A 144179-nucleotide genomic window follows, 5' to 3' on the forward strand; every position below is an offset into this window, starting at 1 on the left:
GCTTTGAGATTTAGCTATTGTATTTATCTTGCCCTAAGAATTACTATCATAAAAACAACCGCAAAATCACCTTTTCACCTAAGCCTATCATAATAACTGCTGTCTCACTGTGTGCCCGGTACTGTGAGCTGTACTGTGAGCATGGCTGAAACCTTTATGGGTCAATCCACCTAATCACTTCACATGAATGTTTTATTTTTGCTTGTGAGCCTAGTCTTTAAAGGCTGAACCATCTCACCAGCTCAGTGTTTATTCATTTAGCTGACCCTGGTGGTGAGCATCTTTAATCCCAGCACTTGGGGGGGCAGAGGCAGGTGGCCTTTTATTTGCTTGTTTGGTTGTTTTGTTTTTTGTCTTTTGTTTTTGTTTTTGAGACAGGGAGTCTCTATGCATCTCAAGCTGTCTCAGAACTCTCTTCGTAGAACAGGCTGGCCTCCAATTCGGAGATCCATCTACCTCTGCCTCCCCAGCTCTGGGATTAAAGGCCTGCAATATCACACCCAGCTCTCTCTTATTATTGCTGCTGTTGTTGTCGTTGTTGCTATATCAAACTAAGGAGGCTGAAAACACCTACTAAATTGTGGGAGGGACATCTCTTCAGTGCACTAGAGTTAAAATGCAGACAGTCCTGCGCTCAATCCTCAGAAACAGCCCACCACCCCCCCACCCCCGGAAAAAAAAAAGAAGGGAAGAAGAAATGGAAAGGAAAAATGATCATCCTTCTTCTCTAAAACATTTAAAACATTTAAATGAATTTTGCATTGTATTTCATATAACTTGCTAATATAGCCAAGAATGACCTTGAACTCCTAATCCTTCTGCCAGTATTTTCCCAAGTGCTGGGACTACTGGCCACAGTGCTTGGCTTACTTATTTATTTATTTATTTATTTATTTATTTATTTATACATGAATATTTTGCATACATCTATGTATGTGCACCACTTATGTGTCTGATGCCTGAGGAAGCCAGAAGAAGGTGGCAGATATCCTAGGACTAGAGTTACATACAGATAGTTGTGAGTTGCCATGTGGGAAGTCCTCTGCAAGAGCTGCAAGTGCTCTTAACCATACCAAGCCATCTCTCCAGCTCCCGTGTGCTTGGCTTTTTAAGTAGTTGTTTACTTTAATCTTTTGTGTATATAATGTGCACACGATGTGTGTATGATGTATGTATGATATGTGTTGGTATGTATGATGTATATTTGTTTATGATGTATGTGTGTTTGTGTATATGACGTACGTTTGTGTGAATGATGTGTGTTTGTCTGTATGAGTATGTGGAGCCATCTATGTATGACAGATAACTTCAGGTGTTGGGCCCTGCCTTCCACTTTCTTTCAGTTGAGGCCTGAAACAAACTACCTGGCCCTTGAGTTTCCAGGGATTCTCCTGTCTCCACTCCTGTAGAACCTGGGTGACAGGTGGGTACTTTACATGAATTCTAGGGATTCCAGTTTCTGGGGATTCAAACTCAGATGCTCATCCTTGTATAGTAAGCATTTTACCCACAGAACCAGCTCCCAAGTCAAGTGGTTATTTTAATATAGATTTTCATGATCCCTGTCCCAATCACCAAGAGAAAGAGATGCCAGAAAGATGGATTCTGACCACCCATGGCCTTCAAGGGGCAGTACCCGTTTTGGTGTTGATGAGCCAGTGTGGAAAACAGCCTTCTGCTAAGGTCCTGATACAATCTCACAAGGAACCCACCATCATCGGGATACTAACCAGAAGCTAAAACAGCTATTCCTGCCTTTAACGAACTTGAATGAAAACTTGGAAATAAACTTGAGCTTTTCTTTGGGATGGTCACATTGTACATCTGAAGATAAAGTTCATAGAGGGGCTCAGTGACTTGAAATAGCAAAGAAAGAAATGCCAGTCGCCCCCCCGCGCCCCCCCTGTCATTATTTGAAAAAGAAAAATACCTAATTTCAGACACAATAAGAGGCAAACCACCTGGAATCCCATCCCCCCACATTGTTCAAAGTCCCCCTGCCTGCTTCTCCCACACAGAGAACCTCGAAGGACTTCAAAGTCTGGCATAAGGGACAGACACAGACACGGGGCTTTGATGGCTAAGAACTTCAGAGACCTCGGGTTGATTCCACAGTGGAACATCTGCCCCTTTCAATGTTATCTAACACCGTGGAAAACGAAAGCGTCCAAGTTTTGGGCGACATCCGTTACCCAAATTAAAATATTTGGAGCCAGTAAGTTTTCATTTCTTTTTCTCTTATTTACACCCCCTTTTGCTCCACAAACTGCAGTGGATAGTAAATTACTTCTGGCACTCAGCCTTGTCAGGTTGCCAAACTTCGACTGGAGCAAGTTTTTACAACCAGCTAATAAGCCCTGGAAATTAGGCGGTAAGCATATGGAAATAATGACGCAGTCTTTAACTGCAGGAGCGGAGACAACGTGAGATCCTAATGGATTCTATCTATCTACTTCTTAAAGTTTTTTTCCCCTCCTAATTAAATCCTCACATTTTTAAGTTATTGTAGTTCAGCACATATAAATGCAAAGGTTTTCTTTTCGTTGGAAAAAATAGTTTTGTGTCATTTTCCTGTAGTTTTTACATTATTCTTTTGTAAACAAAAATAATAAATAGATAAAAAATAAATAAATAAGAGAAGGAGGAACAGGTGAGAAAAGAAGAACAAGAATAGAGCAGTTTAGGTAAACAACTGAACTATTAAAGCTAAATGACATCTTTTAAATCCATATTCCAAAACTACTGACTTCTAAACCTAGCAATTGTCGGTGTGTGGATGTGTTCTCCCAAAAACGACACCTGATTCACTTCAAGTATTATTTTTTTCCAGCTTACTCAGTTACAATCAAAACTATGTGCTATGCTTTTAAATCTTTCCTGGACAAAACTTCCAAAGACCTGAAAGTGAATACCAGATTTGATTTTTATCATCCAAAGAAACTAGAGGTGGGAGACATAGTATCCATTTCTCTAAACCTAAATTGTTACCTCTGCTCCCATTCACAATGTACAAGAAAAGAACAAGGGGAATTCTTTTGCCTCCATCCCACTCTGCTTCCCATTAGACCTAGTCTTGGTAGCCTCAATACCACAAGTTCAGTCCAAAAAACATTGATACGAAGTAGGTTACAGTCTGTGGTGCATAAGCCTGTGTGTGTGCTTGTATGTAAGCCAAGGTTAACATTGAAACCTTCCTCCATCACTCTTCAACTTATACACTGAGGCAGGGTCTCCTGTTAAACCTGGAGCTTGCTTTGAAGATTTCTAAGGATGGGATGACAGCTGGGCTGGGGCCACCAGATCTACCAAGCTTTTCTGAGCATCCAAACACTGCTCCTAAGGCTTATGTGCTCATGCTTTCAAGACTTTTACCTACTGAGCCATCTCCATAGTCCCCAACTAAGGTTTATTTTATGTTGTCTTGAGACAGAGTCTGACAGTATAGCCCAGGCTGTCCTCAAACTGGCCATCTTCCCACCTTCACGTCCCAAGTGCTAGCATGCCTGATCTTCCATGTGTAAAAATGGAAATATTCTCTGGCTACATTACCAATATAGAAGCCACTAGCCACATGTGTCTTTTGAGTATGTGAAATTGACTAGAACAGCTGAGAAACTGAATTTTTTTTTTTTTTGGTTCTTTTTTTCCGGAGCTGGGGACCGAACCCAGGGCCTTGCGCTTCCTAGGTAAGCGCTCTACCACTGAGCTAAATCCCCAGCCCCGAAACTGAATTTTTTAAAAGTATCAATTTAAAAGGGGTGGGGGCTGGAGAGATGGCTCAGTGGTTAAGAGCATTGACTGCTCTTCCAGAGGTCCTGAGTTCAATTCCCAGCAACCACATGGTGGCCCACAGCCATCTGTAATGAGATCTGATAACCTCTTCTGGTGTGTCGGAAGATAGCTAAGTGTACTTATATAGAATAAATAAATAAATCTTTTTTTTAAGTATCAGTTAATGCTGGGTACAGTGGTGTGCACCTTTAATCCCAGCACTCAGGAGGCAGAGGCAGGCAGATATCTGTGAGTTCGAGGTCAGCCTGGTCTATATAGTAAGTTCCAGACCAGTGAGGGCTACATAGTGAGATCCTATCTCAAAACATTTTTTTTCTAAAGTTAAAGGAATGGTTAATATTTTTTTAATTTGTTTTTTGTTTTCGAGACACTGGTTTCTCTGTATAGCCCTGGTCCTCCTGGAACTCCCTCTGTAGACCAGGCTGGCCTCAAACTCAGAGATCTGACTGCCTATACTTTCCAAAGATTGGGGTTAAACGAGAGTACCACCAATCTCAACCCCAGTTTGTAAATTTGTATGTTTGCACACACCACCATCCTGCTCTCATCCCACGGCACATGGAGGAGGTCAGTGAGACTATACAGGTGTGGGTTCTCTTCTTCCACTGTGTGGATCTCCAGGACCAAACTCAGTCTGTGAGGCTCGATGGCTAGTGCCTTTACCCACCTCACCAGGTGCACGAGAAGCTGCATTTTAGATCTCACTTGATTTGTTCTATTTTTTTTTTTCTTTTTTTCAGAGCTGGGGACCGAACCCAGGGCCTTGCGCTCGCTAGGCAAGCGCTCTACCGCTGAGCTAAATCCCCAACCCCGATTTGTTCTATTTTTATTGCCACATGTAGTTGGTAATTCCCAGGTTGGACAATATGGATCTAACTTTCAAACATGGAACACCAATTCTAAGTTCCAGACTTACACTAGTATACTCAACTGTATATTCAACATCTCCACTTGGAAATCTTAGCAGCATTCCAAATTTAATATGTGTGTAGAGTTGTGACTATAATTCGGTGACAGAGCACGTTGTCTAACACTGCCATATACAATATGATTTAACATATATCTATGCACACAGACACACAGACTCAAGCTCCTGATGTGCTCATTCCAAACTGTGTTGTGGTGCCATGGTGGCAGCCCGCACCTGAGATGCCAGCACTTTGGAGACTGAGGTAAGAGCATCACTTGGGCACGTTCATTCAAGACCAGTTGGGGGAAGTCTTCAAGATGGCTCAACAGTTGCCAAGCCTGACAACTTGAGTTCTATCCTTAAATCCCATTCTTATGCTCTGAATATGTCCTTCCCCTCTGTGCACATGGAGCCTTAGCATGTATGCCTCCCCCCCCCACACACACACACAAATAAATGTAAACTTCTTTTAGGAAGAATAAATAGGCCAGGTGGTAGCGCTGCACACCTTTAATCCCTGCACTTGGAAGGCAGAGGCAGGCAGATCTTGGGGCTACACAAGAAATGTTGTCTCAGAAAAACAAAACGAAACAGAACAGAAAATAAAAGCTAGAAGAAAAAGATAAAGGCAGGTGTACAACTCTGGTGGGTCTAGTCTCTCAAGTCTAGAAGAAGAAAAAAATGTAAAAAGAAAATTATTTGATAGAGATGTATTATTTACAGTAAAAAAAAAAATCCTAAGAGAGACAGGGTCTTAGAGAGGAAAGTTGGTTATTCTTAGTTTTGGAGACAGCTGTGGTTTTGATTTCAGCCATGATCTCCTTCCCCCAGCATCTCAAGTGCTAGGATTACACCATGAGCCACCATGCCTGCCCAGCTGACAAGAGAACATTCTGAGGAAGCAAAACACACAGTAGGAACTATGCAGTTTAGGATAGACGTAGACCATGGAGGAAGGGAAGAACACAGAAACTGAAAGAAGGCTTAAGATTCAGTGAGCCTGGGGCTGGGGATTTAGCTCAGTGGTAGAGCACTTACCTATGAAGCGCAAGGCCCTGGGTTCGGTCCCCAGCTCCGAAAAAATGAACCAAAAAAAAAAAAAAAAAAAAAGATTCAGTGAGCCCTATTAGTAAGCGGACCCTGGACTGAGGTCCACAAAACGCCTACAGGTTGAGGTCCTATTTTGACCTCTTTGGAATCCAAGTCTCTTGAAGCTCTGTGCCTTTGACATTCTCTGTATTAATTTACAATCATGCCAGACTGCCAAACAAGGCAACACCCATGTTCTCTGCAACTCTCAAGCCTCTCCCACAAACACTGGGGTGCATACACATACAAAGAGCAAGGGCATTTGTTTTCATACTTTCTGCCAAATGACACATCCGAGATGATCTTCAAAGCCCAAGACAAGTGGAGCCCATGAAGCTTTGAACATTTATTACAAAGCACAGGATAAAATGCTCTTTCGAACCCTTAGGTTTGTCAAGAGAAAGTACAAGGGGTGGGGTGGTCACAAGCAAAAGTACAGTTATATTTATGTCTGAAAATGTCATAGTGAAACCTACTCTTTTTTTAAAAATAAAATCACTTTATTCTAATTAGCTAATACATCTAATTAACATTAGCACCACACAGCTGGTTTAAGTAAACCGCACAAACACATGCCCAGTCCCAAACTCCACATCACAGTGCGCTTCCAAACGGTCCCAATTCCCTTTGGAGGCAATGGAACCTTGTTGGGCTTGTACACTTTACTGTCAACTGCAGTTTTTAAAAAATCAATGAATGTATTTTTATTTTTTTAAATATTTATTCACTTATTATATATAAGTACACTGTACTTATATATAGATACACCAGATACACCAGAAGAGGGCATCGGATCTCTTTACAGATGGTTGTGAGCCACCATGTGGTTGCTGGAAATTGAACTCAGGACCTCTGGAAGAGCAGTCGGTGCTCTTAACCACCGAGCCATCTCTCCAGCCCTATTTTTATTTTTTTTAATTATTTTTGTTTACATTTCCTTTCTTTTTTTTCTTTTCTTTTTTTTTTTTTTTCAGAGCTGAGGACCGAACCCACGGCCTTGTGCTTGCTAGGCAAGCGCTCTACCACTGAGCTAAATGTATTTTTATGATTCCTGATACTTTAATACCCAGGAAATTGAATTTACTTATCCATCCTGCAAAAAGAAAAAGTATCACAGAGCTGAAACTGGAAAAACAAACCAGCTTTCCAACTCCAGGGTCTTTATGTCACTTTGTACTATATTACATAGTCGTGTATAATGATAAAATATCATTTTCTCAATTTTTGTTTTTTTCATTATTTATATATAATTTATATATGTAAATATATATATAATTTTTTTGCAACAGGGTTTCTCTGTGTAGCTCTAGAACTACTAGAACTCACTATGTAGTCCTAGAACTCACTCTGTAGACCAGGCTGGCCCCAAACTCAGAAATCCAACTGCCTCTGCCTCCAGAATGTTGGGATTAAAGGCATAAACCACTGCCACCAGCTAAACATTTAATTTTTATTAGTATTACGTTGACCATTTACTTTCTAAAAAAAGAGAAAGGGGAAATAGCAAGGTATATGGCAAGTCAGGCCACTTTCAACGTGAATACACTTTGCTTTAGACAAATTTGAAGCTGAGATTTACAGAAACAGATTGCTATGCAGTCACTTTGAACAATAGCCTGTATTTTTTGTGGGAATGGTGTCTGTTTGTTTTTATTTTTAGAACAAAAAAATACATAGACCAAGTTGGCCTTAAATGAATAGAGGTCCGTCTGCCTTTGAATCTCACGTGTTAACATCAAAGCATGTGCTGCCATATGCATCTGACATTTTGACAAAAGCAAGAGACTGTTAGAAACTTAAAAAGTGTATCTTGGGGGTTGGGGATTTAGCTCAGTGGTAGAGCGCTTGCCTAGGAAGCGCAAGGTCCTGGGTTCGGTCCCCAGCTCCGGAAAAAAAAAAAAAAAAAAGAATCTTTAAAAAAAAAAAAAAAGTGTATCTTGGGCTGGAGAGATAGCTCAGTGGTTAAGAGCACTGACTGCACTTCCCGAGGTCCTGAGTTCAAATCCCAGCAACCACATGGTGGCTCACAACCATCTGCAACACAATCTGATTCCCTCTCCTGGTGTGTCCGAGGAGAGTGACAGGATACTCACTTATAAAATCTTAAAAAAAAAAAAAGATACACAGTTCGCAAAAAGTGTATCTTAAGCATAGTTGAAATTCATTAAAGATATTTTTAAAATTTTATGCCTATGGGTGTTTTGCCTGCATATATGTATGGGCACCATGAGTGTGCAGTTCCCTTGGAGACCAGAAGAGAACAGATCCCTTGTAACCAGAATTCTCTGTAAATTGCAAGTCTTTGTAAATAGGTATGTGGATTTCAAACTCTAGGAGCAAGAAATGCTCTTAATCAGTGAGCCATCTCTCCAGCCCTTAAAGATATTTTTATTAATTATAGATCTTAAAGGTATAACTAAGCACTAGGGTTACCTTTTAACTGTCCTCATATGTGTGGGGCATGGTAGTATTAATTGCATTCCTTTAATCCCAGCACTCGGGAGGCAGTTTGAGGCCAACCTCACCCCACAAATTCAGCACAGCCAGGGCTACCCAGAGAAGCCCTGTCTCAAAAAAAAAAAAAAAAATTCCCATAACTTTTAGTGATTATAATTGATACGTTAAGATCATTGTGATTGGGATTGGGGATTTAGCTCAGTGGTAGAGCGCTTGCCTAGCAAGCACAGGGCCCTGGGTTCGGTCCCCAGCTCTGAAAAAAATAAAAAGATCACTGTGATTTATTCTGAGTACAGTTTGGCAATACATAGCCACACTTTAAAATGCACATGGTTTAAGCCCAGCTATGCCAACATTGCCAAACCTGTTCTGTACAAGAAGGGTCAGTGAAGCACTATTTATTTGTAATGGTTTAAACAAAAAAAAAAAAAAAAAAAAAAAAAAGAGGGGTTGGAGAGACGGCTCAGTAGTTGAGAGCACTAACTGCTCTTCCAGGGGTCCTGAGTTCAAATCCCAGCAACCACATGGTGGTGGCTTACAACCATTTGGAATAGGATCTGATGCCCTCTTCTGGTGTGTCTGAAAACAGCTACTGTGTACTCATATATAATAAATAAAATGTCCTTTAAAAAATAAAATAAAATAAAAAAGAGGAAAATTATCTAGCACGATAGTAACTGCATAGTACAAGTATACGATGGTGTATGTACTGTGGAACTAGTTGGAACTAGTTGTGTGAGTGAGTGTATTGTGTGTGGCACTTGTACAGTATAGGTGCACACGACCTACCTTTTTTTTTTTTTAAAGGTTTATTTATTATATATAAGTACAATGTAGCTGTCTTCAGACACACCAGAAGAGGGCACTGAATCCCATTACTGATGGTTGTGAGCCACCATGTGGGTGCTGGGAATTGAACTCAGGACCTCTGGAAGAGCAGTCGGTGCTCTTAACTGCTGAGCCATCTCTCCAGCCATCCCCCCCCCCTTTTTTTAACATGAAGATTTATTTATTTTATGTATATGAGTACACTGTAGCTGTCTTCAGACACACCAGAAGAGGGCATCAGATTCCACTACAGATGGTGTGAGCCACCATGTGGTTGCTGGGCATTGAACTCAAGACCTCTGGAAGGGCAGTCTGTGCTCTTAACCTCTGAGCCATCTCTCCAGCCTAACTCCTTGCTTTTTATGTGAGTGCTGAGATTAAAACTCAGATCCTTATGCTTGTGTAATAAGCACTTGATCCACAAAGCCCACCCCCCACCGTCCCTACTGTAGAACTGTTAAGAGAATGAGGTTCAATACAGTGGTACACATCTATAATCCCAGCATTTAGGAGACTGGAGCAGCAGCAGCATGACTTTAAGGCCAGCCTGGACTACATAGAAAGACTCGCTATCAAAAACCAAAACTACAGGGAAGAAGGACAGCAATGAAGAGAACAGTGTGTAGATGCATACACACACAATGAAGTGGGTACATTCACAATGAAATGGAAACACTAACGCACACTGTTAAAATTTTAAAAAGCAAATTAAAGCAGATACTATGTATCTGCTTTAGGAGCTTGTGGGGGTATTTAAACAAGATAAATAAACAAGATAAAGGCACAGGCTGCTCTGCTGGCCTCCTGAATGTGATCCCTGAAACCTGTGTAAAAGTGGAAGAAAAGGGTTGGGGATTTAGCTCAGTGGTAGAGCGCTTGCCTAGCAAGCGCAAGGCCCTGGGTTCGGTCCCCAGCTCCGAAAAAGTAAAGTGGAAGAAAAGAACCAGCCCCACAGAGTTGTTCTCTAACCTCCACAGAAGGACAGAAGGGCCACATATCATACACACACACACACACACACACACACACACACTATGCACCCACACATTCAATAATAAATAAAGTTTAATTGATAAATAAATCTTGGAGGATTGCTCCCCAGACTATTCCTTCATATTCCTTATCAGGGGAACAATGTTGCTGATATAAATAATATAATGAAGACATTGGGGTTTGTTTGTTTTTTTTTGTAATTTCTATTCAAAGAAAACATTTAATAGTCTAAAGAAAGAAAAGCTTAGAAATTAAGCTGTGGTTCAAATCACATGTTCTGTATCATTTTATGTTCAGCTAGGACATCAAGGTGAAATTATACTTTACCTGAGTTTCTCACCAATAACTCACAGCAAATACTTCTGTTTTTCTTCTAGATATTGTTAGTTTTAATTGTCAGAATTGTTTTCTGCCTAAAGAAACTTGAGATTCATTTTTGGTAGGAAAACCACGTTTTATAAGATGAAATGAGATTCTCATAATGAGGAGATTTGTTCCTCTGGAAGATTCTGTGCCTTTTTGTCCCCCATTTCACCCTAAGCCTCTACAACCTGGGAACTGTCCAGGTACAAATTAACATTTTAAAAGACCTCAAATTGTTCACCCAAGCAGCTCAATTATTGGTCGCTCTTTTACAACTTGGTTTGCTCAAAAAACCCACATTCAAATTGGATGGCCTCCACCCCAGCTCTTCAACACACAGGTATTGTGGACAAGAGGCCGCTTTTTGACTACAAACTGCCTTATTCATTTAGAATAACTTCATTCACAAGGTTCATTGGACAGCCAGTTTGTGCCCATCACAGGCATCACAAAGCACTTTGCCTACCTTGTCATTAATTCTTAAGCAGCTGAGCGTTACTGCCCTCATTTAACAGATAAGCAAACCAGGCTCTAAATGAAGTTACTTGGCCAGATCACACAGCTCGTAAGTGGGGGGCTTGCTGGGAAACCTAGGACTTGGAGTAAACAAAGGTGACTGACGGTTCTTTTAAACAGTTTTTGGTTACATTCGTTTTCGTTTTAAAAGCCAATGAATGTTCTGAGGTTGTAAAAAATAATAGCATTCCCTGCCGGCTTACATTCCCTCTCTCATCTTTTAACTTCTCTGTGCCATTATAGGAAACATCTCTAGGTATTTCTAGTGATTCGCCACCAAATTTCTAGATGTTCCTTAGAACAACGTGTAGCATCTTGGTGTTACCCAGATACTACCCTCCCTCCTATTAGTTCCCTGGGTTCTTTTCCACCCCCATCAGGAGCCTTCTCCTTTCCACAGGTTGACAGCTCTTGCTCTCCCTCCCGCTTTTAGGCATAGAACCAACCGGGTGTGTGTGGCTGGCTCACTTTGATCTGAACACACCCTGCTAGTCTGCCAGGGCTGAGAGACACAGTACAGGAGAGTTGAGGGGGTGGGGGAACGTGCGTGCGGCAGAGCCCTCCTGCCTGTGCATTTCCTTTGAGCAGACCCTTTGCGGGCTATGAGGCCAGCGGAGTTAGTTAGGGTAAGTCAGTGAGGGCCACGCTTTGGGCTGAGGGCTGATCTAGCGCTGAGGAGAGAATCAGGCCAGGGTGGGAAGAAAGGGTCAAAGGTGAGGATGGAGGTAGCTCCTAGGTATGGAAGAGGGTTTCAGGTCTGGAATGAGGGTGGAAGAAGCCCATGATGGGGGACAGAGATCAAGATCTGAGGTGAAGAGGATTCATGCCTGAAGAGAGGTTGAGGGGAGGTACTGGGAGGATATGTGGGTCTTAAGTGATAATTTAGATAAGCTTAGAATTGGGAAGGGGATCCAAGTCTGAGGTGGGGTGGAGCTAAGGCTGGGGCGGAAGAGGGATATAGGTCTAAGGTGGAGTGTGGATGAAATTGGGGTGGGAGAAAGATACAGGTCCGGTCTGAAGTGGGCTGGGGATGAGGCTGAGATGGGAGAGGAGTCCAGGCCTGAGGTGTGCTGGGGAGAGAGGCTGGGATGAGAGAGGGATCTAGGTCAAGGTGTGGTAGGAATGGGAGCAGAGGACCCGTGGAGTCCGCACTGGCGAACAGCAGATGGGTCTTGGTTTAGCTGGGTGTCGCGGCTCGGGGTGCAGGGGTGGAACTGATGCTTTCCTCCTGGGGCAGGCGCTGCCCTACGGAAGTCTCCCGCCGGCCTGGGTCCCGCGAATGCGCTCGCGACAACAGGGTCAATTCACGGTCCAGGCGCCCGGGCCCAGCCCTGCTCCTTCTCCGAGCGAGCGAGCGGCGGATCGGCCTCTCCGGGCCACACCGCCACAAGATCCTTGTGAAAGCAGGCTCAGGTCGGGGCCCTGGGCGGTGCCCGGGCTTCAGCCTTTCCAGAAGCGGCCCTTCCTGGAACTCCCAGTTGAGGAAAGCACTCTCTGCCGCTTCCCCCAAAGCAGGTGATTATGAAGTCTTCATCAATCCGAAGGGGGCTCAAGATTGCAGGAAAACTTTGTTTTTAGAGAGACCAGCGGGAGTCTGGTTTCCACTAACTGTGGTATTGTCATTGGTCCCTCGCCAATTCTGCCCTTCATTCATCTTCCCCAATCCACTCCAAACGGCAACTCAATGGTGGGCTAAATAAAACTTTAATTTACATTATTGCGGAATCAAAACTACTATTCACGGAGTCCTGTGTAGTATAATGCAGCTGTATTTCCTCTACCAGCCTTTTGTTTTCCCCGGGATCAGTCACTGCAAAATGTGGTTTATTAAGCTTTCTATGTACCCATGATGCATTAATGTCTCTAATGCTCTGTCCGAATTGCAAATATTCACAATGTCTTCCTAATAAGATCGTAACTGTTGAATAGGAAGCCAATTGCACAACTGTTATTCTGGGATTTCTCTTTACTGTCATCCTGGGATTTCAGCTCTTGTGTGAGTCCCTTGTGTTCTGAATTCTGTATTTATTTTTCTTTTAGTTTAGTAGAGCACATTCTCCAGTAACTTTCTGAAAAAGGGTAAGATGATAAAAAAAAAATTAAAGATCTTAATTGTTTCAAAATATCTTTGGTTGCTCACCTCACTTGATTAATGTGGTAATCTGTCTGAGTCTATAATTCTTTTTGTTTGTTAGGTTTTGGTTTTTTCTGGACAGGGTTTCTCTATCTTTGGTGTTCTGAAAAGGCAGCAAGACATGCCTTGACCTGCAGTTTTTCATTCATTGAGCTGGATTATCAGGCTCGGTTTAAGAACCTTCAAGTTTAGTTCTAGAAACTTTTTTGTGTTACTTTGTCACCTTTAAGTTGTTTATTATGTTTCTGTTCTAGCTTCATTTCTCCTGCTGTGATAAAAACACTCTGACAAAAGCAACTTAGTGAAGACAGGATCTGCTTTAGATAACAATTCCAGGTTGCATACAGTCCATTATTGTGGGGAAGTCAAGGCGGTGGCAACTTGAAAACGGCTAGTCCCACAGATTACATCCATAGTCAGAAGTCAGGGTGGGGGTTGGGGATTTGGCTCAGTGGTAGAGCACTTGCCTAGCAAGCGCAAGGCCCTGGGTTCGGTGCCCCAGCTCCGAGAAAAAAAAAAAAAAAAAGAAGTCAGGGTGGTGGGACAGAGAGGGAGAGGGAGAGGAATGTATGTAAGCTAACTTGCATTCCATGCCCTCTCTAAACTTACACAGTCCTCAAACCCCCTGCCTAAGGAATGGTACTGCCCCGGGGTGACCTGGATCTTCACATACAATCAATATAATCTCCCTCAGGCCAACCTGATCTAACAGACCCTTACTGCAACTCTCTTCCCACGTGATTCTAGACTGAGTCAAAATGACAATTAAAAGTAATCACCACAGGGGTTGGGGATTTAGCTCAGTGGGGCCCTGGGTTTGGTCCCCAGCTTGGGGTGGGGGGAGTAATCACCACAGTCTCTCTCTTTTTTTTTTTTTTTGTTCTTTTTTTCGGAGCTGGGGACCGAAACCAGGGCCTTGCGCGCTTCCTAGGTAAGCGCTCTACCACTGAGCTAAATCCCCAGCCCCTCACCACAGTCTCTTTATACACACACACACACACACACACACACACACACACACACACACCTAACCACCTCAGCAGCTCTGCCCTTTCCTTTTAAATTCCTATTATTGGTATCCAGGAATGTCCATATCATTCTATTCCTTTACTCTTTCCGCTCACGCCATCAGTCTTTTTCTACTGTCTGCAAGTGTCCTCCACCCCACATCCCTCCCTTGCCTCCTCCTCAGTTTTGACTTTCAGCAATGGTATGCATGCTTGTCAATGCTCAGCCACCACCTCTTATGGAGTAGGATGAAGGAAAGAAAGGCCTTGATTTGTAGCACTTGCTCACTGGCATAGTGTAAATCTGTCCCTTGTGGCTTTTTTAAAATCAGATAATCTTTTATTTAAATATTTTCTTGTTGCTTCTTAATTAGCTGTGCACTCCACTGCACCACTGTTGATGTCATCTATGATGTCATGAGGGTGGTGGCCATCCACATTGCAGCCCACAGACTGCGCGGTACCCAGGATCTCCTTGATAGTTCCAGAAAGTTCTCTGGCCAAAGACCGGTGTCTCATCTGCCGGGCAATGTTGACGATCTCGTCAAAAATGCTATTTCCACTGTGTTTAATGTTTTTCTGCTTCTTCCTGTCTCTTGGTGGCTCCTTGAGGGCTTTGATGATCAGGGCAGACGCAGAGGACACCACCTCAATCTGAGCCTGTCTATTCTGGATTGTCAGTTTCACTGTAATCCTGAGGCCCTTCCAGTCACTGGTAGCCTTGGCGATGTCATCACCAACTTTTTTGGGAGACAGACCCAGAGGACCGATCTTAGGGGCCAAGGCAGATGTGGTGCGGACCTCGCCTCTGGTGCACCTCAAGTACACGACTTTGATCTTGTTGGGGTCGAACTCGGGCGGCATGGTGGAGGTGGCTGGTGTTGGATGAACCCGGATTCGGGACGACGGAAGAAAGTTGCACCGTTGCCTCCTCCGAGCTGAAAGCCAAAAAGCCCTCGTGTTGGTTTTAAACTTCTAAGATTATATCACAGAACATGAATTGGGAAGAGGTACAAAATGGTAAATCATATCAATGCATGGCTGTAGCTGTCAGGCCTGACAACCTGAGTTCCATCTTCAGGACCCACAGAGTAGAGGGAGAGAACTGATTCCTAAAAATTTTCCTCTAACCTCCGTATATGAAAAATGTGTATGCACACCTATCCCTACCCCCATGCTAAACAAATGTACAGCAACAAAAAAGTATGGCCTAGTGAAACAGCTCAGTGGGTAAGGACACTTGGTGTCAGGCCTGATGATCCAAGTTCCCTGGGACCCACATGGCAGGAAAAACAACTTCTGAACATTAGCCTTTGTTCTCCACATGAACGCAGTGTTAGGTACACAGACACACACAGACACACACAGACACACACACAGACACACACACAGACACACAGACACAGACACAGACACAGACACACACACACACACACACACACACACACACACACACACACACATGGATAAGGAGCTGGAGAGACAGCTCAGCAGTTTGGAGCTCCAGTTGCTCTTTCAAAGGACCTAGGTTTGCTTTCTAGCACCCATACAGCAGCTCGCAACTGTCTGTAACTCCAGTTTCAGGTGCACCAATCCCCATTTCTGGACTGCGTGGGTACTAGGCATGCATGAAGTACACAGATATATATATATAGGCAAAATATCTTTATACATAAATTATTAAATTAAAAATTTTTTTTTGGTTCTTTTTTTCGGAGCTGGGGACCGAACCCAGGGCCTTGCGCTTCCTAAGTAAGCGCTCTACCACTGAGCTAAATCCCCAGCCCCGTAAATTAAAATTTTTTAAGGCAATGCAATTTTGAGATTAAAACAACAACAAAAACAGATGCCTGAAGTGGAAACTTCAAGGGTTCTTTGGAAAGTTGTGGTGGACGGTGTTTTGTTGGGGCAAACGTGTGGAGGAACATTTAACTTAAGTGGACACAGGTGAAAGACTAAGGCAGACTCCTGAAGGACCATTTAGGTGAAACAGACATAAGAGAAAAGATATCCTGCTAAAGCAAGTTCGCGAAAGGACACACGATGAAAGATTCTTTGTTAACAGCACACATGTATTGGTCTGCCTTACATCGTGCAGCCGAGCTGCCTTTGCTGGGACTCTGCAGACCCCGGCTGATTGGACGCACGTGCTGAGGCAAGACACGCGGCTGGCACGTGATGCTTGGAGGGTATAGGTAGGACTCCACGGAATTGCAGAAACAGAGCTTGGCTTGCTTATAGAGCTACCTGTGCACTGACCTCAGCTTCCCTGAGAAAAGCACAGCCAAGAACTTGTGGTATTCCTGCTGGTTCCTCCTGCTGACTCATGCCTAGGGTGAAGCCTGGCTGTCTCTGCTAGGCAGTGCCACCACCGCTGATGTGTTTGCTATCCCAACTCTACCAAACTGGATTGCTGGTCTATTTGTGAGGCGTTTGTGAGCATATCGAGCTGCTGCTGCTAACCTGTGAGCTGAACTGCTGGTTTCCAGACAAGAGTTGCTCCAAAGACATTTCTTTTTTTTTTTTTTTTTCCTCCGGAGCTGGGGACCGAACCCAGAGCCTTGAGCTTCCTAGGTAAGCGCTCTACCACTGAGCTAAATCCCCAGCCCCAAGACATTTCTAAACAGGTCCACTTCCCCCCTGTATTCTTTCTTTTCCACTACCTCTGGTGGGTGGGTGGGTGATAGGCTAAAACAGAGGTTAAAGCATTTAAAAACCATCATTAAAAATAGGTTTTAGGGGGTTGGGGATTTAGCTCAGTGGTAGAGCGCTTAGAGCGCTTGTTTAGCATGGGGGTAGGGATAGGTGTGCATACACATTTTTCATATACGGAGGTTAGAGGAAAATTTTTAGGAATCAGTTCTCTCCCTCTACTCTGTGGGTCCTGAAGATGGAACTCAGGTTGTCAGGCCTGACAGCTACAGCCATCTTGCTGGCCCTTTGCAATTGGTAAAAGGTCTTCTAACTCCTTGAAAAAACAAAAGAAAACGAAACAAAACACAGAGTTCCCAGAGGATTCGGCTAGACTGATTGGCTAACAAGTCCCAAGTATCCTCCTGTCTGTGGAGCTGGCACATATGTGTGTCGCTGTGTTTGCTTTTTTTCTGGGAGGGGGAGAAGGGGGGCTTAGTGATGCAGTTCAAGACAGGATTTCTCTGTGTAGCCCAGGATGTCCTGAAATTAGCTCTGTAGACCAGAATGGCCTCAAACTCACAGCGATCTGCCTGCCTCTGCCTCCCTAGCTGGGATTAAAGGCAGTGCAGCCGCCTGGCTCTGTGCCTGGGTTTTAAGTGAATGCTGAGGACCACACTCAGGTTCCCTGCTCGTACAGGGGCTTAAGAAACATATTGATTACTTTAGAAACCATCAAAGCAGATTCTAGAAATATTATCTATTACACTACCTTTTTGCCAAATCCAGCAACTAGAACATTGCTTTCCTCAATGACTTTCGAGCAGCCAGCACTGGGCACAAAAGTTGTCATTTTCAAGGCTGGAGAGATGGCTCAGAAGGTAAAAATGGCTTATTTTAATATAAATATAAATATATTAATCCAGTGACTTTATTTCTTTACCCTTGCTAGTCCCTGATAACCACACAAAGAAAACAAGATTTATTTCAAGCCACACCTCAATACTGGGTACATAAGTGATTTGTAATAACTCCCTGAAATATTCTGGCTACCTCCCTTCATCCCAAACACTTGCATATTATTGATCTGACTCTTTGGGCTTCAGATGTTTTTTTCTCAAAGTATCTTAGATCCTCTCCTCCTCCTCCAATCTCGCAAACTCTGTCTCTCTGCCGCTATCTCTGTCTCTCTCTTTCTCTCTCTAACTCTGATGCCCACCCTACTTTCTCTTCCGCCCAGCCATTGGGTGATCAGCATTTATTGACAAGGCAGAGAATAAATGGTAAGAACTGTTTACACAAGCTTGAGGAACTTCTTGGTATAAGCATTACAATGCTGCGCCTGCATTGAAACTAGTGGTGAGGGCAGAGAAATCAGCATTTGAATCACCCAAGGGTAAACTTTACTTAGTGCACAAAAAGGTCGAAAACAGTGTGCCTACAAAGCCCTTTCCACAGGACTAGGTTTTGGTTCCTAGAACTCAGATAGAGGTTCAAAAACATTTTTATCTTCAGTTCCACCGGATCCAATGCCTTTTTCTGGCCTCTGACAGCACTGCACACATACATTCCATAGGCAAACACACACACACACACACACACACACACACACACACACACACACACACACTTAACATAAAAATAAGTAAATCTAAAAATCAAAAACTACCCTGAAGTTTGTTCTTTTTTTCTTTTTCTTTTTTGTTTGTTTGTTTTGTTTTGTCTTGTTTTTTGAGACAGGGTTTCTCTGTGTAGCCCTGGCTATCCTGGAACTCACTCTGTGGACAGAGTCTGTTGAGGCTGGCCTCAAACTCATAGTCCTGAGTGCCTCTGCCTCCTGAGTGCTGGGGTTAAAGGTGCCAACACTACCTGACTTTTTTTTTTTTTTTTTTTTCTTTTTTCTTTTTTTCGGAGCTGGGGACCGAACCCAGGGCCTTGTGCTTTCGAGGCAAGCGCTCTACCACTGAGCTAAATCCCCAACCCCACTGCCTGGCTTTTTGTTTTGTTTGTTTGTTTGTTTGTTTGTTTAAATCAGCCAGATTCTGGCATGCTTCCTGATAACAGAGTTTTAGCTGTTTGGCTTCAATCCCTACTCTTTCTAGCTAGTTCCCTCTGTGTGAGGAGCCAATTCACCTTAAGGACTGTGCCCTCATTAGCTTTCTTGTATTTTTGTTTATACACTGCTTCTCATCCCGTTGTTGAGTTCAGAGATTTTTGGAAGTTTGAAGGCCATGCATGATACTGGCTCATCCTGCTGCTGCTCTGGGCTTCCAGTGGCTTGATTTAGACAGGATCTCTGTGTGCTGGCCTGAAACTAGCTGCGTAGAGCATTCTGACTTTGAATTTACAGAGATCTGCTTGCCTCTTGCCTCCGAGTGCTGGGATTAAAGGTATATACCAGCACGCACTTTTGGATTTTTATTTTATTATTGCTGTGTGTGTATGTGTGCTTGTGATGGAGGCAGGGACATCCACAAGCTGGGACACGCATGTGGAGGTCAGAGGACAACTTTGTGGAGTCAGTACTTTCTTTTTACCTTACATGGACTCCAGGGATCAAGATGAGGTCATTAGGAATGTGTGTCAAGCACCTTTACCTGCTGAACCTGTTTTTTAAGGAATTACTTTCCTCTTCAATCTCTCTCTCCTCAGTACTTACCTTAATGGGCCCCGGGCCCCGGCGCTATCAACATAGTTACTCATGTACTTACCAAACGCCATCATATTTTAGTGAAGAAGACTTTCTTTTCTTTAGGACCTTTAAGTGTTAGAGTGGAGAGAAATGACCACCGAATCCTGGAGAATTTTTCACAGCGCCCTTTGTTGCGAGTGCTGGTGAGAGAGACTAAGGGACTGACTAGCTAGCAAATGGCTTGAAGGCCAATTAGTTGTGCCTCAGGTTTAATGGGCGTCACTCTAAGCAGGAGATTTCCTCCCTATAGATATGTCCACATGCTAAAAGACATGTTTGGTTCACTGTGAGTGCTGTAAATTGTAACATGAAAATTCTACTTTTAGGATTCTTTTTGTTTGTTGTTTTTCAACACAGGGTTTCTCTGTATAGATAGTCCTGGATGTCCTGGAACTCACTCTGTAGACCAGGCTAGCTTTGAACTCACAAAGATACACTTGCCTCTGACTCCAGAGTGCTGGGACTAAAGGCATGTTCCACTATGCCCAGCTAGTTTCAGGATTTTAATTGTATTGGTCATGCCATTAAGTAAAGCCGAGTTCCTTTTCTCCTCCTTAACTGGTAAGGAGAATATCTTAAAAAGTCTTTTCTTTTTGGTTAAATATTTGAAAAGTAGAAGAAAGGACAGAGTCAGGGGCTGGAGAGATGGCTCAGTGGTTAAGAGCACTGACTGCTCTTCCAGAGGTCCTGAGTTCAATTCCCAGCAACCACATGGTGGCTCACAACCATCACTAATAGGTCTGATGCCCTCTTCTGGTGTGTCTGAAGACAACGACAGTGTACTCATATAAATAAAGTAAATAAATAATTTAAAAAAACCCAAAAAACAGAACAGAGTCACAAACCAAGAGAATGAGTTCACTATAAAACTCCCAAATGGAATTGGAGAATTTGTTATATCATGAGCTCAGTGTTTCCTGATGCTTGAAGAAGCATTTTCTAGAGGGAGAGTATGGTATGTAACCAATAGCTGGGAAGGCTCTGGGTCGTGAAGACTTTCTAAGAGCCCAGCTCCTGACTCCTGCATCAAGAAATATTTAGAGAGCTGGGGGCCATGTTGCTTGCCTGTCATTCGTAGGGTCTTGGCTTCATTTCGCAGCAGTGCATAAACAGCTGTGGTGACGTGCTGAGTAATCCCAGTACTTGAGAAGTGAGCACAGCACCAGTTCAAGACCATCCTCAACTCTACGGGGCGTTGGAGACCGTATGGGGTCCATAAGACCCCATTTCCAAAGGAAAGAAAAGTTAAGATGGAGACAGATACGATGCAAGCCAAGCACTCGGGAGGCGGAGGCAGAACCGACCCAAGTCTGACATTAGCCTGGCTACTCGGGCAAGCTCCAGGCCAGCCAGGGTTCCATTGTGAGACCTCGCTGTAAAGGAATTGCCCTAATTTTTCAGACAAAGGCCTTGAAAACTCAGAGTGCATATTAACCTTTCTCTTATCTATTTTTGGCCACATCCCATTCTCCATACTCCTTTCAGCATTATTCCATAAACATTTTCTATACTTCCCCCCATGTACTTGAAGTCTTTTATGCCCCCAAATTTAAAGTCCTATGACTCGATCACTGTAATCTGAATCTACGAAGTGAAAAATCTCTCTCAATTTTCCCGGATTGAATGAATTTCCCATAATGCTTGTATTTGTCTCTCTGTTAGCTGAGGGAACTTGGGAACGTGTCCGGTTGTCATCTGTGTGTTTTTAAAGCCAATTGTAGGACAGCTATTCGATAATTGTCTATTGAACTTGCTGGTGAAAGGAAAGAATGGAGCAGCATAACATTGCTTCCAGTGCTGCTCAGTGAATTCTGGCCTCGCCTCCAGGTAAACATGGGTAGTGTTCAGAAGGCATTGATGTGTGAGCTAAACATCTACGTATCTAATCTTTGCTATAAGATATTATAGCTGTGTATAGATATTAGAGAACTGACTTCGACGTTCTGGACCCATTGTTTCTATATACATTTAGAGAGTTATACAGTATCTATTGAGTTCAGTCTGTAATGGAGTCATAACCTTAAGTAGTTTAGGTCAGAAGAAACTTTGTATGACTTTGATAAAATGTATACTAAATCCGTGGGGAAAATATATATTAGCAACAGACACAAACATGTTTTACATGGTATATTTATGTCTCAGTTATAAATGTTAAGCATATATTTTGTTTACTGATACAGTTTTAATTTTAGAGAAGATTTCACTGTAGAACAGATGAGATATCTTGGCAGATATGGGCACTTGCTGCTAAGCCTCATGACCTGAGTTCAATCCCTGGACCTCTTTGCAGGATATTTGATCACACCATGAATCCCAAGATTGTGCTATTTTCTGGAAAAAAACTATTTTTAGTTGTGGTGTGGCTCAGCCTTAGCACGCACCTTTAATCCAAGAGCTTTCTGCTTAAATATGGTAAATAGGATTACATAAAGTCAACTGTAGGTCAAGAGGCAGAGCAAGCAAGCCCTTGACAGGAAGTGAATATAGGATTATTAAGAAGACAACATAGGGGGCTGGGGATTTAGCTCAGTGGTAGAGCGCTTACCTAGGAAGCGCAAGGCCCTGGGTTCGGTCCCCAGCTCCGAAAAAAAGAACCAAAAAAAAAAAAAAAAAAAAAAAAGAAGAAGACAACATAGAGAGTAAGAGGAAGTCAGGAGGATGAATAGAGAGATGCACAGGAAGTAGAGCAAAGGGACATTGAGTTGGAAGGAGGTTTATTGATAGGGCATGAGTGAGGGCCATTCCTGGTGGGACGTCAGCTGAGGAGGAAGGTCAACTGGGTGCTTTCAGCCTCCCTGAGCTAGCATCAGAATCGTCATTGGTAAAAATCAAATGCTTGAGATTTTGTTATTAAAAAAAAAAAAATCACCCTAGCAAGCGCAAGGCCCTGGGTTCGGTCCCCAGCTCCGAAAAAAAGAAAAAAAAAATCACAGTTGTACCTTGTGTCACACACACACACACACACATGCACGCACACACACACACACACACACACACACACAGAGCCAGTACATTGTGTAGGTAAGAGGGCAACATTGTGGAATTGGTTCTCCCCTTCCACCTTAATGTGGGTTCAAGAGATTGAGCATAGGTTATCAGGCCTATAAACTAAACATTTTCACCAATTCTACTCAACATTCTTGTCAACCCCCTCAGCCCCTCTCATGAAGATTTTGTTTTTTAAGTTGACTGGGTAAGAGGTGTGTCTCAGTGATAGAGTAGTTGCCTGTTTTCTTTAAGTCTCTGGGTTCAATTCTCAGTACCAGAAAGAAAAACAGAAGTTACCAGGTGCATTCATTCATGGCAGAATCCCAGCATACGGGAGCCTAAAACAAGAGGCTGGGAAAAGGACTAAGTAGGTAAAAGCACTTGCTGCTCTTTCAGAGGCCCAGGTTAGATTCCAAAGTCCCACAAGATGGCTCACAGCCACCTGTAACTCCAGTTCCAGAGCCTCCAATGCTCTCTTCTGACCAGAAATGCACACAGCACACATGTGTGTGCTTGAGGGCAAATCAGTCAAACAGAGAAAACAATTTCTTAACTTAACAAATAGAGACTAAAGCAGGATGATGAGCATTGGTTTGAGACAAGCCTGGTCTACATGATGAGGTCTAGCCTGGTCTACATGAGGAGATCACGGAGGCCAGAGTGAGGTCCTGCTCAATCTACACTTTCCAGCCCCCCCAGACAAAATAAGTCAGCTGGCCAATAGTTCCTTTGTGATCTCTAAGGACAATAATGCAGCCAGAATTAGGCCTGAAGGACCAGGACTGGGAGATTGGGGGCGTTCACCCTTAGTCTGACCTCCTAGGGTGGCTGCCTAACAGGATGGTTTGAGCCCAGGAGTTAGAGGTCAATCTGGGTAACAAAGAGAGCTAACTGTTTCTACTGACAAGAAGATTTGGTATGGTGGTACACATCTATAACCCCAGGAAGCTCACTGCTATGTCAAAGCCAGCCTGGGCTATATAGTGAGAACCTGCCTTTAAAAATAACAGCCTGGGCAGTGGTGGCGCATGCCTTTGATCTGAGCACTCGGGAAGCAGAGGCAGGCAGGTCTCTGTGAGTTCAAGGCCAGCCTGGTGTGTGTGTGTGTGTGTGTGTGTGTGTGTGTGTGTGTGTGTATGTGTAATAAAAACAAAAACAGGGGTTGGGGATTTAGCTCAGTGGTAGAGTGCTTGCCTAGCAAGCGCAAGGCCCTGGGTTCGGTCCCCAACTCCAGGAAAAAAAAAAAAGAAAGAAAACAAAAACAAAAACAAACCAACAATATATGTAAAATACATGCTAAATCTTTCCTTGGCAGAGTCCTCCAGACTAAATGAGTTGCTTGTGCAGTGTTTCTATGTAGACTTTTGTGTATCCTTTCTACTCACTTATCATATTTAATTGTGTTATTTGTTCTTATCTTTTATTTCTTCCACTACACTAGGGAGGCAGAGGCAGATGGAGCTCTGTGAGTTCAAAGCTAACCTAGTCTACACAGTGAGTTCTGGGATAGCCAGAATGACATAGTGAAACCTGTCTTGGGGGGGAAAAAGCAATAAATAAATATATGGAAAGAAAGAAAGAAAAAATGTCAGTTATGTTTATATTGTGAGCATTTTATTTTTTAAAAAGTTTTTTTGAGACATGGTTTTACTCTATAGCCCTGGCTGTCTTGAAACTTGCTCTATAGACCAGGCTGACCTTGAACTCAGAGATCTGCTTACATCTGTCCCCTTAAAGTGTTGGGATGAAAGGAAGGAAGGAAGTACCAGCAAGCTGTATGCTTTGCCCATAGCAGGTACCTAAACGACCTTTGTTTGATGAACTAACAAGAAAGATGGATTGTGAATTAAACCTTAACTGTTAGTGGTTTCTATAGGTAGATCAGTAATTTTAAAAAGTTCACTCAAATAATGTATGAGACATAATCAGAATAGTTTTTGAAAGATTACCCTGGCTTACATTTATTATACAAGGGACCACAATTATTTTGAAGCAATAATTGCAGGAGCTGGCTCACACCAGATTGCAAGAGGCAGTTGTTGAATTTTCAGGAATTTTGCAAGTTAGTTGTTAAAGAATTCATGATTAAAAAATCAAGTTTTTTTTTTTAAAAAAAAAAGGTTTACTTATTTATTTATTTTATGTATATGAGTACACTGTAGCTGTCTTCAGACACCAGAAGAGGTCATGGGATCCCGTTACAGATGGTTGTGAGCCACCATGTGGTTGCTGGGAATTGAACTCAGGACCTCTGGAAGAGCAGTCAGTGCTCTTAACTGCTGAGCCATCTCTCCAACCCAAGAAATCAGGTTTTATAATATTCTGATTAAATAAATTATATTTGAGGCCATCAAGATGGCTCATTAGGTAAAGCACGTGTCATACAAGCCTGCTGATCTGAGTTTGATCCCCCAAACCTGTGTAGGTAGAAAGAGAAACAACGGGGTTGGGGATTTAGCTGAGCGGTAGAGCGCTTGCCTAGCAAGCACAAGGCCCTGGGTTCAGTCCCCAGCTCCGAAAAAAAGGAAAAAAAAAAAAAAAAAAAAAAGAAAGAAAGAAAGAGAAGCAACTCCACAAAGTTGTCTTCTGACTCCACAGGTGTGCCTTGGCATACACAAATCCCCACACACATCACTTCAAATTATTTTATTATTTTATATGCTCTTGAGATTATGTCCATCAACCTGTATGTCAGATGCATTGATATGATTTACCATTTTGTACCTCTTCCCAATTCATGTTCTGTGATATAATCTTAGAAGTTTAAAACCAACACGAGGGCTTTTTGGCTTTCAGCTCGGAGGAGGCAACGGTGCAACTTTCTTCCGTCGTCCCGAATCCGGGTTCATCCAACACCAGCCACCTCCACCATGCCGCCCGAGTTCGACCCCAACAAGATCAAAGTCGTGTACTTGAGGTGCACCGGAGGCGAGGTCCGCACCACATCTGCCTTGGCCCCTAAGATCGGTCCTCTGGGTCTGTCTCCCAAAAAAGTTGGTGATGACATCGCCAAGGCTACCAGTGACTGGAAGGGCCTCAGGATTACAGTGAAACTGACAATCCAGAACAGACAGGCTCAGATTGAGGTGGTGTCCTCTGCGTCTGCCCTGATCATTAAAGCCCTCAAGGAGCCACCAAGAGACAGGAAGAAGCAGAAAAACATTAAACACAGTGGAAATAGCATTTTTGACGAGATCGTCAACATTGCCCGGCAGTGAGACACCGGTCTTTGGCCAGAGAACTTTCTGGAACTATCAAGGAGATCCTGGGTACCGCGCAGTCTGTGGGCTGCAATGTGGATGGCCACCACCCTCATGACATCATAGATGACATCAACAGTGGTGCAGTGGAGTGCACAGCTAATTAAGAAGCAACAAGAAAATATTTAAATAAAAGATTATCTGATTTAAAAAAAGCCACAAGGGACAGATTTACACTATGCCAGTGGGCAAGTGCTACAAATCAAGGCCTTTCTTTCCTTCATCCTACTCCATAAGAGGTGGTGGCTGAGCATTGACAAGCATGCATACCATTGCTGAAAGTCAAAACTGAGGAGGAGGCAAGGGAGGGATGTGGGGTGGAGGACACTTGCAGACAGTAGAAAAAGACTGATGGCGTGAGCGGAAAGAGTAAAGGAATAGAATGATATGGACATTCCTGGATACCAATAATAGGAATTTAAAAGGAAAGGGCAGAGCTGCTGAGGTGGTGAGGTGTGTGTGTGTGTGTGTGTGTGTGTGTGTGTGTGTGTGTAAAGAGACTGTGGTGATTACTTTTTTTTTTCCCCCGGAGCTGGGGACCGAACCCAGGGCCTTGCGCTTGCTAGGCAAGCGCTCTTCCACTGGGCTAAATCCCCAACCCCTGTGGTGATTACTTTTAATTGTCATTTTGACTCAATCTAGAATCACGTGGGAAGAGAGTTGCAGTAAGGGACTGTTAGATCAGGTTGGCCTGAGGGAGATTATATTGATTGTATGTGAAGATCCAGGTCAAAAAAAAAAAAAAAATGTCCCACTGTGATTTTTGTTGGGGATTTAGCTCAGTGGTAGAGCGCTTGCCTAGCAAGCGCAAGGCCCTGGGTTTGGTCCCCAGCTCCGGGGGGGGGGGGGGGGGGGGGGGGGGGGGGGAGTCCAGGTCACCCTGGGGCAGTACCATTCCTGAGGCAGGGGGTTTAGAGAGGGCATGGAATGCAAGTTAGCTTACATACATTCCTCTCCCTCTCCCTCTCTGTCCCAGAACCCTGACTTCTGACTATGTATGTAATCTGTGGGTCTAGCCCTTTTCAAGTTGCCAGCGCCTTGACTTCCCCACAATAATGGACTGTAGGCAACCTGGAATTGTTATCTAAAGCAGATCCTGTCTTCACTAAGTTGCTTTTGTCAGAGTGTTTTTATCACAGCAGGAGAAATGAAGCTAGAACAGAAACATAATAAACAACTTAAAGGAGACAAAGTAACACAAAAAAGTTTCTAGAACTAAACTTGAAGGTTCTTAAACCGAGCCTGACTATCTAGCTCAATGAATGAAAAAAAAAAAAAAAAGGTTTTAGGGCAGGAGAGATAGCTCAGCAGTTAAGAGCACTGACTGCTCTTCCAGAGGTCCAGAGTTCAATTCCCAGCAACCACATGGTGGCTCACAGCCATCTGTAATGGGATCCGATGCCCTCATCTGGTATGTCTAAAAACAGCTACAGTGTTATTATGTAAATAAAATAATAAATCTTTAAAAAAGTTTTTTAAAAAATTAAAGTTACAGATGCCCATAAATAGTAATAATATACTACACAGTGCACACAAATACAGAAATATGTAATATCTCAGAACACTCAGGTGTGTTGGTGCATGCCCTCGGGAGGTGGAGGCAGGAAGATCAGAAGTATCTGGTCGTCTTTAGCTACACAGCAAGTTCAAGACCAGTCTAGCTATGTGAGAACCTGCATCAAAAACAAACAACCGGGGTTGGGGATTTAGCTCAGTGGTAGAGCGCTTGCCTAGCAAGCGCAAGGCCCTGGGTTCTGTCCCCAGATCCGAAAAAAAAAAGAAAAGAAAAACAACAACAACAACAACAACAACAAAAAACCAACCAAACAACCTTGGGGTTTCAAAAATGCTTCAGTGGCTAAAAGTGCACATTGCTCTTCCAGAGAACCCGAGTTTCATTCCCAGGAGCCATATCAGGCAGCTCACAACACCTGCAAGTCCAGCTGCAGGGGATGTAGCACATCTGGTCTCTGCAGGCACCTGGACTAATGTGCACATAACTCCCTAACACACATACACGTGCATGCGTGCTTTAAACAAATATGACTCTGAGACATACAGAAGTTAAATCCCTTAAAACCACATTGAGGGGCTGGGGATTTAGCTCAGTGGTAGAGCGCTTACCTAGGAAGCGCAAGGCCCTGGGTTCGGTCCCCAGCTCCGGAAAAAAAAAAAAAAACCACATTGAATTGAGAACAACGTCAAGTGCATAGAATAATTGATTCTCAGGTTTTTGTTTTTGTTTTTGTAGAGTTTGAGAAAAATATCTTTTTAAAGTAGAAATAGAAAGTTTGTGATAGTCTGTGCCTACATCCCAGCACTCAGGAGACTAATGGGGATTGCTAATTTAGGTTTGAGGACAGCTTGTGTGCTGGAATTATATTTCTTTTTCTTTTTTTACTTTTTTTTTTTTTAAAGATTTATTCATTTATTATATATAAGTACACTGTAGCTGTCTTCAGATACACCAGAAGAGGGCATCAGATCTCTTTACAGATGGTTGTGAGCCACCATGTGGTTGCTGGGAATTGAACTCATAACCTCTGGAAGAGCAGTCGGGTGCTCTTAACCACTGAGCCATCTCTCCAGCCCCCTTCTTTTTTTACTTTTAAGAGTTATTTATTTATTTTACTTATGAGTACACTGTAGCTGTCTCCAGACACCCCAGAAGAGGGCATCAGATCCCATTACAGATGGTTGTGAGCCACCATGTGGTTGCTGGGAACTGAACTCAGGACCTCTGGAAGAGCAGTCAGTGCTCTTAACCTCTGAGCCATCTCTCTAGCTCTTATATTTCTCTTCTATGAAAAAAAAAACCTCTTTTCAATCAAATTAATTTTTTGTGTATCTTTTGTTACTTTGATCCTGAACTTCCAGAAGTACAGAAAGTTATCTTGACATCAAAATACTACCCTGCTGGGGCTGGAGAGATGGCTCAGCAGGTGTGTCGGGAGAGAGTGACAGTGCACTCACATAAATAAATAATAAATATTAAAAAAAATACTACCCTGCCAATCATTCACTGTATTAGATTCCTCTCTGAAAGAAAATGTTACAGAATTCTTAATTCTATTGTGAAACACTTTTATCATCCCAAGAAATCTTTTTCTGGGCACACAGCAGCAACATATATTGTTCTTGAAAAAGCAGATAATAAATCATTGAATTCTTTCTTCAGGATACCTAATTCAGTTCAAACATGAGGGTAGCAGTTCGATTGCTGCTTTTATCACCACCACCACCACCATCATCATCATCACTATTATTATTCTTTATTATTTTTTCAAGACAGGGTTTCTCTGTGTAGTCCTGGCCTTCCTGGAACTTGCTTTGTAGACCAGGCTGGTCTCAAACTCAGAGATCTTCCTGCCTCTGCCTCTGGAGTGCTGGAATTAAAGGCATTTGCCACCATTGGGCCTTTCCCTCCTCTTCCTTCTCATTCTTCTTTCTCTGACAGTCTCTTTCTTCATAGTGCTGGCTGTCCTGTGTGTAGATTAGGCTGGCCTCCAACTCAAAGAGACTCATCTGCCTCTGCCTTCAGAGTGTTGGAATTAAAGGTATGTGGCACCAAGCCCAGCCTGGGAGGTGGAAGTTTTCTTAAGCTGGCTCTGTTAACTTGGACTGCAGGGAACAAGGAGGGGCAATGCTTTTAAAAGGATTCCAGACAAGTTTCCAGTTGATATAGGGTCGGGGGACCTCTTTCTACAGTTTAAAAAAGGCAAGTCATGAGCATGAATTTATTCTCTGTCTCTCTGTCTTTCTCTGTCTCTCTGTCTCTCTCTCTGTGTTTGTATGTGTGGGTGAGCGTGCACGCGCACCTGCATGCATGCTTGTATGACTATGTTCCCCAGGTTGGCCTCAAATTCCAAGTTCAAATGATCCTTCTGCCTCAGTGTTCCAAGTAGCTAAGACTACAAGCCTGTGACACCAAGCCGAACAAAAGAAAAAAAGAAAAAGAAAAATCAACTATAAATGATCGCAGTGTTCTCCCAAGAAGCCATGTTACTGAAGAGTGTGCAAACATAAATAAAATCCCAAGTAGAATAAGGTAGATGAAGATGTCTCATTTTTTTTTATGTGTATAGGTGTTTAGCCTACATATATGTCTGTGTACCATGTGTATGTCTAGTGCCCTAGGAGGCCAGAAGAGGGTGTCAGATCCTGTGGAACTGGAGTTGCAGATGCCAGTGGTGGGTGCTGGGAATTGAACCCAGGCTCTCTAGAAGAGCAGCCTATGATCATATGTCAAATCACCCCTTAGGCCATGAAGGAGGAGTTTTGATTGTTTGAAGCACATGGTACATTTCAAGAGCACTGAAACCAGGTATTGTGGCACACACCTTAAAAGCCAGCATTTGGGGTGCAGAGGCCAGTGGATCTTTGTGGGTCCTAGAGCAGCCTGCTATACCTAGTGAGTTCTAGGATAGCCCATGCTACATAGAAAGACCCTGTTTCAGAAGACAATAAGAAACAAAAACTTGGTTGGGGACTTAGCTCAGTGGTAGAGCGCTTGCCTAGGAAGCGCAAGGCCCTGGGTTCGGTCCCCAGCTCTGAAAAAAAGAACCAAAAAAAAAAAAAAAAAAAAGAAACAAAAACTAGCATCTATATTTCAAATTAAATTTTTTTTTTGAGCTGAGGACTGAACCCAGGGCCTTGAGCTTGCTAGGCAAGCGCTCTACCACTGAGCTAAATCCCCAGCCCCTCAAATTAATTTTGGAATACTAGTTGCTAAATGTAGTAATGAGTAACTGGAAATAGAGGTGGGCCTCTTACTCATTCTGCTCCAACCCCGAACCCCATTGAGGTCTCACTGTATAGCTCAGGCTGACCTCAAACTCACACAGTAACCCAGACTATACATGCTATCCCAAGGCACTCATGTATCTCTGTTGTTTTTTGGTTTGTTTTTTCTGAGACGGTTTCTCTGTGTAGCACTGGCTGTCCTGGAACTAGTACTATAGACCGCATTGCCTTTTCGTACTCTGCTGCCTCTCTCCTGAGCACTGGGATTAAAGTCGTACACCATCTCCCTCAGTCTCATTTGTTTTTATTAACCATAATAAATTAGCACTTGTAAAATGGCATGCATTTATAAAACTTAAGTAGAAATCTAGCATCACAGTAATAGAGAAGCAATTATATTCTTGGTTCTATAGACATGATTAATGAGGGACAATGATTTAGGGTTTCGGCTTTAATATATTCCCCAGTGTTCATGGACAGGTAGTACTCGGAGCCCCAGTGTGGATCTGATTCTGTCTTGAGTGTAGAAGGAAGGCACAAAGGTCTTTTTAATCACAGTTAAGCAGGACAACCTGGAATGTTAAGCGCACAGAGTTGTTCTTCCAGGGGAGGATGGTGACATCTGTTATCTGCCCAGAAGGCAGGAGTGGATGTGCTTCCTAGCCTGTTAACCTTTGCTCTATTTGTGTGGTCAGAGACTTGCAGCACACAACTCTCCCCAGACCTTTACTTCATTCATCAAGGAGAGTTCTGATGTGTTTTTGCTCACGGGATTGAGTTAATTCTCACTAGAATAGTTTTCGCAAAATTGTGCTGTGCCTAAAGTAACCGGCTTGGAGTCAGACTCTGGAAGTTGGAACAAATGTGGGGCACTGAGTTGCGTTGAGCTTTCTTGCCTTTGCTTCCCGGGGCTTGTCACTCTGCTGGCCATGAAGGTCTCAAAGACCCCAAACATAAAGGTGTCCTTATGAGTGGATGGATGACGTTGTTGTGGGAGTAGGTTTGTGACAATGGGTTTACTAGAAAACCGAGTTTAATACTTTCTTGTCCTAAGAGCTTTTTAAATTTGGGTTTAGTTCTGGCGAGGTTTTTATTTTAACCATGTGATGCCTTCTGCCAAGGGATGAAGCAGTTATTGTATATAATAGTTTTCTCCAAGATTAAAATATTCCATCTGGGGGTTGGGGATTTAGCTCAGTGGTAGAGCGCTTGCCTAGCAAACGCAAGGCCCTAGGTTCGGTCCCCAGCTCCGAAAAAAAAAAAATTCCATCTGACCAGGAAGCTTCTTTTTTTTTTTTTTTTTTTTTTTTTTTTTTTTTTTGGAGCTGGGGACCAAACCCAGAGCCTTGCAAGCGCTCTACCACTGAGCTAAATCCCCAACCCCGACCAGGAAGCTTCTTAAGCAGGACAGTAAGGAACTCATGTAGCTTCAGGAAGTCCCTTAAGCTGACCAGATTCACAAGGCCCCTCCTTGCCAGAGTAAGCAGTAAGAGCTGAACTGAGACCCTCTCAAAGGAGAAGCTGCCATGGCAACTTAGACCAACTGGGGCACTGGGAAGGGACACCTCCCCATACTGCTGAGCTTCCAGCGGGCTACGCAGTGAGCTCCAGGTTTGTAGGTCAGTGGGCCCATCCCATGCTGGGGTGGGCTTCGGTGATGGACCGTCTTTCAGTTATCCTGTAAGTAACCCCATATCCTTGTAAGTTACCCCAATAAAACTCATTGGTTCACCAAGTTGGACTTTGGTAGCAACAGTACTTTAGTCTGTCATGGGATCCCTGTCTGCAGTGAATAGGCTTGGGTTACACCTCCCCAGGAAAGATTTTGTGACACAACAGCAGTGTAGCATGGAGACCCTCACCAGGACTATCCTGGATCTTGAGATTCTCTATCAACTTCATGAATCATCAGCCAAATAAATTATAAACTGCTCAATATGCAGCACACTCAGGTATAGCAGTCAAAATGGATGAATGGACATACAGCACTCCCTCCCCCCTCCATGAAAATGGAAACAAACATTTATTTTAGAAACAATAAAAGCAGGGCAGGGGAGCTCAGTCCTTTAGCCTCAGACTGAGGAGGCAGAGGCAGGCAGATCTCTGTGAGATCTGGGCTAGTGGGGTCGGCTTAGCAAGTTCAGAGCCAGCAAGAAGCTATGGAATGAGACCCTATTTTAAAAAGAGAGAAAGAAGAATGAAAACAACAAAAGCAGCAGAACTTAGAAGTCATTACACTGAGAGTAAACTCTTTCCCGGGCAGAGAATGCATGAGAGACACAGACACACCGTTGCTTACAGTGTGGTTATATCCCTGTGAGTCCACTGTAAGCTGAAAATAAGAATGTAGTCACTGGCTCCCCTGCTTCGGGGAGCTGTTACTTTACTTTTCAATAAAACCTGGTTTGCTCGCCCTGAACATTGCCATGTTACCTCAGCAGCACGGAGCACAGAAAAATGCAATTTGTTTCCCATTTTGAGCAAGTAACGGAACGGGGAGCTGCAGCTGCCAGAGAGAGAGAGAGAGAGAGAGAGAGAGAGAGAGAGAGAGAGAGACCATCACATTGTGTAGCACCAGCTTACGAATAAAATAAAACTGAAGGCTAGGGAAGCAGCGTGATTGGTGGAGTGATTGTGTGACACAGAGTTCCACTGTCAGCTCCATAGAAACCAGGTATAGCGGCTCGAGACTATGATCCCAGCACTGGGTGTCGGGTAGTACTGGGGGAGGGAGGACTAGAGACAAGAAAATCAAAAGTTCAGTTTTGAGTTTTGAATTCAGTGAATGCCTGTGTGTGTGTGTGTGTGTGTGTGTGTGTGTGTGTGTGTGTGTGCGCGCGCACGCGCGCACGTTCACACTCAGTGTTTTGGATACTATCATTATTGTTTATTGCTATCTGGATAGAATGCTCAATAAATATCAATTCACTTCACTTTTAAAATTAAATATAGAATAACTTGTGACAGTTTTAAAAAATGGGTATAATAGCTGTTTCTAGACACGGGGCTCTCAAAATCCAACTTTAGACAGTTCCAATTTGGCTCAGGTGGTTTGTTTTCCCTCTGGTTATTAGTGTCAAGTTCCTTCTTGTCCCAGGGGCTCTAACTATGGCTTAGTACCCCCCTTATTATTTCTAGTTAACCCTACACACACACACACACACACACACACACACACATACACACACACACACACACACACACACACACACACACACACCAGTGGTTTATTATGAAAACCTCATAACATGCAGCAAACATCCCATGGTTCTTATGTTTTTCTTTTCCTAGACAAAGGAAACAAAAATGATTGAACATTTTATCTTAAGTTTCAAATAAGATGAGTAAACCATCCCTTCATACCTCTGTCTATTGGGCAAGTGGTTGCTGCTTTTTTCCTTGGGGCATTTTTGGTTTTGTTTTGTTTTAAAGCTGAATTTAACTATATTCCCCTCAAAATTACCATAAAACATAACTAGTTTACTCAGAGTCTGGCAAATATTCTTGCTACAGTGTTTATAAGCTTCTTTTCTTTCTTTCTTTCTTTCTTTTTTTTTTTTTTTTTTTTTTAGTAATTTCAGCCCTTTAAGCAGATAAGGGTAGATGGAGGAGGGGCGCACCGCAGAGAAAGACATTGTACAAGTTAAAAAAACAGAATTGATATCTTGGCTAACTTTTAGAAAATGAACAGATACTTTGCATACCCACAAACCCACATAAATACATAAATGTAAATTAAAAAACTAATCTCTGCTCCACTACTGACCACGTACAAGTTTCGTTATTTTCTTCCTTATCAGTGAAGTGGAGATAATAATACTATTTTAGGTTAACAGTGGTGGTGCTCACCTTTAATCCCAGCACTCAGGGAGTTCAAGGCCAGCCTGGTCTACAGAGTGAGTTCCAAGACAGCTGGGGTTACACAGAGAAGGGGGACACAAACAAACAGAAACAAACAAAGAAAACAAAGAAGCAAACACAAATTGATACCTTGGTTAACTTTTGGAAAATGTACATTGTAGAAGTCTGCCTAGTGCGCAGTACAGGCATGGACGGGAGAGCACACTGGGGAGTGTATAACAGATTACGGTTTTGGTCAGAGAAACGAGGGTGGCCTCTTTTGAAAGAAACTTTAAACATAGGCTAACTTTATGCTGATTGTAACAAGAGCACAGAGAAACTGTTGTAGTGAATAAACCTCCCTGGGTCTGTTCTCCCACCTGTAGGATGGAGGTAATGCCCGTGTCAAAGCGATGAGAAAGTGAGTTAGTGCCCACCCAAGAGCATATTGGCAACTGCAGGTGATAAAACAATTAAAAAACAGTTGCTGGGCTGGAGAGATGGCTCAGCGGTTAAGAGCACTGGCTGCGGGGTTGGGGATTTAGCTCAGTGGTAGAATGCTTGCCTAGGAAGCGCAAGGCCCTGGGTTCGGTCCCCAGCTCCGGGGAAAAAAAAAAGAACCAAAAAAAAAAAAAAGAAGCACTGGCTGCTCTTCCAGAGGTCCTGAGTTCAATTCCCAGCAACCACATGGTGGCTCACAACCATCTGTAATGGGATCTGATGCCCTCTTCTGGTGTGTCTGAAGACAGTGACAGTGTACTCACATACATAAAATAAATAAAAGACAGTTACTATTCTTTTCTCTTTTCCGACACATCTGGCCATGTGCTGGGAGATGTAAAAGGAATGGAGCACGGCCTTTAGACTTTTTGTAGTTTACATTCAGTCCTAGATATGGCATAAGGAAAAAAACCAAAAACATTTGGAAAGCAACTGAAATTCCTTGTTTGGTAGGGGAATTAAATATCTGTATCATTGACCATGAATTGCTAACACAAATCTCAAAAGCACTTGTCATCCCAAGTTACAAGGTAGCAAGACAAGACCAACCTAGAGGTGGTCTGTAAATGCTCTACCTGTCTGGTCAAGATAATGATGTAATGAAAATGACCCTTCAATTAATTACATTTGTCTGGTCATTGGTTTTTTTTTTCTTTTCATTTTTTTGTTTGAATTCTATAGACATTCTAGATAAAGAATGTGAAAGTGAGAATTTGTCAATAGCATCTCTCTCTCTCATGGCATGACTGGCTTTTTCATGATTAATGTTGGTTAGTACAGATATATAACATCACATCAATGCCTGATACTACCATTTCCTTTAAGAAGACCCCAAATCCCTTAGGTCCATTTCTCTTTTCATCAAACATTCATGATAATCTTTCACTTGGTTATTTGACTCTATCTGTCCCTCCGTCCTCTCCCTCCTACAACTGAACCCTGACGAATGATGAAGAGGGAGCATTTTGACAGCTATATTTATGGCTAGTTAAATTAGCACTCTAGTTTGTAACTCGATAGTTTTGGATTTGCTTAGAGTGATTTAATTATCCAGACCCTGACTGAATTTCCTAACACCATAAAGCAAAAGGGCAGCTAAAACTCCAGAAATCTCTGTGGGGTGGCGTTACTCAGAGATGTACTTATAAAGGGAGAAAAAAAAAACCATACTATTTTGCAGTAAGAAATAATTTTATTTTATTTTATTTATTTATTTTTTTGGTTCTTTTTTTTTTTTCGGAGCTGGGGACCGAACCCAGGGCCTTGCACTTCCTAGGCAAGCGCTCTACCACTGAGCTAAATCCTCAACCCCGTAAGAAATAATTTTAAATACACAGACTAGTATAACAAGAGAGTATTCTAAAGTTTCTTCTGAGTATAAAATATAGGGTTGGGATGGACATAGAGCTCTGCAGTTGAGAGCATTGACTGCTCTCACAAAAGCTCACAACCATCTGTGACTCCAGTTCCAGACCCAGCACCCTCTTTTGGTCTGCAAGGACAGCAGCACACAACCATGGTGTAGACTTACATGAAGGCACACTGATACACATACATTTTTAACGACTTTTTTTAAATTTTTATATGCATTGGTGTTTTGCTTGCACATATTTGAGTGTCAGATCCCTTGAGACTGTGGTTACAGTGTTCCTCCATGTAGCCCTGGCTGTCTTGGAACTCACTCTGTAGACCAGGCTGGCTTCCCAACTCACAGAGATCTGCCTGCCTCTGCCTCCAGAGTGCTTCAATTAAAGGCATGCGCCATCACCACCCAGCATAAAAACACTTTTAAAAAGTTAAAATATAGGCTGATTATTTTATCTAACTTGAAATTCAAATCGTTCAGAGTAAGCCAATTTGTACCAACAGACTTGGACGGGTCTATTCATCTTTTTAAGCAAGACACTCAAAAACAGAGTCCCTCACAAGTTTTTGACAGAACAATGAATAGAAATCTGAAGAAATCCTTCGAGTCACCTATTTGTCTTGGAGAAAATAAAGCATCTACTTTGCTCGCACCGTGTTGAGAAGCCACAACCTTAATTCCAAAGAATCCTGAAACCTCACAGCACTTAGCAAAACAAAACCAAGTCTCCCTATTTCTGAGAAATGCCCGCCACAAAACAGATTGCTCCCTTTCGTAGGCGTGCCCATTCACGTCCGACAACCCTGTGGTTACGCTAGGGGATTTCGGCCGTGGGTGGCTTGGGGCACGTGGCGACCAGGAGACCCGATCTCCTCCTGCCTCCGTGGAGATGAGACTGTGAGCACACATCAAACCCCGGGCAGGTCACTTCCTGAGAGCACACGGTCTCGGGATCCACGGAGGATCTCAGTTCCTTTCAATGGCCCTTCGCCCTCAGTTTCTCAGACACCCGCCTCTCTTCAGGGGTCCTCTACCCCCCTGGGGGCGGTGACTGACGAAGCTCTCAAGGCGAGAAACGGCTCTCTAATCCGCTCACTGGTCCCCCTCTGCCCACAATGCACCGGGACCAGCAGGAAGGCCGCTCCGACCCCTAATTTTCCCGCGAATTCAGTTCAAAGAGGCGCCCGGGCACGCGATCGGCAGCGCGCACGGGCCAACCAAGCCGCGCCTCCGCGAGAAGCGCCTCCGCGTGACTGACGGGGGAATCTGAGGACCAACGGGCTGGGCAGCCGGGCGGCGCGCGCTCCCGCTGGCCAATCAGGGCGCCGGGCGGGGAAGTGGGCGGAGCGAGGGCAGGGTAGGGTGAGCGGCCTCCGAAGCGGAGCGGGGCTCGGAGGAGACACTTTTTTTTCCTCCCTCCTTCCCTCCTCTCCTCCTCCCTTCCCTTCCCCTCTCCTCCCCTCTCTCCTCCTTCCCCCCTCGGTCCGCCGGAGCCTGCTGGGGCGAGCGGTTGGTGTAGCAGGCGCTCACTCTCCGGGGCCGCCCGGCGGGTAGCTGGCGGGGGGAGGAGGCAGGAACCGCGATGGCGCCTCAGAAGCACGGCGGTGGGGGAGGGGGCGGTTCGGGGCCCAGCGCGGGGTCCGGGGGAGGCGGCTTCGGGGGTTCGGCGGCGGCGGCGGTGGCGGCGGCGGTGGCTTCGGGCGGTAAATCCGGCGGCGGGGGCTGTGGAGGCGGCGGCGGTTACTCGGCCTCCTCCTCTTCGGCGGCGGCGGCTGGGGCCGCGGTATTACCGGTGAAGAAGCCGAAAATGGAGCACGTCCAGGCTGACCACGAGCTTTTCCTCCAGGCCTTTGAGAGTGAGTGCGAAAGGCTTCGAGGACTGGAGTGCCCCTCTCTAAGCGTTCGGGGCACGGGGCACTCCGCCGGGATCTCGGAGAGTCCACTTGGTTTGGGAGTGGAGGGAGGGCTCGAGGAGGAACGTCCCGACTTCTGGGGTTCCGAGCCGGTCCCTGATGCCTGGAAGGTTCGCCCGGGGCCCCTAGGTTTAGAGCTGCCTTGTAGGTGAGGACGTGACGGTTGAACTGAGCGCAGACAGATCCTGAGACTAGTTCATATTTTCTTTCATGCCTTCCCTACTCTACAAGTCCTGGGGTTGTAGTTGTAGGTTTCGGGGAACAAGATGCATCCTGTGCGGAGATGAGTGTGCTAAAGCCGAGGAAATTGTCATTGGTCGGAAATGCCTTCGCATGTACTTGGATGCGTTAACATGCACCATTTGAAACCTTTAAGCCTTTCAAACCTGTCCGCCCATTTTATGGATACGTAGACTGAGAGAGACAGAATGGGCAAGCGTCCTCACCGTGAACAACCTTGAGTTGTCTTAATTCCAGAACACTTTTTTTTTTTAAATCTCAGTTTTCCGTTTTAAGAGAGAACGTGGAGGGCGAAACTGACTTATTTGGAAAGGGGAGCATACAGTGTCTGGAAACAATAGAATTTATAAACATTATGACTATAAATAAAATTACGTAGTGGATATTACATCCTGATTGTTTTGCTTCATTTTTGTGTAGATAGTGGAATTTCGCAGTCTTCTAGCTGAATATTTTAAGGCAACTTGAATAAACTCAGCTTTACCGTTGGATGTATTTACTATATTACCGTGGCATATGTTAAGGGCTTCCTTGGTATCAACTGTGCTTGGAAAGACGTTTTATATTGTTTTAAAACTCCTCCTTCATTTACATTGGTGCTTCATTAAATTCTAATTGGAGTTTAATATAAATCATTTCGATTTTTGAACATTGAAACAAATATTGAACCTGCTTCAGAGATCGATATTCTTTGGCTTAATATACTTTTACAAAAATCCGAAAAGCTTTTAAATATAAGCAGAACTGAAGGACAGTAATAAGAATAAATACACTTGTTTGTACTTCTTCTAAAACATCTCATCTCCTTTTACTTTAATTTGAAACTAAAACTAAATTGAAGATAAGGTGGAAATTTAAAACTTTGTAAATGTTAGGAGAAAAGCAATCCTCTAGGAGTTAACCACCAGCTTTCAGGTGAGCCCACCTGCAAGAAGTCAGTTGCCATTAAGAGTGAGATCTTTTGTTTTCCTAGTACTGAATTCGGTTTTTGGACGTTAAGTTCTTAATTAATCTAGATATTCATAGTTAGATTAGTACTCCTTAAAGAAATGTGATTCTGGTAGTTAGCTAATATTACTGGAATGGTGGGGTGGTAAAGATATATTTCAACTTTAACTTAAGTCCTTTATAATAATTTAAATGGTAAGAAAAAATTGTTTTGGAGAAAAATTGTTTTGAAAGCTCTTAAATTAAGAGTTTAAGATATAGAGGATTTTTACAATACTGATTTTGATCGTATCTGTATTAGAATGTGTGAAGAGTTTAATTTTGGCTAGTTACTACAAGTTTTTTTAATAGTCAGCTAACGTGAAATTTTCATCTTTCTTGGCATTAATATGCTTTTGTGGACTAGAGTTACTTCAGGGTACTTTTATTGCTCTTTGCTTTTGCTCACTAATGGCAGCTACCTTACAAAAGGTTAGTGACATTGTAGAGATCCTTAGGTTTTACCTCTAGGGAGAGAGGGTGTGGGGAAGAAGAGGATTTTGTGAGTATATGTCTTATACTGAGTGACCTTTTGTGCTTACTAATTTTCTAGATGTAAATTATGTAATTCACTATTTCCATAATGGGAGATCGTCTTATACTGGTTAGGGTGTGGGTTGTCATGGGCTGGGTTGATAATTTACTGACAAGTTCATTAAAATGTACATTTAGATAATGTTTGGATTTTTTTTTCTGTTATCTAGAACCAACACAGATATATAGATTTCTTCGAACTCGAAATCTTATAGCAGTAAGTAGTCAATGAAATTACCAATATTATTTCATTCTTATAATTTCATCTGTAATTTTAATATTTTTAATTTTTTATAGCCAATATTTTTGCACAGAACTCTTACTTACATGTCTCATCGAAACTCCAGAACAAACATCAAAAGGTACGTTTTATGACTCTTTCAAGCTGATCAAACTATTAGAAAGTTTTGTGTTAGAGCTGGGGAGAGCAGCTCAGGAAAATGCACTATAAAGCCTTTTTTGTCTTAAAGTTCCGGTCACATATTAGGAAAATTGAAAGATCAACTCATTGAAAATTTTAAAAGTATCTTTTCTGTAATTTTAGTTTGTCACTAGTTCCTATTACAGTATTTAGTGAAGTGATTTTACTTTTTTTTTACCCTGTGTTATTAGTTATTTTCAAGTTTGGTTGCTTTTCTAGGACTTAAATGATTTCTAAAAGGTTCAGGGTGTGTATCTTTGATACTTTTGAAGTTAATAAATAGAAGGATCTCTAAAAGTAAGACGTTTTGTGCTCGCTTCGGCAACACATATACTAAAAGTAAGACGTTTTGATCATCTGGTCTTAAAGCAGGATCTGGAGGGGTTATACTGAAGTTTTTTACCACATAAACTTCTCCTGTGTGATGTTTAGTACTTACATAAGCAAAGGTAAAATGGATATATGTGCAAGATTTACTTTCTTGAGCATACCAAAGCGAAGAGCTTTAGATTGAAAGGAGAGACCTTCTGTTAAACTTTTGGTCTCAATATAATCTTACTGCTTGTCTGTTGTGTTAAAGTCTTCTCCTTAGGTAGACCTAGCAGGCTTGGTAACTCACTGTATAACCTAGATTGGCCTGAAACTGACTGTTTCTGCCTCAGCACACCCTCCGGACCCCAGCTACTGGGATTATAGGTGTGAGCCACCATGTCTAGTAGTCTTGACTTAATACAATCATTAAGCTGTTCCAATACATTTTGAAACTAAACTGCTTAGGAGAATCTTGGTTACTAGGTAGGCATCACATTTCTAGAGCAAGTTACAGTTTTATAAGGGCATCATAGTTTATTTGAAGACTTGAAATGTAAGACTGTCTTCTGGCAATTAAGGGACCTATGAGTAAGAGAAAATAATTTCATTTAATAGATAAAAGTTGCTAAGCACCCAAATAACTAGGAAGAAGATAAGAAAACAGAATTATAAGATAACAAATTAGAAAACAGAATTAGATTGTCTACTTTATGCCTGTCTACTGCATTATTTGATCTGTGCTAAGGTTCACCATACTGTTCCTGTTAAAGGAGTAGTAAACATTTTAGTGTCTTGTGGCTAGAAGACAAAATCAAGACTGTTACCAAAGTACTTGAGAAAAATGTCTATAAATGTTTTATTAATGAAACTCAACACAAAGGATAGTGTTTTAGAGAAAAGTGTAGAATCCTTTTTGTTTTGGGGGGTGGAGGAGAGTAGAGTAGCTTACTGAATAGGGATTCACAGTTTCTATCTTTAGATTGACCTCACCTTTCTCTTCAAAGACCACTCTTGGCTCGTGGGTTATACACAAAAGTAAGCCAGATTTGACTTGTGGTCTGTAGCTTGTTTACACATGATTCATTCTGTCGAACTTTGAATTCAAACTTTTTTAATGTAGTTACTCTAGGCTATGACCTGATTTTTTTATTTTAAAAATAATAAACTTTTTAAAAGTTAAATTTGGATTAATCGTGAATAGATTAAAAGCACATTTTAAAATTTATTATTTTCATAACATGTTTGCTTATTAGACTATTTGTCTTGTTGTTAGATATATACCAATAGAGACAATAGAGAAAAAGTTTGAGCCAGGCATGGTAGCAGGTACCTTTAATTTAGCACTTGGACTAGCATTGGCAGGTGGATCTCCCGAGTTCAAGGATACTCTGGTCTACATGGTGAGTTCCAGGACAGCCAAGGCTGTATAAATGAGACTGTCAAGAAGAATGCAAACTTTGCGTAATAGAAACTGGTTTTCTGATTAATGCCCTTTGGATTCTTAAAACTGTCTTTGGATCATGGAACAAATTTCCTAGGAACATTTTAATCTTATTTAGATTATTTCCTTACAAAAATACATATGGAATATTTAATTCTCTTGTTATATCTAACTTCAAGACTTAGGACTAAGACCTTTAGATGAGTGGTCTTTGCAGTTAGTGACATAAAAGGTATATGTTCCACAGTGATGTTTTTTCATGATTTTTTGGAACTCAGTTCTTACTATAATGTATATATTTATATTTATGTATACTATGTACTATTAGTATAACAGTATTTTGTGGGGAAGGGCACTGTTGGGAATTGAATTCAGGGTTTTAGGTATGCTAGATACTTAGTCATACCATTTAGCTATATCCTTAGTCAGCCCTCATGTTACTCTGAAGTCATACCATTGGTTATAATACTGATTCTGGTGTATTTGTTAAACTCTTACTTTAGTTTTCATAGACCCAATAGTCTTCATATTCAAATACTGTAGGCTTACTCTACTATAATACAGTAGGATTAAAGATGAGAACACTTTTGTTTAGTGGTTGTTTTTTTTTTTAATATGTATTTATTCATTGAGAAAGGATTTCACAGTGACTCCCAAGCTAGGCTGGAAGTTGCAATTCTCCTGCTTCGGATTCCTGGGTACTCTGATTACAGGCATCCAGCTACACACCTGACTCAAGGAAGAGCTTTTTGGGGTTGGGGATTTAGCTCAGTGGTAGAGCGCTTGCCTAGCAACCGTAAGGTCCTGGGTTCGGTCCCCAGCTCTGAAAAAAAGAAAAAGAAAAAAAAAAAAAGAAAAAGAAAGAGCTTTTTATTGAATCTTACTTTATTAGATATCTTTTTAAGTTATTTTAAACCCATCCAGTCCCTCTTCCCTCAAACTTCCTGTAAGTTTAATCATTTTACTTTTTGGTGACCATATGATTATTTCATTTGTTAATTATAGCGGTGGTATGGTGATCTTCTAAAGGGCTTGTTGTGGGAGAGGTGCTATTGTTCTGTAGTTTTCTCTACAGAAGGCTGAATTGCCCTTATGATCTTACCTATTTTACATGGTTGCTGCTGTTCAGTTCTAGTGTCTCCAAAATGTTCAATACCAGTTTCTCCTAAATGAAACTCAACATTGGAAAAAATGCTTCTGATTTTGAGTTTGACCTTTCTTCCTACATGCAGAATTAAATTTTTTTCTTAGTTATCAAAAAATTGCCTCTTTTTTTTTTTTTTTTTTTTGGTTCTTTTTTTCGGAGCTGGGAACCGAACCCAGGGCCTTGCGCTTCCTAGGCAAGCGCTCTACCACTGAGCTAAATCCCCAACCCCACAGTCAGTGCTCTTAATGGCTGGGCCATCTCTCCAGCCCTGCAACTCTGTTACTATTCTTTAAGTATTTTAAGTTAAGTGGTTAAAGTTAAGTACTAAAGTAATTTTTAAAAATTCTTCAATATTTATACTGAACAGTTCTTAATAATGATCCTAAGAGTCCTTCAGTTTTTATTCTCTTACTTGTAGATTGAAACTGGAACCCTTTTTTCTAAACTACTTACTACGCTCTGTGATAAAACTTTAAAATTGATATTTTTTTGTTCTAGAGACAGTTTTTTTTATTCCCCTAAAATATAGACAGTTGTATTCTTTCAATATTTTACTGTCATTCTTAGCCCTTCCCTATGTCTGTTATAGCAGTTGAGTATTTGGCCCGATACAGCAGCACACATTTGTATGTGAGTACACTGTCGCTGTCCTTAGACTCACCAGAAGAGAGCATTACAGACAGTTGTGAGCCACCATGTGGGTGCTGAGAATTGAACTCAGGACCTCTGGAAGAGCAATCAGTGGTTTTAACCACTGAGCCATCACTCCAGCCCCCAGCAGCACACATTTGTAATACGAAGTCTGGAAGGGCACAGAAAGGAGGCTATTGAATTTTAGGCTGCTTGTCAAGAGCCTGGTTGTTTTTGTTTGTTTGTTTTATTTTGTTTTTTAAGTCTGTTTTTGAAGAATAAGTCTTCTGTACATTTTGTTATCCACACATAAGTATTATCAAATTGTAACAGTGTGGAATGCATTGAACTTTTCAAGTCCTAAGTTTGAAAATAATATCTCTGTAAAAAGAGAAACATTTGTTTCTAATTAACAAATTATATGAAACAATACTTTTATTTCTAGAATGTAGCTCACTTTGAGGAGTAAGTTGAGACATATTTTATAATCCACTCAACTTTCATTACCTTGGAGAGAGGAGAGAGAGGGGGGGGGGGAGGGAGGGGGGGAGAGAAGCTTCCTTATATTTGAGGCCAGCCTGAGATGTAGGCTAGCTAAAGCTATATAACAAGAGACTCAATCAAAAAATCAAAGTGTCGGGGTTGGGGATTTAGCTCAGTGGTAGAGCGCTTGCCTAGGAAGCGCAAGGCCCTGGGTTCGGTCCCCAGCTCCGAAAAAAAGAACCAAAAAAAAAAAAAAAATCAAAGTGTCAGGTTAAAGTATATAATTTTAGGATCGAATGGTGTGTACTCTAACTTTTTTTTTTTTTATATTTTTGAGGGACTTGTTTGTTTTAACCTTTTTGGTGTGGAATATTGTTTTAACTGAAAATCTGGCAGTAACTTTTGAGGATATTTTATGACCAGCAGGGCATGGTGGTACATGCCTTTAATCCCAGCACTGGGAGGCAGGAATAGGGAGATCTCTGAGTTCAAGATCAACCTGGTATACAGAGTGAGTTCCAGGTCAGCCAGGGCTACACAGAAACCCCTGTCTCAAAAAGCCAAAAAAAAAAAAAAAAAAAAAAAAGGATGTTTTAAAAATATACATACTTTGCATTTGTTTGGCTCAACCTGATAGGTACTTAAATACCTACTAAGTCTTATGGCAAAACTATTTGCTTAACAAAAAGTAAGCATTGCCCTTCAGGAAATTATAGTCTAGTAGTAGAAATAAAACAGTTAGGTTTTATATGTAGGAGACTTTAAAAATCAGTAAAATGAAATGCCATGAGTAAGGAGAATTATTCATGACTGAGATAATTAGAGGAGTTTCATGAAAAAATAAGATTAGCAGTTGAGCTTGAAGGCATGTCTACTTGCATTATATAACACATTGTCTCAGTAGTGTGTGCAGTGTTCTGACTAGTCATCTAATTTACTTTAAAATAATCAAAATCAAATCTCTGCTTTGTTTACTGCAGTATAATTTTGTGTTTTTCCTAGTTGAGAAGTGATTATTGTGTTTATCTGTTTCTTCCAGGAAAACATTTAAAGTTGATGATATGTTATCAAAAGTAGAGAAAATGAAAGGAGAGCAAGAATCTCATAGGTAAGAATGTCAGTTTACACTAAGTGATATACTTGAGCAAAGAGTGACAATTAGGGTGGCCGTTTCTCTAGTGATCACAAGGTTGGTGGAAGTTTTTTAAAACGTCTTAGACTCAGTTGCTCCAGGTATACATATGAGTCAGGAATTAATTTCTGTAGCATCTCTGGCAGAGATTCTTCAAGACTGCTGACCACCTCTAATATTGGGAACTGTTTTATATAGGACATATGTCATTGTTGCTTATGTCTTATCAATTTCTGGTATTTTTAAATCAAATTCTTTAACATAGGCACTTGGTCTTAATCTTACTACCTCATCTTGTGGAGAAGTGGCAACTGGAGTTCATACTCTGTGCTAGGTGTTTCACAGTATTGTATTTCCTATAAGTCAGTGGTTCTCAGCCTTCCTGATGCTGCAACCCTTAAATACAGTTCCTCACGTTGAGGTGACCCCCCAACCATAAAATTATTTTTGTTGCTATTTCATAACTAATTTTAGTGCTGTTCTGAGTCAAAATGTAAATATCTGTTTTCCCATGGTCTTAGGTGATCACTGTAAAAGGGTCACTTGACTTTCAAAGGGATTGCAACCCATGCAAGTAGTTGAGAACTACTGCTCTAAATAATTATCTTTAAATAAGAGAGAGGGATCTCATTTTTGCTTTTCCTTATTTATCTCTTAATACGTAAAATGTTCATACTTTTAGCTGGGCATGGTGGCACATGGATTCTGAGTTCAAGGCCGGCTTGGTCTACAAAGTGATGTTCAGGACAACCATGGCTGTTACATAAGGAAACCCTGTCTCTAAAAACCAAAAAAGAAAGACAAACAAAAAAATTCAATAATGTTCCATTTAAATATTTCCAGGAATTAGGGTGCCATTTATTTGTTTATTGACTACAGAATTAGAAACTAGAAATTTTGGGTAACTTTCTATCTACCTATCCCTCAACTTCTGTATTGGAGATTGAATACAGATTTCTGTGAATGTTAGGCAAGTGCTCTAGCAGTGATGTGAGATAGATAGATCTATATAAATTCCCTTCCAAAAAAACCTTTTAAATAGAAAAATTGTGGCAGTGTATTTGTCTGTGGAAAAAGGGTTTTGCAAATTTTATATATATAGTCTGTCCTCACACTTATGACTCCTGAATTAACCTTCCAAGTATAGGAAAGGCATATGCTGTGCAATATCTTTCCAGTTAAAACAAATTAGTGTTTCTAGTGTTGTGATAAAACACCAGGACAAAAGTATATTGGGAAAGAAAGGGTGTATTTTAGCTTCGTTCTTCATCACAGTCCATCACTGAAGAAAGTCAGAACAGAAGTCTAGAAGGGAAGGAACCTGAAGGCAGAAACTGAAGCAGAAGCCATGGGGGGAGTGCTTCTTACTGAATCGCTCCCAAGATTTGCGCAACCTCCCTTCTTAAGGACCCCAGCCCAGGGGATGGTACTATCTACAGTGAGCTGGGTCGTCTCATGTCCATCATCAATCATTTACATGCCTTACAGGCAAATCTGGGCTAGGAATTTCTGGACTGAAGTTCTCTTTTATTTTTTTGGTTTTTGAGGTGTCTCTGTATACCCCTGTCTGTCTAGACCTTACTCTGCAAACCAGGCTAGCTTTGAATTCCAAGGGCCTCCTGAATAGAGTAAAGCTATGCATCACAATTCCCACCAAGGTTTCCTCTGCTAAAACAACTAGGTCCAGTTGGCATAAAACTAGCAAACACAGATAATACACTTAATTTGTTTTCTTATTTAGTGTTTTGTTTGTTTGAGACAGAATTTCTGTGTTCTAGAACTTGCTTTGTAGACTAGGCTGACCTCAAACTCAGATCTGCCTGCTTCTACCTATTGAGTGATAGGATTAAAGGCATGTACCTGGGGCTGGGGATTTAGCTCAGTGGTAGAGCGCTTACCTAGGAAGCGCAAGGCCCTGGGTTCGGTCCCCAGCTCTGAAAAAAAGAACCAAAAAAAAAAAAAAAAAAAGGCATGTACCTTTAATATTATGCCCTTGATAATTTGCCTTCTAGTCCTTAAAGAGTTTAGGAATAATAAGCCAATAAGAGGAAAACATGATTCCTTGATTCTTTTCTAATTGACACCAATTCTATAGTGTCTTAACTGTAGCTGTGTGGCTCTTTTATTTTTTGAAATGGTCCCACTCTATATAACACCAAGTGGCCTAGAATACACCATGTAAATCAGGTTGGCCTTGAAGTCACATAGGCTTGCTTGCTTCTGCTTCCTGAGAACTGGGATTAAAGACATGAGCCCCCATGCCTGCCTGGGATGTCCTTAGATCAACTCCTAAGTATCCATAGTCATGTGTACACTTTTCACCACATACACTCAAAATTATGAGCACTGGCTGGCTGATGAGCTTCAAGGGATTGCCTTGACCCTAGTACTATTGTATTCCTGGCTTTGTGTGAGGATGCTGCAGTTCTAGACCCAAGTTTTCATGTCTACATGTTAGTCAAGCCATCTCCCCAGCTCCTTGACCACAATTTTGAAAGGCAAATTTTGGGTGTGGTTTTTTTTTTTTCCTGAGACAGTTTCTCTGCATAACAGCCCTAGTTATCCTAAACTCACTGCGTAGACCAAGCTGACCTGGAACTCAGAGATCACCTCCCTCTACAGTAAATAGGTCTTTTAACCTCTAAGATTTGTACAGTACTGTCTCAGTGTTATTTCCTCAGCTAATTCGAGACCGTTTTTTAAGTTCCTCCACTCTGTAAACTCCCTAGTACTGTTATTTCAGTGCATTTCTCATCTGTGGATTACCTATAGCCCCATTGATATGTTAATGTATCATAGGTTATGGAGAGTAACTTAGATATCAGAATGTAATGAGGTATTATAAAAGTATATGGTCTGTTGTCAAGTTTGTTTTTTAGAATAATTGGAGTCTCTGTTCACTGATATTAAAGTCTTCAATCATATATAAGAGCATTTCTTTTCCATTTTTTTAAAGATTCATTTATTATATATAAGTACACTGTAGCTGTCTTGAGACACACCTGAAGAGGGCATCAGATTCCATTACAGATGATTGTTAGCCACTATGTGGTTGCTGGGATTTGAACTCAGGACCTCTGGAAGAGCAGTCAGTGCTCTTAACTACAGAACCGTCTCTCCAGCCCCTCCATTTATCTCTGCATTCACAGACCTCACTGACTTTGATAGAGCTGTCCGTTCAGGATTGTAAGTGTCCTCTGCAGGAATTCAGGTTCTTCAGCACATACTTTGCAGAGTTAGACCCTCATCTGTTTCCATGCACAGTGTATTTCATTCCCCAGATCTGAAGGTGATTTTTTAGACTCACAGGAATATCACAGTACTACAAACCAAAATCTACTGCTATAAATGCCTAAATTCTTTGAAATTTATAGCAAATATAAAAGAAACAAAATATAACATTTATGCAAAATAAGTTAAGTCCATGGTTTTTAATACTTTAGATCTACAGTTGTTTTACACATTATAGAAACTTGTTGGAAGAAATTATGGACAGAAAAAAGAATTGTGAGTCTCGTCATGGTTTTTACTTTCCTTTTTGATTTTTTTTTTTTTTTCCAAGATGGTTTCTATGTGTAGTCCTGACTTCTGGGATTTGCTTTATAGATCAGGCTGCTTCAAACTTAACCTGCCTCTGTCTCCTGAATGTTGGGTGCCATCATGCCCTGCAGCTTTTGCATTTCTAAGATGTTAGTTTGTCACAATAGGAGAGTTATTTTGATATTAAAGTCCAATGATAAAACTTACAGTTTATATACATTATCATTTGTGAAAGTAGCATACTTCAAAGCAGCTAGTAAAGTTTAGAAACTCAGCAGGTCACACCTGTTTCCCAGGCCTTTTTGTTTTTCCTTCCTCTCTCAGTGTGGTGTAGACACCTAAAACATCTCTCTCTTTTATGGTGTAATTGGATACCTAAAACACCCCCCCCTTCCCTCCCTCCTTCCCTGTTCTCTACTTTGTAGAAAGCTTAAAATACTTTGTTTCCTCAGACTCTTGGTTTTGGTGTTCAAGTTTGATTTTGTAGGTTTTGACCATGCATAATGGCTTTAAGTACATTCTCGTGCTATGCTGTAGTTGTTTAATCTAGTAGTAGGATCCTAGGGGGTTCTTTTCTTTCTTTCTTTTTCTTTTTTTTTTTTTTTTTTTTGGTAACAATTCTGTTGACTTTAGGATTCTTTAACTAAAACTTTTTACTATAGTCGTGGAGGGAAATAGGGGTGTTGGGGATTTTTTAGGTTTTTTTTTTGTTTGTATTTTTTTTTGTTTTTCAAGACAGGGTTTCTCTGTGTAGTATTGGCTATCTTAGAATTTGCTCTGTAGACCAGGCTGGCCTGACTCAGAGATCCTGCTTCTGCCTCCCAAGTGCTGGGATTTTAGGCATGCACCACTATTGCCTGGCAGAACTCTTTACTTATAAATGTTTCTCCATAGATGAGCGCATCATGCAAAAAATTTGAAAATCTGAGTTTGTTTCAAAAGTATCTTTTAGGAGCAGATGAGAAGTAAAATGCCTTCTGTCTTCCTATTATCATTTTGCATTCTTGGTTTAATATTAGTAACTGGAGAAATCCCACGAAAAGTTAACCTGAATTAGATTTTCTTGGTTTATTGTAAGCTATGTTACCCAGGTAAGCCTTCAGTTTCCTGTTCTCCTGCCTGCCTTAGCTTCTCAGATGCCAGGATTATATGCATATTCTGCCATGCCTTGCTAAAGTGGAACTTTTTTTTATTTTCTTTTTTTCGGAGCTGGGGACCGAACCCAGGGCCTTGCGCTTGCTAGGCAAGCGCTCTACCACTGAGCTAAATCCCCAACCCCAAGTGGAACTTCTATTAGTTGGTTTTGTAGTCATTTTGTTAGGAATTGAACTCAGGGCCTTGTGCTTACTAAGCAAGTTCTCTTAACTTTTTAGAGACAATACTAGTCCCAAAGGGCCTTTTATCATTGTTTCTGTTAAAACCTAAACTTTAGAATCACCTGTCTTCCTTTTGTAAGCAGTTCTTTTGGTAAGCATCTTTTTCTACAATAGCAAAGTCTGAGTCAGGCAGTAGTGGTACATGCCCTTAATCCCAGTACTCAGAACGCAGAGGCAGGTAGCTGTCTGAGTTCTGGGACAGCAAGGTCTGTGACACAGGGAAACGCTGTCTCCAAAAACCAAAATAAAACATAGTGTATCTACATATGGAGCCAGAGAAGTGTGTCAGGTATGCAGCACTGTATTTAAGTCTTAAGGATATAATGGGAGTAAAATGTCTGCTTTTATGGAGGGACAGACATGGTCATCTAATAAATAGTGGTCAGGAAAGTACAGGGAAACCATGAGTATACAAGAGAAGCAGTCCTTGTCTGAATTATCAAGTATGGGAATGTAATGACTGTCTGGCAAATGACATGGCCAAATCTTGCCGGGATGAAATAAGCTGAAATATGAAACAAGTAGAGGAATAAAATGGTGGTTCTGGAAAAGGGAACATGATGTAAACAGTTTTTGAGATCAAGCAGGAGTGTCCTGAGAAGCCTCGAAAAGATGTCTATGATCTAATAATACAGGGTCTCCTTTGAATCTGTATAAAGATGAGGTCTTGTCAGGAGAAGTGGTAAACGCCTTTACCTCCAGCACAAGGGAAGCAGAAGCAGGTGGATCTCCGAGTTCAAGGCCAGCCTGGTCTACAGTGAGTTTCAGGATAGTTATACTGTGAGATCTTTTCTTGTGATACTCAGTCTTTTAGTCAATAGATATTTGCTGTAGTCTTTATCTTGACAATGCTACTAAGTTCTTTGTATATACATATCTTTGTAGTTCTGGGGATGGAACCTGGAGCCTTGTACTTGTTAGACAGTTGCTCTGTCATTGAACTACAAAACTAATGAAATTATTTTAAACAGTACTTTGGCAATAATAGCTTTTCGCTGCCCTTCTATTTTGTAGATAATGTTCAAGCTTCTTCAGTTGATTGGGTATATTTCTTCAATGTCTGTCCTTTTTAAGCACTCCAGTCATGATTATAAGGTTTCGTTACTGTCTTTTTTCTTGTAGTGCAGGCTGGCTTGTACTCTATATGTAGCTGAGGTTGACGTTAAACTGGTCCCCGTTTTTCTACTTTCTAAGTACATGCCACTGAGCTCCACATAAGCACTCTACGTTTTGAAAGATTTCTTTTTTTAAAAGATTTATTTATTTTTATGTATTTCCATTACAGATGGTTGTGAGCCACCATGTGATTGCTGGGAACTGAACTCATACCTCTGGAAGAGCAGTCAGTGCCCAAAAGATTTATTTCTGTGTAATAGACAATACACTATCTCCCATTCAAAGTCTTCCTACCTATAAACCTAAATGCTACATTTTGAGACCTTGTGTTCCTAGAATAATGGATTAGATAGTGTAGCTAGAAGTTTTTTAACTTTATGTGGTAAAATGTATAAGGGAAGTTAAGCCAGTAATGTGGCTCAACTGCTAAAGGCACTTGCCACCAAATCTAATGACTGTAGCTTGTACCCTACAACCAACTTCTTGGTTGAACAGATTCCCAAAAGTTGTATGTGCCACACAAGATAAGTGAATGTTTGAAAGAGAAGTGGCTACTCTTGCACAGTGTAGATGCTAGAGTATCATATTAACTTTCCTATTTTGGGGTCGTACAGTTATTCGGGGTTTTTGTTGTTATTGTTGATGTTGCTGTTGTTGTTTTGGGGTTTTGTTTCCAGTTATTTAGAGATGAGGTTTCTCTGTGCCCTGGCTGCCCTGGAATTTACTTTGTAGACCTTGCTGGCCTCAAATTCAAAAGAGATCCACCTGCCTCTACCTCCCAAGTGTTAGAATTAAAGGCATGCACTAATACTCCTAGCCCAGTTAATGAGGTATATATATATATATATATATATATATATATATATATATATATATATATATATATATACACACACACACACACACACACACACACACACATATATACACATACATACATACACACACACACACACACACACACACACACACACACATATATATATATATATATATATATATATATATATATATATATATATATATATATATGCTTAATGCAGTGATCACAGGTTCTTCAGCCAAAAATCTTGGGTCTTTTGTGGGATAGAGTATTTAGATTTGAGGTTTGTATGTGAATCTTGTTTCAGAATGTTAGTCCCTTAAGGATTTGCTTATTCTTTTTCTGTAGATTGCTTCAGAGCTGTCAGGTATTTAATCTTAGAATCAACTACCCTGCCTGGCCTAGAACTAGCTATGTAAATCCTGGTTATCCTAACAATTTAGCCTGAAATCAAATATGCCTGACTAACCTTCCATGTTGTTTTTTTTTTTTTCCCCCCTAATCTGACCTAGTTGTAAAAAGAGGACACAGCAGATAAAAGAGGAGAGGAGAGGGAAAGGGAACATTGTCATTCTTTTCTTAGAAGAAGTCTATTAGGCTTGTTGTAGTATACACCTGTAGTCACAGTGTAGGGAAGAAGGCAGGAAGATTGATGGCTGCATAGTGAGCTTAACAGACAGCCTGGTATACACAAGATACTTTATTTACTTATTGGGTGTGTACACAAGTAGTACATGTGTGTCACTGCACAACTGGAGGTCAGAGGAACATACTATCATTTTTTACTACCTTGTGGGCCCCAGGGATCAAATTCTCAGGTTACCAAAGCTTGATGACAAGTACCCTTACCTAATTAGCCATCATGCCAACCCTTAAATTTCTTTGTGATTGTTTTTTAAATTTAAAAATATTTTTGTTATTGTATCTTTGTGCTGTATGTGTCATGGTGTGTGTATTACGAGGACAGCTTTGTGGTGTTGGATCTCTTCTTTCACCTTTCCACCCAGGGATGGAACTTAGGATGTGCTAGGATTAAAGGCATGCATCACCAGCCTGGCCTCTTTTTATTATTTTTAAGGTATAATTTACATGTGGTCATTCACTCTTGAATATGTAGCTCTGCATTTTGTCAAACCCAGATGTGACATGATAAAGAAACATTTAGAATATTCTTGCCACTGATACTGTCAACCTTTCCTTACTCCATGTTTTTGGATTTTTTTTTTCCTTTTCTTTTTTTTGGAGCTGGGGACTGAACCCAGGGCCTTGCGCTTGCTAGGCAAGCGCTCTACCACTGAGCTAAATCCCCAACCCCAGATTTGTTTATTTTAATTTCTCATTTTCCCCTTCCCCCAGCTCCTTCAAGGACCTCTCATATATCCACTTGATTTCATATTTTTTCTCTGTCTTCTAAAGCAGAAATCCAGCTATGTGCAGTGGTGTGTGGATTTAATCCCAAAATTCTTTTTTTTTTTTTAAGATTTATTCATTTATTATATATAAGTACACTGTAGCTATCCTCAGACACACCAGAAGAGAGAATCGGATCTCCCTACAGATGGTTGTGAGCCACCATGTGGTTGCTGGGAATTGAGCTCATGACCTCTGGAAGAGCAGTCGGGCGCTCCCAACCGCTGAGCCATCTCTCCAGCCCTAATCCCAAAATTCTTAGAGGGACAGTTTGATCTGCACAGTGAGTTCTAGGCCAGCCATGGCTACATAATGGGATCCTGTCTCAGGAAACAAAACCATGGAATCTGTTTTGTGTTGGCCAATTATTTCTGACCATGTGGCCTAATAGCAAGTGTGATTTTATATACCCAGTGTCGCTCTTTTAAAGAAAATTCGTTCTTCCTTCTAGGAACTATCCATTGTGGATAACTTCTGTGGATAACTTTTTTGTCAGGAGTAATAGGACTTTGTGCTCAGTGTTTGTGGGCTGGAGAGATGGCTCAGTGGTTAAGAGCACTGACTACTCTTCCAGAGGTCCTGAGTTCAATTCCCAGTGACCACATGATGGCTCACAACCATCTGTAATGGGATCCGATGCCTTCTTCTGGTGTGTCTGACACACTAGCTACAGTTTACTCATATAAATAAAATAAATAAGAAAGTGTTTGCAACACATGAATCATTTTCTGCTTTTGTTATTTAAGATATATCTATGTAGCTTAGGTTGGCCTTGAATTTGTGAACGTCCTCCTCCAGAGTGCAATGATCGATTGCCTTTGCATTGTTCTCTTTTGCCTCTTGTTTAAATTGCTATTTATAATTTATATATTTACTCTTTTTTTGGTGGCTTGTTTGTCTACCCCATTTGCAGAGGAGGAGACTATTGGATTACATGGCACTGAAATTACTGATGGTTCAGAGCCACTTTGTGTGTGCTGGGAATTGAACCCAGGTCATCTGGAAGAGTGGCCAGTGCTCTTAACTGTTGTACTATCTCATCAGAACAGTTTGTTTGGCTGGCTGGCTTGTTGGTTGGTTTTTGGTTTTTTGAGAGTGGGAAATGGGGGTATTCATTCCCAGCACTTAGAAGAAAGAGACAGGTAGATCTCTGGAGTTCTAGTATTGGGTACTAGAAAATAGGGGTACACAAAAACAAAGACAGGGTTTCATGTAGCCAAGTTAGCCTTAAACTTACTATACAGTTGAGGCTAGCTTTAAATTTGCTATGTAGCTGGTGATGGCTTTGAGTCCTCCTGCTGCTTCGAGTGTTGTAATTGCAGGCATATACCATGAAGCCAGTCCCGTTTTATGAATCCCAATCCCACTGTATATCCGTTTTGTTGCTACTTGAGTTATGGTTGTTGCTTTTCCTTCATGTTTTATGCTTTCTAACTCTGCTTCTGTCTTTACTACACTTCCATAGTCTTGTCTTTTTCCATAGTTTTGTTTTTTATTGGTAACACTTTTTTGGTTGGTTGGGTTTTGTAGTTTTCAAGATAGGGATGCTCAGTGTGGCTCTGGCTGTCCTAGAACTCGCTCTGTTAAACTAGGACTCCTCTTGCATTCTTAGCATTGTTCTTGAAATGCCATTTCAGCACTCCTGACCCTGTTGCATTCTAGAAGGCAAGTTTTCATGTCATTTTCTACTAAGAATAAAGATACCTGTTACTGGTGGGGGGGAGGGAAAAAAAGTCCTGGGAAGATTTTCTGTATTAGCTTCCTCTGTTATGTTCTCATTTTCAGTCATTATTTGTGTAACACTTTGTAGCCTGCCTCACTGTCTCTCTGAAACAACCACTTCTATAAAAATACCCAGAGTGTCCTCACCATTTAACAAAACCTTATGTACTGGATTATGACTTTTATGTAGCTGTGAACCAAAATACCCAAAATAAGAAGACATTATTTATGTCTCATGTTTTCTGAAGTCTCAGTCCATGGGATGGAAAACACATAGTGGTAGTAAACCCCCTATTGTGTCAGCTAGAAAATAGAGATGGGACATAGAGGACACATGTCCCAATAATGTCTTCATAATTCTGAATCTGTTCATTAGGTTCCAGTTTTCATTAGCTGCTCTAGAACTGACATCCTAGCCTCATCCACAAATGTGGTTTCCTAACCTTAGGAGGTTTCTAAGTACCATTTATAGCCTTTCTTTTAATGAGCTCTGTTGCTGTTTATTTCAGTTCTATGTAAAAATACCTTGTTCTTGTCTGCTGTCTTTTCTATTTAGTCTTCTGTAATCCCGGATTCTCTGTCACCATAGAAACTGCAACAAATGTTCTCTTTTGCTGTTTAAAAATACTACAAAAGCCTGTTGTTTCTGTTTATATTATCCCATGCTAATCATTTTTCTTCTTTTTTAAAAGAACTTATTTTATATATATGAGTACACTGTAGGTGTCTTCAGACACACCAGAAGAGGGTATCAGATCCCATTACTAATGGTTGTGAGCCACCATGTTGTTGCTGGGATTTGAACTCAGGACCTCTGGAAGAGCAGTCAGTGCTCTTAACCACTGAGTCATCTCTCTAGCCCCATTAGTTTTTCTATATTAGATAATTTTTCAGATTAAAAGTTACTGGTAGTTCATGCTTGGTTTTCTTATTATAGAGCTTCTAACTCATATGTGAAAATGACATGCTAAAATAGTAAATTATTCATCCATAGTAATTTTGTGACTGTGTTTTACTTTTAATTGTAGAATAAAGTAATGGCTCTACATAATCTGATAGGAAGAATGAATTTCCATTGCTTTAATGTGTTTGAAAGGCTGGGAGGTAGAAAACTTGCCTAACGTGTCCCAGCACAGTGGGGAAAATATTAATACTTCTTACATTGACTTACCTTCTTTTGGCAACTTTTTCTTTTGTAACCTGGAATGATAAGACACTTTCCACTTTATATCAAAGATAATAAAGTACTGTGATTATGGGATATTTATGTATTGCAATAGAAATAGGTTTATTTTGATTGCTACACATAAAGAGGAGAAGCATTGGGTTCCTAAGCCACAGTAGTTAAGAGAGAAATTAAACATTTATAAGTTAACCTTTCCTCTCTGAGTATTTTAAGGTCTGTGCTGTATTATAGAATTTTAAAACAACTTTTTGTTTTATTTAGCTTGTCTGCGCATTTACAACTTACATTTACTGGTTTCTTCCACAAAAATGGTAAGTATTTGAATGGAAACGATGTTGATTCTGAGTTCTTTGTGTTCTTTTCAACTTATTTTTATTTGTTGGAGTTTCTTGTTTTTATTTTTTGTTTGTGGTGGATATTAAATCCAGTATCCCTTTCAGACAGAGCAACTGTGTTACTGCTGACCTATATCCATATCCCGCTGATGATGCTTTTCAGTCTTAAGTTAAAAACATAATGCTGAAAAATTCTAAATAGTTACCTCAGAAGGTCAGAGGCCAGTGATCTTGGTCTGACCAAGTTGTGTTGAGTTGGTGCTGTGTCATCAGCATTGCTTTGGTATTGTTTTAAGTTGAACAATAAACAGCTGTAATAACCACTACTACTAACGGGATTTGTCATAATGTCAGTTATACTGACAAAATACATAGTATTTTATATTAGTTTTAATCAAAGCATGATTGGGTACTTGAGTTTTGTTTTTTTGTTGTTTTTTTTTTTTTTTTTTTTTTTTTTTAAATGGATAAGGGCCAGGCATGGTGGTATATACAGATTGGAGGCAGAGGCAGGCAGATCTGTATGAGTTCAAAGCCAGTCTGGTCTATAGTGAGTTCTAGGCCAGCCATGACCTCATAATGAGATCCTGACTCAAAAAGCAAAAACAACCCAAAGGTTGTTTAGTAGGCAGTGTTCTGCCTTGTGTCTGTAGCCCTACAGGGGTTAATAAAGTAATGAGGCAACTGCTTGATACAGAATCCATGGTTTTTATATTACAAACTAAATATCAAATCATATATATTCCTAGCTAATAGTTTTTTAGGCTTTGTCTTACATTGGGTCTTTTTTTCTGAATTTCTGGGTTTTTTTCTCTTAATTCGTAATTGTGTACAATTCTTATTTTTATCAATTTGTTTTCTGCAGTACTCATGTGAACTCATTTGAGCTGTAGTTTAACTTTTTTGGATTCATTAGCTCTGTTTCTAGGGACTTGTTAAAAACATACATATTTTTACTACAATGGTATTTTTGGGGAACCACCTGACAATTTTTCCTTGCCAAATGTGTTGGGACACAGCTTTGTTCCCACATTCAGGAGGCAGAGGCAGGCAGATCTCTTAAGAGTTCCAGGGGGGCTGGGGATTTAGCTCAGTGGTAGAGCGCTTACCTAGGAAGCGCAAGGCCCTGGGTTCGGTCCCTAGCTCCGAAAAAAAGAACCAAAAAAAAAAAAAAAAAAAAAAAGAGTTCCAGGGCAGCCATAGATACAGTAGACATTGTCTCAAAACAAAATGAACAGAAGTTTGAGAGAATAAAGTTTTTTTTTTCTGTTATTAAAAAGAACACTTAAAAACCCAGAATAGAAAGCCAGATTAAGGTTTCTAACATTGTTGGATGTTGTGGCATGTGCCTTTGTTTACAACTCTAGTACCTAGGAGGCCTAGGTCTGAGGATCAGAAGTTCCGGACCAACCTAGCTTTCATGAACCCATGTCAAACAAACCAAATGGGTAAAATAGCAGTAATTATTAGATCTGAGAATTTATATACTTTGTTAGGGCTCCATTTTCATGGTAAGCATTGTATGGCAATCTTTATTTTGGACACTGGATTATTTTTGCTGTCTTAAAATACATTCATTCAATTATAATTTTCAAAAAGCTTATTTAGCCATTTTTTTTCCCTACGTATACTCTGCATAAAAAGGGTGAAATGAGTTTGTTTTATTTGTTTGCTTGGTTTTTTAGTGCTTTTAGTTATTGGTTTTCGTTCGGTTTGGATGCTAGATATCAAACACAGGGCCTTAAGTATACTAGAAAAGCAGTCAAACCCTGAGAAAAATGCCCACAGCCCAAAAGACAGATTTTTATGCTAAAAAGAAAGTTACCTAAAAATCTAACTCAGAAAAGAAACAGTTGTTTGATATATGTATGTATGTATGTATGTATGTATGTATGTATGTATATATATGTGCATTAATGATCTAATAGTTTTGCATTTTACTGAAGTATAGTGTTTAAATATTTAGGTTTGAACTAATACTATTGAAAATTTTAAAGATGAGTCTTTGCAAAGGTTTTTGTTATTTAATCAGAAATTATACACTCATACTCAAAACTATAATTTCTAAGTTTCGTAAGCCAAAGCATCGCCAAGTAGTAAATAAAAACTTAAGTTTCCTATTGCCACTTAGATCAGTTCTCTTTCTCCATCTCTTGCTTTCTTTCTTTCTTTCTTTCTTTCTGAGTTAGTCTCTTTTTTTATTGGATTTTTTGTTGTTGTTGTTTATTTACATATCCTCTTTCCTGGTTTCCCATCCATAAAGTGACTGCCGGCAACTGAACTGTATTTTTGGTTGTGAGCCTAGCCTTTAATGGCTGAGCCATCTCTCTAGCCCTCTTGCTCACTTTCTGAAACAAGGTTTTATTATATAGACCAGGCTGTCCTGAAACTTTTAGAGATCTGCCCTCCTCTACCTCCCCAGGGCCGGGAATAAAGATGTGTACCACCGTGTCCCATTATATACATTTTCGACCAATGGATTTTGAAAGAAGGACAACACACTTTTTTGATCTAATTCCCTATAACTATTTAAATCAAGCTTCCTGCCAAGAAGCTTTGCCTGCTTCTGTATGTTTTGAAGAGAAGATTTTCTCTACCATCATAAAAATAAATGTTAAGTTTTCAAATGAAATGTGATCAATAAATAGATTTACTGTAATTAAGATAATTGAGCTGTCTTATTTAAATTGAGAAAAAAATCTATAGGAAGATGTGAATATCTGTTTTATGTTGATTTATTTTTAAAAAGAATGGAGCTCCCAAGTCTGGAGCTAAATTGGGAGGGTATGTTTTCCTTGTAGGAAGCCTTTTTTTGAGAGATTCTTCAACTTAAAAATTTTTTCTTATGTATACATTATAAAAAATCTTTTTAAGACATTGATCTTTCTGTTTAGATAAGCCATCACAAAACTCAGAAAATGAACAAAATTCTGTTACTCTGGAAGTCCTGCTTGTGAAAGTTTGCCACAAAAAGAGAAAGGTAATGTATAAAAATACTAGTAGATGAAGTAGAATAATCTCTAACTGAACATGTTTCTGCATAGCTACTAAGTTTGTGAGCCATTTTTAAAACCTTAGAAATAAGAACGATGTTGAGGCTGCACATGACAACATACACCTTTAGTCCCAGCAATTGGGAAGCAGAGGCAAGCCAAGTCCACACAGTGAGTTCCAGGCCTGCCAGAGCTACATAGTGAGGCCATGTCTTAGAGAAGAATGGGGAGAGAATTTCTTAGTAGCTGACTTTCACTTATATAGCCTGTTGCCACCATTGTTGTTTACCTTGGTCTGAGCATCTGAATAAAAATCCAGTAGGAGTCATAGGAAGAAGCTGTGGCCTTAAGACAGATTCAGCCGCTTTGCTTGTACCATTTAGTCTCTTAGCTTGTATCTACTAATACATTAGTATGGACCATTTGTTTATTTGGTTGGTTGTAAACCTAGCCTTTAATGGCCAAACCATTTCTCTAGCCATAAAGGATTACGTCTTTTATTGTACAGAGGAAAAACTCACTGTCAACATTATCAACCATTAACTTACTATTGCATTGCTTCAGATTTTATTTAAAAGATAACAGTCATTTCATCATAGAAACAGTTGTCATAGTGCTGATTTCCGAAGTAACCCACTAAAACCTACACGTCGTACAGTTAATGGACTTAAGTCCTTGAGTCTTTTATTAACAGCAACAAAATTAATGAGGCTACAATAGGGGTTGGGGATTTAGCTCAGTGGTAGAGCGCTTGCCTAGCAAGCCCAAGGCCCTGGGTTCGGTATCCAGCTCCGGAAAAAAAAAAAAAAAATAAGGCTACAATAGGAATAAGTATTTCCAAAGAAGAGGAGTAGTATGTGTGTCTGAGGGTGTTCGGTAAGCACAGAAAAGAGTGATTGAGGATTTTTTTTTTTGTTACTATGTTTTAATAAGATGTGTCATTACACCATAAGCAGCAGTTGAACTGCTCCTGCTGGTGATGCTCTCCCAGAAGGTTTTAGTCATTTGTGAAATCTAAAGCTTTAGGGTATTAGTGAGATATCTTGTGTAGAGTAGTTTTTTTCATCCCTAAGTATTCATTTTATTTATACATATATATATTATATATTTATTATATTATTTATATATTTATATATTATTATATAATTTATTATATATATATATATATATATATATATATATATATATATATATATACACACAATTTTTTTTTCTTTTTTCCGGAGCTGGGGACCAAACCCAGGGCCTTGCACTTGCTAGGCAAGCGCTCTACTACTGAGCTAAATCCCAACCCCATAATTTTTATTTTTGCTTGTCTGTATATCAGTGCACCATGTGCAGGCCCGGTGCCTGAAGAGACTAGAGGATAACATCTCATTTTCTAGAACTTGTGAGCCATCATGTAGGTGCTGGAAATCAAACCTGGGTCCTCTAGAAGAGCTGCCAGTGCTCTTTTCTGCTGAGCCATTTCTCTAGCCTCGTTGTATTTCTTTAAAAGAAGTTACTATGTTGGTGTGTAGGCACATGTCTACATTCCCACCACAAGGAAGATTGAGTTAGGAGCATCAAAGTTTGAGGCCAACCTTCTGTTGAAAATATAGTTAGCACTAAGATGCACTATTTTTTTTGGCTATACTTCCACATAATTAGTTATGTAGTGACAGCATTTTTTCGGGTGATTGCTGAAGAAGCTAACAGATTACTGTTTTATAATGGTATTTATACGTATTTTCCTTTTCTGGTGTTCCCATTTATTACTCAAAATGGAAAATTAAGGGAAATGTTGAAATTGGGGGAGTTGAAGCATGCTTTTTATTTTTTTAAGAGTTTGTTTGGGGGTTGGGGATTTAGCTCAGTGGTAAAGCGCTTGCAAGTGCAAGGCTCTGGGTTTGGTCCCCAGCTCTGGGGGGAAAAAAAGCCTTTAAGAGTTTGTTTGCTGTGAATACACTGTAGCTGTCTCTAGACACACCAGAAGAGGGCATCAGATCTCATTACAGATGGTTGTGAGCCACCATGTGGCTGCTGGGAATTGAACTCAGGACCTCTGGAAGAGCAGTCAGTGCTCTTAACCACTGAGCCATCTCTCCAGCCCTAAAGATGCCTTCTAATTTCTGAGGTTTTTCTCTTTTTGTTTTTTTTGGGTTCTTTTTGGGTTTTGTTTGTTTGCTTGTTTGGTATTTTTGTTTTTCAAGACAGGAATTCTTGATGTATCCTTGGGTGTCCTAGATCTCACTATGTAGACTATGCACTCCTAAAACACAGATATCTGCTGCCTCTTAGTGCTAGGAATTAAGGCACCCAACATCACTACTCAATTTTATTTTATTTATTTATTTTTTTGTAGTGCTTGGGATTGAACCCAGGGACTCATGCATGGTCTACCACAGACCTTTATCACCAGCCCCTTAACTTTTTTTTTCTTGTATTTCTAGTTATTTCGTTTATATTTTAGGTTTAATTTTACTTTACTCATTTATTTTGAGGAATAGTCTTAAAATAGTTGTGCCGGTCCCAACTTACTATACCGTCCAGAATGAACTTGTACTTCTGATCCTCCACCTGTACCACCATGCCTGTTCATACAGCACAGCACTCGTGGCCTTGTGCATACAAGGGAAATTCTACCACCTGCACTACCTTCTTAGTCTTGTTTTACTTGCTTTTTTTTTTTTTTTTTTTTTTATTATATATATGAGTACACTGTAGCTGTCTTCAGACACACCAGAAGAGGGCATCAGATCTCATTACAGATGGTTGTGAGCCACCATGTGGTTGCTGGGATTTGAACTCAGGACCTCGGGAAGAGCAGTCGGTGCCCTTAACCACTGAGCCATCTCTCCAGCCCTTTACTTGTTTTTTTATTGCTGGTAATTGAATCCAAAGCCTTGTACATGGTAGGCAAGTGCTTTAACCACTGTTCTGTATTCCAAGGCCCATATCTCTACTCCAGCCCATTTATTCCATGATGGTAATAGAAAACTTGGAAGTATTTTCAGGTCAATAATGGATAAACTGTATCATCATTTTTATTATTCATACTAATCTTCAATTACTTTACTATTGGTAATCTTAATGTTCAATTTTAATTTTTGCTTCCTAATTTTCAGCAGTATATTATATTAATATTCCATTTTGTAATTGTGACTTATACTGCGTTTCTTTTTTTTTTTTTTTTTTTTTTTTTTTTGGTTCTTTTTTTTCGGAGCTGGGGATGGAACCCAGGGCCTTGCGCTTCCTAGGCAAGCGCTCTACCACTGAGCTAAATCCCCAACCCCTTATACTGCGTTTCTTATAGCTTTGATTTTAAGTTTTAAGTATAATTTACTGTTGTTGCTATGTAAGTATAATTTATGAATCTTTACTTTGCAGGATGTAAGTTGTCCAATAAGGCAAGTTCCTACTGGTAAAAAGCAGGTGCCTTTGAATCCTGACCTCAATCAAACAAAACCAGGAAATTTCCCATCCCTGGCAGTTTCCAGTAATGAATTTGAGCCTAGTAACAGCCATATGGTGAAGTCTTACTCATTGCTGTTCAGAGTAACTCGTCCTGGAAGAAGAGAGTTTAATGGAATGATTAATGGAGAAACCAATGAAAATATTGGTAATTTTATTTCTGAAATTTCATGAGGTTTTATTATTGGAGATTAAAGTGGTTGTCGAAATGTATGAACTGGTATTTTTTCATCATATTTAGAATTGTGTATAAAGTTTCCTTTTTTTTTAACCTTGACTTTTTGCCAAGTAGTTTGTTCCTTTAATCCTGTGCTCAGAATGCTGAGTCAGTAGAACATGAGTTTGAGGCTAGCCTAGGCTACATAATTTAACAAGACATTGTTTCAAGAGCAAAATAAACCAAATAATAATAAAATAACTAAAAACAACCCCTTAAAACCTTGTTTCCTTCCTTAATAGATAAGACTGTTATCTTACTTTACTGGAAATTGACCTTAGACCTTCCTTAAGCTGGATGTCTACTCACTACTTAACCATGAGCTTTTCCTCTTTTTGCCTACCTGCTTCCCCTTCTTCCTACATCTCTCTTCCTCTCTTTATCTTTCTCTTCTTACTTTCATTCTGTCTTGAGAAATAGTCTCATCATCGCCTAGGCTGGTCTCAAACTAGACTCATGATTCTTAAAGCTCAGCTTTCAAAATGCTGGAACTGTAGGTGCATGTCCATGTACTAACTTGACCATGAACAGTGTAGCTCATATTACATATTGAACCATGTACCCATTTCTTTATTTTTCCAGCAGATCTGAATTCATCTTTGAGGTAATGATTTGATTGTTATATAGGTGCTGCCAATACAAAGATAATTAAACAAGCAATGCTATTCTCAGAAGGTTTGCAACTCAGTTTAGGGGATAGATAAGAATTAAAAAGTTGCATTGAGTGGGTTGGGGATTTAGCTCAGTGGTAGAGCGCTTGCGTATCAAGCACAATGCCCTGGGTTCAGTCCCCAGCTCTGGGGAAAAAAAAAAAAAAACAAAGTTGCATTGAGGGGTTGGGATTTAGCTCAGTGGTAGAGTGCTTGCCTAGCAAGCGCAAGGCCCTGGGTTTGGTCCCCAGCTCCGAAAAAAAGAAAAAAAAAAGTTGCATTGAAATGAACAGTTGTAAATAGAGGTATATGTGAGGTAATGTTGGAAACTCACATGAGATGGTTCTGGTCTAGAGACTTGTTAGTTATGAGAGGGCTCAGCTGCCATGTGGGTTGATTGTTGTCTGTAACTTCAGTTCTGAAGGATCTGCTCTTATGGGTACTGTGTGCGTGTGGTACATAGTGTAAGTGCAGGCAAACACATCCTACATAGAGAGTAAGAACAAATCTCTCTGAAAGGCTTTTATTCACACTGGAACTCCTGAGCAGTGATGAGGAACCTGCCTAGCATGAGTCATCATTCTAAACAGGTCAGCGCCTGCAAAGGTAAATTCTGACAGTAATGTTAGGAAGTAAAGGGCAGACCCAGCGAATTGTGAGGCCTGTAGTCCCAGTTCCTCCAGTACAGCAAGTCATAGAGTTTGGATTTGAAGGCCAGCCAATGTATAGCCATTTCCAGGCCATCCTGGGATATATTGTGAGATCATAATGTAGACAAATAAATGAAGGTCATAACACATGTTAAAAACCTAAAGTTGAAGCAAGTGACCCTCTATATAAAACATTATTATAGACTCGGGCAGTGCTGGCGCATGCCTTTAGTCCTAGCACCAAGGAGGCTGAGACAAGTGGAACTCTGACTTCAAGCCCAGCCTGATCCACAGAGTAAGTTCCAGAACAGCCAGGGATACACAGAGACCCTGTCACAAATAAAACAAGAAATTGCAGTTTGTACTTCTTATAAGTAATTGAGGTTTTTGTTTGTTTTTTTGTTTTGTCTTTTAAATTCAGATGTCAGTGAAGAACTTCCAGCCAGAAGAAAACGAAATCGTGAAGATGGGGAAAAGACATTTGTTGCACAAATGACAGTGTTTGACAAAAACAGGTAATAGTGATGGGCAAATAAGGCTTCAGTACTGTACTGTTCTTGAAATGTTTTTACTCTGTCGGTGGTATTGCTCTTGTTTGTTCTTCTACTGAATATGCACATGCTGAATATTTTTCTGTCTTAGAGAGCAGAGAACAAAGATAAGGAACTGTTTTTGCCTCAGTTGTTTATTCGAGTATTTTCTGAATATCTGCTCTGACAAATACTTCTAAACTGAGAGGAAGCACAAAATTCCTTTCTTCATGCTTCTAATGTAGGCTACAGACAACTCTAAACATATCAGCAAGTGTTGTGAAGAAATATTAGCAAGTAAGTCGCTATTGTTCATATTAGAAGTCATATTTGGGGCTGGAGAGATGGCTCAGAGGTTAAGAGCACTAACTGCTCTTCCAGAGGTTCTGAGTTCAATTCCCAGCAACCACATGGTGGCTCACAACCATCTGTAATGAGATCTGGTGCCCTCTTCTGGCCTTCAGTCACATATGCAGGCAGAATGCTGTACATAAAATAAATAAATAAATCTTTAAAAAAAAAAAAAAAAGCGTATTTGAACGGAGGCCAAGGTGACGTGGGCTATAGACAACTGTTGGGATAGCATCTAAAGCTAAGAAAGCCAGTTTCCTATAGTTCCTGTGTGACCGTCTGTATGGCGCACCAAGGAGTGAAACTCTTAGCATAAGAAAAAAAGATGACGGGGTTGGGGATTTAGCTCAGTGGTAGAGCGCTTGCCTAGCAAGCACAAGGCCCTGGGTTTGGTCCCCAGCTCCGGGAAAAAAAAAAAAAAGAAAAAAAGATGTAGGAAATACATAGATTTTTTTTTTTTTTAACAGACCGTTGAAGAATGGTGCTATGACTTCTTACACTAGGCTGATTATTGGTGCTTAGCAATATAATTCAAGAGAATAAATCTTAAAGTCAGATTTGATTGTACATCAATGTGTTCAGTTGAAAACACCTGTAGGGAAGGAGGCAGCTCAGTCACCGAGAGCTAACCTAGCATATGTATGACCTAGGCTTTGAACCCAAATAGGATGACTAGGAGAGGCTTAGAAACACAGCAGTAAACACACTAGAAAACAGTGATGCAGTCTAGTGACAAATTGTGAGGAGGTACCCACTGTAGGCTTCACTGATACTGTCTTCTGTGCAGCTAGGGGCACATTTTTGTTTTTTCATCTTCATCATCATCATCATCATTTGTACCATGTAAGCATATGTGTATATGCATTTTTTTTATTTAAATAATTTGTTTTGTTTTTCAAGATGGGTTTATTTTGTGTTCCCCTGCCTGACCTGGAACTATCTCTGTAAACCAGGCTGGCATAGAACTCACATAGATCTGTCTGCCTCTGCCTCCCAAGTGCTGGGATTAAAGGCATGCACTACCACTGCCCAGCTAATTTGTTTTGGCTTTTCAGTTGAGGTAATATATTCTTTATATGGAATAGACTACTGCTTTTGTTTCAATGAAGAAAAATGCTAAGAAGAAACTAGGTGAATTTTTCCTTAAGCTTTAATTTCGAAAATGTGTAGGAAAGTTCAAAGACCTGCTGTTTGTGTAACATCCACACATTCTTTATATTGACTGTAACATTTTAGATGGTTTATTTTTGTTGTTTCATTTTTGTGCTGAAACATTTGAAACATATGCTTCCTCTCTGCCTTGCTCTATGCTTCAGCATGTATCACCAAAGAACAAAGGCATTTCCTGACAGCCACTTACCTGCACAGAGGGGCTAACAATGTCATCATCATCATTGCTGTTGTTATTAATAGTACTGAATATTGAACAAAGGGCCTTCTGCATGCGTTTTCCTCCTCATTTCTCCCATCATTTCATCATTTCTTCAATGGTATTTTTTTTTCAATGGGGGATGTTTTCTTTTGGATTTTTTGACTTTTGTCAGTATGAATTAGCATTTTTTTTTTTTTAAGATTTATTTATTTATCATATACAAGTACACCAGATACACCAGAAGAGGGCATCAGATCCCATTACAGGTGGTTGTGAGCCACCATGTGGTTGTTGGGAATTGAACTCATGACCTCTGGAAGAGCAGTCGGTGCTCTTAACCGCTGAGCCATCTCTCCAGCCCTTAGCATGTTATTTTTAGTGAGTGAGTTTTCATCTGACCATGGTAGTACTCATTTGGCTGCTCAGATTATTCCAAGTTTGGGTATGAGGAGCCCTTTCAAGCTGATTCCAGGATTTCTTTTTTCCTTTACAATTTCCTTATTTAAAACTTAAAATCTCCTTTTGTTAATTCTTCTGAGAGTTTCTATTACTTGAGTCTTGGTATTGCTTTTAGTAAAGAAATTATAGTTATGAACCACAATCTTAAGGTTAGATGTATCAAATTTTTTCTTGTAATCTCATATTGATGTCTTCTGAGAGAATAGCCCAAATTTAAAAACCATGTAGAGAGAGTTTGAAATACTGAGCAGAAGTAAAAACCTAAGACTGAGAGAACATAAGCTATTATAGCCACAGTGAAAACTATGTAGGTTTTAAGGACTGTGACCTAAGGAAAGTGAAATAGATCAAGTTAGATGCTAGCCTGTGCTTCCTTAAAGACACTGTCTCAAAATAGTCCCATAATTCAGTAGAATAACAAAGTATATAATAAATTTAAAAGAGAATATGTATATTCTTTTTAAACAGTTAAAAAGATAAGATATCTGAAGTAAAGGTACACTGAGACATTATTTTATCACTTAATGAGATTGACAAATCAAAAACATTGATAAAGCACTGTTTATAAGGGTGAGGGGCAAAAACCTTCTAACATGTCAGAGGTAGGAAAGTGGTTTAGATTGTAGCTGTCAAATGAACACCCATAATAGAGAATATTGTGTAGCTGTATAAGAGCAGAAAGGAGACGGCTTTTAAATTCTATAGTGAAGGATTGTGTTTCCCACTAAAGTGATGTGTTCTGCAACGTCCAAAGTTAATTTTTAAAAGAAAATTGGATTAACTTGTTACACCATGAAAAACTAAATTCAGGTAGTAAGAGTATGGAGATGAGATCAAAAGAACCTTAACTCTCAACAATTGATAGTGAGAATCAGGCTTCAGTGGTTGGCTTTTCACTTGCTAGGTTTGGCTATTGTTACTGTTTGTTTGTTTTGTTTTTTTTTGTTTTTTTTGTTTTTTTGTTTTTTTTTTTTTTCTATTTTTCAGGGCTGGGGACCAAACCCCAGGACCTTGTGCTTGTTAGGCAAGCGCTCTACCACTGAGCTAAATCCCCAACCCCTATTGTTACTGTTCTTAAGGCAGGATTCTTAGTATTTCTGACTTGCATTCCTTTTCTAAAAACTATAAGGCCTGGAATGTAAGGATGTTGGAGGTTAAAGTAGCAGCATTTAGTCCAGTGCCTGTCACAGGCTAAAGTGTTCAGTACACCTTAAGTGTCATCGTCTAACAGGACCTCTGAGGTAGAAGAAAAGCCACAGTCTTCCTATGTGCAGTCTGCTGTTAACACAGTAAAGGAATGGGTTTAGAATAGTAGTGAACGTCACTGTATAAGCATGGAAATAAGATGTAAATCATGTAGTACATGAACATGTCCACACGTGTTAAAGCTATGCTGTATAACCTTGTTTGATTCATCATTTACTGAGCACCTGTATGTGCCAGGTTCACTTAGGTATCTTTAGTTTACAGGTTTGTCGTTATATCATTAGTTTACTGAGCAAACATGGCAAAAATGATTGCAGTTCAAACACTGACATGCAGACTTTGTAATGACTCCCTGAAGGGAGAATTGTAGCACTGCTCTTGTCCTGGTTTTAAAAGCATGAAATCTGCTTTATAGTTTACAGTTAATGCAGAAAATTAACTAGGTTTTGAAATGGGCATTATGTTTGTGTAGCTACAGTAATACAAATTTCTCTTGATATGGTCTTTGTGGATATAAACAGATATTTAGTAAGTTCCAGAATACTAATCAGGCATGGTAGTGCATAAATTGAATCCTAGCACTCAGACAGGTGGATTTCATTGAATGTACATAATAGAGAGACCCTGTTTCAAAAAGCCAACTTTCCAGCACGTTTATGAACGTAAATACAGACATTTTACAGCTTCAGAAAAATGTGGGTATGTTCATAAACACTTGTGCTGAAGAATGAGCTGGGTGTGTGTTAACCAAAGAATGCCTGATCCACATTTCTCTTTTTGTTAATACTGCTTTTGTCAGATCTGGATTGTAGGTCATTTAAAGTCTGCTATGTATGCAAGCTAGTATACCATTTTAATGTTTCTTAGATTTTGTAATACACAAGTTACTTTATAAAGTAAATGTGTTTTTCTTCCAGGCGTTTACAACTTTTAGATGGTGAATATGAAGTAGCCATGCAGGAAATGGAAGAATGTCCAATAAGCAAGAAAAGAGCAACATGGGAGACTATTCTTGATGGGAAGGTATGGATTACTTAAAGATTGGTTGTCAACTTTTATTTTGATTAATATTTTCATTCCCAAGTGGAAATTTTATTTGAAATAAGGAGTCTTTGTTCACATGAAATAATTAATTTACTTACTTGTGAGATAAGATGTTACTAATACAACTCTGGCTTTCCTGGAACTCTGTAAACCATTCTGGCTTCAAAAGCACAAAGATCCCTCTGCCAGTGTTAAAGGCATGCATCACATTCAGCACTAAATCTGTACAATGTGACATGCTTAGGGCATCAGGTTTGGTGTGGAGTGTCTTTTCCCACTGAGCCATATTACTTGCCCTTATATTCCCTGTGGTTTTAATACTTAGAAAAAATACAAGTGAAATGGCCTAGTCAGAAAATGTACTGAGAGCACGGTGCTGAGGAACCTGGCTGTCCCGTCTCTGCTGCTAGTTAGTTTTGTTGCTTTTGCAAGGTTAAGCAAATGTCTTGTTTCTTCAAATGAGGACTAGAACTGAAAAGATAAAATATAAGAATGAAATTCTATTTAAAATTTTTTTAATGAAATATCATATTTAGAAATATATTTTGTGTAAACTTGATCTATCATAAGGATCCTGGGGATCAAACTTAGGCCATTAGGCTTTGTAGCAAGCGTTTTTACACTGAGCCATCTCAACATTAACCAGCAAGTTTTAGCTAGTGAAGAACAGGAAGAAGCAATATCTAAACAGCTAGTTATTAAGAAGGATGGTAGTTTGACAAGATTTCTGATTGTATGTGTGTGTCTGTCTGTCTGTCTGGTTTTTTGAGACAGGTTTCTCTGGAGACCAGACAGGCCTCAAACTCAGAGGTTTATCTAACTGCCACTTAAATGCTAAGATTAAAGTGTTTGCTACCACCATCCAGCAAGATTTCTGATTCTTAATTTTACTTATTGTTACATATAACCTACATTTTCTTAAAATTACTGAAAGTGGATTAATGGGAATTAATTTCAAATAAGAATTTTATTTATTGAGACAAGGTCTTACTGTGTATATCTGACTGGCCTGCAGAACTGGGTGGCCTCGGTCATATAGAGATAACCTGTCTTTCTCTGCTTCCTGAGTGTGGTGATTAAAAGTGCTACGAAACCTGCCTCGTTTATAATTTCTAGCATATTGTTAATTCATGAAGTTGAGAAAATTCAACTTCAGGATTTTTTTTTTCCTGGGCTGGAGAGATGGCTCAGCAGTTAAGAGCTCTGACTGCTCTTCCAGAGGTCCTGAGTTCAATTCCCTGCAACTACATGGTGGCTCACAACCATCTGTAATGAGATCTGATGCCCTCTTCTGGTGTGTCTGAAGACAGCTACAGTTTACTCATATATAATAAACAAATTTAAAACAAACAAAAAAAAGTTTTTTTTTCCCCTCTACATAGTGTATTTCTAGGGAATCTCTAGAGTGCACCAGTCACATCTGTGACATACATATGGGCAAAAATGAAAATAACTTTAATTTTTATGAATATGGATGCTTTTTCTCGTATAACTGAAATTGATAAAGAAGACTTTGAGGGGCTAGAGAGATTGCTTAATGTTTAAGCATTGGCTCTTCTAGGGGACTCAAGTGCACAGTTGAGGTGCTCACAGCCATTAAGAGGTCACTATGCTGCACTTAATGTGCACATACCCACATGCAGACACAAACACATAATTCGATATAACTTTCTGAGAAAAATAAAAGGCAGTCTTGCAGATTCTTTGTCTGAGAATGAAAATTAGGGGAAGCAGCTATGATACTGTAGCAGAAGAAACTGTTCTTATCATTGCTGTACATTCTACAAGGTCATTCCACAAGAGCAATAGAGAAAAGGGTAAAGTAGAATATATGCCAGGGGCAAAAATAATCATACCGGGGTTGGGGATTTAGCTCAGTGGTAGAGCATTTGCCTAGCAAGCGCAAGGCCCTGGGTTTGGTCCCCAGCTCCGAAAAAAAGAAAAAAAAATAATCATACCTTGGAAAGAGTGGTTTTGCTTAATTATTTTTTTGTTTCTTTCTAGACAGATTTTTGTGTAGCCCGGGCTGTCCTGGAACTCACTCTGTAGATCAGGCTGTCCTTCAACTCAGTAATCCACCTACCTCTGCTTCCCAAATTCTGGAATTAAAGGTGTTTGCCATCGTTGCCAGGCAAAAGTGTATATTTTAAGAGAAAATGTAATGGATTCATTTTTAAACATATTGTACATCAAAGCTACATGAATACAATCAATGGCTATATGTAAGAGGCTGTTGGAGACATGAGATTGTGTGACAGTCATTGTAATTGATAAATTACTGAAGGATAGCTGTGAGAATGATGCAAGTGGCTAGATTTGAGTCAACCAGATGGAGACCTAGGACAAATTCCCTTATTAGGGGAAGCAGCAGACACCTGAGATAATCCCTGTCCCCAAACCAAAGAAACACAAGCAAGCATGTTAGGAGCAGTCAAGGAGAAAAAATCACCACGTGTCACTCTACTGTGGTAGGGTTGGTCACCTAAGACTGTAGTGGATGGTTGACAGTCTATGGTGTCAATTTTGCTTTGCTTTGTCTTACCTTTTAGTTTTTATTTTTCAATTTTCTGAGAGAAGAGAAGAGGTCTCACTATCTAGCCCGGGCTGTCCTGGGACTGTCTTTGTAGACTACTTGGCCTCAAACTCAGAAATCTACCTGTCTTTATGTCCCAATCTCTGGGATCTCTGAGTATGCTCTATGACACTTCGCCTTGTTTTGCTTTATTTTTGATAAATTATAATTGAAGGAGATTTTTCTTGAAAATTTGTTTTCTGCCTCTTGAGAAATCTGAACCTAGTTCCAGTTCTTATGAATCTCAGAGGAAAAAATTTTGAAAGTCTGCTTTGTGTCAGTTGTTTTCCCATAATAATGCTAGAGGACCTGATCAATTCCCAGCATTAATGTTGTGTTCAAGATTCAACTCCAGAGTATCTCATGCCCTCCTCCTGCTTTCTTTGGCACTGCACTAAAGCACACCACAGCTGTGCACATGTTCTTATATATAATTTTAAAATTAAAGGTGGAAAAATACTGATTTTTAAATAAATCTACACTGGCATATTATAATGAGTATCTTCATTTTTGCAATATCTTTGACATCATCATAGCTCTTCCCTGTTTTATTTATTGATTTCTTTTTATTGTTTAGAGACTGCCTCCATTTGAAACATTTTCTCAGGGACCTACATTGCAATTTACTCTTCGATGGACAGGAGAAACCAATGATAAGTCTACAGCTCCTGTTGCCAAGCCCCTTGCCACTAGAAATTCGGAGAGCCTTCATCAGGAAAATAAGCCTGGTTCTGTTAAGCCTGCACAAACTATTGGTAAAAATACTGTTGCTATCTAAATTTTGTTTTTAATGCTTTAGGCTTAAAGTAAGTAACTCAGTTGGTTTTGTTGTGTTAATTAGTCAGGAAGTACTGTTTGTCTTATTGAGTAGCCATGTTATTATCTGTGCTGAGTTAGAGTTCGCCTATATTGAATGTAGGCTTCTGTGTGAAAGACTAGCAGTCCCCTCTCTAGAACCTTTGTGACATGTTTCTGGGAATTTCACTTTGTCTTTAAATTTTAGCAGTATTAATATGTCAAGTTTACTACCTTCAAGTGTGTCTCTAATTATCCTTGTGTTTAGAACACATTTTTCCACTAATTTGCCACAGATAAAGTGATTGGTTTTCAATACATTTTTAAAATGTAAAGGATGGGGTTTCGTAGAATATTTGCCTTGCATGATCTAAGCCCTGGGTTCAAACCCCTATTCTGCACCTAAAGAACTGTTGTATTTAAGTCTTAAGATATTTTAAATCCATCTCATCAGGACACAGCTCTTGACTTTAGAGCATCTAAGTATTTTTATCTCTCAGAAGAGGGGAGGTTTTTCTTTGATGTTGTATGATCATGTGTAAATGTTACATGCATCAAAAGATGAGGTGTGGCCTGCAGTTGATACATTTAATCTCAGCAGGAAGAGGTAGGTTGGAGGCTTTATAGTGAGACCCTATCTGCTTTCTACACACACCTGACAAAGTAAATGGATTCCCAAATCCCACATGGTGAAAAGAGAGAACTGACTCCTGAAAGTTGTCTTCTGACCCCCACATGTGTGGCCTGGTACATGGTACTTAGGCATCTCAGGGGGAAAGTCTGAAATTCTGGGGTGTGTGTCAGTTGTTTCCACATAACAATAATTCAGATTTTGTAAGTAGTTTCCACTTTGTAACACTTCACTTAACAAATGTTAAAACTTGTATACAAAGATAATGAATAAAATTTAAAAGCTAAGAAAGAAGTGCTCCTTGTCCTGGGAAACATTTCCTAAGTAATTCTTGTTTTGGTCACTTCTCAAAGTATTCTTGAGCTAATGGAATGGGTATAAAAATTACAGGGAAACCAGTAAACAAAGCTTGACGACAGGAGATTATATGTGAGATCATTAGTTTTGTCCCACACTAAATAATAATGTTACTTAAATATTTGATATTAAGTCTGGTGAAATGTACTAAAAACTTGAAGGATGATTTGAGGGTGGATTGATTTTTCCTTTTTTTTTTTTTTTTTCTTTTTTTCGGAGCTGGGGACCGAACCCAGGGCCTTGCGTTTGCTAGGCAAGCGCTCTACCACTGAGCTAAATCCCCAACCCCGGATTGATTTTTAAAACCAAAGTTTTCACTTTTTTTTTTTTTAGATTTTATTTATTCGTTTTATATATGATGAATACACTGTCACTGTCTTCAGACACACCAGAAGAGTGCATCAGATCTTGTTACACATGGTTGTGAGCCACCATATGGTTGCTGGGAATTGAACTCAGGACCTCTGGAAGAGCAGTCAGTGCTCTTAGCCGCTGAGCCATCTCTCCAGCCCAAGTTTCCACTTTCTAATAACCAGTCAAAACCACAGTCAGGCCTGGGTTTGAACCTCAGTGACAAAGCAGGTTATTAGCATTTGGGAGGGCCTGGGTTAAACCACAGCATGACCCAAAACAACAAAAATAGCTGTGGCCTTAAAAAACTCTGTGGTTCACTATGGTTTGTTTGTTTGTTTGTTTGTTTATTCATTTATTTATTTATTTATTTATTTATTTATTTGTGGCTTAGGATATCAAGGAGTTCTTTGGGTGTTTTGGGTTTATTTTATTTTTGTTGACTTTGTTTTTTTTGAGGGAAAAAAAGTTTTCCCAGGGCTGTGTGGTGTATTTTTTTTTTTCTTTTCTTTTTTTCGGAACGTAATCCAAGCTCATGGGAGACAGAGGCAGGTGGATATCTTAAGTTCAAGGCTAGCCTGGTGTACAGAGAGAGTTCCAGGACAGCAAGGACTATACAAACAGAGTTATGGAGTGCAGTGTCATGGGTCCTCAATATAGGCCTTTTATTATCAGTTGAAATTAACAGAAATGCCATAATTCTATATCTTTGTTTAATAATTTTGGCAAGATACTTTATAGAAGGGAGTCTTTCATCAATTATGTGGGTATATATTTTCAGCTGTTAAGGAGACACTGACTACAGAGATGCAAACAAGAAAGGAAAAGGATACTTCAAATGAAACTCGACAGAAGTTAAGAATATTTTATCAGGTAAATAAAACTGATTGGTCTTAAAACAATCAGAAAATCCATTTTCTATATGCAGTGTCTGAGTGTTTGAATGGTACACTGTTGTACAAGGAAGCCGTGTCTGAGTGTTTGAATGGTACACTGTTGTACAAGGAAGCAGTGCGTAGAAAGGTGCAAGTTGTGAGCTTGGCACTCTTTATTCTTCAGTTCCTTTATAACAATAATACAAGACAACAGACAGAAGCCAGAGATGACCTGCACTGCCCGTGGTGCACTCTCAACTGCCGGAAGCTGTACAGCTTACTCAAGCATCTAAAACTCTGCCACAGCAGATTCATCTTCAATTATGTAGTAAGTAGCTCTGCTTTGTGTTTACCAAGAGTGCACATCACACCTTAGTGCCTTAGATAACATGCACTTTGCATGTAAACAGTAAGTTCTGTTCACATTACAATGGGTGGTTCAGTTCATTGTATATTTTGAATAATATTTGCATATATCATATTTGCTGAATATATTTAAGGAGCATTTTCTTCTAAATTAAGAAAAAATTTATATAACATCTCCAGACCAATAAATGGAGACCATTAGCATTTTAACTCACTTTTTGTAGGGGTTTTGTTTTGTGAGACGAGGTCCGATTCTGTAGTTAGGCTGCCTTGTTTTCCTATCTGCCTTCCAAGAACTGGGATTGTATGTGGAGCCACAGGGCCTGGCGTACATTTTTTTTTCCCTTTAAGTCTTCAGGTATGCTTTTCCATTAAACTGATAATATTTTCTCTAACTATTTGAATTAAAAGAAAAAATTAGTTGTTTCATATACGATTATTAATAACTTCTTTTTCTAAACACCCTGTTTTTGTTTTCTTTATAGTATCATCCAAAAGGTGCTAGGATAGATGTTTCTATCAATGAGTGTTATGATGGCTCCTATGCAGGAAATCCTCAGGACATTCATCGACAACCTGGATTTGCCTTTAGTCGAAATGGACCAGTAAAGAGAACACCTATCACACACATTCTTGTGTGCAGGTGGGCAGAGAGATAGATAATGCTCTTTTATGTTTTTTATCGGGGTGTGTGTGTGTGTGTGTGTGTGTGTGTGTGTGTGTGTGTGTGTGGAGAGAGAGACAGACAGAGGGGAGAGGAGAGAGGGAGGGAAGGAGGGAGGGCAGGAGGTGAACTGGCTCATGTTGGTGTCTCCTTCTACCATATGGGTTCCATGAATTGAATTTAGGCAGTCAGACCTAAATTGGCAGCATGTCTCCTACCTTTATTGATATTAGCATAACAAAGGGGATGGAGATAAAAAGTATTTTGGTAGAATATTCATTTCAGTATTGGCCAGTGAAGTAGTATACTCTGTTTTTTCGAAACAGGTTTTTTCTCTATAACAGCCCTGGCTCCATTTGTAGACCAGGCTAGCCTGGAACTCAAAAGAAATTCACTTGCTTCTGCTTCCCAATTGCTCGAATTAAAGGCATACATGCCACCATGCCTGGGTGGCGATTTTTTTTTTTCTTTTTTTTTTTTCAGAGCTGGGGACCGAACCCAGGGCCTTGCACTTGTTAGGCAAATGCTCTACCACTGAGCTAAATCCCCAACCCCTGGATGGCGATTTTTAATGTTGCCACTCCTACATTGATTTGTGGTATTAAAGAATTTCCCACATTGGGTCTGGCAGGGTGGCTGGATGGTTAAAATTAGTTGCTCTTGCAAAGGACCGAGGTCTGTTTGCATATGTACACAGTAACCTGCAAAAAAAGGGGTATATTCTATTTGGGTAGTGTTAAATATAAATGATTCTTCCCCTGTCTTCTTAATGTCTTATGAGATGCTATACCAAGATAGCCCATTATTTCTCCTTTAATGAGCTTTGTGACCCTACAATAGCGGTGAATTTACAGCAGCAGTCATAAAGCCGAAAAGACAGAAATTTTGGCAGATGTGAATCTGTAACTGTTCTACTTTGTGTTAGTCCATTTATAGCATAATAAATATAGGGCTGGAGAGGTAGCTCAGCCATTAAAGGTTGGATCACAACCAAAATAATGTATAATAATGTATGTGAGACAGTTTCACTATGCAGCACATAGCATTTATGAGTAAGTATATGCCATGTACATGTGGGTGCCCAAGAAGCCAAAAGAGTCAGATCCCGTGCAGCTGGAAATACAAGCAGTTGGGATCTGTCCCGTGTGATACTAGGATCCTCGGCAAGCCCATTTCACCATTGAACTATTTCTCCAGCTCCCTCAAGTGTTTCCTCTTTGTTTTGTCTTTGTTGTCTCCTTGTTTGTTTTTTGGTTTGTTTGGGTTTGCAGGGGAGGGGGGTGGTAGGGTTTTTCTGTGTAGCCCTGACCGTTTTGAACCTCAGGTTGTAGACCACTGTAGACATACATTTTTTGCAACCTACTTTTCATAAGGATTGAACCTCTAGTGCATTACACAACAGAGGTAGTGGAAGAGAACAGTTAGTAGGATGGGGGACAAATGGACCTGGCTAACAATAGTTCTTTTGAGGGCGAGCCTCATCTTCTTTGGCAGCAGTTCATTCCTGTGGCAAACACCAAATAAGATTCAGCAGTTGCAGCCAGGTCCTTTCAGCAAGCAGTTACCAGGCAGCTGTAGTTCAATATTGAAGAAAACACCAGGCTTGCTATCTGCAAGTTCTTGGAAGCAGCAAGGTGCTGCAGGAACCCCTCTGGAATGCTGGGATCAAAGGCTTGCCCCACCCCACCTTTCCCCTTGAATGTTTTTAATGTGTCCTACCTAGCAATTAATTTTCCTTGTGTGCATTTTTGTTTATTTGCTTTCTTAGACAGGGTTTCTCAATGTGGTCCTAGGATTTACTGTGTAGACCAGGTTGACCTTGAACCTAGAGATCTGCTTGCTTGCCTCTGACTCATGATTGCCTAGAATAAAGATGTGGGCAACCCCTGCCAGGCTCTCATATACATCGTTAATTTTTGTTTGTTTGTTTTTTGTTTCTATGTAAGTTTATTTTTCATAACCAGAAAGCCATTGTTGTCTTTGAAACTTTGTTCAATAAGTAGAACTGGGGCTATTGAGGGGATATATGTTGCATTATGTATTGAAAAAATAGTATAAGAGGGTGCTGCTTCAAGTACTGTTATGTTCTTTGTTTTAGAGTGTAGTAACCTTACAGATACTAGCTCATATTCAGTATCATATGGGAGTAGCAGTTGTCTTGTTTGATCTCTTGATTTCATTAGGCCAAAGCGAACAAAAGCAAGCATGTCGGAGTTTCTGGAATCTGAAGATGGAGAAGTAGAGCAGCAGAGAACATACAGTAGTGGCCACAATCGTCTGTATTTCCACAGTGATACCTGCTTACCTCTTCGGCCACAAGAAATGGAAGTAGATAGTGAAGATGAGAAAGATCCGGAATGGCTGAGAGAAAAAACCATTACTGTAATTACCTTTTTGTTCCTCCTCCCCAGCAGTCTCATACAAGTTTTATAACTGTCATTTACAAAGTTAAGTAAGGAAAAATTTACTTTCCTGTGTGAGTTTTCATTGGATACTTTCATTTTTACTTCATTGCTGTTTTGTAATGTAGAATTTTTCTTCAAAGATAAATGCTTAAATAAAAGTTGGTTTTATTAAATGCTGCTGGATGTAGTGGCACATGCCTTTGTCCCATTACTCTGGGAGCTAAGGCAGGTGGATTTCTGAATTTGAAGACATCCTGGTGAGTTCTAGGACAGCCAGGACTGTGTAGAGAGACCCTCTCTGAAAAGAAAGAAAAGCTACATCTTTGCTATTTTTCTGTTCCAAAATATTCTTCTTTGACAGCCTATTTTTCTTAAAAATACTAATATGGTGTAAATGTAATAGATTTTTTTTTCCTTTCAGCAAATTGAAGAATTTTCTGATGTGAATGAAGGAGAGAAAGAAGTAATGAAACTGTGGAATCTCCATGTCATGAAGCATGGGTAGAGTGTTTCTGTTCCATTACTATGTTCTTTTTGCTGCTTCTCATTCTATGAGTCTGCAGTTTTTTTGTTAGTTATTTTATGTGTGTGGGTGTTTTGATTACATGTATGTCTGTGTGCTTTCTGTGTGCTTAGCGGCTCCAGAGGACACTTGTAAGCTACCTCATGGATGCTAGGAATTAAACCCAGGGCATCTACAAGAAAATATTCTCTTAAGCAGAGACATTCCACCTTCTCTTTGCCCCAATGCTAAAATTATAGGTGTGCAAGACCATATGTGACTCACTCTACTATTGTTACCATTATCATTACTATTATGTGGGTGCTGACATACACATGCTATATTGTTCATGTGGAGATCTTTGGTTATCAGATACCTCCTGTCATAGAAAGAGCATGGAACGCATGCTTTCCACTGCGCCATCTTGTTTCCCCTGCCCTTTTGAAAAGACAGAACTTTCGTTGTTTTGAAACAGGGTCTTTCTACATTGCCCTGGCTGTCCTGGAACTCATTATTGTAAACCACGCAACCCTCAAACTCACAAAGATTTCCTTGTCTCAGCTTCCCTAGTCCTGGGATTAAAGAGATGTACCACACACCATCGAAGATCGTTTTTCACATGGTGCCTTGCAGAAATTTAAAGGGAGTGTGGTAATGATGAGAGAATTCATCTGCCAGAATGAGTCTTCTAAATATTACCTTCATCCAAAAGTATATTAAATGTAATTAAATTAGCCAATGATTGCTACAGAATGAAGTCCATGGTTTTAAAGGGCCTTGAGATTGTCTAAAGTACTTATACATATGGAGGTTTTCTTGTTTATGTTTTTTTAATGAGTGTGTGTGTGTGTATTTGTGTGTGTATTTGTGTGTGTCTATTGCCGCTAGAAGCCAGAAGATTATATTCCTGGAGCTGGAATTTCCTGAGCTTACAGTGCTCCCCACGTGAACTGGGAATCAAACTCAGGTCCTCCATAGGAGCAATGAATGCTCTTAACCACTTAGTCTTCTCTTTTGCCCCTCACCACATCCACTTGACTCAGCATCCCAAATACCTAAACCTATGGTGATGTGCCACCATCCTTGATTCCATTTTTCTTTATATTGCCACTGAATACAAAAAATATGATGTGCTTAAAAATTAGGAAAATCATGTGATGACTGCTTGCCACACAATCCTGATTGCCTCAGAGGAAACCTACAGAAACGTAAAAGGACTTAACTAACTGCACAAAGATGTCCTGATGCACACATGTACATACACAATAATAAAACTTTTAAAAAAGAAATAATGGAAGTGTGAAGAAATGATTCAGTGGTTAAGAGCAAAGCATCCAGGTTCAATCCCCATCAGGCACACATGTGGTATGCTGCCACATGTGCAGGCAAAAATTTCATATATGTATATATTAAAAATCCATAAACATTCATAAGGATTGGATTAAATGTTCCCCTCCTCCCCCCTTGATATGCCCATTTAAATGTAGTCAATGTTTTAAGTAGATTGCTTACCTAGAATGTATAGAGCATCATCTCTCACATCTTGGAAGTCATGATTTTAGTCAATTTCCTGGTCTAAATGTGTAAGTATGGATAGCTATGAAGGTTTATTTGTTGAGGCTCCTGGTTAGTCTTCCTGGTGATTGAAATATCATGTCTTACTAGTAGGGACTTTGTACTAAGTAACATGCTTGGGTGTGTTTGTCATAGTACACATTGCTTATCTCTTGTTGATTTCCCAAAGAATTTGTATCATTAATGCTTTGTTTTTCTTGAATAGATTTATTGCTGACAATCAAATGAATCATGCCTGTATGCTGTTTGTAGAAAATTATGGACAGAAAATAATTAAGAAGAATTTATGTCGAAACTTCATGCTTCATCTAGTCAGCATGCATGACTTTAATCTTATTAGCATAATGTCAATAGATAAAGCTGTTACCAAGCTCCGAGAAATGCAGCAAAAACTAGAAAAAGGAGAATCTGCGGCCCCTGCAAATGAAGACATAGCTGAGGAACAAAATGGGACAGCAAATGGATTCAGTGAAACTAACTCAAAAGAGAAAGCTTTGGAAACAGACGGTGTCTCAGGGGTTCCAAAACAGAGCAAAAAACAAAAACTCTGAGTTCGGGCACCGTGTTGTGGACAGACACTGAAGTTGCATCTAGGGAATTCAGCCTCTAGCAAGAGTTTTGGTTTTAGGTTGTTTGGTTTTTAATCATGGATTTGGAACAGGCAGTGTTAGATGATGTCTTTGATTTCAGCACGGAGGTTCTGTGGGTCTGCTTCGCTTCTCCTCACGTGCTTATCAGCTTTAGTGATGTCTTCACAATTTGGTTTTATAGCCTGAATAGCAGTTTTTCAAATAGTTAATTTTTTTTTCTTAGTTGTAACAGTCATCTTTTTAAATATATTGGGTTAATCTAGAAATTTCACACCTAAATTTTAATGCTTGTTTCATTTGTGACTGTTTTTCTGCTTTGTAATTATGAGACATTTTCTGGGAAAGGAAGGTTGGGATGTTAATGCTGTCTTAGAGATGGAGAATTTTTGTGAAATTATTACATTGCCACTTTTCCCCAAACTTTGACTGTTCAGAAATCATTTGTGTATTTGGGATGAGAAGTTAAAATGCAAGTTCTGCATCAGTTCCTGTTACAAGGTTTAAAACAGCACCAGTTCGCCTCCTGCCTGCTGAGAGCGATGTGACCTTTCCATGCAGTCACACAGTGTCATGTGCACTGATAGAAGTCACTATTTGTTTTCAAGTGGCTGATTTTAGTGATCACTTCCCAGTTTAGCTTTTGACTTGGGCATGTTTTTAGTTTTCCCTTTTTGATTAGGTATCCCATGGGGAATTGTTCCGTGCACACTTTGCACTAGGATGCTAAAGCAAGAGAAAGAGTTGGAGATTAAAAAGGCACCACTTTGTGGTGGAAGTGTCCTGAGTGTGAACCAGAAGATGTCACACCTTGTTTCCTTTGTGATGTCCTTCATGATTAGAATATCCATACAGATAAGCTGACTTGAATTGTTTTGAGCAACTTTCCCTGTGTTGTGTTTTATGCACATATTTTGCGGTTGGGTTTTCTCCAACAGAAAGTGGTTTCACTACTGGCATATTAATGAACACCAATAGGTTTTTATCCAGCTCCAAGCACTGTGGTTGAATAACATCACCTCAATTTTTTATTATCCTTTAAAGATATTGCATTTTCATATTCTTTATTTATAAAGGATCAATGCTGCTGTAAATACTGGTATTTTTAATGTTTTAATTTCATTCCACCACCATCAGATGCAGTTCCTTATTTTGTTTAGTAAAGGGACATAAGCTTTCTCATGGTGTCTTCAGAGATTTATAAATGTAAATACTGATTTGGCTGGTCTTTACGATGTGTTTAACTGTGAGGCTATTTAAATAGTGTGGATGTGACTTGTCATCCAGTATTAAGTTCTTAGTTACTGGTTTTTGTGTTTAAAAAAAATATAAGAAAGAGGGAAGCTGCAGTTTTCATTGTAGGCTCCCTGGCCGGTAAACTCTCCTCATGAGTTCACTGAACTCTCATTTGCCTCTGGGTAGTGGGTTCTAAGCATTTCTCCTGGGCTTTAATTTGCTAAAGCTGTGCACATATGTAAAAAAAAAAATAGATTATTTTAGGGAAGATGTAGGTGTAGGATTATTGCTTATGTCATTTCTTAAAGCAGTTATGCTCTTAATGCTTAAAAGAAGGCTAGCATTGTTTGCACACACAAAAAAAAATTGGTGATTTCCCTCCCCTGAATAGTAATGAAATTACTTCTGTTGAGTAAACTTTTTATGTCATCTTATAATAAAAGCTAAAAATGCCCTTTGTTTCTATTTATAAAAAAAAGCTTTTCTATATGTACCTTTGAGAACAGATTTTGAAGAAATCATGTAAGATGATAAAGCATTTGAATGGTACAATAGATGTAAAAAAATTCAGTTTAAAAGAAGCGTTTGTTTCTACATTAAATGTTTATTTGAAATGAAATGATTTTGTACATAAAGTCATTAATATAAAGCTGTGTCCTGCTTTCCTTCATCCCTGGTCTGCACTGTAGATGTGTGCATTTAGGCTCTGCTTAGATGGCTAGGAAGAAGGATCCAGAAAAGAACACTGGTTTGCTTTGCTTGGTTTGGTTTTGAGTCAGGGTTTTCTGTGTATCCCTGGCTGTCTTAGAACTCACTCTGGAAACCAGAGAGCTTAGTAGGAAATCAAGAAAAACAAAAATCTGCTCTCAACACTTGCAGGTGATACACAGTCATGTACAGTGATTCTGACCTGCTGTGTGTGATGTTGGAGCCTGGCCTGCACTAGTCAGTGCCTCTGCCATGTAGACAAATGCTATTCTTGAAATTCATTTAGAAAATATTACTGGCCCCAAATTGTTCTCCTAAGTACATAGTTCAGAGCAATGCCAGTAACTCAAACTGGTATCTCCAGTTGTAGATAGTTTTGTTTTTGCTTTTTCTCTTAATATATGTGTGTTTTGTTTGTCTTTTATTGTTACTGTTTTGAGACAGTTTCTCTCAGTGTACCTAGCCCTGGCTGGCTCAGCTGATTCTGTAGACCAGGTTAGCAGCAAAGATCAGTCTGCCTTTGTCCACCCTCACCTGCACTCCACCCCCAGGATTAAAGTTGTACACCATCACACCTGACTTTCTTTTAAAAACGACTTAGTTATTGTGTGTGTGTTTTTTGTTTTGTTTTTGTTTTTGTGTTTGTTTTTTTTTGTTTTTTTTTTTTTTTTTTGTTGTTTTGTTTTTTGGGTTTTTCTTTTTTTTTTTTTTTTTTTGGCTTGGTTGATTTGGTTTTGAGACAGGGTTTTTCTGTGTAGCCCTGGCTGTCCTGGAACTCAGTCTGAACACCATGGTGGCCTCAAATAAGATCTACCTGCCTCTGGTTCCCAAGTGCAGGGATTTCAGGCATGTGTACCATCTCTAGGCCACATGTGGCTTTGTTCAGTGTTTGAAATAAAAGTGAAGTTTTCTTGGTCTTCCAAAATGTTAGTAGCAGTTCAAGTAAAGACATGAAATGATTAGTTAACTTGTTGCATTTTATGATATCAAACTGTTAGGCTGGATTCAGTAGGCACCAATTTGATTTTAGACTCTTATTTTTTCCTGGGGTAGTGATAGCTGGCACCAACCTTCTGTACAGCTGCCTGTTGGTGTTGGTAATTGCCAGTCTGCAGTGCACTCAGGGTAATACTGTTTGGGTGGTAAATGGTTCCCTTTTGATGTTTTCAGGTTAAGAATGGCTTTATTGGAATGTATCATCCAACATGATCTGTAAAAGGTCAGTAAGGGACTGAGGAGACAGCCCAGCAGTTAGAGCGCTTGCTGTTCTTACAAAGGACGTGAGTTCAGTTCCCAGCACCCATGTCAAGCAGCTCAGCCAGCATGAGAGTCTCTGGCACCCACATGCCCTGAGACATGTACACACATAAAACCTCTCTTAAATAGCTGAGCTGGGAGGGCTGAGAGAGATGGCTCAGTGGGTAAGAGCACTGGCCGCTCTTCCAGAGGTCCTGCGTTCAAATCCCAGCAACCACATGGTGGCTCACAACCATCTGTGATGGCATCCGATGCCCTCTTCTGGTGAGTCTGAAGACAGCTACAGTGTACTCATAAATAAGGTAATTTTTTTTCTTTTATTTGGGTATTTATTTACATTTCAAATGTTATCACCTTTTCTGGTTTCCCCTTCAGCAATCCCCTATCCCACCCCCCATCCCCTGCTTCTTTAAGGGTGCTTCCCCCAGACACCCACACCCTCCTCCCCACCCTGGCATACACTGATGCATTGAGCCTTCAAAGGACCCAGTTCCTCTCCTCCCATTGATGCCCAACAAGGCCATCCTCTGCTACAAATGTGGCTGGAGCCATAGGTTGCTCCATGTGTATTCTTTTGTTGCTAGTTTAGTCCCTGGGAGCTCTGGGGGGTCTGGTTGGTTGATACTGTTCTTCCTGTGGGGTTGCAAACCCCTTCAGCTCCTTCAATCCTTTCTCTTAACTCCTCCATTGAGGACCCAGTTCTCAGTCCAATGGTTGGCTTCCAATATCAACCTTTTTGTTTTTGTTTTTGATCAGGCTCTTGCAGAGCTTCTCAGATGACAGCTATATGCCAAAAGACTTTAGAGACGTCTACTGGCTCAGTTTTGACCTGTATGCCTGCAGTTGCTCAGTTCTCAAGGTTATAGGACCAAGTCATTATAGCACATAACTCTGTGGGGACAGTAAGAGCTCTGAGAATTCTTCAAGCTGAGAATCTAAGAAATGTCCCTTTCGGGGCTGGAGAGGTGGCTCAGTGGTTAAGAGCACTGACTTCAAAGGTTCTGAGTTCAATTCCCAGCAACCACATGGTGGCTCACAATCATATTAATAGGATCCAGTGCCCTATTCTGGTGTGTCTGAAGACAGCAACAGTGTACTCATACATAAAATAAATCTTTAAAAAAAAGAAAAAAGATATGTCCCTTTCAACGGCTTAATGTAGAAAGCAGAGACTTGTGAATGGTTAAAGCCTTCAGTGCATTAGACTTAGCATCTCGTTTAGAGCTGAAAAGAAACACTCTATCCAGACAAGCAGTGCTATGTGCAGGATGTTAGGAAACTGAAAAGGCTAGGGGCCTCAGGAACAAAGCATCAGCAAGAGTTTGACTACTAGAAATTGTTATGTTGCAAAATTATTTGTACGCATCAAGAAGATAAACTTTGAACTGTTTATCTCCTTAGGAGTGGAGAGATTTGAACTAAATAAATGCTGTGGCCAAGGTAGAAAAGGGAAGTGAGTTTCCCCACAGAGAGATGAATTCCCTTCTTGCTGGTTAGGCCCTGGGTGGGCCTCACAGAAGTGCTGAGGCACATCAAGAACGGAGGGGCATCCAGACTCGCGAGAGTAAATGGTTGCTTGTCCTGATGGATCATCAAGAATAGTTTCATGGAGATCGTCAAGAGAATTTGATAGACTTTTAGCCAAAGCCTGTAACATGCTTAGACTTGGAAGACCTTGGCCTTCAAGAGCCCTAAGAGGCAAACCTGCATTCATCTTGAAAAGATTATTACCCGGAGGAGGAGAGCCTCTGTGGAAGAGTAAGAGGTGGAGGCAAAGTGGAGCACTCTGGTGATGAGTGGCCCCAGACTCCTCGATCTCCCTCCACCGCTCCCCTCGCCAGGAGAGCCGCGCTAGGCGGCCAGGGGCGCGTCAGACCAGACCCGGCGAAGGTGCCTGCGTTGGGTGGGAGGCTGCAGGAGCTGGAGCCAGCACGGAGCGGGATCATTTTTTTTTTCTTTTAAATAGTTGAGCTGGACAGAGAGTCTAGTGGCCGAAAACATGGCTACACTTCTAGAGGCCTGGTATAGAGTTCCTAGCACCTACTTGGTGACTCAACAGTTAAGAAACACTTGCCATTCTTGCAGAGGGATGGAGTTTAGTTCCCAGCCCACAGCAGGTTCAAAACTGCCTGTAACTCCCACTCCAGGGAATCGGATGCCTTTTTCTGGTCTCTGTGGGCACTACTCACATACGTACACAACATACACATTTAAAATGTCTTCATTTTTTTGGAGAGCTGATTGGCTAGGGGCTTTAGGACATGAAAACAACACAGTGTGGCATTCCTATCCCCATCGTCTTTACTCCAGATAAGACTGAAGAGAAGAAACAACCTAATATACACCAACAAAAGTCCACTCTCAGACTAAAGCATGGAGAGAGGCAGCCTCAACTGTTGCTTCACTCCAGCTAAACATGTGTTTTGGAACAAAGGGCCACCGATTAAGATATGCACAGGTTCGGGGTTGGGGATTTAGCTCAGTGGTAGAGCGCTTGCCTAGCAACCGCAAGGCCCTGGGTTCGGTCCCCAGCTCCGAAAAAAAGAAAAAAGAAAAAAAGAAAGACATGCACAGGTTCAAATGTGGAATACTTTTTGTATTGTAGTGGCCATACTTTGGGAAATGGTTTTTGAGATACAAAAAAAAAAAGGTGTAAAAAAATAAAAACAAACCTCTAAGTTTGAGATTCCCTCATTCTGGATTATCTGGGTGTGTCTAAAATCCCTAAGAGACAGTGAGGGCATTTGAGATGGCTCAGTGGGTGAAGTATTTGCTGTTGGGCCTAGTAAAATGAGGCTCACCTTCTTAATCACTCTGGCCTCCACAAAGATGGTGTGGTACACACAGGGGCAAGCAGACCCATACGTGCATATGTAAATAAGTGTGAGCAGCAACCATGTACAGACACAGGCAAGGACATGGCCACAGACAAATTCATGGAAGAAACTGGGGAGCTTCCCTAGGGCTCATCTCACACATCAACCTCCAGTTTATCAATGGCTCAATCAGATTGGCCTTCATTCCTTCACAAGTAGCAGGCCAGAGCTGAGAAGGACAACAACATGTACTTGTTTTGATACGGGGTTTTTCAGGGTAGCCCTGACTGTCCTGAAACTCACTCTAGACCAGGTTGGTCTAAAACTCAGAGATGCTCCTGCCTCTGCTCCCAAGTGCTAGGATTAAAGATGTACACCACCATCGCCTGGCCGACACATATTTTAATTTTGAGTTTGCATACATTGTGTGTGTGTGTGTGTGTGTGTGTGTGTGTGTGTGTGTGGTGTACCGTGTGTAGTGGACACAGAGTATCAGGTCCCCTGGAACAGAAGTTACAGAGTTTTTTGGCTCCCATGTGGATGCTGGGAACTGAACCCAGGTCTTCTCCAAGAGTAGCCAGTGCTCTAAACCACTAAGCCATCTGTCCAACATCACAACACAAATTCTAAAGATGAGACTTTGATGGTCAAGCAGCAACATATGTACAACATCAGGTCACCTAATAACATTGTCAATCGACAGCCACTTCTGTGTGGCTACTTTAAAAATATTTTACTTTAAGATTTTTAATCATATGTTTGTGGTAGCATAAATGTATGACGTGTACATGCAAGTGTTTACAGAAGCTAGAAATGGGACCAGGAGCCCTTGGATCTGGAGTTACAGGCAGCTGCTGTATCTTCAGCTATAATGTTTTTTTTACTTTAATTTTTATTTTATGTGTATGGGTGCTTTGCCTACATAGATGTCTGTGTACTATATACATGCCTGCTTCCTAAAGAGGCCAGAAAATGGTGACTGATCCCCTGAACCTGGAGTTACAGACAGTTGTGAGCCACCACGTGGGTGTTTGGAATTGAACTCAGGACCTCTGGAAGTGTGGTCAGTGCTCTTAACTGCTGAGCCCCCTAAATTAACAACAAAAAACCCCACAAACTTAACTGTGCTCAATAGCTCTGTCAGAATGGTACTAAAGCAGTTCAAGTAGAGAGAACTTTTAAGAGCACTGACTGCTCTTCCAGAGGTCATGAGTTCAATTCCCAGCAACCACATGGTGGCTCACAACCATCTGTAATGGGATCTGATGCCCTTTTCTGGTGTGTCTGCAGAGAGCTACAGTGTACTTATATCCATAAATAAATACATCTTAAAAATGTATTTCCATTTTATGTGCATTGGTGTTTTTCCTGCATACCTGCCTGTATGAAGGTGTGTCAAATCTTGGGAGTTCGTTTCGAGCTGCCCTGTGAGTGCTGGGATTTGAACCTGGATTCTCTGGAAGATAAGTTGGTGCCCTCAACCTCTCAGCCATATCTCCAGCCTCAAGAGGAAATGTTTTGTTTGACAGACAGACACACAGCCCTTTGATATACTATTTGATATAATATTTGATCTACTATTCAGAAGCAGAGCTGGCAATGCACAGGTTCAGAGTGACAACCTAGAAGTGTCCGTGAAGACCCGTAAGGCCCAGACTTGCACCCCAGTCCAGAATCCAGTACCCATCATAGTGTGATGCAGAAGATGCCTAACAGCTTAAGTGTGTTAGTTGTGGTCTACTGAAGTTGTCAGCAAAGCTACACCCAGCAAGAGGCACCCCACCCTCCCACCACCACCACCTCCCACCCCACCACCCACACACACATTGCTGGCCACCTAATGGGATCCCCTTTAGGACCTGGCACACCTTCCCTCCCCTAGCACTTTGCTGCTGCAGGACTGTCAGCAGCTACAAGGTTTAATGTGTGGGGGCTGGAGAGATGGCTCAAAGGTAAGAATGCCTGCTACACAGCCCTGGACTTGAACGTGGATCTCAGCACCCACATAAGCCCTGTGGCCTCCTATGCCTGTAACCCCAGAGCCGTGAGGGTTCAAGGACAGGGATCAGTGGAGCTTCAGGCTGAGGAAGGGAATCTGCCTCAAAGGAATAAGGCAGAGAATGAGAGAGCCCATCGGATCCACACACGTCACAGACTTACTGTGGTCTAGAGCCTCGTAACGTAGAGTGTCCCTTTACTCACATGTTGCTTGTTTGTACACATGCTTGTGCGCATGTATATGTGTGTTTTTTTAAAAAAGTGGAAATTCAGGTCTTTCTCAACTACGCCACTTCCTTCTTGACGTATGCTCTCTAGCTGAACCAAGCTTCCTGACTTGGTTTGACTGGCTGTCCGACCAGCTCTAGGGACCCATTCTGCCCCTACCATTCTTGGCCTTTACATGGGTGCTGGGCATTGCACTCAGTTCCTCATCCTTAAATGGCAGGTGCTTTACTAACAGACCCATCTCTCTAGCCCCTTTATTTCAGACAGGAAGTAGCTAAGTAGCCAGGCTGGCTCAGCCTCTGGCACCTCTATTACCAGGACCAGCAAATGCCCACATTTCGTCAGATACTCACTCACTTTTCATATCAGTGCCTACAAAGCGCCCCCCCCCCAAAGACAACAGACACTCAAACAGGAATGTGCCTCACTCCCTTGAGCCCACTTACTGCCTTTGTGTGTGTGCCTTTTCTGGATTTTTTTTGCTGTTTGAAGCAGAGTTGCCATTTATTTTTATAGGTAGGAATGTTTTGGCCTCTACCAAGGAAGTCTGTGCACCATGTGTATGTCTGGTGCCCAAGGAGGTCAGAAGTGGGTGTTGGGTCTGCTAGGACTGGAGTTACCGATGGTTGGGGGCTGCCACATGGGTGCTGGAAACTGACTTCAGGTCCTCAGCAAGAGCAACCAGGGCTCTTAACTGTCCAGCCAACTCTCCAGCCTCAAAGATAATCTTAATCCAAATCCTGAGTTAAGGGTGAAGGGAAAGAGGCGCTCAGAGACACAAAGCAGAGCCTAATCATGGCTTCTCAGACAGGACGGCTCAGTCTTGCTTGTTTTCTTCCAGATTTGATTGCTGCAGTCATGGTAACCACGACTTTAACAGCTTTTCTCTGTGTGTACAGAGTGAAAGCATGTGTGACCACACATTTTGTGTGCACACAGAGGTCAGAGGACAGTCTCGTTGTCGGTCCCGCCATACACCTTGCTAGGGACTTGGTCTCCTTGTTTCTCTGCTGGGTGCGCAGGGCAGGCTGGCCCTGGAGGAGCCCTGGATAACACCCTGGCAGTACAGTTGGCTTTTACAGGAGTTCTGGAAATCCGAAACCAGGTCATCCCTCCGCAAGCATTTCTGTTTAAGCCATCTCTCCAACACAACAGCCTGATTTCTGAGTTCTGTGTCCCAAGTCACTGAAGCTCAGGCTGGCCTGCTTTCTTGTTTTTACTTTTTTTTTTTTTTTACGATTTATTCATTTATTATATATAAGTACACTGTAGCTGTCTTCAGATACACCAGAAGAGGGCATCGGATCTCTTTACAGATGGTTGTGAGCCACCATGTGGTTGCTGGGAATTGAACTCATGACCTCTGGAAGAACAGTCGGGTGCTCTTAACCCTTGTTTTTACTTCTGTGTGCACTGGCACATTTGTAAATGCAGGTACCCACAGAGCCCAGAAGAAGCCATTGGCGCTCCTGGAGCTGGAGTTACACTTCACTGTGAGCTGACTGACTTGCCTGAGGGGAACTGAATTCATGTCTTCTATGAGAGCATGTAGGTGTCCTTAACTAGAGACGCCTTACTAGTCCCTGTAATTTGTGAGACAGGGTCTATTTACCCTGTGTTAGGCAGAAATTCCAGATTCCCTAGCCTTGACCTCCTACTTGCTGGGCCTGTAGGTGTACAACCACAACCAGCTCTGGGGGCAGCCAGAGCACTGCAGACACATGTGGGGGCCTCATGCTCAATCAGCACTGGTGGGGAAACCCCAGGATATTACTACTATTTCCAAACTACTCCATGGTGCTTTCCAGGTAGCATCTGCTGACGATTCGGGGTCCCTCCAGTTCTCATGTCTGTTTGTCTTCAGTTTCCTCTTCCTGTGAAGACACCAGGATCACAGTCTTGCAGTACCTGTGGTTCCTTTCTACCAACTAGGATATGTGACTCACGGGAATCCCCTGCCACAGCCCTCCAGTGTTACCTATATAATTTTAAATCTCTATTTCATTTATTTGTGTATATGCACATGTGTAGAGGTCAGAGGACAATGCAGAGGAGTCCACTCTCTCCTTCTACCATGTAGGGACCAAGGATGGGACTTAGGGTGCCAGGCAGGCTCAGTGGCAAGTTCTTCCCTTCCCTGTTGAACAGTTTTGCTGGCCTCTCCTACTCTGGCCAGAGAGGGTTGTATTCCAGGTTCGCTTCTTACCTGTAAGGCTCCTAGGAATGTTCCCTCCGAATAACCTTGAACTTCTGAACCTTCTGCCTTCATCTACCTGAGTGCTGGGATTACAGGCTTGTTCTGGTCCTGCTGTTTTATGAAGCACTGGGACTCAAACTCCATGGAGGCCAGGCAAGCACTCCAGCAATCAAGCTGCACCGCACACCTCAGTTCCTCCTGTCCCTCCCTCTCTCCCCTCCCCCTCCTCATTCTTTTACAACAGGGTCTAACTATGTAGCCCTAGCTGTCCTGGACACTCTTTGTAGACCAGGCTGGCTTCTAACTCAGCGCTCCACCAGCCCATGCCTCCCCAGTGCTGGGATCAAAGCTGTGTACCATGCACCTGGCCAGCTGTTCTTTCTATGTGAGACTCCGAGGTATGAAAAGCTGCAAGTAACCACTACAACCCCCTGGAATCCATCTGGAACATTTTAGCTCATGAATGAAAATACCACAATCTGTTAAGACAAACTCATCAAGTATAAAGAGCTGTGTACAGAGAATGAAGACAAGGGCACATTTACAGGGACCCGCTCGTTCATATAGAACGTGCGACAAAGAGAAACAAGAAGTCCAGAGAAAGCAGCAGATTTTCCTGTGTAGAACAGGATAGTTTCTAAGTTCGAAGTCTGGTGGTGATGGTGCACCACACTTGGCCGAGAGTTTTTCAAACTAACTGCATTTTGCTGATGCCCTCCTTAAAGAAGTACAACTAAAATGTAAATAAACACCATGTGTCACTTGAACAGACTGGACTTTGACTGATCCAGTTTGGAGTCATCGGTCAGCCACAATATGCAGCCAGCTGGATCCTCTCTGGGTACAATTTCCATCAATTTAGAGACCTGGAAAGAGGGAATCACAACCAAGGACTGACTGGCCTGTGGGTACACCTAGCAGCATTTTCTTGGTTGTGACTAATGTAGGAGGGAGATAGTTACTTTGTCATGGCTGCCTTTGCATCAAGATGTAGAACTCTCGGATTTTCCACTACCAGGCCTGCCTGCCCCGTGGCCATGCTTCCCACCATGTAAATAATGGACTGAACCTCTGAAACTGAAAGCCAGACAATCAAATGGTTTCCTTGTAAGACTTGCCTTGCCTTGGTCATGGTGTCTCTTTACAGCAGTAAAGTGCAAACCAAGACAGCATCCTTTACAAATTCAGAACAGCACCTGGCACCTGGCAGGTAGCAGAGTAAACACCCATTCTCACTGCATCATCACCCAAAGACTCTCAGTATCATCCACTGGACAGAAGGGGTTCATGTGGTAAAAAAAACCTTACAGTTCACAGCAAACAACATCAGTAAGTTAGTTCCAGGGTTCAAAATAGTAGAATTCTTGTCTCAGACAAACTAATGGATAGAAAGAAAGAAAGAAAGAAAGAAAGAAAGAAAGAAAGAAAGAAAGGATGAACAACCCCCCCCCACATTAAATATACATTTAATAAATGAAGAAAAAGAGATGAAGCTGTGTGGACAAAATACCTCATCTCCATTCATTCAATTATATATTATAACACGTATTACACATGTGTTATTGTAAGGCACTGTACTTGGTATGAGATGAGATACAGAATGTAAACATAATTTATAAGCAGCCTTTTACAAGTTATAATAATAACTAAGAGAAATGCTTGGAGGCAGACCTTTTTTTTTCTATTAAATTTCTTTTCTTTTTTTTTTTTTTTGGTTCTTTTTTTTGGAGCTGGGGACCGAACCCAGGGCCTTGCGCTTCCTAGGTAAGCGCTCTACCACTGAGCTAAATCCCCAGCCCCTTCTATTAAATTTCTAATAAAAAGTATATTAAGATTGGACTCATAATACTCACAAAAACCCCATAGAGTACATACTGTTAACTTTTCATTTTTATTTTATTTCAGAAGGCTGGATAAGGCACGTCCTCTAGAACCTCTACTTAACATGAGAAAGGGCACTTACATAGACATAAAACGGGAGGAGGAAAGGCCATGATTGTCAGAGTGGGAACATGAATCCCCAAATAAATTATCTTACAAAAATATCACACTTGCTTTTCCACTCTTTTTTTTACTATTGGTAAAAACAAACAAAAATTCACATTAAAAATTATCTGAAGGCTGGTATAACAAGACCACAATTTTGTACATATTAAGTAAGTCAAATAAATATTTTACAGAAATTTAAGTTTTAAAAAAAAAAGTAGGTCAAGTATTTATCCTTTATTTCTTTGGTCCACTAAAAGACCATTTCTCAACCTGACATTATACTGACTTAACACTCCGCACAGGCCATGTGCACAGCTGAGGCAGGATGTGCATGGGGTGTGCTGTACACACGGGACCTGGCTAACACTGCTGTGTTCTTCCATAAGTGGCTTCACCTGCAGGAATACAGACCTTCTGCCCTATCTTGTGTCACTGCTGCCAGTAAAAAGAAGAGATGCTAACATTGGCTATCACAGATGCTTGCTCAAACACTGTAAAAGTGCAGAACTCACTAAGCTTTTCAGACCCGGAGTGTACTGAGCACAGGAGTAAAGTCAGCACTCCCCGAGTGGACGTAGGAGGAGCAAAAACACTCAGGACAAGCACTGCAGAAGCCTGGCCTCCTGCTGTCTTCTGTTGTTTACTTCTGGCCTTCAGTCTTGATGAAGATATACTAATGTGACATTTTCTGTTTTAACAACCAACTTTAGGAAGAACAGTGGAAAAAATATGCAGACTTTCAAAGCTAGCTTGGTATTTGTACTAAAAACAAAACTGAACTATGGTTTTATCCACCCTGGTCAGCTCACTGATCTGTTACTGAAATCTTACAATGTGAACCCAGCAACACTTTTCATCCCTGATGGACAGAGAGGTCAGCTCACCTTTTCAAAGTCAGATACAACAGAACTGCGGACAGAAACAGCAAACCCTCACACCAAAGCTAAGCCCTGCAAATGCTAAAATACCAGCACTTTCCATCCGGGGTAGAAAAATGAGCATCCGAAGTAGAGAGAGCCACAGGACTGCTCCAGCAGCCAGTCAAACACCACCTCCCGGTTACTGGAGCTGATGGTCACCCGGAGCTTGACGTTCCCACCTTCATTGTTGTTACAAGGTCCTAGAGTCACAGCTTCGATGTCAAACGTGACAGTGGAGCCAGAGGTAACCGCAGGCAACTGATTGGTCATTTCTTTCCCATTGACAAAGACTGCACCTAAAACGTTAAAGTTTGCATCACCTAAGCAATGACTGAGAAATTAAAACGCTTCTAGATTACTGAAGGGCCACCTCCTTAGTTCAGCAAAAGACTCCAGAAAACTGTCTGTTAATAATGATTTAAATAGGGGTTGGGGATTTAGCTCAGTGGTAGAGCGCTTGCCTAGCAAGCGCAAGGCCCTGGGTTCGGTCCCCAGCTCCGAAAAAAAGAAAAAAATAATGATTTAAGTAGAGATTAACCCCCATCCCCACAGGTGAAGCAAAGACCAGCTCACAGACCTAAGGATTCTGCGTGCCCGTGGGGTAGGACTGTTGGCTGCTTCCCTCCTCTGTGGGCTTGCAATGTGCCGTCTGGTGCCTTAGACCTTAAGGAGCCGGCCTTCCGGTCAGCTCCTGCTAGTGATCTGTTTTAAGGGCGGGGGCTGGAGAGATGGCTCAGTGGTTAAGAGCTCCGACTGCTCTTCTAGGGGTCCTGAGTTCAATCCCCAGCAACCACATGGTGGCTCACAACCATCTGTAATGAGATCTGATGCCCTCTTCTGGTGTATCTGAAGACAGTTTATATATAATAAATGAATAAATCTTTAAAAAAAAAAAAAAAAAAAAAAAAACACGGTGTCTTACCGTTCGTGCTGATGCACACGGCTTGGTCCCGCTGAAGAGATTCATAGCCATTCTGCTTTTCTGCACATACTCCTATACTGTCTCTTCTGTCTGGCTGTCCCACGGTTTCAACTCTGTAATTGAAGTAGAAAGGTCACTCATCTTTCTTTCTTTTTAAATGTAACATGGGATGGGCGAGATGGCTCAGTGCTGAGGAGTACGTGCTGCCCTTTCAGGGGACTGGAGTTCAGTATCTTGCACCTGTAGCTGGCCTTTGCTGCTTTGTCAGTTCTGTTTTCCCACCCTTTATCCCCCAGGCTTCACTCCCTGTCACTAGCTAGGAAAGACAGAAGAATAGACTAGAGGTGGGGAGAGAGAGAGAAAACAAATATCTATGAATCTAATTTCTTGCTTCTTCTTTGCTTGTAGCCTTTGCTACTTTGTTGGGTTTTCCCCCGTATTTATCTGCCCCTCTGTCCCACTTTTACCCCCTATTACTAGACAGGGGAACAAGGATTGAGGGAGGTGAGACGGAGATCACTGAAATCTAATTTCTTTCTGACCCCCATCCCCAATTCATTGTGTATCACTAGACAGGAGAGAAAGGAGGATAGAGGGAGGAGAGACAGAGATCCCTAAATCTAGTGACTTTCTCCTTTGGGCACCATTACTAACAAAAGGCAACCAACCCCCTTAATGACCACCACCCACCCATCTCACTTATCAGGGTTCTACATTATCTACTCTGTTCCCAGAATTCCAAACATCACACAGTCCCAGAAACTACCCGCCGCTGGCAAAACCACGCCTCTGCTAGAGCACGAGGCAAATCATAGCTGCTGCAGTCAAATGCAGCCCCACATCCCCATACCTGAATTAAAAAGAAAACATACTCATAATATTTCTGAATTTTTTTTAATTTAAATGAGTACAGTGTAGCAGCTGTCTTCAGACACCATAAGAGGGCATCGGCCCCCATTACAGATGGTTGTGAGCTACCATGTGGTTGCTGGGAATTGAACTCAGGACCTCTGGAAGTGTAGCAGTTAGTGCTCTTTTTTTTTTTCTTTTTTTTTTTTCTTTTTTTTGGAGCTGGGGACTGAACCCAGTGCCTTGCACTTTAGCAAGCGCTCTACCACTGAGCTAAATCCCCAACCCCGCAGTTAGTGCTCTTAACTACTGAGCCATCTCTCCAGCCCCCTATTCCTGTGGTTTTTTTTTTTTTTTAAAGATTTATTTATTTATTATATATAAGTACACTGTAGCTGTCTTCAGATACACCAGAAGAGGGCATCGGATCTCTTTACAGATGGTTGTGAGCCACCATGTGGTTGCTGGGAATTGAACTCATGACCTCTGGAAGAGCAGTCGGGTGCTCTTAACCGCTGAGCCATCTCTCCAGCCCTCCTGTGGTTTTTAATAGACCAAAATACCAGAATTCTCACTACAGGCACCCAAGCATCTGCAACTCCAGTTTCAAGGGATCCAGTACCGTCTGGATCCTCAGGCACTTGTACACACATAACATGCATTGTCACAGACACACATATTACATAAACAATAAACAAATAAATCTTAAAAAAAAACCAGCAAGTTGAGTATGGTGGTGCGCATCTTTAATCCTGGCACTTGGGAGGCTGAGGCAGGTGGGGCTCCAAGTTCTAGGTCAGCCTGCTCTACAGAGTAAGTTCCAGGATAGCAAAAGTTAAAATAGAGAAACTGTCTCAAAAACAAAACAAAACAAAACACCCAAAACAATAAACAAATAAAACATCCCTAACAGTCACTACATTTTTTTTTAAAGATCGATTTATTTATTATATATAGTACACTACAGCTGTCTTCAGACACACCAGAAGAGGGCATCAGATCCCATTACAGATGGTTGTGAGCCACCATGTGGTTGCTGGGATTTGAAAGCAGGACCTCTGGAAGAGCAGACAGTGCTCTTAACCACTGAGCCATCTCTCCAGCCCCCAGTCACTACATTTAAAGGACCAATTTTATCCCAACTAACATTTTCCAAATAACAGTAGCCAATGACTAAGAACTTATATCCCATGCAGCTTTAAATACGTGATAGAATCATGTGTTGTACAGAATAGTATCTTTTAGAGCCCAGGAAAAAGGCTCAGTAGTTAAGAGAACTGGCTGGGTGCTCTTCCAGAGGACCCAAGTTCAATTCCCAGTACCCACATGGCAGCCCACGAACTTCTCTATCTCCAGTTCTAGGGATCCAAAGCCCTCTTCTGGTCTCCATGGAAACTGCGCTCACACAGCACCCAGACAAAAGCACTCACACACATATAAGACAAACTTAAAATTAAAAACAAATGAGAGACAAAGGAAAAAAATACAAAAACCCAACATCTGTTCAGTGATGTTTAATGTAGTCAACTTGACTGGATTTTGAACCGCCCAGCCAGACGCAGGAGCCCACATCTTTAATCCTAGAATTCAGGGCAGCAAGGGGTACACAGAAGCAGGCAGATGTCTTTGACTGTGGCCAGTGAGGGCTACACAGTGAGTTCCAAGACAGACAGCTCTACAAAGAGAAACACTGTCTCAAAACTCCAAAACAACAGAAACAGACAAACCCAAAAGGCATCACTTCTAGTGAGAATATTTATAAAATTTAAATAAGGAGGAGTCTTCTACTTGTTTGGCATCACCTCAGTCCAGATTAAAAAATTGGAGGGAATGGAGAAATCTTGAAAACTCCAACAGTTCCTGTTCTCTGCTTCTTAGTCTGCTCAGATGTTAGTCCTAGTATCACTCAGCTGCTGCTGCTGAGTAACATGCCTCCTCCTATCTTGTTTGAAACTCTGTGTGTGTGTGTGTGTGTGTGTGTGTGTGTGTGTGCGTGTGTGTGTGTGTGTGTGTGTGTGCGTGTGTGTGTGTGTGTGTGCGTGTGTGTGTGTGTGTGTGTGTTGCATACTAGCTGGCCTGAAAGCTTCCAGGGATTCTCCTGTCTCCCTACCCCATCTTCTCATAGGGACACTGGGTGTGCTGACTAGGTTTATGTCAACTTGATATAAGCCAGAGTTATCTGAAAGGAGGGAACCTCAATTTGAGAAAATGCCTCCATAAGATCTGTTTGTAGGGCATTTCTTTAATTAGTGGGTGAGGCCATACCTGGCTGGTAGTCTCCCTTCTGTAAGAAGCAGGCTGGACAAACCAGTAAAAGAAGCACTCTCCATGGCTCCTGATCCTAGGTTCTTGCACTCCTTGACTTCCTGCCCTCATTGCTTTTGATGGTGAAGCTGTGAGGGAAATAAATCCTTTCCTCCCAAGTTGCTTCTGGTCATCACAGCACAGTGACTCTAACTAAGACACTGGGATTACAGGGACTCACAGTGCATGTCTGGTCTCCATGTGTATCCTTGGGATGCAGACTGAGGTTCCTATGCTCGTGTGGAAAGCAGCTTTACATAGCCCATCTTCACAGCTGCTAGTTCCATTCCTCTTTCCTGAGACAGGGTTTCTCTGTGTGGCCCTGGCTGTCTTGAAACTCACTGTGTAGACCAGGTTGGCCTCAAACGTAAAGAGATCCGCCTGCCTTTGCCTCCCAAGTGCTGGGATTGAAGGCCTGCACCAACAGCACTGGGCAGCTCATGGTCTCTTAAAGATCAGGTCTCAATCTGCAGCTCAGGATGACTTGAAACTGTGTAGCCTCCCTGGCTTTGGAGTTGTGGTTGTCTCCCTGCTTCATCCTCCTGAGAACCAGGTGTAAGATATTAGGCCTGACATTTCTTCTTTTTCTTAACCCCTCATTCCCTATGATACCCGATGCAGTACACCCAGAGTGGGGGAAGAGATCAATGTGACAATGTGGTTCATATACAAACAAAGAAACAAACAAACAAACGACTGCAGTCAATCAAGAGAACTGGCTTTCCATTTTAGGAAAGTGATATTAAGAAACACAGAGAAGCCAGCCTATTAATTCTGTGATAACCAGGGCTGTGCATGAACACCCAAGTCAGGAATGTTCACTGACTTCATGTAATCCTACCTGTGCAAACAAATTAAAAGCCAGGGAGTGACTACTGGCAAGTTCTCAGCGTATCTCCCCCACACTATAATAGAGTGCGTCGGGGAGAATTCCTCTGGGTGACATTACCCATATCTGTAATCTGAGCCTGCTTCACAGGGCTGCTGTACCTCTAGGGGTTCCCCTGTAACAAAACTACAAAACCCTAGCCCAGCTGCATTCTCCCTGGGACTATGCAGTATCTTTCCACATAGCATATGGAGGAACAGACAAGATTCAGAGATCCTAGTTAAAAACAAATTAACTCCATTTCAGTTTATGTTGAGATAAGGTCTTGCTTATGGAGCCTAAAATGACCTTGAACTCATGATCCCCCTGCCCTAGCCTCTCTGGTGCTTGGAGGGATACTCATTCGTGGTGTGCCTGACTCAAACACCAACTTTAAAAAAAAAAATAGTGTTTTTATGTATCTCTGAAAGTTTCTTAAAGACTAAAATATACTTTAATAATGTCCATCTTCCTTCCTGCCTCCAGCTCTTCCCCTACTACCCTTCAAAGTGTCCCTCTCAACTTCAGGCTTTTCTTTTCTCTTATATCCCAGGATGCTATTAATGCTGCCCTGGGTGTGGGCCCATCAACTGGAGCAAGGACAGCCTACCAAGGAACACACCCTACCCCTATATAAAATATACCCCCTTGGCAGCTTCTCCATAGGGCTTTTCTAATTGTGCTGTCGGTTTTGTTTTTGGTTTGGTGCTGGGGATCGAACTTAGTCTTCTGTATGCTAACTGCACACAGTACCACTGAGTGTACCCCCAGCCTAGACTACTTTTTGAATATAAGAAGCTAACAAGATATACCTGGTAATGGCAGAGAGGAACTCTGTAGAGAAAATAAGGATCTCCTTGAGCTTAAGGGCATTCAAAAATGATAAAAATGTTAATACCTAATGAAAAGGAAACACGGTGTAGCTCAGTGGCAGAGGCCTTGCCTGCATATGAAAGGCCCAGGTTTGATCCTCAGTACTGACAGAAGAAAAAGCCAGGCATGGTTGGTGCATACTTGTTTTTGTTTTTTTCCCCAAGAAAGAGGATTTCTCTGTGTAATCCTGGCTGTTTGCTCTGTAGACCAGGCTGGCCTCCAACTCAGAGGTCGACCTACCTCTGCCTCTGGAGTGCTGGGACGAAGGTGTGCGCCACACTGCCCAGTTTGTTTGGTCAATACTTGTAAGGCTAGCAGTCAGGAGGAGAGTCTGAGGTCAGCCTGGGCTACATAACAAGACTGTCTCAGAAACAAAAAACAAGGAATTGAGAGAAGGCTCAGTGGGTAAACTGCCTGTGTCACAACTCTGACAACCTGAGCCTGATCCACAGAACTCACATTGTGGAAGCTGAGACGCTACTCCTGAAGGTGGTCACCTGACCTTCACACGCATGCTATGCTATAATGAGTGCACTTACACTCACAGCACACACAAATCATACATATGTATGTGTCTATACACACATATGCAATAAGAATAAACCAAACGAGCCAGGTATAATGACACATGTAATCTTGGCACCAAGGAGGCAGAAACAGGATTGCTGAAAATCTGAAGCTGGCCTGAGATACACAGTGAATTCCAAAGTAAGACCCTTATCTATCATGGGGGGCTGGGGCTGGGGAATGGGGGAGGTATCGAAGCAAGCGCTGAATCAAATTCACATATCTCACAGCTATTAACCTCTGGCTGTAGCAGTACTGTCATAATACTAGCACTCTGGAGACAGGGGAAAGGCAGTTGCTGCAAGTTCAAGCCAGCCAGGGTACCACAGTGAGAACTTGTTTCAAAATACAAGTGATTTTGTTTTTTAAAGTTGTGACTGCTGTGGGATGTACCATTCCTAAGCAGGTGGGTGTGGGGTTCTTCTTTTTCAGAGCTGGGGACCGAACCCAAGGCCTTGTGCTCGCTAGGCAAGAGCTCTACCACTGAGCTAAATCCCCAGCCCGGGTGTGGGGTTCTTAAGAAAGGAAGCTAAGCAAGCAAGAGGAAGACAGTCTTCCCCTATCCTCCTTCGGTTCCAACTCCAGGGTTCCTCTGACCTCCTGCCCTAGCTTCCCTCGGTAAGGGACTGTGACCTGTAAGAGGCAATAAATCCTTCGTCCCCAGTTTCTTTGGTGAGTGTTTTATTACAGCAACAGAAGACAAACTGTGACACAGAAGAGGACAGAGAAGGCAGCGCTACAAGCCCAGGTCCTAGAGTAACAAACTCTACATTTCCAAGATTTGAGGCTGACCGATGGTCCCATGTGCTTTTGTTTCTTAGCTTGAAAAAGGAAGAGCAGCAGCCTATCCCCAAGGCTTCCAAGATTAAGAAAGGCTGTTAGCACCAAAGCAAAGGAAGCTGCTTTAAAAAAACCAGGCGGTGGGGCTTGGTTTGGAAGCTCAGCACAAACGGAGTGTGCTGGCATGCTCACTCTCTGCAGCAGGGAGGGGAGGCCAGGGGAGCATTCTTAGCTTTATAGTGAGTTTGAGGCCAGCTTGGGATACACTACACCTGACCTCAAAACAACAAAGCAAACTAAAAAACAGGTGACAGGAAAGGTTAACATACAGCTTAAAAATTAATAAGGGGTTGGGGAGATGGCTCAGGACATGTACTGTTCTTGCCTGAAACTGCAGCTCCTGGGGACCAAGAGCTCTGGCCTCCGAGGACACCTGCACTCACATGGCAGATGCACACAGACACACACAACTAAAGAGTAAACTGATGGTGATGCAGGAAGTTAAAAGCAAGCAAAGGAAACAGGAATGTCCAGCCAGGAGACATGAGAGGCCTGGGGAAGGGCTGTCAGCAGACTCAGGCACCAAGGCAGAGAGAGGCTAAGCACTCAGCCAGAAACAAGGCTTCCTGCCTCAGAGGCTCTACCAAGGCATGTCCAACCCGTAGCCCATAGCCCACATGCAGCCCAGGAAAATGATGAATTCATCCCAACACAGATTGCATCCTTATTTAAGATAGTTTGGGGGCTGGGGATTTAGCTCAGTGGTAGAGCGCTTACCTAGGAAGCGCAAGGTCCCCAGCTCCGGAAAAAAAAAGAACCAAAAAAAAAAAAAAAAAGATAGTTTGACTTTAAATAGGATTTTGGTACCCTGACTCCTATAATGGCACTGCTCGCTCAGTCCTTAGTGCTCATTCCTCTGAGTAACAATGCCAAAAGGTTGGCCACACCTGCAAGCCATCCCGAAGCCAGCAAAGACAAGCTGGCTAACAACAGGTGTGCCTGCAGTGCAGCCGTCCTTCTAAAGAGCTGGTCCTTAAGCTCCTCATCCAGGACACTCACCTGCCCCTCCCAATCACCTTCTGGCTTAACTGTTGCTGCCTTTGACAGGGTAGAAAATTCTTAGTCCACATTCAATGACAACAGGCAAAGTCAGCCTGAGACTGAGCTTAACTGAGTCTTAGTTCATCACCTGCCAGTGGCCCTAATGAGGCTTCTCTGGGAGAGGTCAGAGAAAAGTTTGACTGAGCCTACCATCAGACCAGTCAGCAGACAGTAGGCAGTGGGATCCAATCAATCTGTATCACTGCCAAGTGTGTAAGTCATCAATCAAATATCCCCTTGTATTCACAGAGGGAATTTAAACCATAAGACACCATTAGGATCAAGAAATACAAAGAGGCTTTTTGGCTTTTGGCTCGGAGGAGGCAACGGTGCAACTTTCTTCCGTCGTCCCGAATCCAGGTTCATCCGACACCAGTCACCTCCACCATGCCGCCCAAGTTCGACCCCAACAAGATCAAAGTCGTGTACTTGAGGTGCACCGGAGGCGAGGTCCGCACCACATCTGCCTTGGCCCCTAAGATTAGTCCTCTGGGTCTGTCTCCCAAAAAAAGTTGGTGATGACATCGCCAAGGCTACCAGTGACTGGAAGGGCCTCAGGATTACAGTGAAACTGACAATCCAGAACAGACAGGCTCAGATTGAGGTGGTGTCCTCTGCGTCTGCCCTGATCATCAAAGCCCTCAAGGAGCCACCAAGAGACAGGAAGCAGAAAAACATTACAGTGCAAACATCACTTTTGATAAGATTATCAACATTGCCCAGCAGATGAGACACTGGTCTTTGGCCAGAGAACTTTCTGGAACTATCAAGGAGATCCTGGGTACCGCACAGTCTGTGGGCTGCAATGTGGATGGCCACCACCCTCATGACATCATAGATGACATCAACAGTGGTGCAGTGGCATGCCCAGCTAATTAAGAAGCAACAAGAAAATATTTAAATAAAAGATAATCTGATTAAAAAAAGAAAGAAAGAAATACAGAGAGGAACAGATACTAACGTCAGAAAGGGATGGGGGCGGCCTTGTGGAAGAATAAATGATTTACACACCAAGACCTGATGTGCAGCTACAGCACCAACACTAGAGAACTACGGAGGCGGCAGCAGGACTGCAGCACTCCACATTAGTGCTCCACACTTACTTCCTCACAAAAAGGACAAAAGAGAGGCAGTGGCTAAGATCGCCCATTTCCCTGGGTGTGGTGATGCATGTCTATCCCACACTCCGCAGGCTGAGGCAGTCACAGCCACTGGATTCTGGAGACAGGCTCTCTGGACTTCAGTTCCTGCTTTGGTACTTACTAGCTGTGAGACTCGGAACAACAAACTTCTTTGTACCTCAGCTCCTCACTCCTAAAGTGGTCACCTACGCTTATCAAGTTAGACAACAATGAGGTTTGCTGCACAGCTCAGGAGGCAGAGTGCTTGCCTTGCATTTACAAGGCACTGTGTTCAGGCCTAAGCACCAATAAGCCAGCAGAGTAGTGCACAGTTCTTACATCTGCTCTTGGGAAGTGGAAGCAGGGGGATCAGAAGGCCAGGACTTTCTCAGCTACATGACCTGGGTCCCTGAGACTGTGCACTAGCACACACCATGTCACTGAGTAAACACCACTCAGATCACAACTGCAACGATTTATCATTGTTCTGAGTTGAGCTCACTGGCCACCACCTCTCAGGTTGTAGAAGGTCTGTTGGTGTGCGTACGCACCTGGTTTTCAGGAATTTCACCAATGAAAGTATTTTTGTACACAAAGTCACAGACACAGGAGTATGTTAGTACAGAAAACTCACTACATAGGGCATAAGAAGGTTTTGAGTTTCAGGTTCTGCCATAATTAGAGATAGAATTATTTCTGTGCTCCTGAGAGACACAAGTATCAATGCTTTGGTCCACAGCTGGCACTGTTCGGGATGGGAGAAAATCCTGCCACTGTAACGGCTGGCTCCAGCCCACAGAAATGGAGCAGGCCTATCACGAGCTACAGCACGGGAGGTGGGTGGGACAGCCTTTTCTGGGAGCCCATTATCTCAAGTGTTTATCACAGACGTGGAAAGCTGAGACTCATTTTTCTCCTCTCTTGGCATTCTTCTGGTGACTCAATCATTCTTTCTTTATGACTTAATGGGTAAGAGGGGGCGTCAAAAGCAAGACAAAGCACAAACACATCCTGACGGTGGGGGTCAGAACAAATGAGGTGGTGAGGGAAACCCAGCAACACTGGCTCAGACAAAACTTCCAGATGTTCTCCCATGGCTCACACACAAAAAACAGAACAGAAGAAACCCCTACTACATGAGGACGGTAAGATGCTCAGGTTCACATGAAGACACTGGTCAGACACAGAAAAGCAGGGACCTGCGTGGTGGAAAGAGAGAATCCACTCCTGCAAGTGTGTGTCCGACAATACCCACATATAACTAAAAACATTTTTTTTTTTTTTTTTGGTTCTGTTTTTCGGAGCTGGGGACCGAACCCAGGGCCTTGCGCTTCCTAGGCAAGCGCTCTACCACTGAGCTAAATTCCCAACCCCAACTAAAAACATTTTAAAAAAAGGATTATTTATTTATTTTAAGTATACGAGCACCCTGTCAGCACACACCAGAAGAGGACATCAGATCCCTTACAGATGGCTGGGAGCCACCATGTGGTTGCTGGGAATTGAACTCAGGACCTCTGGAAGAGCAGTCAGTACTTTTAATCACTGGGCCGTCTCTCCAGCTCAAATAAGAACATTTTTAAAGAAATAAAAATATTCAATAATCTTGAGATTTAAGACTTCGAGGCGATTCTGCTACACTGAAGTAAGCATGGCCCAAACCAGGCCACACCAGTCACTCAACCAAAACTGAGTTAGCCCAACCAGCCCAAACCAAACCAAACCAAACCAAACCAAACCAAACCAAACCAAACACGTGGGCTTTGGTTGTCAATGAAGACCTCTTTAGAAGTAGGACCATAGGGTTGGAGATTTAGCTCAGTGGTAGAGCGCTTGCCTAGGAAGCGCAAGGCCCTGGTTCAGTCCCCAGCTCCGAAAAAAAAGAACCAAAAAAAAAAAAAAAAAAAAAAAAAAAAAAAAGTAGGACCATAGAAGACACTGCTCAGCTAACGAGGGAGAAGAAAGCACCTCCTGATTTCCTGTGTGGGATAGCAGGTGACAGGAAAGTGAAGTAGAAAAGGCTTGCTTCTGGTTGTACTTTACAGTCACACACATAATAGTGAGCTCACAATAGTGAGCTGCTTTTCAGACAAAGGGAAAAATAATTCTTGGCCCCAAGCAGTTTGCTTTGTGGTACAGACAGGGTCTTATACAGCCCACGTGGACTTGCTCTGTGCTGAGGCCATCTTGAACTCCCCCATCTCCTGAGTTCTGCAGTGACAGGTTTACACCACCATGCCTCTGACTTAGGAGGTATTCTACTCATCCCTACTTAACCAGAGCGAAAGAGACAAACAAACCAAGTACCAAGCTTTTATATAGAACCCCACAGACACAGATGACTGAAACAGGAAAAGTTATGAAGCCTTGTGAAAAGCTTGGTGTGCTGGGGCACGGCTTTAATCCCAGCACTTGGGAGAAAGAGGCAAGCAGACTTCTCTGAGTTTGAGACCAGTCTAGCCTTTACCAGTTCCAGGCCAGGCAGGGTTACGTAGGATGAGACCCTGTCTCAACACAACAGAAAAAAAACCTTTGCCAAATAGGACACTGTAAGTGACCGGCTAAAGCTGGAGTATGTCAAACTCAAACTCACGCACTCCCCACCCACTCCATTACACAGCCAGAGCAAGTCAGGCGTTCCCCAGGCTCCTTGCCTGAATGTCAGCGTCTGTCCACAGAAGTAGGTTGGAGCGCTGGAGTAGAGAACGCCGGCGGACTCTGCATCATTCCGGAGGGCTATATTCCTGCGACTGCTCAGACTGTACCCCTCGAAGCCAGTTGTCCACTCTTCCAAAAGAAAGACAAAATTATAACAATCTTTTCAAGGGTATATATATATATTTTTAAAGATGTATTTATTTAATGTATGTGAGTACACTGTTGATCCCTTCAGACACACCAGAAGAGGGCACTGCACCCCATTATAGATAAAGGTTGTGAGCCACCATGTGATTACTGGGATTTGAACTCAGGACCTCTGGAAGAGCAGTCAGTGCTCTTTTTTTTTTTTCTTTTTTCTTTTTTTTTCGGAGCTGGGGACCGAACCCAGGGCCTTGCGCTTGCTAGGCAAGCGCTCTACCACTGAGCTAAATCCCCAACCCCCAAAGTTCAGTTCTCAACACCTCTTTCAGCCAGCTCATGACAGTCTTTAATTCTAGTGGTGTCCATAGAACCAGCAAATATATGAGCACACACACACAATATGTTTCTCAAATAATTATTCATCTTTTTTTAAGGTTTATTTATTTAATTTATGGGAGTACACTGTCACTGCCTTCAGAAGACGGCATCAGATCTCACTACAGATGGTTGTGAGCCACCATGTGGTTGCTGGGACTTGAACTCAGGACCTCTGGGGCTGTAGTCAGTGCTCTTAACCACTGAGTCATCTCTCTAGCCCAATATATCTTTAAATAAAGAAAAACTAAACTACTAAGTGCATAGACACCCAGGTATGTGGCACATGGCTGTAGCCCAGCTACCTAGGAAGCTGAGATGAGACTTCTTGAGTAAAAGGTAATGTTGGGCAACACAGCAAGACCCTAAGTCTTACAGGAAAAAGAGGAAAAGGGTATGTCCTTTACATCAGTAATGGAGGGAACAGACCAACTTCAAGTTTTTAAGACTTTTATGAGGGTCCAGAAAAGTCGCTGTCCTGGGCACCACTTTCAGTGTGTGATTTTAGATGATGCTCAATTGAGAATCCAAAGGCGAACCTACTACACAGATCTGCTGACAGCCATTTACGTGAGTGGTCTAAGTAAAGTAGGTTCCATAGTCTCTAATTCAGGATTATCTGTAGGAAACGTGGATATGACTCTCCGCACAGAAAGTAAATATTCCTACACTCCATGGAGTTTCTGGTGTGACAAGGTAAGACATACATACCATGAGGCACCAGTGTGGAGTGACCTGTCTGGGGAACACTCCAAGGACTCCACTCCTGCCGGCCGTCTCCTCGGGCGCAGACTCTGAACTGATAATCGACATTGGGGTCTATGTGCAACACTATGAATTCCGTTTCAGAACCTACATACACGTCTTCAAAAGGATTTGCAGGACATTTACGGAACTGAAGCCTGTAATCTTGGGCTGTGAAGTCATCATCCACCTATGGAGAAGGATTTCTAAGTTAGGTAAAACCCACAGAACAGGGCATCTAGACCAACCCACAGGTCCATGTGCTGAACTGGGGTGGTATGGAACATTCTGGGGGAAGATATAGGAAACATGCTATCACTGTTTCCTTTCCTTTCATTTTGTTTGACCTGAGATAGGGTCTTGCTATATGTAGCCCAGGCTGGCCTTGAATTCACGGTGATCTTCCTGCCTTAACTTCCCAAGGGCTAAGATTATAGGTTTGCATCGTTACATCCAGTTGCTTCTCCTTTCCTTCTCTTTTCTGAGAGTGAGTCTTCTCTATTTTCCAGCCTGGCCTTGAACTGGCCATCCTCCTGCCTTGGCATCCAATGCTATGTTACCATGCCTGGTTCCTTCTTTCTTGGTGGGGTATGTATGTGTGCACACATATTTATGCATACTACAAAGTACATGTGAGGGTCAGAGGACAACCTGTGGGAGTCAGTTCTTTCCTACCATGTGGGCTCCAGGAACTGAACTCAGTTTGTCAGTCTTCACAACCAATGCCTTTAACTGCTAGCCATCTTACCAGCTTTATTCTTTTTTAAAAAAAATTCTGTTTCAAAACTGGCACAGCAGGAGGGTACCTGACACAAACCCTGGAGACCTGAGTTCAATCCCTAAGGCCCACATGGTAGAATGAGAGCCAATTCTTACAGGAGTTTGCCCTCCAGACACGTGACTTGGCATGCACGTATACACACACACACACACACACACAGACACACACACACACACACAGACAAATACAATGTAATTTAAAAAGAGAGGATGAGGGAAAGAACAGCTGAACAGAGGCATATAGCTATAGTCTCAGCACTTGGAAGAACAAGGCAAGGGACTGCAGATCTAGAATTAGCCTAGGCCACACATGTGTACAGTACTGGGGACGGAGCCCAGTACCTTGCATAGGCAAGCACTCTACCACTGAGTCACAACCTCAGCTCCACAGCAAGTTCAAGGCCAACCTCAATTATATGACAAGCTCAAAGTTTAAAGGGAAAAGATGCAAAAGGTAGAAATAAAAGTCTGAATAGCCAAATATGAAAGAAAATACAGCGAAAACCCATAATGAGATAGCATTTGGGCAAGGCATTAACTCTGACAATCCTTGGTATCGGTGAAGTAAGTAGGTATTCACACCAAGTATGGTATACTGCACTATAATCCCAGAACTTGGGAAAGGCAGACAGGAGGATAGGGATGGATCTGAGGCTAGCCTGGTCTATGTAGCAAGGCTCTGCCCTCCCTCCAAAACCCATTCACAAAACCATTTAGGGTAAATATCTGGCATTAGCTAATACAGATCCAATACACTGAGATCTCATAACTTTACATAAGTTTTAGCATAAAACTTACGTGTGTGCACAAAGACACACAAATAAGACACAGCGAACAACAACAAAGCAATCAGCAGGCAAAACCCCTGGAAATACGTAGAGTCATTGTGGGTTTTTGTTGTTGGAGCTTTTGGTGATGACAGCAGTGGAGAATGTGGGTACTGAGAGAGTCCTGTTTTAATCCAGCAGACACATGTCTAGCTCTTCTGTATGAAGGCTTCAATTTAAAAAATTTCATTTAAGGAAAGAACTTGTTGAAGCCATTTTGTGTACACTGGTAAAGAGATATGTATACATGTGTTCCTGTGCTACTGCACAGCATGGAAGTGAAGGTCAGGGGACAAATTTTGTTTGTTTGTTTGTTTGTTTTCAGAGTTGGGGACCGAACCCAGGACCTTGCGCTTGCTAGGCAAGCACTCTACCACTGAGCCAAATCCCCAACCCCGACAAATTTTGAGAATCAGTTCTGTCTTTTCAACATGTGAATCCCTGGGTCAAGGATCCATGACAAACACTTTTACCCACTGACCTGTTGCTGGCTCTGAATGATTTATCAATAGCCAAGATAAAATGGCTAATTAGCACATGGTTTCTAATTAAAATATAGCGACTCATACATACAGATTTAAAGAATATATGTAAAAAACATATTCACACACACACAAATTTATATAAGATGTATTTAAAAAAAAAAAAGAACAGAATTTTGGGCAATACCAAGTATAAGGAAACTACAGAAATATTTATTTCGTTACTTTTTGCTTTGTTTTGATACAGAGTAGTATGCAGTCCTGGCCAATTTGGAACTCACTATATGTTCAGGTTGGCCTCAAAATCACAGAGAATCACTTGTGTCTATTTCCTGAGTGCTGGGATTGAACGTGCGCACCTCCACAACAGGCCTTCACTTCAGAAATCTTAAACAAGGATAAAGATGCTGAAAACACACTGTTATCTTCCGGCTTTTCGCAGCAGTCAGAAGGGAGGAGCCCTCAATTCACTAGGTGTTAAGTGGAAGTTAGCACTTGTGTGCAGCCTCACTGAAGTCCCTTTAAGGGGATCTGACCGCCAGCACACAAAACTTGAACTCTTTATATGATACAGTTTCCGTGAAATTAGTTAAATTAATTAATTTATAGATAGACAGATAGCAGGGATATTTTTGTTTAGAAAGAGAAAAATGTATTCGTTAATAAGAAAGATCTGTAAAAGTCCCCAATCACAATCCCATCAAGCTGAAACCACTTCTGGAATTTGGCACATACCTTACACCATCGCACTACGATACCTCCAGGTTTCTCTACTAATTCTTCAATCTGTACTGGTGGGCGGGAAGATACTGCTCCATGCTTAAAAATGTGGTCCTTCACTATGTTAAGAATGGAATCGTCCAACTGAGCCGACAAACAGGGCACATCAACCAGCAAAGGCACTTCTGGTAAGCTGAGGAGAGAAAGCCCAAGGTTTCAGACAAGCTTACCGTGGAGACGGCAATCCAAGGACTATTTTAGACTGCTCACATGCTAGGAGAACACTAAAGGCCTCAGCAAATGAGTAAGAAGCTGAAGCCTTTGTCGTGCAAGGCTTTCATCTTTAGATTACAAAGGTTCTCTTCCCCCATAATTATAAGCATGACAAAAACTGGAAACCGTGTGGTAGCACATGCTAGACAACCCCGGCACTCTAGAGTCAGACAGGAGAATCAGAGGGCAAAGGTTAGCCTGCGCTATGTGCACAGTGGCATTCCTGCCTTAAAAAAAGGACAAAGTTGATAAGCTCACAACTATTGAGTTTATATCAAAAGATCTTGTTTGCTGAGATAAGAGTTGGCTTTAATAAGGCATTCAAAATGTTTTCTTTTTCTTGTGCAGAAGTCATGACAATTCCCTATGTATTACTCTAATTTCACTGTGTGGTGGTTTGAAAGCAGGCACCAGAATTCTTTTCTCTACTGAACTCGAAAAGAATCTATAATAAAGATTCCAACCACAACCGTTTAATACTAGCAGTAATGATAAGAGTAGTATAACTCTGAAAAACAGAGTCTCTATTTCCTGGAGTCGGAATTTTTTTCAATAGGAAAAATTGGGAGGAAGGCAAAATACTTTAAGTGCTTAAAAATAAGTCGAAAAGGAACAGACTCTGTTACCTGTCCAACTGAATGTGTGAGGCCTTTTTGGTAAAGTTCCATAATTTATCATTCTGTTCTTCAATACCACCAAGAATGGCAGTCTCACCTACAATGGAGGGTAAGAAAACTAGCTGAGTCCAAAACCAGTCATGTTTGAAAGTCAGTACTATCCAGTAACCAACACGGCTCATGTCCAGTGGACTTCCAGCTTTGTTAAAAGTTAATTCCTGAGCAACACACCAACAAAGTCCCAAAATTACTTGGTAAGCCAGAGAGAAAGGGGGGTTGGCAAAATTCTGCCAGATACCAAAGATTCTTTTCTATAACTGAAAATCTAGTTCAACAACCAGCTTTATACAGAGCAGAAGGCCAGGGACATTTCCTTGTTCCTCTTTATCAGTTTTTTAAGGTTTTTATTCTTACATTAATCGGGGAGAGATATCTACACAGGTGGAGGCTAGAGGACAGTTTGTGTGAGTTAGTTCTTTCCTCCGTGTGAGTTTCAGGGACCTACCTCAGGCTGTCAGACATGACACCAAGCTCCTTTACCACTGAGCCACCTGGCCAGCACTTTTAACTGTCTTTGTAAAGGTATAATATCACTATATGGTTTTAGCTGGCCTGAAACCAGACCAATTAGCCTCAAATCACAAGATATACCTGTCTCCACCTCTTGAATGGTGGGATTCCAGGGTGAGCCACCAAATTCCTGGTCCCTCTTTGTCAGTTCTAATAGGAACAAAGTATTATCCTAAAAGCAATAATAGGACGTAGGATCTTAAAGAGACAAATGATGCCAGTAACATGCCTGTTATCCTAGCACTTGTGAGCAGAGGCAGAAGGTCCGATCTGAGTTTGAGACAAACCTGGGCTATATAATGAGACCATGTCTCAAAAAAGTCAAATGATGCAGACAGATTCCCAAGAGCACACTATACACTGGGTCAGAAATTACTCAACAGAGCATAAGAGGAATGCTATATAGAAGATAAGAAAATGGCAGGGTTGGGGATTTAGCTCAGTGGTAGAGCACTTGCCTAGCAAGTACAAGGCCCTGGGTTCAGTCCTCAGCTCCGAAAAAAAGAAAAGAAAAGAAAAGAAAATGGCCAATCTCCATACTGTCCACAAAGATGAAGGATATTGTTATATCATCCTGGAGCTAATAAAAGGTTTTTTTTTTTTTTTAATTATGGTACCATTTATTGATTGGAGGTGGGGGGGGGTGATGGCTGAATACCATGGCACATATATGGAAGCCAGAGGATGACTTACAGGAGTTGGTCCTCTCTCTCTACCATGTGGTCCCCAAGATCAAACTTAGGTCATCAGACTTGGCAACAAGCAACTTTACCCAATGCCCAACTCAAGTTTTCTAAAGAGAATATGACCTTCTTTACTGAAAGAAAACAGACACTTTGCTGCTTCAAAAGAATCTAGCACCTGGGAGGGAGAGGCAATGTGATGAGAAGTTAATAGCTAATAGAAAATTCAAAGCCAGCCTGGGTTATGAGGCTCTGTTTTTAAAAAGAAAAAAAAAAGTGGGGGCTGGAAACATGGCTCAGGGTTCTTCTGTAAGAAGTTTGCTTCCTAGCAACCACATGGTTCATAACAATTTACAACTCTATTTTCAGGGGATCTGGCCTCCACAGACACCAAGTATTCACACGGTACACATACATATACACAGGCAAAAAAGCTTGTAAAAATAAAACAAAAAAAATAATGAATTGAAAAACACACACAGAGATGCTTTTATCCCTTGGGAGGAAGAGGGAAGAATTTAAAATTTAAAATATTTCTGAACTATAAAAAATACTCAAGCATTAAGTGCTAGGACAAACAAGTATGTGTCTCAAAGGATTTATTTTCAGAAATGAAAGCACAGTCCTTAATGTGCTGGGTGTGCACACTCCTGCCCTGTGCTGACCTGCTTCTGGGTCTCTTTCCAAATCCACAGCCTCCAGGGGAAGACGTCTGTGGTTCTGCTGAAAAGAATGTTCTCAAAGGCACGATTATGTCAGTAAAGACAAACATGGCTCACTGAGAGTTACGATAGTACACAGCCATTGTGAGGCCTGGGCCGATGTCATTACATAACTCCCCCTGGAATATTCACTCCACTTCTGATGCTACTTCTGCTCAGAATCGCAGCGGCCTCTTTTCCCTTTGCTTGATAAATTTCTTCAAGCCTCTGTGGAATTCTCAGAGGGCTGTCCTGGACTTCTCCAGAGTCCTTTGTTCTTAAGATTTTAGATCTTACTCAGCATAACTCCCATGAATTACAAACTCCAAAGAAGAAAACTGCTACCTTCTTATTTTCAATACCTATCAAGTGGCCATCCTGGAAGTAGGAAGGTCATCACCAAGGAAGGAAGATAAAGACCCTCTAAGACCTACACGTGTCTTCACAACAACAAACCTGCCTAAAGACTGAAATACAAGAACTAAGCCTGAAGTTGATGGACGGTTCACCCCAGGAAGCCTATGCTCATGCTGTTTAGTCAATGGACCGATGAGATTAACTGATGGTTGTCTGTACAATAATAGGAGACCCAGTCTCAGAAAACAAAACAGGAAATGTACAAAAGTTGTTAAGACAAATTTGAAACTACCTGCTGAATAAGAGACTGAAAATGTAATGTGTGAGCCAGTAAGACAGCTCGGCAGAAAAAGAATTTGCCACCAAGCCTGCTATCCTGAGAGCTCTATCTCTGGGATACGCTTAGAACCAACATAGTTGGTTTTCCTCTGACCTCTATGCATATGCTGTGACATGTGTGACCCCCTCCCCAACACATACAAAATGTAATTTTTAAAGTGTAATGTATAACCCCTTCCAAAAAAATTGCAAAGCAGGGCAGTGGTGGCACACACCTTTAATCTCAGCACAGGAGAGGCAGAGACAGACAAATCTCTGAGTCTGAGGACATTCAGAGCTACAAAGAGAAACCCTCAGGAAAAAAAATGTGAATTAGATACCACAATCACAGAACTTCTGAAACAATCGCTCTTAGTTTCATAAATGATCCAATCAATACTTTGAAGGTACTTAGACAGGGTTCCTCACAGCTTATCTATGGTCCTGTACTATAAACTATTTCAAGGCAGAAACATCCCAGGCACTCTTCAGATGGTGTCCTAAGAAACCGCCAGGCCTCAATCGGAGTGTGAGGATTTAACAGGCTCCCTCGTCCCACCTTCTCGGACCAGGTCATCTGCAGTGTTGACCCCGTGCTCTATGAGCTTCTGGCAGTCGTCTAGTGGTTTGATGGTCTCCTGTTCAATGGTATCCACCTCTTGCAAAAGGGTCACCAATCGCTCATCCAGTAGCTTCCCAAGGGTTCCTTTTAAATCACTAAAGTGCTGTTTGAGGACATCTCTTGTCTGTGAAGCACTCTCCTTTATCTAAAAAGAACATAAAAACTCAAACTCAGAATCTTTACACAAAGTTAGAGCATAGGCATCATTTATAATTACCTAATTGTATCACACAACTATCATCTTGCTCTCGTTAAAAAAAAAGTCTGTAATGCTGTGCTGGGATCGAGTCTATGGCCTGATACACGCATTCTACTGCTGAGTTATTACATAACCACAGTGCTCCCTTCCCTTGTCTTTCTTAATTAAGACAGGATCTCACTATGTAACCTACCTTACACAGTGAGTTTATAATCTTCCTCCCTTCTAAGTGCTAGGATTACAAGGTGCGCCATTAACCCAGATCACACTTATTTAAAGAGAAGGGCAGGGGATGAGACGGGGTCTTCAGCATAGCTCTGGCTGGCCTGCAGCTTGCTCTGACCCTGTGATCCTCTGATCTCAGCTTAGCAGAAAACTTTAATGTAGCTTTAATGTTACAGAACATGCCTGTAATACCAGCACTCGGGGAGCTGAGGCTAAAGCCTAATAAATCTGAAGCTTGCTCAGATTATATAGTAAGACTCTGACTCACAGAGAAATGTTGTTAATTGAATTATACACACTCAAGGTACACCATGCTTTGATATGCATATAAACAGCTGATATTTCTTTCAAGCTCATCAATGTATCCATCTTTTGACATAGTTACTTTATTTATTTTTTCTTTGTTTTGTTGGGGAGGAAAGGTTTCCCTGTATTGCTCTGACTGTCCTGGAACTCACTCTGTAGATCAAGCTGGCCTCCAACTCAGACCCAAGTGTGCTGGAATGAAAGATGCAAGCCTCCATGCCTGGTTTGATGTAGTTAAAGAAAACTTTTAAAAAGACATGGAGGGGGGTTGGGGATTTAGCTCAGTGGTAGAGCGCTTGCCTAGCAAGCACAAGGCCCTGGGTTCGGTCCTCAGCTCCAAAAAAAAAAAAAAAAAAAGAGACATGGAGGGGCTCAGTGGTTAAGAGCACTGACTGCTCTTCCAGAGGTCCTGAGTTCAATTCCCAGCAACCACATGGTGGCTCACAACCATCTGTAATGGGATCAGATGCCCTCTTCTGGTGTGTCTGAGGACAGCTACAGTGTACTTATATACATTAATTAAATAAATCTTTTTAAAAAAAGACATTGAGTGAGTGAGTGAGTGAGACAGAGAGAGGAGGGGGTGGGGGGAGAATGTACACAGGGAATGTGTGCGCAAGTGCATCTGGGCCTTTCACCTGTATGTAGAGGTCTGAGGATGACTTTTGGGAGTCAGTTCTCTCCTCCCACCATGTGGGCCTCAGTGACTGAACTCAGGTTGTCAGGCTTGGAGCAAGCACTTTTATCTAACAAGCCATCTTGCCAACCCAATGACTTCTGTGGTAAGAGCACTGAGGCTCTCTCTTGGCAATTTGCAAGGTAAAATACAATATAGGCCACAGTCCCTATCCTATACATTACTATCCTATACAGTAACGCTCCAGAATATGTTCATCACATCACAGAAACACTGCACCTTGGGACCACCATATCATTCCTGCCAACCTGTATTCGACTGCCTGTTCCTATGAACTGGGTCCTTTTCGGATTCCACAGACGTGAGATGGTGCAATCCTTCCCTTGTGTTTGTTTGTTTCACTTGGCCTCTTGATGACAAGCATGTGTCACCATAATCAGTTTTGTTGTTGCTGTCATTTTTAGTTGTGAAGGGGGGGGGCACGACAAATGTCACTGTTCAACTCATTTTGGTGAACTCACTCTTTCACTGATCACAGATCTCAGTGATTGGCTAGACTGGCTGGCCAATAATCAGAGTGAGTAATAATATGAAATGTTTTTGCAAAGGGATTCTGTGTGCTCCCTGTTAACTCAGATTGCCAGGGTTTTGACTAACTGAACACAGCTTAGGAGGAACAGGAGGGGCATACGCTTGTAACTCTCACTTGTCACAGGCATACTGGTCATTCTGCCCACATTTTGAGATACACTGCCCTCAGCCCACAGAGCCAAGTTTAAAAATCTTTGAGCCAGGAGTTATGACAGAAAAGTCTTTGTATCTCACATATATTCTGAAAGCAAATAAGGTGTTTGTACAGTCACCAGATATTTTTTTTAAAAAGTAATGGATAAAACCCAGTCTATTTTCTCTCAAATACTAATTATAAGTAGGACAATTAAATTACAGCAAACACATGAACTGGGATATGACCTGGTCCTGGGTCACTTGCCTAGAAGTGCAAGCTTCTAAATTCAATTTCCAACAATAAAAATGAGTTCCCAAAACCATCATTTTGCTTTACAAACAATAGTAGTACACACATCTACCAAGAATGAATATATTAAAAAAAAAAGTTTCAGTTTCAGGGTGGGGGAATTGGGGAGTGGTAGCACAAGTCCTTAATCCCAGCACTTAGGAAGCAGAGGCAGATGGATCTCTGAGTTCGAGGCCAGCCTGGTCTACAGAGCGAATTCCAGGATAGGGTACACAGAGAAACCCTATCTTAAAAAACAAAATAAAGAAAAAACTACCGGAAAAATGCTTTAAGATTTTTATACTGTTAGCAATGCACAGTACCACGCTCTAGACCTGGTGCATTTTGTTGTTGTTGTTTTGGAAGACAAGAGCTCATGGATACCAAGCCTCAACCTCATATGTAGTTCAAGAGGACCCTGAACTTCTGATCCTTCTCCCTCCACCCCTCCAATACTGATACTACAGGTAAGTCCCCCATGTCCAGCTTCATGCATGTTAGGTAAATACTCTCCCAACTGAGCTAAGTCTCAGCCCCAGGACCTGCATTTTTAAGACTATGGTTGATTTAACAGGTGCAATAGGGATAGAATAAAGTCATCAAGCCAGAGCGCTGTGCCACATTCCATACCTCCCTCTGATAGGAAACCCTGCACTTGAGCACTGAACCAGCAAGGCCCTGCCTGGGTCTTTAACGGACACAGCATATGCAGGAAGTGCCCTGGTTAGGTAAAGTCAATTTCCTCTTTAGAAAGAATTCAAAAGCTCCCTCAGAAATTGCAAGCCCATGTTATGTTGTTTTTGTCTCAGAACCTTAGGGGAAAGGGGAAGTATGTAAACATCACTGAGGACTGTGGAAGGGAGGCTCCTGGGTACTCGTCATGCATGTATTTGGTGTCTGTTGTTCACAGAATACCAACTACAGCCTTTTCAGATCATTTTTAGATCATTCCAAAAAACAGCTCACAATCTAAAGTTCAGGCAACATTAATCCAACTGTGTAAGTAATCAAGTATTAAGTGTCTTGGCTTCATGAAAGCAGTTCAGTGACGAGTGTCCCTGTGTTTGAGGTGGTCTAATGTGCTTCCTCTTACCTCACTGCAGCATCATAGCTCTGAGTCTGCACTGTCTACAAGAGAGGGAAAAGCAGCTCTAAAACTCACACTACTTAGAAAGACTTCACTGGACCCACATCTCAGCCCAGGAGTCAGACTCTTGCTACTGAGGTGGTTTTTACTTACAGACATGATTTTAAGGAGTTCCAAGCATAGTGGCTCACTCCTGTAACCCAAACACTCAAACGTAGAGGCAAGAGCCAGCGATCTATTGAGTAAGTTCCAGACTAGCCAGTGTAACACTCTGAAACAATGCCAATAAGTAAATGGTTCCCAGGGAAACGGGTACATTTAGTAGTGTCTGAAAACACTATTATATTGTCTTTTTCCTCCTAGATGTATTCCAAGCTGGCCTTGAACTTGCAATATAGCTTACTCAAAGATGACCCTGAACCGATCCTCTGCCTCCACCCCAAGTCCTGGGATCATTCATGCATTACGTGGTGCTGTGGATTCAACCTGGGACTTCACACATGCTCGGTAAGTACTCTACCAACTGAACTGTATTCTCAGCTCCTATAGCTCATATTCCTTGTGCCTGAATAAATCATAATGTATTTGACAACCATCAGTCTCAAATAATAACCAGCAAACTAGGTCAGAGGCTCTCAACCAGTATGCTGAAACCCCTTTGATGGTCAAATGACCCTTTCACTGGGGTTACCTAAGACCATCGGAAAAAACAGACATTTATATTACAGTTCTAACAGTAGCAAAATTACAACTATGAATTAGCAATGAAGATAATTTTACGGTTGGGTCTCCACAACACAAGGAATTGTATTAAAGGGTGGAAGCACTAGGGAGGTTTAGAACCACTGATGAAGGACAACAGTATCTCTGTCTGTAACAAAGCAGATTTCAGAATATAAATGGCTAGCCACCACACCTTTAATCTTAGTACTCAGGAAGCAGAAGCAGGTGAACCTCTGTGAACTCAAAAGCCAGCTTGGTCTAGGAGGCAAGTTCTAGGCCAGCCAAGAGAGAAAGAAAGTATAAATGGCAGGCAAGTCAGGGACTCCAGGAGGAAACTGTAATGTATACAGTTTATATTCATCAGTCACATTATGGACTCCTACTGAAAGCTCCAGTGTGACAGATCACTAAAACAAACTTCCTTCCTTTCTTTCTTTCATTCATTCTTTATGAATGAGAGGGTCTCTACATAGCCCTAGCTTTCCTGGAACTCAGAGAGATCTATCTGACTGTGTCTTCCTGCCTCTGCCTGCCCCTGCCTGCCTCTGCCTACTTCTACCTCCTCAGTGCTGGAATTAAAAGCTTGTTGTCACCGACTACTCTTGCAAGATTATTAAAACTGACAAGATTATTTAAACTTCCTGAAGCTAAGTTTAAACTTAAAAGTAACCTTTTGAAGTTAACAGGATGACAGCAGGAGATAACCAAACCGCAGGATGAGACAGATGTTTAACTCTTAATTAACTGAATTAATGAAGAGGATGCGCATAATCAAGATTACAATCTAAGAAGGATCTCTGCAAAACCACACCCACACATTCATAAAGGCTTCCATTTACAGTTTACTGAGGTTAGTATGTGCCAGGAATTGGGGTTGTAAAAATGAATAAGGCGGGGGCTGGAGAGGTGGCTCAGTGGTTAAGAGCATCGACTGCTCTTCCAGAGGTCCCAGGTTTAATGCCCAGCACCCACAATGGGAGCTGTGTGAGCACACCTGTCTGTAACCCCAGTTTCAGGAGATTCGACACCCTCACACAGACATAAATGCAGGCCAAACACTAAAGCACATAAAAATCAATTAATTAAAAAAATAGGGGGATTTAGCTCAGTGGTAGAGCGCTTGCCTAGATAGCTCAGTGGTTAAGAGCATTGTCTGAGGGGTTGGGGATTTAGCTCAGTGGTAGAGCGCTTGCCTAGGAAGCGCAAGGCCCTGGGTTCAATCCCCAGCTCCGGAAAAAAAGAACCAAAAAAAAAAAAAAAAAAAGAGCATTGTCTGCTCTTCCAGAGGTCCTGAGTTCAAATCCCAGCAACCACATGGTGGCTCACAGCCATCTGTAATGAGATCTGATGCCTGCCCTCTTCTGGTGTGGTGGTGGTGAAGAGAGCAAATACATAAAATAAATGAATAAATGAATGAATAAATCTTTAAAAAAAATAATAAATGGGGCTGGGGATTTAGCTCAGTGGTAAAGCGCTTACCTAGGAAGCGCAAGGCCCTGGGTACGGTCCCCAGCTCCGAAAAAAAAAAGAACCAAAAAAAAATAATAATAATAATAAATATGTCATAATCTTGACCTTAAAAAACTCATTCTCTGGACATGGTGGCACAATGCTCACAATCACTGCACTCCAGAACCTGAGGCAGGAATACCTCAAGTTTCCAGCCTACCTTACAAAGCAAAAACCTTTCATTTTGGAAAAGGTCTTGCACACCAGTAACTGTAATAAAATATATTAAGTTCTTATATAAATGGGATAGCCAAAAACTACCACCAGAATTCAAAAAGGGCATTTTGTTGGGAAAAACATAGCAGACATTTAAAAAATAAGCTACCTAGGAAGCGCAAGGCCCTGGGTTCGGTCCCCAGCTCCGAAAAAAAGAACCAAAAAAAAAAAAAAAAAAAAAAAAAATAAGCTGTCGGTAGAAGCAAGAGACTCATCTTGAATAACAATTTTTGGTAGTTTTACTGTGGCTAATATTGAGAACGTCCTATGTCCTGGGCATTGTGCTAAACAGTTTAGACAGCCCTGTTAAGTGTTTTATTTATCGTTCTGTGTGTCTAAGATGGGAGAGGGCACACGCTGCCTCCCTCGGAGGACAATAGGTTTGGTTCTCTCCTCCCACCCTCTTGCATGTTCCAGAGATCACACTCACGTCCTCAGGCATGTACAGCAAGCACTAGATTGGCTGCGCCATCTCGCTGGCCACAGTATTTCTTACTTTATGCTTTTTACTTGTTTTGCTTTGTTTTCTGAGACAGGGCCTCTCTAAGTAGCCCTGGCTGCTGTAAAACTCTCTATGCAAACCAGGCTGGCTTCAAACAGAGATCCGCCTGCCTCGGCCTCCTAAGCCCAACCCTACTCATTCCCCACACGGGTCAGGTAAAATAAGCGGTATTTTCTAACCCTCATTTACAGATAAGGAAACTGAAAACCAGGAAAGTCACATTTTAAACTTTACTAGATCTCCCGACTAAAAAGGATAAGCAAAATAACTGCACAAACTAGAGGCTCACCTGCAGCTCTCATCATAAAAGGTTAGCCCACATCTGATGGACTTCGGAGGACGCTAATCAGCTGTACTTCCAGATTAAAAATAAGGGCAGTTTTCCTCCATCAGAAGTTTGTGTGTGATGCGAGCTAGATGACTTGTGGTTAAGAACACATGCTGCTCTTGGAAAAGATCTGGGCTCAGTTCCCAGCACCCACATGGTTCCTAAAACCCATCTGTATCACTAGTTCTAGAGGATCAGATGGCCTCCACAGGCACTACATGCATGTAATGCAAAGATATACTGGTAAATGCCATATATATAAAATACATTGTGTGTGTACGTGTGTGCATGTGTGTGTATGGACAGACTGGAGGGATAGCTCAGCAGCTGTAAGCCCTCATTGCTCTTCTAAAGGACCTGGGTTCAGTTCCTAGCACCTATTATCAGGGTTCACTCACAATCACAATCACGTGTTCTGATGGCTCCAACACCCTCTTCTGGCCTCCGCAGACACTGCATGAATGTGGGTGCACAGACATCCACTTGTGACCATGCCTACACACACATTCTCTCAAAAATAAATACTCACTAGGTGGTGTGGCACACGCCTTTTATCCCAGCACTGGGAGGCAGAGGCAGGTGAACCTGAGTTCGAGTTCAGACTGGTCTATAGAAGCGAATTCTAGGATAGCCAGGGCTACCCAGAAAAACCCATCTCAAAAAAACAAGAGTAAGAAAAAAGTATGCATATATTATAATCCATATTAAAAACAAACACTAAGTAGCTTGCAGACTTATAAGACGTATAACTTATTAGACTGTGGGATGGAGAGGAAGCTCAGTGATTAAGAAGAACACTTGCTGGTCTTACAAAGGACTAACGTTCAATTCCCAGAACACACACGAGAGTCTGGTCACAATTACCTGTGGATCCAATGCCCTCTGAAAATCTCTATGTGGACCTGACTAGTCTTGAATTCACAGAGATCCACCTGAGTCTGCCTCCCAAGCGCTGTGATTAAAGGCATATGCCACCATGACTGTCTAAAAATAAATTAAAATAAAATGAAATAAAGACCATTTGTGAGCTGGTAATGAATCTCAGTTGGTAGAGTGTCTGCATAGCATATACAAGGGAGCAGCACTCCATGCCTAGGAAAACATTCTTAAGATACATCAAAATGTTGGGGCTGGGGATTTAGCTCAGTGGTAGAGCGCTTGCCTAGGCCTGGGTTTGGTCCCCAGCTCCGGAAAAAAAAAAAAAAGATACATCAAAATGTTAATTAACCACAGCTATCGCTGACTGTGATTATAGGTCATTTTCAATGATTTTATGTTTTTAGTTTTCCCTACATCTAGATTTAGATGTTTTCTTAGGATACTATAACAGTGTTATATAACTGCTGTACCAAGATACATCTAAACAGATTCTGTACTGCCTTGAAAATGGTAACAGAAGGGGAAGTGAAAGATAAAAGCGGCAATAATTGCTTTCCTTTCTTCACTGAGCTACTAAGACTTCCTGTCTTGGTTTTCTGAAATAACCTATGTTTTTCTTCATGAGTCTTTAGTTTGCTGTGCTTTCAAATCCTGTGGGAATAAAGAGCTATAGAGAACCTGGTATTATACAGAAGAAGAAAAAAACAAGGATAATAATTAAGTCTTCAAAAAGTAATCTGAAATCAATTATCTGAAACAAAAAGCCAATACTAAGCTAGGTATAAGGCTGTTTCAGACACAGTCACTAACAGGACTAGCAGAGAGGATCTTCTGAGTCCAGGAATGCAGCTCAGTGAGACCCTACCTCAATCACAAAAGCAAAACCAGGTGTCTGCAGTACTGTCTGTCAGTCTTTAAAGACTAAGACAGAAAAAACAACAGTTAGAACCCACTGCACTAGACAGTGGGTTCTAGGCCCAGAGAGACAATGAGACCATATTTCAAAGTCCAACCAACCAACCAACCAACCAACCAAAGAAAAAGAACAAAAAATAAATACATTATAAGTAAAAACAGTATACAGAAAGCATATCCACTGATTAGCCACATTAGAATATTAAAAGATGTTAACCAGAATGATGATATGGGTTGATAATACAAACTAATCAAGAGACAGATGCAGAATTGCCAGCAGGAGTTCAAGGCCACCCTATAGGCTTTAGGGTCACAAAAAGACATGCTGGGTAAGCACTATTCATCTGGAGATGTGGATGGAAGCCTTTAATCCCAGAACCCAAAAGACAGAGGCAGGTGGATCTCTGTGACTTCAAAGCCAGCCTAACATGGTCTACACAGTGAATTCCAAACCAGCCAGAGCTACTTAGTGTGACTCAGTCTCAAAAAACCCTAAAAATATAAAAATTCGATTATCAGTTATCCTGTTGCATGTGCTGTAAAATTATCTATCACACAAATGTCTGATATTTTCAACACTGTTTTGAGACAGTCTCACTGGGTCCCTCAGACTAGTGTGGAATATCTCATCCTCCTCCTCCTTGAGCCTCCTAAGCACTGGGATTTCCAAAACGCAGCATCGCACCCAAATAACATTTCAATCTTGGAGGAAAAAAAGTGCAACGTATAGAAATCATCTTAGTTTAAATCATAGAGATCAGAGAAGATCTGCTGACGTGAAGTGGTCACTCTGAGTATGTCCACCTCAGTCTTTAATGTGTATTCTTTTTATTTCATTTATTTTTTTATTTTAGGAGTAACATCCCACAGAGCTAGAGTTAGAGATGGCTGTATGCCACTTGACATGGGCTGGAAACAGAACCCAGGTCCTCCACAAGAGAAGTATGAGCTCCAAACTACTAAGCCAGCTCTCCAGCCCTTTATAACGTGTTATCTTATAACCCCTAGGGATGTTGCTCAAGTAGACGTAATGACTCTGGTCTGAAGCCCAAGGTTCTGCATTCTTTGAAAGATGAAGTCACTGCTGCAAGTCATGGGCCACAGTTACAGTAGCAAGTACTCAGGGGTCACCGCTGGCCAAAGTTAGGAAGAGCCTTCACCAAACAGACCCTCAATTAGATCTCACATATACCCTGAGGGAGTAAAGGCTTGAATTTGTGAGTGTCTAGAGGCTAAAGGAATCATCTTACTAAAAGACACGGGAAAGGTGAAGCACTGGCATTTCTCACTACACCCACATCCCTTCAGGGATGAGAGATGGAGTTTCTGGATCTGCAGGCCTAAGACTCTAGTACCTTAAGGTGCTGCTGCTGCTTTAGGTGGACTGCTGCGCCCTTGGTCTGCAACCTCTGCTTACAAGCAGAGACATCCATGTTCCAGAAACAACACAAGTAATGAAAGATACAGCAAAAGTAAATCCTAAAATGAAATATACAACTTAGGCTTCTCTTACCTTGTTTTTAAGGGTGACAATACACTTATCAGGTCAGAGTAAATTCATGAAGGTTTATTTCCCTCAGTATACAGGACTCTGAAGTGTCTCTGACTGTCTTAGTTAGGGTTTTACTGCTGTGAAGAGACATCATGACCACAGACAGCCTTATAAGGAAATAATTTAATTGGAGCTGGCTTTCAGGTTCAGAGGTTCAGTCCAGTCCTTTATCATCAAGGGGGGAGCATAGCAGCATCCAGGCAGACACAGTGCAGGAGGAGCTGAGAGTTCTACATCTTTATCTGAAGCCGCTAGCAGAATACTGACTTACAGCCAACTAGAATGAGGGTCTTAAAGTCCACACCCACAGTGACGCACCTACTCCAATAAGGCCTCATGTACTCCAGCAGGGCCACATCTTCTAATCGTGCCACTCCCTGAGCCAAGCATATACAAACCATCACACTGATACACAATAAATACTGAGTGAAATGAACAAGTGAGTATTTAAAGGAAATGGGGGTTAATTTTTTTCTTTTTATAGATTTACTTTTTTATGTGTGTGACACACCAAAAGAGGGCATCAGATCCCATTACAGATGTTTGTGGGACACCATGTGGTTGCTGGGAATTGAACTCAGGGCCTTTGGAAGAGCAGTCAGTGCTCTTAACCTCTGAGCCATCTCTTCAGGCCTGATAGTCAGTTCTAGTACCAAGGATTCCAGAGAGTTATAGAAAACTATTCTTAATTGATTTCCATATAAGAATAGGCTGGCTGTGAACATTATCTGGTTTCCTGACAACTGAACATAACTCTAGCCTTTAACTTACTTAGGCAGTAAGATTAACTGGGTGACAGGTCTGTATTCTTGTCACTTCAGAGTTGGAGACGGGAGTTAAGATCATCTTCAGCTAAAAAACATATTCAAAGTCAGCCTAGACAACAGGAAAACTTGTCTCAAAGCAAACAAAACAAAAACAAAAAACAAAGTAGTAAGTTAGAGACAACCCTCGCATTCCTACCAGAACTTCCTTTTCTCTAAAAACAGAGGGTAGGGCCTAAACTTAACCACAGAGGAGAAACTGCTACATGTTTTTAACAGTTTTTTTTTTTTTACCTGTTTTAAAAGATTTTTTTATCCTTCTTCCCCCAGACTTTCACATATTCCACTTCTTTGTTTTGTTTTTCAAGGGTATCTCTATGTAGCTCTGGCTGTCCTGGAACTTACTTTGTAGAGCAAGCTGTCCTTAACTCACAGAGGTTTGCCTGCCATGGCCTCCTGAGTGCTGGCATTAAAGTCATGAACCACCCCTGCCCAGCTATACACCATTTCTTAAACATTTGACAAAAATTTTTTTAACGGTAAGAAAAAAAAGAACTAGAGAGATGAAAAATGAAGAGTTATGTGATTCAGTAATTGATAGGTACATTCTAAAGAAAACTGGAAACACGCTAATATAAAAAACAGTATAACTATGTTTATATTTCATAACTGTCAAACAGTAGAATTAATCTCACTGTTCACCAACTGGTGAATGGATAAATAACACAAGATACATTCATATCACAACTACTATTCAGCCACAGGACTTAAGTACTAAGAAATGCTACCACATAGAAAAATCCTGAGAATATGTTCTTTCTTTTTTCTTCCTTCTTTTTATCTTTTTTTCCTTTTTCCCCTTTCTTTCTTTTTTTGTTTTTTATTTGTCTGCTTTTCTTTTTTTTTCTTTTTTTTTTTTTTTTTTTGGTTCTTTTTTTCGGAGCTGGGGACCGAACCCAGGGCCTTGTGCTTCCTAGGTAAGCGCTCTACCACTGAGCTAAATCCCCAGCCCCATTTGTCTGCTTTTCAAAACAGGGTTTTTCTGTGTAGTGCTGGCTGTCCTGGAACTCACTTTGTTGACAGACTGGACTCATATTCATAAATCTACCAGCCTCTACCTCCCAAGTGCTCGGAATAAAGGCATGCACCACCACTGCCCAGCTGGAAATACACTGTAAGCCAAGAAGGTCCATCAGGTAGGGCTATATATGGCATGATTCTGTTTAGGTAACATGTCTAAAATAGGGGCTAAGTAAGGATGTAGCTAGTTTTGATCACCACTTAAATTAGGAGTGGTGATATATATGCCTGTAATCCAAGAATTTGGCAGATACAGACAGGAGGATCAGAAGTTCAGGTCATACTTGGCTATACAGAGAATTCAAGGCCAGCCTTGGCTACATAATACCCTGTCTGAAGGAAGGAAGCTGAGGAAAAAGAAGGGAAAAGAGCTCTAGAATAGGTAAATCCATAAAAATGGATAATAGTTTAGGTTTCTATTAGGTTAGAGTGACAATGATTACAGAGTGTTTCTAGAGAATAATGAAACATTCTAGAGTTCACACATCATGATGGTTTTTTTTTTTTTTTTTTTTTGGTTCTTTTTTTCGGAGCTGGGGACCGAACCCAGGGCCTTGCGCTTCCTAGGTAAGCGCTCTACCACTGAGCTAAATCCCCAGCCCCTCATGATGGCTTTTTAATTAAATATTTGTTTTTTAGTGCTATGTCTTTGGTTACTTTGCCTATGTGTGTGTGTGTGTGTGTGTGTGTGTGTGTGTGTGTGTGTACAATGTGTGTACCTGGTGACAATGGAGGCCAGAGAGGGTGCCCTGCTGTCTGTGAGTTGCCATGTGGTTGCTGGAATTGAACCCCCCTTCTCTCGAAGAGCAGCCAGTTCTCTTAACCTCTGAGCAATAATCTCTCCAGCAACATGGCTAAACAAATTTATAAGTATACTAAAAAACACTGAATGAGGGGTTGGGGATTTAGCTCAGTGGTAGAGCACTTGCCTAGCAAGCGCAAGGCCCTGGGTTCGGTCCCCAGCTCCGAAAAAAAGAAAAGAAAAAACAAACAAACAAACAAAACACTGAATGAATTTCATGTCAATTTTATTTCAATTAAAAAAACCAAAAAACAAAAAAACAATAACTATAAAAAAAAAACAAAAACAAAAAAAAACCCCAAAAAACCATCACCGGCTTGGGGAGTAGCTCAGTGGCAAAGCATTTGCTTGGCATGTATGAGGCCTGGGATTCTATCTCTCAAAAAAAAGGGAAACGCAGGTTAAAAAATACACCCAGTGCAGCATCCCTTCCTCTCTGCTCTTCATCCTTCCCAAAGCAACATTTTTACTCAAAAGCCTCACGATTTACAAATGACTGGAACATCCTAACCACCAAGCAAAGGCACCTGCTTATTTTGGTAACATTTTTGTAACACGGACCTTCCTTCAAACTCGACTTGACAGGGGCCTAATTCTACAAATCTGAACAAGCACAACCAGCTAGAAGAAGCTGTGGTAACCTGAAACGGGAACAAAGCACACTCCAGTTGACAAGGAGACCCACACTATGACTTGACGGAGTCAGTAATGCCACCAGAAATCTGAACTGTGACGAATCTGCACTCAGGGTTTGCTGTGTCAAACAAGAGACAAGGCCTTTCAAAAATAAAACAAGCGAAAACCATAGTGAACCAAACTGATTATAGGAGTGTGTTCTGAATTTAAATTATTGGATCCAAAGCTTAACTGTTCAAGAGGTAATGCAGTTTGCCAGTATGTCTAAAGCCCTGGGTTCCTTCACCCACAAGGTGGGTAAATAAATAAGTAAAATATAAAATATAAGTTAAATTATTTTTTTCAGGGCTGGAGAGCTATTATGCAAGTAACACTGAGTCATACCCATACATCTAGGTTTGGCAACTGAACATTTTAACTCTCTAGGGTGGGAATCACATTAAGAAATGCACTCAACATGCACACAAGACATTAATAAGTACTACACCCAGGTGCTAACCTCATTCTTCCAGCGCCAACCCTAATGCCTCTTAACTGCTGAGCGGGTGAGCCATGCTTACCTGTAAGATATATGGACTGGCTAAAACATTAGTCACTTATTACAGGGTACTTTAGCCAAGAACGGTGGAAACATGCCTGTTATCCCAGGGCTCCAGAGTCTGAGGCTGGAGGATTTCCAGTGTGTTGTCAGCCTGGGCTCCATAGTGAGTCCCAGGACAGCCTTTGCTACTTACTTAGCAAGATATTGTATTTAAAAAAAAAAAAAAGGGGGGGGGGTGTTGGGGATTTAGCTCAGTGGTAGAGCTAGGAAGCACAAGGCCCTGGGTTCGGTCCCCAGCTCCGGAAAAAAAAAAACAACCAAAAAAAAAAAAAAAAAAAAAAAAAAGAGCTGAGTGGTGGAGGCTGGCAGATCTCTGAGTCCAAGGCCAGCCTGGTCTACAAAGCTAGTATAGTTCCAGAACGGCCAGGGCTACACAGAGAAACCCTGTCTCAAAAAAACAAATGAATAATTAAAATTTAAAAATGTTCAAGGGGGTGGAGTGGGAGGTGGATAAGATAAAAATACACTGTACACATACATGAAATTCACAAACTAAGCAATATTATATAAAGGGGGCTTTTTTAAAACCTTTTTTTTTAAGTCCTAGATTTTCAACATTTATTTCAAAATAGCAGAAAGAATAATGTCAATTTTTTTCAAAAAGAAATTCACATGTGCACGTGCACTGGAAGACTTTGAAAGTCATCAAATCAGATTTAAATCATAAGTCATATCCAGACTCTGATCCCAGTCCTGTTGATGCATGGCGTACACCAGCTCTACAAAGATTCAAACTACATAAAACCTAAAGTTTATGGAGAAATCTTAGCGATGACAATATTCAAAGACTATCACAGCACTAGTTCACCATTTTCAGCTTCGGCACAGCAGCACAGGAGTTACCAGCGTGATGATTCGCGTGGCAAACTAGGCCTAGAGAAACTCTAATGGAATCCCATTTACTCAAAAAGCATTAGCCAGGCACTTAACAGTAACGTTAGGATTATATCGTAACTAGCATTAGCAGAGACTTCTATCTTTTTCTGTAGACCTCTGAGAGTGGAGAGGAGCTAAGTGACTTTCCTCTATCTCTGTTCGACCTTTCCTTGTGGAGAGATAACTGCAGTACTTGAAAGAGTATTTAGTTAGCCTCTTCAATTACCAGTCCTCTCTTTAAATCTGTTTTCCCACGTCCCTTCGCCTTTGTATATCCTCCCTGAAACATCTTGTTGTGCTCCTTCAACATCCTTCACCTTTAGTTCTAACCTCTCGAGAGATTACTCTAAATGATTGTTCAAGGCATTCGCGATCATGTGAGATGTTCAAATATTAACACCACCCCCATTCATTCGGCATTAATGTTACTGCTGCTCAACCCCTCCATTTCTCCTTACTTCTTCCCTCTCTCTCTCTACTTCGTCTCCACCTTTACCGTCTCCAACTCACTGCCCTCAAGGCTTCCTAAACCGAGTTATCTATCGCAGGTTTCCCCTCACTATGACCTCTTTCTCCCAACTCTCTTCTTCGATCATCACTCCGAGATCCCTCGGATTTTGCTCGGGTGGCTCAACCTCGGACGCCACCCCTACTCTCATCAAGTACCCCGCACGGCGGCTTAGAAACTCTCCCCGAATTCTTCCTCAGTCCCCTAAACTTATCCTTCCCTTCAAGAACTCTGCAGCATCCACCTCCCCATGTCACGTCTCCAGCAGGTCTGTGACCGCTTTCCTCCACAGAGCCTCGGGGCGCCCCCGCCGCGCGCGCCCACCCTCCCGCCCGCGCCCTCTAAGGCCCGCAGCGGCCCTCCGACCTGCCTCTGCGCCTCCCGCAGCCCCTGCAGCCGCTGGCCTAGCTCCCGCCGGTAGCTCTGCGCCGCCTCCACGTTCTCCCGGGCTTCCTGCAGCAGCACCTCGGGCTCCGGCTCCATCGCGCCCTTCATCTGGCCGCGCGGCCCGCCGGATTCCCGACTGCGCCCGGCTCCCGCGAGCGACCCCGAGCGGCCTCGCACAGCGGAAGCGCCGCCCCGCCCTGCTCTGCCCTCCACGCCCCGCCCCCGCTGCCGCTTGATTGACAGACGCCGGAGGTGGGGGTGGAGTGTGGGGGTGGAGTGTGGGGGTGTGGGGGGGGCACACGCGCTAATGGCGTCTTGGTTTGAGTGAGTGGGAGCTGCTTCGCCGCTCGTTCAGCTCCTCCTCCGGCCTCTGTGCTGCGCCCGCCTGGACACTTCCTCAGGAAACAAGTGGAGGCATGAGTAGAAACACGTGAACACGTCTCTAAGTGCTTCCCACTTCTTATCCAACAGCACTATGTTATCTGCCCTGCACAGAGGAGGAAGTGGAGGGACACAGAGGGGAATCTACACTCCTAAACTCCAGAGCCGAGGCTACAGCTCTGGGCCTTAAATCGTCGCTGTACTACCTCCCTAGTAAATGCCCACTAAGGCGGGCATTTTGTAGGATACTTGACCCAGGCGCCGCCATCTAGATACTCTTAGGGAGGTAAGAGAGATGCTCAAGTGATGACCAGCTATACAGCAATCTTGGCAGAAGTCCAAGGCGGGTGACAGCACGTTTTTCTGTAAGAGCCACCTGATAAATATCTGCTGGCATGTGATAAAGTGTGTGTTTCGCTGTATTAAGTTAAATGGGTGTGACCATGTATAGTAAAAAAAAAAACAAAAAAACAAACAAACAAAAAAAAAAACACTGGACAACAAGGCTGTAAAAATAAAATTTTGAACACTGAGTTTTCGATATGGCATAATAACTTTCACATGTCACAACATGGTCTTTGTATCCCCCCCTCCCCCAACTATTCAAAACGGTAAAAGTGATCTGTTGAAAAGCCATACAAAAACTGGTTGGGTTTGAGTCCTTAAAAGAGCCATAAAACCAAGGTGTGTAAATTGTCTTCAGCAGGACCAGACCCAGTTACAGGATTATTCCAGGTTCGTGCAAATGAATCCGTATTAGAGGCCAGATCGCAGAAGTACTGAGCCAGACTATTCTTCCTACATTTGGGTTAAACATAGGGATGTCCCCTGTAATTCAGGTCTTGGGAAGCTCTGGACCTCAGGATAATTCTCTGTTGTAGAGTCTGGGGACAACATGAGTGATAGAAGACTGTCACAAGAGAAAGGGAAAGGAAGAAAAGAGGAAATAAGAGAACACGTAAAAGTAAGGGAAATAGCTGGGCAGTGGTGACAAGCACCACCCCGCCCCCCGCCCCCCCCCCCCCCCCCCCCGAGCTGGGGACTGAACTCAGGGCTTCACAGGCAAGGGCTCTACCACTGAGCTAAATCCCCAACCCGACAAGCACCTTTAATCCCAGCCAGAGAAAGGCGAGTCTTTTGAGTTTGAGGCCAGCCTTGTCTACAAACTGAGTTTCACCATGGCCAAGGCTACACAGAGAAACCTTGTCTTACAAACAAACAAGTAAATAAATAAAATAAGAAAATAAAAGGCGGGGTTGGGGATTTAGCTCAGTGGTAGAGCGCTTGCCTAGCAAGCCCAAGGCCCTGAGTTCGGTCCCCAGCTCCTAAAAAAAAAGAAAAAAAAAAAAAAAAAGAAAAAGAAAATAGAAGGCAGCCCTTTTGAAAGAAAAAGATGGAGAGTGGCCAGGAGAGCTGGTTTTATCCTAAAGATAGCATTGTCTGGTTCCCAGTAAATAGTTGGTATCTGCTAAATGAATTAAGTAGGAAAGAACAAGGCTGTCCCAGATAGGACAAAGTGGAAATGAACAAACTTGAGGACAGGAAGAGAAGGGAACTCTTTAATAAACATAGAGATAAGCGTTGCTGGGAAGATAGAATAAAATACTATATATGAAGATCAAAGAGAAGGAACTAACGAGATGCCTCAGTGGTTAAGAGCATTGGCTGTTCTTCCAGAGGAGCCAGGATAAATTCCCAGCACTGACACGGTAACTCATGACTGTCTATGACGCCAGTCATCCCCCTTTCTGGCTTTTGAGGGTACCGGCACACACATACATGTAGGCAAAATACTCATAAAATAAAAACCATGTTTTAATGATCAAGGGCCAACCAGGCGGTAATGGCACATGCCCCTGATCCCGTCACTTAGAGGCAGGTGGATCATTCCGGTCTAGAGATGGGGGGCGGGGGGAGTGTTACAGGATAGCCAGGGTTATCTATAAAAACCCTGTCTTGAAAGAAAAAAAAAAAGAGCAAGGCCCAGGGCCTCAGAGTTCAAGATGAGTATTGCCTTAGCCAGGCATGTTGACATAAACCTGTAATTCCAGCACTCAGAATGCTGAAATAGCAGGATCAATTGAGGCCAACCTGGGAGATTATATATATATATATAATATATATATATATATTATATATATATATATATATATATATATCCAGTCTGAATTACCTGCTAAGATCCTCAGACAGCCTCCAGTTATGCTACTAATGTAACTCAGTGAGAGAGGGTTTGCTTAGTGTCTTTTTTTTTTAAAGATTTATTCATTTATTATATATAAGTACACTGTCGCTGTCTTCAGATACACCAGAAGAGGGCATCGGATCTCATTACAGATGGTTGTGAGCCACCATGTGGTTGCTGGGAATTGAACTCAGGACCTCTGGAAGAGCAGTCGGTACTCTTAACCACTGAGCCATCTCTCCAGCCCAAGACTAGCTTAGTGTCTTAGTGTCTTTTTTTTTTTTTTTTGGTTCTTTTTTTTCGGAGCTGGGGACCGAACCCAGGGCCTTGCGCTTCCTAGGCAAGCGCTCTACCACTGAGCTAAATCCCCAACCCCAGTGTCTTAGTGTCTTAATTCGTGTTCTATTGTGTTAGAGACATCATGACTAAGGCAACTCTTATAAAAGAAAACATTTAACTGAGGGCTTGCTTATACTTTTTTTTTTTTCCGGAGCTGAGGACCGAACCCATGGCCTTGTGCTTGCTAGGCAAGTGCTCTACCACTGAGCTAAATCCCCAACCCTTGCTTATACTTTTAGAGGGCTAGGTAGTCCATGATCATCATGATAGGAAAATGTGGCAGCAGGGGGGCCCCCATAGCACTGGAACAGTAGCTGAGAACTCATATCTGGTCCATAAATTGCGGGCAGAGAGTGAGACTGGGCCTGGAGCGAGCTTCTGAAATTTCAATGCCCAACCACTGTGACCCACCTCCTCTAACAAGGCCACACCTTCTAATCCTTCCCAAATAATTCCATTAACTAGGAAGTAAACACTGAAATATATGAGCCTATGGTAGTCATTCTTTTTTTTTTTCTTAAAGATTTATTTATTTATTTTATGCATATGAGTACACTGTAGCTGTCTTCAGATACACCAGAAGAGGGCATCAGATCTTATTACAGATGGTTGTGAGCCACCATGTGGTTGCTGGGATTTGAACTCAGTACCTCTGGAAGAGCAGTCAGTGCTCTTAACCACTGAGCCATCTCTCCAGCCCTGTGGTAGCCATTCTTATACAATCTACCACACTTAGTATGTCCAAGGGTCTAGGTTCACTATCTAGCACCAGCAAATACAAACACAGAAGGGCATGGGGGAGGCATGTGCAGCCATTTATAAACCAATATTTTAAGAAATAAATGATAACCAGGACATGGATCCATTTTATCTAACTTAAGGTAATGAAGAGCTTGGTATACAGTAAATTCTCAAAAATGTTTATTCAGTAAAATGAATATTTATGATAGATGAAGAGTAGGGTAAATAAGAAAAAAAACCTATGGCATTAATATAATTATGATAATTATCAAGAGGCTTGAATTAGGATGGTGGCCACTAGTGAGATTTGACAGTTAAAAATAAGGGAAAATCAGGGTTGGGGATTTAGCTTAGTGGTAGAGCGCTTGCTTAGCAAGCGCAAGGCTCTGGGTTCAGTCCCTAGCTCCGAAAAAAAAAAAAGTAAAAAAAAAAAAAAAAAAAAAAAAAAAAAAAAGAAGGGAAAATTTAATCAAAAGGTCCAAGAAAATAGTAGGCCTGTGGCAATAAACTTGGTAAAAACCAGGGCTACTTAAATGTTTGTGTTTGGAATTTTTTCTCTATGTCTTATAACCTTGGCTAACCCAGCACTTAATATGTAGACCAGGCTGGTCTTGAACTTCAGGAAGTCTTCCTGCCACTGCCTCTTGAGGTTACAGGTGTGAGTTGCCATCTGCCCAACATTGTTTTATTTTCTTCCTTTCTTCCTTTTCTTCTTTTAATTTCTTTAAGAATTTATTTTATGCGCACTGGTGTTTTATCTGCAATCACATCTGTGTGAAGGTGTCAGATTCTCCCAGAACTGTAGTCACAGACACCTGTGAACTGACATGTGGTTGCTGGGAATTGAACCGCAATCTTCTCTGGAAGAGCAGCCAGTACCCTTAACCACTAAGCCATCTCTCCAGCCCCTATTTTCGTAATATAGGGATGGAAGGCAAAAATTTGTATGTAGAATATCCTCACTACATACCCACACAGAAAGAAAGAAGGAAAGAAAGAAAGAGAGAAAGAAAGAAAGAAAGAAAGAAAGAAAGAAAGAAAGGAAAGAAAGGAAGGAAGGTGAAAAAAAGGCAACTGAATGAAATCTTGAAAAACTCCTCTACACAGGCATGAGATTAGAGAATGCTTTGCTATTTGAACTTTAAAATTTTATTTTACATTTATTTATCTGTTTGTTTTGTATTTATGTGTGTATGTATGCATTCTGTGTATACATATCATGTGTGGAAATCAGAGGAAAACTTGCAGAAGTCAGTTTTTCTCTTTCCACCATGTGAGTCCAAGGGTCCAAGGAACTGAATCCAGGCTATCAGTCTTGTCAGCAAGCACACTTACCCACTCTTGGGCCCTGCTTTTGTTTGTTTGTTTGTGAGGCAGAGTCTCTCTGTCTATCTGTTGTCTCTTTTTTCTCTCTTCCTCCCTCCTTTTCTTCTTCCCTCCATAATAACATTGGCTGTCCTGCAACTCACTATGTAGACCAGAGTGGCCATGCTTTCAGAGATTGCCCTGTGTCCGCAGAGTCTAAAGGTATGCGCCACCACGCCTGGCAGGCCCTGCTATATTATTATTACCCTACAGAGTAAATTTTTAAAGAGTGAATTGTCTTGTGGCTAGAGGGACAAGAGAGGAAGAGTGTCCAGGAGCTGCAAGAGCAGATGCCAGCTAGCCATGGAACAGGGCACAGATTAGGAGTAGCCAGAGGAAGGGATGGAATTAGCCTTCCCCAAGTAAGTGGGACAACCAAAGGATTATAAAGAGTGGGGACTTTGACAAGAGAAAGAGCACTGTAAGTTTTAGTATCTCAGAGCACAGGAACAGTTTGGTGACAGTACTTGCCTAGGATGTGCAAGGCCCTCTGTTTGGTTTGACATGTCCCCACCCTAGCACTGCACAAAAAAAAAAAAAAAAAAAAAAAAAAAAAAAAAAGAAAGAAAGAAAAGAAAAAAAGAAAAAAAGAAAAACAGGAACTTCAGAGTTGGCTCAGCAGTTCAAAGTGCATACTGCTCTTGCAGAGGAACTGGGTTTGTTTCCCAGTGCCCATGTAGGGTGGCTCCCAACCCCCTTGTTACTGGCAGAGGAATCTGATGCCCCTGACCTTCTCAGACATTTGCATATATCACACACAGACACACACTCCCACACATAATTAAGAATAACAGCCTGATTGATGGTGGTGCATGCCTTTCATCGCCGCATTCAGGAAGTAAGTGGATCTCCGTGAGTTCGAGGCCAGCCTGGCCTACAGAGTGAGTTCCAGGACAGCCAGGGCTACCTGGAGAAACCCTGTTTTGAGCACCCACCCCCCCAAAAGAATTGTAACAAAAAAAGTCTTTTAAAGAATTTAAATAGGGGTTGGGGATTTAGCTCAGTGGTAGAACGCTTGCCTAGCAAGCTCAAGGCCCTGGGTTCGGTCCCCAGCTCCCCCCCCCCCCAAAAAAAAAAAAAAAGAAAAGAAAAAAAAAAGAATTTAAATAGCTGGTCATGGTGGCACACACCTTTAATTCCCACACTCAGGAGTCAGAGGCAGGGGGATGTATACTGATCTACAGAGCAACTTTCAGGACAGCCAGGGCTACAAAGACCTTGCCACAAAAAAACCAAAAACAAACAGAAAGCCAACCACTGAAAGTAAACATCTCTAAGCTTTAGCTTCTCCTTTAAACTGATCATCAGGAAAGAAAATATCAAGGTGCTTACTTGTAAAGGCTGGATTATATGGCTGTGCAAAAGCACACACAGCACACACTCATATACAGAATATTTAAAGAGCAACTGGGGGGCTGGAGAGATGGCTCAGTGGTTAAGGGCACTGAGAGCTCTTCCAGAAGTCCTGAGTTCAATTCCCAGCAACTACAACCATCTGTAATGAGATCTTATGTCCTCTTCTGGTATGTTTGAAGACAGCTACGGTGTATTCATATATAATAAATAAATAAATAAATTTTAAAAAAGCAACTGGGAACAAAAACAGTAAGGGCCCTCTGCTTGCTTTCACAGTCCAGCCGTGACAGCACATACCTAAGTGGAAATGTGTAACCTAATGCATCAGGTACAATGGAAGCTCAGAAACCTTAAATTTAAACCACAGGATTTTGACCAAGGCAAAGTAGACGTACAGAGGTTTCCTTAGAGAAAGTAACCCCAAAGCTAGATCTTGTGCTCCTTTTGGGGTTGGCTGTCTGTCTTTTTCTTCTTTTCTTTCCAAAAATCTGTTAAATAATAGTAAAGTAACTTAATGTTAGAATAAGGAACAGGAGAAACACTGGCAAATGAAGGGGCACAAAAGACTACCAGCGGGGCCTGGAAATGGTTGGAAATTGGGAGGTAGATGAAAGAGGTGTAAGTGCCCGTGTCAACAGAAGGAAGCTGCAGCTTAATCTGCAGCGAGGAACCACTGGGCTAACTACCATCTGAAGATGCCTGAGGAATTCAGGTTAGAAGAGCCCAGATATAATGTTTTGTTTGTGTTTTGCTTGTGTTTTTGTTTTGAGATAGGGTTTCAAGTAGCCCAGGCTAGCTTTAAACATACTGTGCAGTGAAGAATAATCTTGAACTTCTGAACTTTCATCTCTACTTCCTAAGTGCTATGATTACAGGTGTATGCCAGTATATCCAGTTAACTCCAGACAAATGTGTTTATATATGTGTGTGTGTGTGTGTGTGTGTGTGTGTGTGTGTGTGTATATACACATATATATATGTATATATATGTATATATATAGGCATATAGGCATCTTTTTCCTGCATGCACGTTTGCGCACCCCACTCATGCAGTGCCTATGGAAGTCAGAAAAGAGCATCAGAACTCTTAGGCCTGGAGTTACCCATGGTTGTGAGTAGCCATGAACCTGCCTGGACTCAGGGTTTCTCAGTTAGGCTGGAGGCCAGGCACCATTGTCCTCCTGTCTCTGCTGGTCTCAGAGTTGGCATTCCAGCCATACACACAATGCCCAGGTCGTTCCATAGGTGCCAGGATGGAAACTCCAGTTTTCATGATTGTGCCTCAAGCTCTCTGAGCCACTGTGACGCTTCTCCACAACAGTGACAGTTTACTTATTTGCTCTTATTCTTATTTCTCTTTTTTTCTTTTTTTAAAATTTATTTTATTTATTATATGTAAGTACGCTGTAGCTGTCTTCAGACACACCAGAAGAGGGCATCAGATCCCATTACAGATGGTTGTGAGCCACCACGTGGTTGCTGGGAATTGAACTCAGGACCTCTGGAAGAGCAGTCGGAGCGCTTAACCACTGAGCCATCTCTCTAGCCCTTTATTTCTCTTTAAATTATGTGTATAGTTGTGTGTGTGTGTGTGTGTGTGTGTGTGTGTGTGTGTGTGTGTGTGTGTGTGTGTGTGTGTGTGAATACCTGTGAAATTCAGAACCGGGCACCAGATCTCCCGGAGCTGGAATTAAGGGTTGTTTTAAGCTACCTGACTTAGGTGCTGGCAACCAAACTTAGGTTGTCTGCAGGAGCAGTGTGCACTCTTTTACTCCTTTTCTTTTCTTTTCTTTTTTTCTTTTCTTTTTTCTTTTTTCTTTTTTTTTTTTGGAGCTGGGGACCGAACCCAGGGCCTTGTGCTTGCTAGGCAAGCGCTTTACCACTGAGCTAAATCCCAAACCCCGCAGTGTGCACTCTTATCCACTGGCTGAGTCATCTCTCCGGGAGCCCCTTACTTGTTTCTTGGCTTTTGTTTGTTTTCCTTTATTTTGTTTTAATATATTTGTTTGTTTATGTACATGAGTGTTCTGTCTTCAGACACAACAGAAGAGGGCTTCAGATTCCATTACAGATGGTTGTGAGCCACCATGTGGTTGCTGGGATTTGAACTCAGGACCTCTGGAAGAGTAGCCAGGGCTCTTAACCGCTGAGCCATCTCTCCCGTCTCTGTTTTTGTTTTTAAAGATTATTTGTTTTTATCTTATATAGGTGAATGTTTTAGCTGCATATATGTCTCTTCGCTGTGTGTTTGCCTGGTGCCACAGAGACCAGAAGAAAGTGATGGATCTCTCAGAGCTGGAGATGTGGACAATTGTGTGCCACCATGTGGGTGCTGCTAAAAGAACCTGGGTCCTCTAAAAGGAGCCAGAGCTCTTAACTGCTCAGCCATCTCTGTAACCCCCTGCCCCATGCTTGGCTTTTTATTTAGTTTTACTTTTTGGGAGTGCTCAGGATTGATTCCATCCCCTCATCAACAGTAGGTACTCTACCTCCTTGTCCCTCATTTCTTTTTATTCTTGAGAAGGATCCATTGTATGGTTATGCCGTAGCGTGTTTATTAGCCTATCTGGTAAAAGGAAAGGTACTATCATAGATGGTGTTATGGAGCACTTAAGTCTTTAACCACTGTAGCAGGCTTTTACAAGTACTGTTTATAATGGCTAAATTGTGGGCTGGGAATATAGCTCAGTAGTACAGCACATGTCTTCCACATCTGAGGGCTGAGAGATGACTCAGCTCTAAAGGGCCTTGTTGCTCTTGCAGAAGACCTCGGTTTGTTTTCCAACACCTACAATGGTAGCTCATAACTGCCTGGAACTCCAGGGAATTCAATGTCTTCTCCACAATTATCGGCACACACATGGTATATATACACATACATGTAGGCAAAACACTCATTCGCATAAAATGAAATAAATATTTTCAAAAATTAAAAAATATTAATATAGTGTGAGTTCCAGGACTACATAGAGGAACCCTGTCTCGAAACAACAACAACAACAAAACAACAAACCCACAAAAAATGTATTTGTGTATGTGATATGTATAATATGTTCCTGTGTGTTAGTGAAGGTGTACATACATGCAGTGTATAGAGGTCAGCATGAGGTGTTTTTCGACTACCTCTTTTTATCCTTTTTTAGGTTTTTCTAGATAGGGTTTTTCTGTGTAGCCCTGACTGCCCTGGAATTCTCTCTGTATACCAGGCTAGTCTCGAACTCCGAGATCTGCCTGTCTCCTCTGGTAACTCCAGAGTGCTGGAATTAATGGAGTGAATGTGCCACTGTTGCCTGGCTCCTCTAGCTCTTTTTAACTTCTTCTTTTTTTTTTTTTCCGGAGCTGAGGCCCGAACCCAGGGCCTTGAGCTTGCTAGGCAAGCGTTCCACCACTGAGCTAAATCCCCAACCCCTCTTTTTAACTTCTATCTATCTATCTATCTATCTATCTATCTATCTATCTATCTATCTATCCATCCATCCATCCATCCATCCATCCATCCATCCATCCATCTATCTATCTATCTATCTATCTATCTATCTATCTATCTATCTAATCATCTATCTATAAGACAGAGTCTCTTGGCTGAAGTGGAACTTTCTGTGTAGGCTGGCCTCAAACTTAGAGATATATGCTTCTTCATCCCCAATTCACAAACACTTCCTGGCTTCAAAAACATAATTTAAGAATGGCTAAAGTCTAAGTTTTAGTTGGGCCACCAAATGATTAGGTAACCTTAGACAAAACACGTTTTCAATTGTCAAACTGTAACATCGAAATGCGAATCCCTAAAATTCAACTAGATTTCTAAGCTAGAACTGGTGCTATAGCGCGCAGATTCGCCAAAAGAAGTAGTTTGGCCTTCGCGGCTCACCGTCTGCGCAGCCTCCAATAGCGGTCGTAGGCTCCGCCCCTTGCGTGCCGGACGGCGCGAAAACCCAATTGACAAGAACTCCCGCCGAAGCCCCACTGTTTGACCTGCGTTCGGTGTGCGGCTTCCAGTGCGGCCTGGGGCTCGAGCTCTTAGCCTGGAGCATCAGGCTGGGGAGGCATTGTGTATTGTCCGGCCGCCTCCTTGGGGCCTGTGCCCGGGCTTTCCCGACATCTCTGTCTGAGCCTGGCTCGACCACCCTGGGCCCAACCTCACACTCGGCTCCGGCCGGTGGTCTCTAAGAGACCCGAAACGGGCTCCGCGGTTCGCAGCCAGCTCCCACTGGACTTGCCGCCCCTATGGCCTCCAGCCAGGTTGAGCCGGACCGCTGGAGGTCCTAGGAGCTCGGGTTCTAGGTGGCAGGGATCATGGTGGGGGTCCTGACCATGGCGGCGGCTGCAGCACCCCCTCCTGTTAAGGACTGCGAGATTGAGGTATCTGTCAAGTTCCTTTCTGCCCGTGTTTGGGAATTGTGGTATGGGGCTGGCGGGAGTCCTTGCTTCTGGGACGAGAAAGGAGGAACACGATGACCTACAGTTAAAATTGTATGTGGGATAGTTGCCTCGGTGTGACTTTTAAAGCTCTTTCAAAAGCGTTGGAATTTTAAGATATTTTCGGGCTCGCTGTTAAGTCAGAATTTGAAAAATCACAGTTCCCAGGTCCTGAAACGTTCGTTTGGAATAGCATGTCACCAAGGATTTCAGGGCCACTTTCTTTGTTCGTGATGATGTCGGGTTACAGAACGGCGAAAAAGATGAAGCTTTAAGTTCAGCTATTCCCTACAAATATAAATATACCTGTCCTAGGAATTCCATTTAGAATGTCACTTAATGGAATCAAGTAAGAAACTTATGACAGTTTCTTGTGACTGCAGAACTTAATGTAATGTGGTTAAGAGTCTCTGTGGCATGTTAGGTGTTCAGTATTTACCACGTTTTAGAGAATACTCAAAACTAGGACAGTGCTTAAGGTAGGAAGCCCTGGGATTCTGAGAAAGAAAGAAAAACACACTAAGCAACCATAACGATATTCTATGCCATTTAGAAGTAATTTTTAGGATCTTAAAGTACATCCCTGACCTACTTTTTCTCCTGTCACCATTACAGGCTTGTGCCTCTTCATAGCTGCTATGGTTTATACACTATAGCTCGGGCTAGCATTTGATGTGTTCTGGTGCCCTTAAAGTGAGTTAAGATGTGTATTCACTTACATTCTGACTTTTAAAGATTCGTTTATTTATATGAGTACACTGTAGCCGTCTTCAGACACACCAGAAGAGGGCAACAGATCTCATTACAGATGGTTGTGAGCCACCATGTGGTTGCTAGGAATTGAACCCAGGACCTCTGGAAGAGCAGTCAGTGCTCTTAACCTCTGAGCCATCTCTCCAGCTCAGATTCTGATAATTTTTATAATCAAGTAACTTTTTTCAACTACAGAATACTTACATTATTTACTGTGTAGCACGGCCAGGCTGATCTCAAATTCATCATCTACCTACCTTAGCTTGCTTGTTCTGGGATCACAGGCATGCATCATTCACACCTAGTTGATCAAGATATATATATATGTATATCTTATATGTATACATATATATGTGTGTATACATATGTGTATATATGTATATATACATATATATAATCTTTATTAACTTGAGTATATATTTTTTTAAAAAAGTAATTTGCTTAAGATTTCCATACCAGTAGATGTCGGCTGGTACTTGAACTTAGATCCTACATGAGTGTCTGTCGTGTGGTGCCTCTGATACCGTCTCAAAGCTTTATAGATGATAATAATTCATTTTAATTCACTTATTATTTCAACATATTTAATTTTAACCTCATTTGTCTAAATGGTCTGTTTGTCCCACTATCCTTTCTTACCCCTGCCCGTTATTTTGAGTGTTATTTTTACCCCTTACAAATTCTTTTTACCCCATAAAATTATTTTGTTACATTTAATTTATTGTGTGTGCAGGGGTCAGCATATGTATGAAGATCAGAGGACAACTTGTGGGATGAGAAGGCCAGTGAATCTCTTAATTTGAGGCCAACCTGGTCTACGGAGAGTTCCAGGACAGCTGGGGCTACACAGAGAAACTGTCTCAAAGAACAAAACAACAACAACAAAAACCCCAAAAACCAATAATTCAATATATGAGCCTATGGGAGCCATTCTTATTCGAACCACCACCACAACATATTTGCTTAATTTAGTGAATTTCTAGACCAGGTTTACAGGTCTTTATAAGTATATTATTTAGACTTGTTTGAGCTCTCATCCTGTAATCCAGGAGTACAACCTAGGTTCATTGTAGTCCTCCTGCCTCACCTTCCAGGGTACCAGGACTATAGAAATGAGTCACCATGCCCGCCTTTGTTTATACTTAAGCCTACAGTACACATAGAAATGAAATGAGAAATAATGTCCTTCTAAGAACCGGCTTAGAAATTCTAATCTGGTAAATTCAGAACAGTAAGATATTTTCTTAGTGTAGTAGCAAGGCTGATTCATACCATTTACACATAGTCAAGAAAACAAATGTAGACCACAGGAAATAAGGCAAGTTAATTTTCCCTGTGCTACCCCACATGTTTCACAATTCATATCACCTGTAAACCCATTAAACCTTTGTAAGATACATGTACAATCAAAAATGGGAGGGGTTGGGGATTTAGCTCAGTGGTAGCAAGCGCAAGGCCCTGGGTTCGGTCCCCAGCTCTGAAGAAAAAAGAAAAAAGAAAAAAAAAATGGGATCACTGTTGTTAGTGAACCAGCAGCTCGATGAGCCCTAGTCAGATTCAGTATTCACCAGTTTTGCTCTAGAGCCACAGAGAACAGCATTGAATGTATGTGTTGATCCATATTATGACATGAGGGTTTTGGGGCTTTCTTCATTTTCCCCCAAATAGTATATCATGTAGCCCGGCCTCAAACTCACTAAGTTCACCTTGACCTTCTGATCCTCCTAAGGCTATCTCCTCAGTGCTGGGACTGCAGGTGTCCACCATGCCTGGTGGGCATCAAATCTGGGGTTGTGTACATGCCTAGGCAGTTATTCTCCCCAAC

General features: G+C 41.6%; 3 protein-coding genes and 3 pseudogenes across 9 annotated transcripts in view; 4 read left to right on the forward strand and 2 right to left on the reverse strand.

Moving 5' to 3' along the window:
- Window positions 1-14443: 14443 nt before the first annotated feature.
- Window positions 14444-15037, reverse strand: LOC120095270 (60S ribosomal protein L12-like; annotated as a pseudogene).
- A 10156-nt stretch (window positions 15038-25193) lies between these two features.
- Rpl12-ps8 (ribosomal protein L12, pseudogene 8) lies at window positions 25194-25767 on the forward strand (annotated as a pseudogene).
- An 11686-nt stretch (window positions 25768-37453) lies between these two features.
- On the forward strand, window positions 37454-83369 carry Suz12 (SUZ12 polycomb repressive complex 2 subunit). Of its 3 annotated transcripts, NM_001427659.1 has the most exon segments (16): window positions 37465-37966; window positions 39955-40001; window positions 40082-40146; window positions 45258-45326; window positions 56785-56834; window positions 59753-59838; window positions 63221-63452; window positions 65243-65336; window positions 69657-69762; window positions 72933-73110; window positions 75271-75362; window positions 75549-75692; window positions 76216-76373; window positions 78578-78776; window positions 79221-79300; window positions 81082-83369. In NM_001427659.1, coding segments are annotated over 16 exon segments (2220 nt in total). In that variant the 5' UTR covers window positions 37465-37692; the 3' UTR covers window positions 81428-83369.
- An 11246-nt stretch (window positions 83370-94615) lies between these two features.
- Crlf3 (cytokine receptor-like factor 3) lies at window positions 94616-130990 on the reverse strand. Of its 3 annotated transcripts, NM_001168612.1 has the most exon segments (8): window positions 94616-95108; window positions 95735-95847; window positions 106852-106984; window positions 108086-108308; window positions 110943-111120; window positions 111827-111914; window positions 115006-115213; window positions 130795-130942. In NM_001168612.1, coding segments are annotated over 8 exon segments (1329 nt in total). In that variant the 5' UTR covers window positions 130924-130942; the 3' UTR covers window positions 94616-94851.
- Window positions 101248-103955, forward strand: Rpl12-ps6 (ribosomal protein L12, pseudogene 6; annotated as a pseudogene). The gene has a single exon (XR_015631872.1). The product of XR_015631872.1 is annotated as a ribosomal protein L12, pseudogene 6 (transcript).
- A 10105-nt stretch (window positions 130991-141095) lies between the features above and the next one.
- Atad5 (ATPase family, AAA domain containing 5) overlaps window positions 141096-144179 on the forward strand; it is a 47797-nt gene continuing 44713 nt past the window's right edge. The window contains exon 1 of one of the 2 annotated variants that reach the window (XM_087572024.1): window positions 141096-141544. In XM_087572024.1, the coding sequence (XP_087428150.1) occupies window positions 141479-141544 (66 nt within the window). In that variant the 5' untranslated portion in view covers window positions 141096-141478. 2 annotated transcript variants of the gene reach the window in all.

This window comes from Rattus norvegicus, chromosome 10 (genome assembly GCF_021556685.1).
Source record: "Rattus norvegicus strain SHRSP/BbbUtx chromosome 10, alternate assembly SHRSP_T2T, whole genome shotgun sequence".
Classification (NCBI taxonomy): Eukaryota; Metazoa; Chordata; class Mammalia; order Rodentia; family Muridae; genus Rattus; species Rattus norvegicus.

Excerpts from the sequence above, each read along its gene's own strand:
- Suz12 (XM_087574282.1), top strand. The coding sequence starts at position 37,693 with ATGGCGCCTCAGAAGCACGGCGGTGGGGGAGGGGGCGGTTCGGGGCCC. Across the intron at positions 40,002-40,081 it reads GAACTCGAAATCTTATAGCA|CCAATATTTTTGCACAGAAC; the intron begins GTAAGTAGTCAA and ends AATTTTTTATAG. Across the intron at positions 65,337-69,656 it reads ACAGTGTTTGACAAAAACAG|GCGTTTACAACTTTTAGATG; the intron begins GTAATAGTGATG and ends TTTTTCTTCCAG.
- Crlf3 (XM_087573895.1), bottom strand. The coding sequence starts at position 130,923 with ATGAAGGGCGCGATGGAGCCGGAGCCCGAGGTGCTGCTGCAGGAAGCC. Across the intron at positions 111,121-111,826 it reads TCACACATTCAGTTGGACAG|CTTACCAGAAGTGCCTTTGC; the intron begins GTAACAGAGTCT and ends TTCTCTCCTCAG. Across the intron at positions 95,109-106,851 it reads GGACAGACGCTGACATTCAG|GTGCAGTCTTTGTCAATGGG; the intron begins GCAAGGAGCCTG and ends TTAACGTTTTAG.